The following is a 119,109-nucleotide window of genomic DNA, read 5'->3' as shown; positions in this document are numbered from 1 at the left end:
TTCTGCATTATTCAGTTTGCTATGCATTGCACTTAGCTCAGCTTCTATTTCAGCAAATGAGTTTTCTAGTTGGCTCCTCCTTACAGTTTCTGGTTCCTTTTTTCAATAACCTGTATTTCTATCAACAGTCTTTCCTAATCCATTTAGTACTTTTATTACCGCCTTTCTGAACTCAGGGTCTTGTAGACTGGAGAGGTCTTTTTCACTGTTTGTTCTTTCAGGGGTTTTCTCTTGATCTTTTCATTGGGAGTGGTTCTTCTGCTTTTTACTTCTATTTCTCTGACTCTATGAGTTTAGGACAAAGAGCTATTTTGTGGTCTTGGAGGGATGTTTATATATGGGAGCATCCCTGTATAGCCTACACGAGTCTAATATTTTTGGTGTGATGCCTGTTTTTAGTATGGATGCATCCCACATCTTTCCTCAGTCTGTGCTGGCTCTTATCCCCTTGATAGTGTGTGACTGGTGTTGTGGTAACCAGAGCCTGCTCTGGATGTTGTGCAGGGCCTCTTTGCTCTGTGGTTGTCAGAGTCTGTTTGTTCCCCAGTTATTGGAGGAGAAGCCATTTCTGAGCTGTGGTGTGAGGTAGGTGGGACTGGAGCACTTCTGGGAGAAGAGCAAAACTTGAGTATTCCTCCTCAGGAGCTGTCCACAAAGAGGTACACTCAGTGGTATCACATGTCACCTGTTGTGCAAACTCAAAGTACACTGTTGGCAATGCCCATGGACCTCCCTCATGTGCAGGCATGCAGGCAATTGGCCTGGGTGGCCCTCAAGTGCTGTGTTCATCAAGCCACCAGTGCAGATCTATTGGCATAGATCTGGTGCATTCAGGTACTTGAACCCACCGTGGAAGCTTCAGAATCAGCCCAGACCCTGGCCTCACCTCTGTGCACTGGCAAAGCTTGCACCTGCTAATTAATGCTGGACTCACCCCAGTCACAGGAACATATAATCTGCTCAGAAGTCCTGTAGGTGCTGAGCTTACGAAGCTGCCAGGGGTGGTGTAAATTCAGATGGCATAGCCACTGGAACACTGCTCAGATTTCAGCCCTGCATCTGCCTGTGTACAACCTGCTGGCATTTGTGCACTGGCTCCCAGGGCTGGTAGAGGCAGAGCCGAACATGCTGAGAATGAGGCTGCCATGGTAGGGCCCTGCCCTTCCTTCACACGTGCCTTAACCATGGGGTTTCTATGGCAGACCCAGGCTCTGCCCTGTGCACACCCTTGGGTGTAGCTCAGGTTATAGTCCAGCCCCTTCCGGAGGTCTCTGTGCAGCCGTACCCAGCCCTCTCCTCAGGTCTGTCCACTGAAGCCCAAGTTTCAACATCCAGCCCCCTGCATGCACCAGCAGACACACATTTCAGGTCGGGGAGTGCAAGGAGGTGGCCAAAACCATCCGTGGTAAGCTCTCGTGTTGCCTGCCACAGTTCTATTGCTGCCCTCTCTTCAGAGCCTTTGAAGCTTCCTTTCTGCCCTAGTTGACTTTCCAGCTGGTGAAGGGGGTTCCCAGGGTCAAGGAACCCTTTCTCTTTCACGACTCCCTCCCAGGGGTGCCGATTCTGTCCCAATTCCTTTTCTTTTATTCTTTCATACTTACCTGGGTACATGGGGCTGTGTCCTACAACGTTGGTCCTTTTACCTGCCAGCGCGCAGTAGGTATTCCGTGAGAATTGTTCCACATCTAGATGTATTTTTTGATGTATCTGTTGGAGGAGGTGAGCTCCATGTTTAGTTACCTACTGCCCCACTCCCAGCTCCATTCCCTGACCAGTGATGAGCTCATTCACGTGTATTGACACCAGAAGCTTCCACGACTTGCTTCTGATTACGCCTCCAAACTCATACTTGTCCTGCAGCTCAGTGCTGAGACCACTCTACCTCTCTTCTGAAATAATAAAAGTGGAACTCCCTGAGTTTTTGTACCTCTAGAGATTTGAAAAAAAAATTTTTTTCCCCTAATAAGTGCACTTTCCAAGCTGTTCTTGGAAGCCGGTGACAGGCCCCAGGCAAGCACATGACACTGAGCATTGAATCTGGGACCAGGTCAGGGAGGGTAGGAGTCTGGCAGCCAAGAAGATAGCAAGACTTGCCCTGCCCACCAACGAGACGCTACCCAATGCATAATAATAAACTATCATCTACAAATCCACCCACAACCCCTTTCGCTCCATGTGAGAGGCCCCTCACTATCCCCACAGGTAGGGGGCATCCCCTGGCTCCCACCCCTGTGTGCTGATGGGCAGGAGTCCACCTGGCAGCTTCTCTTTCAGTTTAGCAGCTCCAGGCGGCAGCCGTTCTTGTGCACGTGGGACCTCCTTGACCTTCTTCACTGGATCTCACACCTGCTTGTTCCCCTTCTCCAGGGTGGCCACCTTCTGCTGCAGCTTCTGGATGTGGTCTTCCTCAAACAGGGCCTTCTGCACCAAGGAGCACATGTGCTAGGGAAAAAACGCCAGGAGGGAAGGCGAGTTTCAGAAAACCTCCCTAGAGAAGCTTCCTGATGCTGCCCAGCCCAGCAACACAGATCTCACCATTGCCAATGGCCCCCAACCCCAGGACAAGGACAGCTCTTCCTTGGGCCAAGGGCTCCCCTTCTTGGTTTCACTCCGTGGACTCCACATTGACCCCGAATGCAGAGCTCCTCTTTGGCTTTCTGTACTTGGGTACCCTAGGTAATTTTGTTTTAAAAAGATACTCCCTGGTTTGTCTTCTTATGTGCTTATCCCTTTGCATCCCTTTGATTCCCTGTTGGGGCAGGTGACACTTCGCTTTTGGCTCTCATTCAGCAGTTCTGCCTGTTCAATTCTCATCTGAGTCTAAAACATTTTCCAGTAAAGCCAAAGCTTGCAAATCACTCAGCTGGAAGGAAAGCTGAATCTGTAGAGAGATTTCAGCATATTTCCATGCAAGGGTTTTTGCCTGCACTGAGGCACAAATACCCCCATTCTGGAAACCTTTATAGTCCATCGTGGGATGGGCTGGAAGTGAGTGTCCCTTTTGAAAACTTGAGTTTTTGTTTCTTACAGGGAAAAAAAAAGGTATTCTAAATATGACAGAGCTCCAGTGACCTAATAAATAAAAGACCAAACCCTGAAACAGAAAAATGCAGAGAACATGGATAGTTCACAGGAAACTAAGTATCTCATAAACATAGGAAAATTACCTCCTTTTAATAAGATAAATGCAAAGTAGATCCACAATGAATGGCTTCTTTCACAAAATCAAATTTTGATTTCACTCTGTGATAAAATCAAGAATCAGGATTTGGGGAAATAGGTGTTCTCATGTACTGTGGATAGAGTATAAACCTTTATAAAGAGCAATTTTACTGTCAAAATGAAAACTAAATATACCCTTTTATCTAGTCATTCTGGGACTTCATCTGATATAAATACTCCTACATATGCAAATATATATATATGCACACAAATGTGCATATATTATAGCTGACACTGTTGAAGGGTGAGGGATGACATTAGCATCATGGCCCTAAGACCAAAATCTGTGCCCATCCCTCATCAAAACACTGCCATCTATCCGTGATCAAAAGTGACTTTGAGGAGTTCCCGTCGTGGCGCAGTGGTTAACGAATCCGACTAGGAACCATGAGGTTGCAGGTTCGGTCCCTGCCCTTGCTCAGTGGGTTAACGATCCGGCGTTGCCGTGAGCTGTGGTGTAGGTTGCAGACGCGGCTCGGATCCCGCGTTGCTGTGGCTCTGGCGTAGGCCGGTGGCTACAGCTCCGATTCAACCCCTAGCCTGGGAACCTCCATATGCCGCGGGAGCGGCCCAAGAAATAGCAACAACAACAACAACAACAACAAAAAGACAAAAAAAAAAGTGACTTTGAGAGAACTGTGGGATCTACCAAGGGACCCAGGAGGAGTCTTACCCCCTCATGTTTCTCTGTTGACAGATAGCAGTCCTGGCTGTAGACCCTGCAGTGGTCTATGAGCTGCCTCCAGCTTCTCTCAAGAAAAGGATCTCAACAAATGTTTCCTTCAAGAAGATAGACAAATGGCCAAGAGGTATATAAAAAGGCGCTACCCATCACTAATCATAAGGAAAATACAAATTAAAATCACAGTAAAGTTATCACTCTCACCAAAAAGAGACAGGGTCCAGTTTAAGACGGTGACATAAAAGGATCCTGAGCACACCTCCTGCCAGGGACACACCAAATCTACAGCTGTATACAGAACATTTCCCCTGAAAGAAACCCCAAAACTAGGTAAGTGATTTGTCCATACAGATAAATGGAAAAAACCCACATCGAAACAAGGAGAAGAGGCTGAGACAATTTCATGATAAACCTGATGAAGCAACCCACAATCAAGAGGGAACTGACAACTCTGAGATTCTCCCTGATGAACGAACAGATTGAACCCCACATCAAGCGACCCAACTTTTAAGACATGCATCTGAGAGATGAGCACATGAAACTTCCAAGTTGTGAAAGCCACCAGGGTTGCCTCCATGAGATCCACAGGGTATGAGTTAACAAAGAAATACTCCTTAAAGGGTTCACACAGACCCACCCGGCCACCCACCACCACCAGGGTCCAGTGCAGAGGCAGCCAACTGAAAAGCCCCTAGTTTGCTTATCTTAAAGCTCTGGCCCTGAGAGTTCCCATCATGGCCCAGTGGTAATGAACCTGACTAGTATCCATGAGGATGCTCATTCCATCCCTGGCCCCACTTAGTGGGTTAAGGATCTGGCATTGTCTGTGAGCTGTGATGTAGGTCGTAGATTTGGTTTGGATCCAGCACTGTCTGTGGTGCAGGTTGGCAGCTCTAGCTCTGATTCAACCCTTAGCCTGGGAACTTCCATATTCCAAAAGTGCGGCCCTAAAAAGAAAAAAAAAAGAAATTAAAGCTTTGGCCTGAGAGGCAGGCTTCTAGTTGAACACACGACTAGAGGCCAACTGAAATGCTCTCCAAAGACGATGGCCAGGAGTTCCCATCATGGCGCAGTGGTTAACAAATCCGATTAGGAACCATGAGATTGCGGGTTCGATCCCTGGCCTTGCTCATTGGGTTAAGGATCCATCATTGCCGTGAGCTATGGTGTACGTCGCAGACGTGGCTCAGATTGTGCGTTGTTGTGGCTCTGGTGTAGGCCGGTGGCTCCAGCTCCGATTAGACCCCTGGCCTGGGAACCTCCATATGCCGTGGGAGGGGCCCTAGAAAAGGCAAAGAGACAAAAAAAAAAAAAAAAAGACGATGGCCAGCAGGAGTCACTGTCATGCTTCCCCTTTGCCTCACCCCAGGTTGTGGTGTCCCTAAAAAAGGGGGTTTCTGTACACATCTGACATCCGATCTTTTGTGTCTGCCACCTAGAGAATACATCCCTTAATACTGTGGCTTTGGTGGCCAGTGGGGGCTTGTGGTCAGGGGTTCTTCAGGATGGTTGCAAACAAATAGTTCTTAACTGGATCAGCACAAGGTTCAGTGAAGAGGGAGCAGAGAGAAATGCCCATCTCCCAGTCTTCTCCTGAAAGAGATATATTTGCAAATTGTAAAAGCTGCTCGCCTGACAGTCTGGCTTCCAATCAGCCTGTATCTATGTGCTGACTTAAACCTTCCCCCTGACCGGTCTTAGCACACCCTAAACTACTAGCAGCCAGAAAAAAGTAGTCTTCTTGGACAATCGCAAAGGTTTGAGAGACAACCAAGAGCTAGAGCAGAGTGGAATGACAAGATTCAAATGTTATACAAAGCCATTCCTTCAAGACTAGGGGAGGTAGTTGTTTCATCTATTGAATGTAAACCAACACAGAGAATCAGGGAACATGAAGAACAGAGGAATATGTTCCAAAGGGAAAATAAAAGATAAAACCTCAGAAAAAAGCCTTAATGAAATGGAGGTAGGTAAATTACCTGATAAAGAGCTCAAAAGAATGGTGATAAAGATGCTCCCTGAGGTCAGGAGGACAGTGCGTGAATTAAGTGAGAATTTAACAGAGATACAAAATGTTAAGCATCAAACAGAACTGACAGGGCTGAAGAATACAATAACTGGACTGAAAAATACAGCACAGGTGTTCAACAACAGACTGGATGAAGCAGGAAAAAGGATCACTGAAATCAAAAACAGGGCTGTGGAACTCATCCAATCAGAACAGCAAAAAAGAAAAGAAGAAAGAAAGAAAAGTGAAGACAACTTAAGTGACTTATGACACAATACAATCAAAACAGGCTCCAAAAGAGGGAGAAGGGCACAGAAAACTTAGTTGAAGAAATAAGGGCTGAAAATTTCCTTATCCTATATCCAGGTCCAGGAAGCCCCAAGAGTATTAAATAAGGTGAATCCAAAGAGACTTACACCAAGATAAAGTAATTCAAGTATCGAAAGTTACATTCAAAGAGAGAATCTTAAAAGCAACAAGAGAAAAGCAACTTGTCATGTAGGAAGGTACCCTATAGGACTACCAGCAGATTGTTCAGCAGAAACTTTGCAGGCCAGAGGGAGTGGCATGATATACAAATTAAGAGCTGAATGAAGAAAAAATGTCCACTAAAAATATTCTACCCACAAAAACTGTCCTTCAGAATTGAAGGAGAGAGAGTTTTCTAGATGAGCAAAAGCAGTTCATCACCAACCTCAGAACAACCTTACAAGAAATGTTAAAGGGAGTTATTCAAATTGAAAAGAAAAGGTGCTAATTAGTAGCAAGAAAACATATGAAAGTATGAATCTTACTGGTAAAGGTAAATACATAGTAAAATTCAGAATAACCTAATGTCATAAAGGCAGTGGGTTAATCACTTAAAAAGCCAGTATGAAGGTTAAAAGATAAAAGTAATAAAAATAAATATATAATTTGTTAATGGATACACAAGATAAAAAGATGTACATTGTGACATCAAAAGCATTGGAAATAAGTTAAACTTAAAATGGACTGTTAGATTTTATATGGTAACAACAAAGCAAAACCTACAGTAGATACACAAGATATAAAGGACTCTAAGCATACTATTACACTGTCATCAAATAGTAAAGAACAAGAGAAGAAGGAACAGAGGAATTACAAAACAACCAGAAGTAAATTTTTAAAAGGCAGTAAGTACAGGTACCTATAATTACATTAATATAAATGGATTATATTCTCAATCAAAAGACAGAGTGGCTGAATGGATATAAAATAACACCCAACTAAATGCTGCCTAAAAGAGACTCACTGCAGCTTCAAGGGTAAACAGAGAAGTAAAGGGATAAATGGAAACCAAAAGCAAGCTGGAGTAGCTGTACTTCTTTTTTAAGACCTATAATAAGAGCAAAGGTCATTATATAATGATAAAGGGATTCATTCATCAAGAGGATATTATATATGTAAATATTTATGCATACAACACAGTGGCATCTACATATGTAAAGAAAAGATTAACATACCTAAAGGGATAAACATATCAATACAATAATGTAGGGGAATTTTTTTTAAATTAATGCCAATTATTATTTTATTTCTAATAAAAGTATTATGCTTTTTCTGTTCTAATCATTTCTATGAACCTATCTGTAGACATCATTTTGAAGACAATGATTGTTTTTTTGTTTTTGTTTTTCTGTCTGAAAAGTTATTTTTCCTTCCATTTTTTTTTATTATTCAAATGAATTTATCACATCTGTAGTTGTATATGTAGGGGAATTTAGTACCCACCTTCCACAATGAGTAGATTATACAGATAGAAAAATCAGAAAATATTGGGCATAAATTATATGTTAGACCAAATAAATGTAATATTTACAGAACTCCATCCAAAAGCAATATAATATAGCTTCTTCTCAAATGCACAGGAAACATTCTCCAGGACAGATATTATTTTGGGTCACAAAACAGGACTTAATAAATTAGAAGACAAATCTTATCACACAGCTTTTTTTTTTTTTTTTGATCTTTTTGTCTTTTTAGGGCCACACCTGTGGCATATGGAGGTTCCCAGGCTCGGAGTCTAATCAGAGCTACAGCTGCCAGCCTAAACCACAACAATATAGGATCTGAGCCACTTCTTCAACCTACACCACAGCTCACAGCAATGCCAGATCCTTAATCCACTGTGCAAGGCCAGGAATTGAACCCGAAACCTCATGGTTCCTAGTTGGATTTGTTTCCACTGCGCCACGATGGGAACTTTTTTTTTGGGGGAAAATTTCTTAACAATTATTCATAATAGTGAGCACTAGGTTAGCATACCCCACCCAAATAAATGAGGGGTCCTGCAGATTTATTTATATAATATGGAATCAATTAAGTAAACATTTAATAAACTACATATGGAGTAACATCAAAAAAGATTTAACAATATATTCCAGAAGTGAACTTTTTATACCACATTCCCTCATGCAATAAATCCTATCCAATTTTCTGTCACCATAAACTTTGGCTCCAGCCCTTTTTCATTATTTCTGTCACCAAAGACACTGCATTTGCTTCTGCTGGAGAGCAATGATGTCCTTGTTGGCCACTCTTTCACCATATTATTGTCCTTCGTGACCTCCCAATTTTTTATATACAGAGCACACACATGCACATACACACACACAGCTATTATTCTAATGAGAATATAATCAATTTTCTACTCTTGGTTTATAAGCTACTACGGGTCTCATATGTATTCAAAAGGAAATTACAATACAAATCCTAACAGTGGGTTCTGTGATTCTAGTCATAAGTAATAAAGCCTCTCTGACAATAGATATTATGATAAAGAGTTCCCAGAGGTTATTTCAATTTACTAATGGTATTTTTAATAAAGGGTAATTCTCATGAAATTTATATTTTTCTCTTTAAAAAAAAAAAATTAGGAGTTCCCGTCATGGCTCAGTGGTTAACAAATCCGACTAGGAACCAGGAGGTTGCGGATTCAATACCTGGCCTTGCTCAGTGGATTAAGGATCTGGCATTGCCTTGAGCTGTGGTGTAGGTCGCAGACATGGCTCGGATCCCAAGCTGCTGTGGCTCTGCTGTAGGCCGGTGGCTACAGCTTCGATTAGACCCCTAGCCTGGGAATCTCCATGTGCCGCAAGTGCAGCCATAGGAAAGACAAAAAGACCAAAAAATAAATAAAAATAAAAATAAAACAAAACCAAGGAACAAGAGCTTGCAATCAGGGTACTGTGTTGGGAAAAGAAATTATAAAAGGGAGTAAAAATGTATTGAATACATACTATGTGATAGAAACAATGCTAATATTTTGCATAAATTACTTCATCATAGCAAATGGCTTTAAAATTAATATTTTTTATATATGGGAAAAAGAAACTGAGGCTAAAGATCATAAAATTCTTAAGTCAAATACTTTAACTCCCTGTCCAGTTCTTATAGACCAACATACGTATAGTCACTCATAACTCAGCCATGACCATCTTTCAATTTTCAAGAAGACTGACATAAAAATTAATTTTTGAGTAAAGTTGAGAATTTGCAAAGTCTATTACTACCTTTTGACTCATGTACATCTTCTTTACACTTATTTGACACATACAATATGCTAAGTATGTGCAAATTATGTGCAGGAAAAATAAAAATTTAAAACTTTTTTTCAAGAAACTCAACTCATTGGAGGAATAGTTCAGAGTCAGTGTTCTAATTGACAAAGTATGCATGGATTAGAGGTTATTGGTTCACAAAGAAGGGTATCATATCATAAGCAATAAAACAGATTTGATTTGGTTTATGTAATAGACAAATTTTGACATCTGTCTTGAAGGATGAGTATGAGTTTATGGACAAAGGGAATAGAGAAATATATTCTAGATAGATGAAAACATACTCAGTTTCAATAGTTTTCATAAAGTACCTAAAACTGTAATTGAGCAAACAAAGCTTCATTGTTGCAATGATCAAGATAAGGTACCCTCTAGAATAAGACCTGGGACAACTGTCATAAGGATGGAGCAGCAGAACTCAAAAGTTCTCAAGATAAAGTTAAACTGTATTGAGAAGACTTCATGACCAGTACATGTGGTGTGAGGAAGAGGCAATCATTGATGGAACTCTCCAAGATTCACAAGATGTAAAGAGAGGATGATGTGTTGAGTATAACAGAGTGTGAGATTCTGTGAAAAGAGGTAACTATTAACAGCCATATATGTGGTCTAAAATGTGGTCTATATTGGAAAGAGAAAATTGGGAATCCACAGTGATAGTTAAGGTTGGAGCATAAAGAAAGTCAGCAGGGAGGTGTATTAAAAAAAAAAACCAAAAACCTCACATCTGGAAGAAAAAGATGGCCAAGAATTAAATACGTGGAAATTCAGCATTTAAGAGTCATTAGGGGGAAAAAAGTACAGAGTAGGAAGGGAACTATAGTCTTAACAAGAAGGAAGTAAGGAATGGGAAAAGTTGCAAGAAGAATGAAGTGGTAAATTGTGATAAATAGTACAGTGACTCATTACAATGAAGATAATGGATAAGTGGTCCATTGACTTTGGCGTTTAGATCATTAGAGACCTTAGTGGAAACAATTTCAGTGAAAGTAGTAGGAATGGGAGTTGTCATTTTTAGGTCTCCTGAATTGAAAGATAAGGGGTAGAGCAATGAGTGTAATTTTTTTCCCCAAGAGCTTGAATGTGAGATGTGATAAAGATAATTTAACCAATAAAAAAAATGGCAAAAGTTAATAAAGAAAGGATTCTTCCTCACACCTGGAAGAAAAAGATAGCCAAGAATTAAATACATGGAAATTCAGCATTTAAGAGTCATTTGGGGAAAAAAAGTACACAGTAGGAAGGGAACTAAGGCAGCAAGAGAAAGACAAAAACATTAATTATAAGGGAACCGCCATAAGACTATCAGCTGATTTCTCTACAGAAACACTACAGGCCAGAAGAGAATAGCAAGATATATTCAAAGTTTTAAAAAGTAAAATTTGCAGTCTAGAATACTCTAGCCAGCAAGAATATCATTTAAAATAGGAGAAATAAAGAATTTCTCCAACAACAACAAAAAAAAAAACTAAAAGAATATAGCAATACAAAACCCATTCTAAAAGAAATACTGAAAGGTCTCCTCTAAATAAAAAAAAAAAGAAATAAGAAATAGAATGAGGAAATCACAACTGGCAAGTAATCTCTTAAATAAACCAGTATACAGATCTAAAAGGGGAAGAAAACCCTATTTGTAAAAGCAATGATAAACACAAGGAACAGCCAAAGAATAAACATGAAGACGTAAAAAAGCCATCAAAATCATAAAGTGTGGGGAAAGAAATTAAGAAAATTTAGGGAGTTCCCCTCGTGGCGCAGTGGTTAACGAATCCGACTAGGAACCATGAGGTCGTGGGTTCGGTCCCTGCCCTTGCTCAGTGGGTTGACGATCCGGCGTTGCCGTGAGCTGTGGTGTAGGTTGCAGACGCGGCTCGGATCCAGCGTTGCTGTGGCTCTAGCGTAGGCTGGTGGCTACAGCTCCGATTGGACCCCTAGCCTGGAAACCTCCATATGCCGCGGAAGCGGCCCAAGAGATAGCAGCAACAACAACAACAACAAAAGACAAAAAGACAAAAAAAAAATAAAATAAAATAAAAGAAAATTTAGACTTTTTTTTTTTTTACAATGATTTTGACCTATATAACTGTCAGGATAAGGTAAGCAGATATAGGAAGGGGTTAACATATTTGAAAAACAGGGCAACCACAAATCAAAACCAAACAATACATTCACAAAAACTAAAAAGAGGACACAAGCCTAAAATAAAAGGAAATCATCCAGCTATCCCCCCCAAAAAAGAAAGGAACAAAGGAGAAGCACGGAGTCAACTGGAAAACAAGGTTTAAAATGGCAATAAATACATATTTATCAATAATTACCTTAAATGTCAATGGACTGAGTGCTCCAATCAAAAGACATAGAGTGGCAGACTGAATATAAAAATAAGATCCTACAATATGCTGCCTACAAGAGATTCACCTCAGGGCAAAGGACACATATAAATTGAAAGTTAGGGAGAGAGAGGACAAGATGGCGGAGGAGTAGGGGGACACGCTTGCCCTCTCCCACAAACACAACAAAAAAAGCACATCTACAGAATAAATGACTCGCACAGAACAGCAACCAATCGCTGGCAGAGGAACCTAAACTCCAATAACAGCAAGAAGTTCGTGATATTACTGGGCAGAACGGGAGAAAGGAGTGAGAGAAGGTGAATCCGAGCGGGACGGGCGCTCCCGAAAGGGAACTGCGGAGGAGAAAGGGATCCCGCACCCTGGAAAGTCACCTACCGGGGGAAAGATCAAACAAACCGGAGGAATCTCCAGATGCAGAGAAGAGTGTAGCAGTAAGTTGGAGTACGGAAAAGCCGATCAAGAACCCAACGGACCGGAGTTCCCATCGTGGCGCAGTGGTTAACGAATCCGACTAGGAACCATGAGGTTGCGGGTTTGATCCCTGCCCTTGCTCAGTGGGTTAATGATCCGGCGTTGCCGTGAGCTGTGGTGTAGGTTGCAGACGCGGCTCGGATCCCGCGTTGCTGTGGCTCTGGCGTAGGCCGGTGGCTACAGCTCCGATTCGACCCCTAGCCTGGGAACCTCCATATGCCGCAGGAGCGGCCCAAGAAATAGCAACAAACAACAACAACAACAACAACAACAACAACCAAAAGACAAAAGACAAAAATAATAAAAAAAAAATTAAAAAAAAAAAAAAAAAAAAAAAAAAAAAAAAAAAAAAAAAAAAAAAGAACCCAACGGACCATCTGAACTACGGGCACAGTCACCAAAAATTGAGACGCCTGGGTGGGGGCTGGGCACCGAGACCTTGCCTCCGAAGGTTAGTCCCTGAGCAAGGGCCGGGCAACGCCTGGGTGGGGGCTGGGCACCGAGATCTTGGCTCCAGAGGTTAGACCCTGAGAACGGGATGGGGGGGCGGGGCGGGGCGGAGCGGAAACTGCTTCGGAGATCTAGAAACCATTTGATGGGGCAGAGACTGCCTGGGAGACTAGAAAACAAAGCTGTCGCAGAGGAAGGGAACAATACTCTAGCGGCAGGGAAGTGGAAAGCCACATCAGAGGGAACCTGGGAGAAGAGCCTGGTCTGCGCCTGTGCTGGGGAGGGGAGAGAAGAAGGGGTGGGTCCCCAAAGAATACCCCCCACGCCACAGCAAACTTACAGGCCCGCTAGCTAGCAGAAAGCTGTGCTTCCCAGTGCATCCCCTCCCCACACCCCCGCCACCCCCTACGCTCTCACCAGACCTGGGGCTGCCTGCCATCCAGGAGGGCTGGCCTCAACAATTGCCTGAAGCCTACCACCGCAGGGGCTGTCCCTGCACAGGCCTGCTTGCCCTTTGAAGGGGCTACACTTCCGCAGAGCAGCACCAAACACCACCAGCCCCCGAGAAAAGGCATGAAGCCCAGAAAAGCTAGAACTAGCCTAGCCAGGCCGTGAATAGATTGGCCTAATTCTCAGACAGCTTTTCTGAGTCAGGCTGCCCCGGGGAGGAGCCTCTTGGGTCTCCAACGGCCCTGCTACCCGCCCAAGCCCCCAAGGGGTGCCCTAGTGGACCAGCTGCATAGGACTGCCAGCTCCAGGCAGGACCCCCTGCAGCCCAGAAAAGCTGCAACAAGCCTGGCCGAGTCGGGAAAAGATCTCAGACGGTTTTTCTGAGTCGGGCTGCCCCGGGGAGGAGCCTCTTGGGTCTCCAAAGGCCCTGCTACCCGCCCAAGCCCCCAGGGGGTGCCCTAATGGATCAGCTGCATAGGACTGCCAGCTCCAGGCAGGACCCCCTGCAGCCTAGAAAAGCTGCAACAAGCCTGGCCGAGTTGGGAAAAGATCTCAGACGGTCTTTCTGAGTTGGGCTGCCCTGGGGAGGAGCCTCTTGGGTTTCCAGTGGCCCTGCTACCCGCCCAAGCCCCCAGGGGGTGCCCCACTCCTGCAGAATAGCTGCTCAGCACCACCAGTCCCCTGGAAGAGCCCCTGCAGCCCAAAAAAGCTGCAACAAGCTCGGCCAGACTGTGAAAAGATCCGCCTACATTCTCAGGCTGTCCTTCTGAGTTGGGCTGCCCTAGGGAAGAGCCTCTTAGGTTCTCAGTGACCCAGATAGCTGCTCCAGCCCCCAGGGGGTGCTGCACTCCTGAGGAACAGCTGCCCAATACCGCCAACCCCCTGCAAGAACCCCACAGCCTAAAAACACCAGAGCAAGCTCTGCATGACCAAGTGAAATCTGCTACCATCGTGGTGTGGACCTCCCAGTCCTGTCTGCCCTCAGGAAGCCCTCCTTTGCTTCAAAGAAACACTGTTAGCCCCATCAACACTCCAGCAAAGCCACACTGCCTCAAAAAAGATTGACCAACAACGACAGCCCTCAGGAAATATTCCACGGCAGTGACAAGGCAAGCACTGCCCGATAACGGAGAGTACAACTCCCTCAGGAGAAAGAAAACAACAAGCAAGATGAAGAAGCTGAGAAACCACCCCCAGTCAAACCAACAGGAGAACTCACCTGAAACAGTCAACAATGAAACAGATCTCTGCAGTCAGACAGACCTGGAGTTCAAAAGAGAAATAGTGAAAATACTGAAGGAATTAAGAGAAGATATGAACAGTAATGCAGATACCCTCAGAAAGGAACTAGAAAATATAAGGAGGAGCCAAGAAAAACTAGAACATTCATTTGCAGAGATGCAAACTGAACTAGGGGCAGTAAAAACCAGAATGAATAATGCAGAAGAACGAATCAGTGATATGGAAGATAGAATAATGGAAATCACTCAATCCGGTCAACAGATAGAAAACCGAATCAAAAAACTGGAAAGCAATATAAGAGACCTATGGGATAATATAAAGCGGGCCAATCTACGCATAATAGGAATTCCAGAAGGAGTAGAAAAAGATAAGGGAATGGAAAATATATTTGAAGAAATTATCGCTGGAAACTTCCCAAATCTAAAGGATACTGGGTTCAAGATACAAGAAGCACAGAGGGCCCCAAACAAACTGAACCCAAACAGACCCACACCAAGACACATCATAATAAAAATGGCAAAAGTTAGTGATAAAGAGAGGATCCTAAAGGCAGCAAGAGAAAAACAGAATGTTACCTACAAGGGAACCCCCATAAGAATATCAGCTGATTTCTCTACAGAAACACTACAGGCCAGGAGGGAATGGCAAGAGATATTTAAAGTGCTAAAGGGAAAAATATGCAACCTAGAATACTCTATCCAGCAAGAATATCATTTAAAATAGAAGGGGAAATAAAAATTTTTTTCCAACAAACAAAAACTTAAAGAATACAGCAACACAAAACCCAGGTTAAAGGAAATATTGAAAGGGCTTCTCTAAACCAAAAAGAAAGGAAGGAAAGGGAAGAAAAAAGAAAAGAAAAAAAAAGAAGAAGAGGAGGAAGAACTAGGACTGAGGAAACTGCAATCAGAGAGCAGTCACTCAAATAAGCCAGCATACAGATTTAATCATGAACATGCTTCAAACAAAATAAAATTAAAAAGAAAAAAATAAAAAAGTCATCAAAACCATAAAATGTGGGCAAGGGATGTTAGGAAGTAAATAACCCTTTCTGTTTGTTTGTATGTTTCTCTTCTTAATTTTAATATAGTAATGAAGTGTTTGAACTTACAGGACCATCAGGCTAAAACACAGAATTATGGGAAGGGGTTAGCATACTTAAAAAACAGGGCAACCACAAGCCAAAACCAAATATTGCATTTGCAAAAAAAAAAAAAAATACACTCAAGCAGATAATAATAGGAGACCATCCAACCAAAAAAAAAAAAAAAAAAAAAAGAAAGGAAGAATGGAGAACCATAGAATCAATTGGAACACGAGGTTCAAATGGCAATAAATAATCATCTATCAATTATCACCTTAAATGTCAATGGACTGAATGCCCCAATCAAAAGACACAGAGTGGCTGAGTGGATAAAAAGGCAAAAACCTTCAATATGCTGCCTACAAGAAACTCACCTTAGGACAAAAGATACATATAGATTGAAAGTGAAAGGGTGGGGAAAAATATTTCACGCCAATAGACATGACAGAGAAGCAGGAGTCGCAACACTCATATCAGACAAAATAGACTTTAAAACAAAAGACATAAAGAAAGACAAAGAAGGACACTACTTAATAATTAAGGGATCCATCCAAGGAGAGGATGTTACTATTGTCAACATATATGCCTCAAATACAGGAGCACCCAGATACATACAACAAATATTAACAGACATAAAGGGAGATATTGATGAGAATACAATCATAGCAGGAGACCTTAATACCCCCCTCACATCAATGGACAGATCCTCTAGACAGAAAACCAATAAAGCAACAGAGATGCTAAAGGAAACAATAGAAAAGTTAGACTTAATTGATATCTTCAGGACACTACATCCAAAAAAAGAAGAATACACATTCTTCTCAAATGCTCATGGAACATTCTCAAGAATCGACCACATATTGGGACACAAAGCGAATCTCAATAAACTTAGGAGCATAGAAATTATCTCAAGTATCTTCTCTGACCACAATGCCATGAAATTAGAAATCAACCATGGGAAAAGGAAAGACAAAAAACCTACTACATGGAGACTAAACAACATGCTACTAAAAAACCAATGGGTCAATGAGGAAATCAAGAAGGAAATTAAAAACTACCTTGAAACAAATGATAATGAAGACACAACCTCTCAAAATCTATGGGAGGCTGCGAAAGCAGTGCTCAGAGGGAAATTTATAGCAATATAGGCCTTTCTCAAAAAAGAAGAAAGATCCCAAATTGACAACTTAACCCTCCACCAAAATGAATTAGAAAAAGAAGAACAAAAAAGTCCTAAAGTCAGCAGAAGGAAGGAAATTACAAAGATCAAAGAAGAAATCAATAAAATAGAGACAAAAAACAATAGAGAAAATTAATAAAACCAAGAGCTGGTTCTTTGAAAAGGTGAACAAAATTGACAAACCCCTGGCCAGACTCACTAAAAAGAGGAAAGAACTCAAATAACCAAAATTATAAATGAAAAAGGAGAAATCACAACGGATACAGCAAAAATACAAAAAACCCTAAGAGAATACTATGAACAACTATACGGCAACAAGTTTGACAATCTGGAAGAAATGGACAATTTTCTAGAATCTTACAGCCTGGCAAAACTGAATCAAGCAGAAACAGACCAACTGAACAGACCGATCACTAGAAATGAAATTGAAGAGGTCATAAAATTACTCCCTACAAATAAAAGTCCAGGACCAGATGGCTTCACAGGCGAATTCTATCAAACATATAAAGAGGAATTGGTGCCCATCCTCCTCAAACTCTTTCAAAGGTTGAAGAAGAAGGAATACTCCCAAAGACATTCTATGAGGCCACCATCACCCTCATTCCAAAACCAGACAGAGATACCACCAAAAAAGAAAACTATCGCCCAATATCATTGATGAATATAGATGCGAAAATTCTCAACAAAATCTTAGCCAACAGAATCCAACAACATACCAAAAAAATTATACACCATGACCAGGTTGGGTTCATCCCAGGTTCACAAGGATGGTTCAACATACGCAAATCCATCGGCATCATACACCACATTAACAAAAAAAAAGTCAAAAATCATATGATCATCTCAATAGACGCAGAAAAAGCATTTGACAAAGTCCAACATCCATTCATGATCAAGACCCTCGTCAAAGTGGGTATAGAGGGAACATTCCTGAATATAATCAAAGCACTTATGATAAACCCACAGCAAATATAATCCTCAATGGGGAAAAACTGAAAGCCTTCTCACTCAAATCTGGAACAAGACAGGGTGCCCACTCTCACCACTGCACTTCAACATAGTTTTGGAAGTCCTAGCCACAGCAATTCGACAAACAAAAGAAATAAAAGGCATCCATATAGGAAGACAAGAGATCAAACTGTCACTGTATGCAGACGACATGGTACTATACATAGAAAACCCTAAGGACTCAACCCCAAAACTCCTTGAACTGATTCATAAATTCAGCAAAGTAGCAGGATATAAGATTAACATTCAGAAGTCAGTGGCATTTCTGTATACCAGCAATGAAACATTAGAAAAGGAATACAAAAATACGATACCTTTTAAAATTGCACCTCACAAAGTCAAATACCTTGGAATACACCTGACCAAGGAGGTGAAGGACCTATATGCCGAGAACTATAAAACTTTAATCAAAGAAATCAAAGAAGATGTAAAGGAATGGAAAGATATTCCATGTTCCTGGATTGGGAAAATCACTATTGTAAAAATGGCCATATGACCCAAAGCATCTACAGATTCAATGCAATCCCTATCAAATTACCCATGACATTTCTCACAGAACTAGAACAAACAATCCAAACATTTATATGGAACCACAAAAGACCCAGAATCGCCAAAGCAATCCTGAGAAACAAAAACCAAGCAGGAGGCATAACTCTCCCAGACTTCAAGAAATACTACAAAGCCACAGTCATCAAAACAGTGTGGTAGTGGTACCAAAACAGACAGACAGACCAATGGAACGGAATAGAGAACCCGGAAATAAACCCTGACACCTATGGTCAATTAATCTTTGACAAGGGAGGCAAGAACATCAAATGGGAAAAAGAAAGTCTATTCAGCAAGCATTGCTGGGAAACCTGGACAGCTGCATGCAAAGCAATGAAACCAGAACACACCCTCACACCATGCACAAAAATAAACTCCAAATGGCTGAAAGACTTAAATATACGACAGGACACCATCAAACTCCTAGAAGAAAACAGAGGCAAAACACTCTCTGACATCAACATCATGAAGATTTTCTCAGGTCAGTCTCCCAAAGCAATAGAAATTAGAGCAAAAATAAACCCATGGGACCTCATCAAACTGAAAAACTTTTGCACAGCAAAGGAAACCCAAAAGAAAACAAAAAGACAACTTACAGAATGGGAGAAAATAGTGTCAAATGATGCAACCGACAAGGGCTTAATCTCTAGAATATATAAACAACTTATACAACCCAACAGCAAAAAAGCCAATCAATCAATGGAAAAATGGGCAAAAGACCTGAATAGACATTTCTCCAAAGAAGATATACAGATGGCCAACAAACACATGAAAAAATGCTCAACATCACTGATTATAAGAGAAAGGCAAATCAAAACTACCATGAGATACCACCTTACACCAGTCAGAATGGCCATCATTCATAAGTCCACAAATAACAAGTGCTGGAGGGGCTGTGGAGAAAAGGAAACCCTCCTGCACTGTTGGTGAGAATGTAAACTGGTACAGCCACTGTGGAGAACAGTTTGGAGATACCTTAGAAATCTATACATAGACCTTCCATATGACCCCGCAATCCCACTCTTGGGCATCTATCCGGACAAAACTCTACTTAAAAGAGACACGTGCACCCACATGTTCATTGCAGCACTATTCACAATAGCCAGGACATGGAAACAATCCAAATGTCCATCGACAGATGATTGGATTTGGAAGATGTGGTCTATATACACAATGGAATAATACTACTCAGCCATAAAAAAGAATGACATAATGCCATTTGCAGCAACATGGATGGAACTAGAGAATCTCATCCTGAGTGAAATGAGCCAGAAAGACAAAGACCAATACCATATGATATCACTTATAACTGGAATCTAATATCCAGCACAAATGAACATCTCCTCAGAAAAGAAAATCATGGACTTGGAGAAGAGACTTGTGGCTGCCTGATGGGAGGGGGAGGGAGTGGGAGGGATCGGGAGCTTGGGCTTATCAGACACAACTTAGAATAGATTTACAAGGAGATCCTGCTGAATAGCATTGAGAACTTTGTCTAGATACTCATGTTGCAACAGAAAAAAAGGGAGGGGGAAAAATGTAATTGTAATGTATACATGTAAGGATAACCTGACCCCCTTGCTGTACAGTGGGAAAATAAAAAAAAATATTAAAAAAAAATTGAAAGTTAGGGGATGGAGGAGTTTCCATCATGGTTCAGTGGTTAACAAACCTGACTAGCATCCATGAGGGATGCCGGTTTGAACCCAGGACTCACTCAGTGGGTTAAGGATCTGGCATTGCCGTGAGAAGTGGTGTAGGTCACAGACGCAGCTCAGATCCTGCATTGCTGTTCCTTGATGTAGGACCCCTAGCTGGGAAATTCCATATGCCACAGGTGTCGCCCTAAAAAGAGACCAAAAAAAAAAAAAAAAGGGATGAAAAAAGATATTTCATGTGAATGGAAAAGACAAGAAGGTAAGAGTTTCAATACTCACATCAGACAAAAAGCCTTTAAAACAAAGGCCATAAAGAAGGACATTACTGGAGTTCCCGTTGTGGCACAGTGGTTAATGAATCTGACTAGGAACCAGGAGGTTGCGGGTTTGATCCCTGGCCTTGCTCAGTGGGTTAAGGATCCGGCATTGCCATGAGCTGTGGTGTAGGTTGCAGACACAGCTTGGATCCCACATTGCTGTGGCTGTGGCATAGGCCGGCAGCTACAGCTCTGATTCGACCCCTAGCCTGGGAACCTCCATATGCTGAGGGAACAGCCCAAGAAATGGCAGAAAGACAAAAAAAAAAAAAAAGACACTATGTAATGATAAAAGTATCAGTTTAAGAAGAGGTTATTATACTCATCAATATATATGCCCTTGATATAAGAGCACCCAAATACATACAACACTAACAGACATGAAAGGAGAAATTGATGGGAATGCAGTAAGAGTAGGAGATTTTAACACTCCACTCACATCATTGGACAGATTCTCTAGAGAGAAAATCAATAAGGCAACAGAGACCCTAAATGACGCAATACAACAGTTAGACTTAATTGATATATTTAGGACATTACATCCAAAAAAAATCAGAATATACCTTCTTTTCAAGTGCACATGTAACATTCTCAAAGATTGACTTACACACTGGGGCACAAAACTATCCTCAACAAATTTTTTTTTTTTTTTGTCTTTTGTCTTTTCAGGGCCGCACCCTCGGCATACGGAGGTTCCCAGGCTAGAGGTCTAATCGGAGCTACAGCTGACAGCCTACACCACAGCCAGAGCAACTCAGGATCTGAGCCACATCTGTGACCTACACCACAGTTCACGGCAATGCCGGATCCTTAACCCACTGAGCGAGGCCAGGGATGGAACAAACCTCATTGTTCCTAGTAGGATTCGTTTCTGTTGTGCCACGACGGGAACTCCAAACTCAACAAATTTAAGAGTGTTGAAAATATTTCAAGCATTTTCTCCAACCATAATAGCAGGAAACTAGAAGTCAACCACAGGAGAAGAAATGAGAAAAAACCAGCTACATGGACACTAAACAACATGCTACTAAAAAACCAATGGGTCAACAAGGAAATCAAAACATAAATTAAAGAATACCTCAAGACAAATGATAATGAAAACAACCACAAAAGGGATGTCACAAAAGCATTTCTTAAAGGGAAGTTCATAGTGATACTGGTCTTCCTCAAAAAGGAAGAAAAATCTCAAATCAACAACGTAACCTACCATTACCTAAAAGAATTAGAAAAAGAACAAACAAAACCAGGGGGATCCTGTCGTGGCTCAGCAGTAATGAACCTGAATAGTATCCATGAGGTCATGGGTTCAATCCCTGGCCTTGCTCATTGAGTTAAGGATCCAGTATTGCCATGAGCTGTGGTATAGTTGGCAGACACAGCTCAGATCCCACATTTCTGTGGCTATAGGCCAGCAGCCACATCCGCAATTAGACCCCTAGCCTAGTCACTTCCATATGCTGCAGGAGCTGCCCTAAAAAAAAAAAAAGAAAGAAAAACCCTAAAGTCAGCAGAAGAAAGAAAATCATAAAGATCCCAGAGGAAATTAATAGAGATTCAAAAACAATAGAAAAAAAACATCAGGGGAATTCCCGTCATGGCACAGTGGTTAATGAATCCGACTACGAACAATGAAGTTGCGGGTTCAGTCCCTGGCCTTGCTCAGTGGGTTAAGGATCTGGCGTTGCCGTGAGCTGTGGTGTAGGTTGCAGATATGGCTCGGATCCCGTGTTGCTGTGGCTCTGGCGTAGGCTGGTGCCTACAGCTCTGATTAGACCCCTAGCCTGGGAACCTCCATATGCCACGGGAGTGGCTCTAGAAAAGGAAAAAAAAAAAAATCAGTAAAATCAAAAGCTGGTTCTTTGAAAGGGTAAACAAAATTGAGGCTTCTCTGGCCAGACTCACCCAGAAAAAGGAAGAACCCAAATAGGCAAAATAAGAAATAAAAAAGGAGAAATCTCAACAGATGCTGCAGAAATACCAAAAAAAAAGGTTGGGAGAGAGAATAATATGAACAATTATATGCCAACAAATTTAACAACCCAGAAGAAATGCACAACCTTCTAGAGACATAAAACCCACCAAAACGGAATCAAGAAGAAACAGATCGGTGAACAGACTGATCACCAGAAATAAAATTGAATATATAATAAATAACACCCCTACAAACAAAAGTCTAGGACCAGATGGCTTCATAGGCAATTTCCACCAAACATGTCAAGATCTTAGACTCATCCTTCTTAAACTTTTCCAAAAGGCTGAAGAAGGAATAATCCCAAAGATATTCCATGAAGCCACTATCACCCTGATACCAAAACTAGATAAAGATACTACCAAAGAAGGAAATTACAGGCCAATATCTTTGATGAATATAGATGCAAAAATTCTCAACAAAATTTTATTCAACTGAATCCAACAACATATAAAAAATATCCTATACCATGACCAAGTGGAACCCCAGGACGTTCACGTTATCCCAGCAAGTGCTGGAAAGTGAAAGACTGGCTCTCACCATCTGAACCGCAAGGAGCTTCTGTTTCTAACCTCTTCCCTTGGCTGAGTCTGGCAGAAAAAAGGCCACTTAGATGTCACATCTCATAGTGTGAAATATGAAGAAAGAGATGACGGCCCCAATGCCAATTTGCAGCCCAGAAAGGGAGCCCGGAGCCTCTGGGCTCAGAAAACATACTCTGATTCTGACACATGGCAAATGCTGGGTATACAAACATAGGACATCTTTTCCTTCCTTTTCCTCTTTGTAAGACAAGAAAGACAGTCCCTTGATAGAGTGGAAGAATAAACCACTTATTTCTAAAAGTCCCCGGGGGCAAAGAGATCATCTGGAGGCTTTGAAAGCCTCAAACACAGGAAAGAAACCCAGCAGACAAAACTAGACTGGGCAAACTATTATGTTTAGAATGGATAAGCAATGAGGTCCTGATGTAGAGCACAGGGAACTCTATCCAATCTCTTGGGATAGGCCATGATGGAAGATAATGTAAGAAAAAGAATGTGCACATATGTATGACCGGGTCACTATGCTGGTGTAGCAGAAATTGACAACACTAAATCAACAATACTTTAATTTAAAAAAAATTTTTTAAAAAACTAGATAGGAATGAGCTTTTACAGACACCCCATGGGCCCATCTGCAACTCTAATCTCCTAGCAGAAAAAGCAATCTGTTTGTTCCCTGACTTGGGAAATACATGCCAGGACAACTGTATTGTGTCATTTCTCTGCCCACAAACATTCGAAGGCAACCAGAGCCCACCTGGAGGTGGTCCTCATTTACCTTCCTGATTTGACATCATTTCTCTTTCACAAGCACTAAATTATAGGCACCCTGACTAGTCTCACTGTTTCCTAAACATGCGCCAACTATCACTTCAGAGTTTTATTCCTGATGCTTCTCCACCTGGCATGTTCCTCCCCTGCCCCCCGACATTTAGCTGCTTAAATGGCCCCTCCTCCAAGGCCAGTCTCTGATGCAACCTTCACAAAGCCTTTCCCTGGGATTACATGTAATCCAAACTCTTTGGCCTTCCCCCGGTGCTCAGAACCTCCCTTTTTGCATTTATCTTACAGAGGCAAGAATTAAAACCCACTCTAAGTATAAGACACACATGGGTTCACCTTAGGGATACATCATGGTCATGCACAAACTTGTCTTCACCTCTCTGCTTGATGACAAGCTCTTTGAAGGCAACATCTGCGTCTGCCCGCTGGTCTCCATCGCTCAGCACCCTCGCTCCATGCCTGGAACTTGTTGGCTACTCCGTAAGCATTAGTCTATTAAGCTTTACAAGTGGACACTACTCTAAGCACACAGTCTGTGGATAACACCTCTGCCATAGGGATCTCTGCAAGTATCAATAAGGACCCTGAACTCAGCAATGAGCACAACCCCAGAGAACGGCTGCACTTTTCAAGGAGACCAAGAGAAAGTGGAATTTCCTCTCTTTGATAGATTTATGACACAGTAGGTCTGGTCTGTGATTCATTTATATGGGCTCAGTTTTGTTTTTTTTTTTTTTTTTTTTTTTTTTTTTTTTTTTTTTTTGTCTTTTTGCCATTTCTTGGGCTGCTCCCGCAGCATATGGAGGTTCCCAGGCTAGGGGTCTAATCGGAGCTGTAGCCGCCGGCCTGCGCCAGAGCCACAGCAACGCGGGATCCAAGCCGCGTCTGCGACCTATACCACAGCTCACAGCAATGCCCGGTCCTTAACCCACTGAGCGAGGCCAGGGATCGAACCTGCAACCTCATGGTTCCTAGTCAGATTCGTTAACCACTGCGCCACGATGGGAACTCCACTCCTGGGCTCAGTTTTGTACCTTGAAGGAGACTGGTTTCAGATACTACAGAACTGTCATCTTAATTTCTATGTGAGGCATCTGGAGTTATTAGCTTAGGCTATGCACATTACCAGCTGAAGCTCTTTCCAGGTTGTCAGAGCCCTTCCCAAAAGGCTTTATAGAAGTCAAAGAGCATTTGATTCTGTGTTTAAACTAACTCGCTATACAGGGTGACTTTGCAAAGACTTTAGAGCAGAAATTAGCTTGAAGGTTCTTCTGCTATGATTTCGGAAATCTTATGCCTGCAGATTGAGGTAGAAACCCTAGAATGCCTTCTGAAGTGAAAATTCGTTGCAAATACAGCATTTGTAACTATGTTGCTATGGAAGCCAACCTGTCCTGTTTCACTCAACCTAAGAATATCTAAACCCTAATGATCCTGAGAACAGGCTAAGTGGGACGGCCAGGTGTGACCTCCATAGGGGCCCTAGGGTAACATCCATTTTCCTGCTCTTAACCCACTGTGCCGCTCCATGTGTCTTTATAATGCCCCGATTCCTTCCACTGCCATTGTGGGGACACAGGTTTTCAAACTAGGGGATCCAGGCTGCAACTCTCCATCAGTGTGTATATGTGTGTATGTGTGAGACTCACTCACCAAAATACATCGTCAACATGGGTCTCCAGAGTTTGAGGGTCCATGGAGAAGAATGGGAGAGAATAGAGGGAGGAGCCAGAGATTTTCAAGGGAGACTTACAGGTCTGCAAAGTGGGAACCCAATGTGACAGTGGTGAGCAGCCCCTGGGTAACACGGAGCACAGGTGGAGAGGATGCAGTAAGCCACAAGTTCTAAATGCTTCTCTGTGCTGAAGTTGAGGGCACCACTCATACTGTTCAGGGGTGAAGGTGGGTTTGAGAGACAGGATCCTGGGAGGGCCCAATTGGGGAGAAACAAACGTAGGTCAGAGCAGCGGGTCTCCATCAGGAAGCCTGGCAGTGGGAAGGAGATTCCAGAAGGGGGAATAAGCAGCAAGGCTTGCAGAGATGCCTCAAGGTGCCAAGAAATCCCACCAGTGGGCAGGCTGTTTAAGGCCACCAAACCGGGGTGTCCTCTTTGCCTCTTTGGCTTATCTTCAATAACAAGGTACTGGTCCTAGTTAAAAAATCATCCAGATCTCCTTTCGCCTCTTTGATTGCCTTGGTGGTCCCCTGTTAATCAAGAATAATTTCCAGCCAAAAAAAACCCCACCAAAACCTCAAAATATTTTTCATACCATGGAAAAAAACTGAAAAAAAATTAATAATTTCAAAATTCAAACCTGTTGAATCACCTATTCCAAGGTTCCACATGCAGCCTATCAGCCAATGCTCTGACACGTGGCTGGAGGGCCTATGGGGAAGACAGTCCGATCACTCCTGGCATCCAGCTCACTTCTTTTTTTTCTTTTTTGTTGTCTTTTTGCCTTTTCTAGGGCCGCTCCTATGGCATATGGAGGTGTCCAGGCTAGGGGTCGAATCAGAGCTGTAGCCGATGGCTTACACCAGAGCCACAGCAACGCAGGGTCCGAGCCTCATCTGCGACCTACAGCACAGCTCACAGCAACACCAGGTCCTTAACCCACTGAGTAAGGCCAGGGATCAAACCCGCAACCTCATGGTTCCTAGTCGGATTCGTTAACCACTGAGCCACGATGGGAACTCCCAGCTCACTTCTTTTTTCTGGCACAGCTACCTATCCCAAAGGTAAATATACCTATGTACCTTATGTATAAACCATTTATACACATAAATGGTTTCAACCCTTGCTTGTGGAGTTGCACAGAATAAAGCCATTTCATATTCTCCAAGGTAGTATGCATGCCAAAGGTTTGTACTACACAGAATCATACCTTTTAAAGTCCTCGCCATCCCAGGGTAAACACTGCCAGCTCCCTGGACCATTTCTCACAATACATTTTTCAAGACCCCTCATGCTCTGAACTCCACATCTCAAGAAAAGTCTCTAATCCATCCATCCATCCTAATGTGGTGTCCAGATCTGAGCACTGTGCTTAAGGGGTGGTGTGAGTAGGACAGTTAAAGCCCAAACCTTGTGTATGAGGCAAGGAGGAGGAGGGAGGGAAAGAGCTGGAATTCCCATAAGGTCAGTTCACTAGGGCGGGATAGGCCTGAGGAGGCCTTACAAGGCTGTAGAAGGAGAATATGCAAGTGCTGTAGGGTGTTTGAGACGCTGTGCCCAAGAGAGTGGTTGAGTAGAAGTAGAGAAGGACAACTGGACACCTAGTGATGCCTCTGGAGTGCTGGACAGTGTCCCAGTTCTGGGTGAGGTCTATGACACTGGTTAGGGTGGAAACAGGTGAATAGTCAGGAGCAGAACCCAATACAAGAACATCAATGCTTGTATGGACTGGGAAACACAGTCCCAGTGTGACCACAGGCTGTTATTTGGTGATAACAGACTGGTCTCTACTTCATACACTGGGCTGTGTAACTGGTAGTGACCACCAAATTCTGAGCCTAAGAAACTGAGATAACCCTAAGCTCCAGTGGATGAGATGCTAATGCCATGTACTTAAAGCCATTGATATATTTCTCATGTAGGCCAAGAACTGTGGCTAAATGGAACCTAAGGATGGCAGTCAATGGTGGACTTAGAAGGAGGTCCAATAAAAGGATGGCAGGGTAGACATAGTGCCCTGCTCTAAGGTGCCTCATTCATGATGGAGTAGAATTGTGATCCAGGAGCACTCTTTACAAAGACTGTAATATGAATGATGCCTCCTGAAATTCTGCAAGCCCTACATGGTGAGGGCTTACTTTCTTTGCTCTGCATCCTGTTTTTCTATTAAGGTAGAAACAAAGATCAAATAACAGGTAAGACAAATAGAAAATGATAAATAGCAAGATGGTACATTCAAACAAACATTAAATATGAATGGACTAAACACCAACTAAAAGGACAGAGATCAAACTAGATACAAAAGCAAGACCCAATTACATGCTATTTATAAGAAATGGACTGTAAATTCACAGATACAACTAGTTGGAAAGTAAGAAGGATGGAGAAGACATATATGATGGAAACATGCAGCGTAAGAAAGCTAATGTTTCACAAGGATGGTTCAACTTACGCAAATCAATCAACATCATACACCACATTAACCAAAAAAAAAGTCAAAAATCATATGATCATCTCAATAGACGCAGAAAAAGCATTTGACAAAGTCCAACACCCATTCATGATCAAGACCCTTGCCAAAGTGGGTATAGAGAGAACATTCCTGAACATAATCAAAGCCATTTATGATAAACCCACAGCAAATATCATACTCAATGGGGAAAAACTGAAAGCTTTCTCACTCAAATCTGGAACAAGACAGGGATGCCCACTCTCACCACTGCTCTTCAACATAGTTTTGAAAGTCCTAGCCACAGCAATTAGACAAACAAAAGAAATAAAAGGCATCCATATAGGAAGACAAGAGATCAAACTGTCACTGTATGCAGACGACATGATACTATACATAGAAAACCCTAAGGACTCAACCCCAAAACTCCTTGAACTGATTCATAAATTCAGCAAAGTAGCAGGATATAAGATTAACATTCAGAAGTCAGTGGCATTTCTGTATACCAGCAATGAAACATCAGAAAAGGAATACAAAAATACGATACCTTTTAAAATTGCACCTCACAAAGTCAAATACCTTGGAATACACCTGACCAAGGAGGTGAAGGACCTATATGCCAAGAACTATAAAACTTTAATCAAAGAAATCAAAGAAGATGTAAAGAAATGGAAAGATATTCCATGTTCCTGGATTGGGAAAATCAATATTGTGAAAATGGCCATCCTACCCAGAGCAATCTACAGATTCAATGCAATCCCTATCAAATTACCCATGACATTTTTCACAGAACTAGAACAAACAATCCAAACATTTATATGGAACCACAAAAGACCCAGAATCGCCAAAGCAATCCTGAGAAACAAAAACCAAGCAGGAGGCATAACTCTCCCAGACTTCAAGAAATACCACAAAGCCACAGTCATCAAAACAGTGTGGTAGTGGTACCAAAACAGACAGACAGACCAATGGAACGGAATAGAGAACCCACTAATAAACCCAGACACCTATGGTCAATTAATCTTTGACAAGGGAGGCAAGAACATCAAATGGGAAAAAGAAAGTCTATTCAGCAAGCATTGCTGGGAAACCTGGACAGCTGCATGCAAAGCAATGAAACCAGAACACACCCTCACACCATGCACAAAAATAAACTCAAAATGGCTGAAAGACTTAAATATACGACAGGACACCATCAAACTCCTAGAAGAAAACATAGGCAAAACACTCTCTGACATCAACATCATGAAGATTTTCTCAGGTCAGTCTCCCAAAGCAATAGAAATTAGAGCAAAAATAAACCCATGGGACCTCATCAAACTGAAAAGCTTTTGCACAGCAAAGGAAACCCAAAAGAAAACAAAAAGACAACTTACAGAATGGGAGAAAATAGTGTCAAATGATGCAACTGACAAGGGCTTCATCTCTAGAATATATAAACAACTTACACAACCCAACAGCAAAAAAACCAATCAATCAATGGAAAAATGGGCAAAAGACCTGAATAGACATTTCTCCAAAGAAGATATACAGATGGCCTACAAACACATGAAAAAATGCTCAACATTGCTGATTATAAGAGAAATGCAAATCAAAACTACCATGAGATACCACCTCACACCAGTCAGAATGGCCATCATTCATAAATCCACAAATAACAAGTGCTGGAGGGGCTGCGGAGAAAAGGGAACCCTCCTGCACTGTTGGTGGGAATGTAAACTGGTACAGCCACTATGGAGAACGGTTTGGAGATACCTTAGAAATCTATACATAGAACTTCCATATGACCCTGCAATCCCACTCTTGGGCATCTATCCGGACAAAACTCTACTTAAAAGAGACACACGCACCCGCATGTTCATTGCAGCACTATTCACAATAGCCAGGACATGGAAACAACCCAAATGTCCATCGACAGATGATTGGATTCGGAAGATGTGGTCTATATACACAATGGAATACTACTCAGCCATAAAAAAGAATGACATAATGCCATTTGCAGCAACATGGATGGAACTAGAGAATCTCATCCTGAGTGAAATGAGCCAGAAAGACAAAGACCAATACCATATGATATCACTTATAACTGGAATCTAATATCCAGCACAAATGAACATCTCCTCAGAAAAGAAAATCATGGACTTGGAGAAGAGACTTGTGGCTGCCTGATGGGAGGGGGAGGGAGTGGGAGGGATCGGGAGCTTGGGCTTATCAGACACAACTTGGAATAGATTTACAAGGAGATCCTGCTGAATAGCATTGAGAACTTTGTCTAGATACTCATGTTGCAACAGAAAAAAAAGGGTGGGGGAAAAATGTAATTGTAATGTATACATGTAAGGATAACCTGACCCCCTTGCTGTACAGTGGGAAAATAAAAAAATTATAAAAAAAAAAAAAAAGCTAATGTGGCTATGGGTATCAGGCAAAGTAGACTTCAGCACATGGAACCTATTACTTGAGATAACAGAGGACATTTCATCTAGGGTCAATTCACCATGAAGACATTATAATCATAAATACTTTTACCCCTAAAAACAAAAAGCGCAGGAAGTACTATGGAAACATTTATTTAGCACTTGTGGGCATTAGAAAGATAACATATAGTGACTGCCCGCAAACAATGTCCATCTCTTGAAAACCAAGTATTTAAAGATTTACAGAGCTTTCAATATTAGCAACAAAGACAGACACTCCAACCTCCTGATCTTCCTATCACTGATGTAAGGTATGCTAGCTCCTATTTTCATTTCCCCACATAGAAAGGAGAAAATTATATATATATATATATATATATATATATATATATATATACATAATTTTTTTTTTGTCTTTTTAGGGCCACACCCGCATGCAGCACATGCAAATTCCCAGGCTAGAGATCCATCTGGAACTGTAGACACCAGCCTACACCAAACTCACAGCAACACTGGATCCTTAACCCACTGAGTGAGGCCAGGAATCAAACCTGCATACTGCTGAGCCATGACCGGAACTCCATTATCTTTTTAAAATAAGCTTGTTGTTATGGAAATTTCCAAACACACATTAGAGGGGGGCACAGTAAACTTGCACATGCCCATCACCACCCACCATCAACAATTCCCAGCATTCTGCCTGTCTTGTTCTATCTACCCAGTGGCCCTTCCCCAACTATTTTTTTTAAATAATGTATTTATTTAAATCCTAGGGGAGTTCCCATTGTGACTCAGTGGTTAACGAATCCGACTAGGAACCATGAGGTTGTGGGTTCAATCCCTGGCCTCACTCAGTGGGTTAAGCATCTGGCGTTGCCGTGATAATGTATTGTAGGCTGGCAGCTATAGCTCCGATTCGACCCCTAGCCTGGGAACCTCCATATGCCAAGGGAGCGGCCCTAGAAAAAAATTAACATTAAAATGAAAAAAAAATAAATAAATCCCAGGAAGTTTCCATTGTGGCGCAGCAGAAACAAATCCGACTAGTAGCCATGAGGACACGGGTTCGATCCCTGACCTCCCTGAGTGGGTCAGGGATCCAGTGTTGCTATGAGCTGTGGTGTAGGTCACAGATGCCTTGGATCCCACGTGGCTGTGGTTGTGGCTGGCAGTCACAGATGCCTTGGATCCCACGTGGCTGTGGTTGTGGCTGGCAGTTGCAGCTCTGATTTGGGAACTTCCATATGCCATGGGTGTGGCCCTAAAAAAAAAAAAAAAAAAAAGAAAGAAACCCCAGATATCATATCATCTAACCTATAAATACTTTTGTAAGATTCTATAGCAACTAAGAACTTTAAAAAAAAAAATCACCATGTCCCTATGACACTTAAATAATAATTCCTTTATATTAGCTAATACCCAGTACAACTGCTTCCCAGATGTTTTCCTTTTGTGTGTACAGTTTGTTCAAATCATGATTCAAATTAGGTCCTTATGTTGCATTTGGTTGTTTTATGTCCTGAGTCTCTTATGCGATAATAATCATCCTTTCTTCCTTTTTTTTGGCTGCATCTGTGGCATATGGAAGTTCCCAGGCTAGCAAGTGAACCAGAGCAATGCTGGATCCTTAAGCTGCTGCATCACCAGGCAACATTTTTTTTTTTTAAGCCACTGATTTTTTTTCTGAAAATTTTCTTAGGCATATTGAATTTCCTGATTAATTTTCTCTAGTGTGTAAAGTTTTAATTTTAAGCATTTGCAGTTCACTAATATTTTTAATAAAATCAATATTTTGTTTTTGTCTTTTCTATCTTATTAGGGTGGCACCCGCAGCATATGGAGGTTCCCAGTCTAGGGGTCTAATCAGAGCTGTTGCCGCCAGACTATGCCACAGCAATGCCAGATCTGAGCCATGTCTGTGACCTACCACAGCTCATGGCAATGCCAGATCCTTAACTCACTGGGAGAGGCCAGGATCGAACCTGCAACCTCATGGTTCCTAGTCGGATCTGTTTCCGCTGCACCACGACAGGAACTCCTAAAATCAATAGTCTTCAAATTTCTATCTTTTCTATTTTTAAAAATCTTTTTATTATAGTTGATTCACAGTGTTATGTCAATTTCTGCTATACAGCATTGTGACCCATACATTTATATATACATATTCTTTTTCTTATACCATCTTCTGTCATGTTTTACCCCCAAGAGACTGGACATAGTTCCCTGTGCTGTACAGTAGGACCCCATTGATAAGCCATTGTTTTTTTGTTTTTTTGTTTTGCCTTTTCTAAGGCCTGCTCCCACGGCATATGGAGGTTCCCAGGCTAGGGGTCTAATTGGAGCTACAGCTGCTGGCCTAGGCCACAGCCACTCGGGATCCAAGCTGCGTCTGCAAACTACACCACAGCTCATGGCAACGCCCAATCCTTAACCCACTGGGCAAGGCCAGGGATGGAACTCGAAACCTCATGGTTCCTAGTCGGATTCGTTAACCACTGCACCACGATGGAAACTCCCAAGCCATTGATTTCTTAACAGAAACTATGTCATTTATGCAAATGAATGACAAAAAGAGCTCTTTTTTAATGTTAAACAAAGGTCTCTTCTAAAGATGATTACCAACACATAAATTAATACCAATAATATAGAAGTTTAAGAGTGCATTCTCTAATGTACTTTTTCCAAAACACTTAAAAGACATTGCTTCTCATTGCCAAAGGAATTCGCTTAATCTATTATAAGCCAATCTGACCCCCAAAGCAGCTCACTGACTCTATTAGAATCATAAGGAGCACAGAGGTTTCAATTTCAAGTGAAATTCAACCTGCACTTCAGAAACATTAACTAGACCTATAGGTTCTATCTATCTCAAACTACATGCTCTAAAAGGTAACCAAAATGGCAGTTCCTGTCGTGGTGCAGCAGAAATGAATCTGCTTAGGAACCATGAGGTTGTGGGTTCAATCCCTGGCCTTGCTCAGTGGGTTAAGGATCTGGCGTTGCCGTGAGCTGAAGTGTAGGTAGGTCACAGATATGGCTCGGATCTGGCTTGGCTGTGGCTGTGGTGTAGGCCAGCGGCCATAACTCTGATTAGACCCCTAGCCTGGGAACCTCCATATGCCGTGGGTGTGGGGCTAAAAGGACAAAAGACAAAAAAAAAAAAAAAAGTAACTAAAATGGAGGAAAACTTCACAGGGCCCCTTGGGCTTAGGAGATGAATGCTGACAAGTCATAAGTAACTAATTCTTTTCTCACTTCAAGTTGCCCCAAAATGCGGTACATGTCACAGATGCGGCTTGGATCTAATGTTGCCATGGCTGTGGTATTGGTCTCAGCTGCAGCTCTGATTCAATCCCTAGCCTGGGAACGACTGTATACCGAAGGTGCCACTATAAAAAGAAAAAAAAGTGAAGGGACAGACAGGTCTGTATCACAGGGCAGTTGGTAAAGGAGCCTCTGTGACACATGCCCCAAAGGAAGCAAGACCAGCTTTGTAGGCACTGGTTGACCTCAACTGCAGGAGCGTGTGATGTTCATTTTATATATATATATTTATATTTATATATATATATTTTTTGTCTTTTTTTGTTGTTGTTGTTGTTGCTATTTCTTGGGCCGCTCCCGCGGCATATGGGGGTTCCCAGGCTAGGGGTTGAATCAGAGCTATAGCCACCAGCCTACGCCAGAGCCACAGCAACGCAGGATCCGAGCCGCGTCTGCAACCTACACCACAGCTCACGGCAACGCCAGATCGTTAACCCACTGAGCAAGGGCAGGGACCAAACCCGCAACCTCATGGTTCCTAGTCGGATTCGTTAACCACTGAGCCACAACGGAAACTCCATATATACATATATATTTTTTTGTCTTTTTGTCATTTCTTGGGCCGCTCCTGTGGCATATGGAGGTTCCCAGGCTAGGGGTCGAATCAGAGCTGTAGCCACCAGCTGTAGCCACAGGCCTACGCCAGAGCCACAGCAACGTGGGATTCAAGCCTCGTCTGCAACCTACACCACAGCTCACGGCAACGCCAGATCCTTAACCCACTGAGTGAGGCCAGGGATCGAACCTGCAACCTCATGGTTCTTAGTTGGATTCGTTAACCACTGCACCACAACAGGAACTCCTCATTTTATAGTTTAACTTGACCAGGCAGGCTGAGGGATGCCCAGAGAGCATTTCCAGGTATGACTTTGAGGGTGTTTCTGGACAAGATCAGCACTGGTAGAAGATCACCCTCCCCAGTGGGGGAGGGCATCAGCCAATCCCTTGAGGGCCTGAGGAGAACAACGAGGTGGGGGAAGGGCAAATTCTCGCTGCCTGAGCAGGACAGCATCTTCTCCTGCCCCCAGACAGCGACTTTGTGGTTCTTGGGCCTTTGGACTCAGACAGGGACTTGCACCACGGGGCCCCTAGTTCTAGGCCTTTGGCCTTGGACCGGAACTACCCCACTCTCTTTCCTGGACCACCAGCTTACAGGCTGTGTGAGCCAATCCCTCATGAGAAGTTTTCTGTTTTTCTAGATTTATCCTCTTAGTTCTGTTTCTCCAACCAATACAGTGAGGATCCAGGCTACCTGGGCCCATCAGACTCCTGCTCAGAAGCGCAACAGGAGAATGTTGCCTAAACAGAAGCCCTGCCCAGCTCTGGGTTTTACCTCTGCGCCCCTGTCATGTTAGAAAAAATACTCAACTAGGAGTTTACCTCATAGCTCAGCAGAAACAAACCCAACTAGGATGTATGAGGATGTGGGTTGGAGCCCTGGCTTCGCTCATCGGGTTGGGGAGCTGGTGTTGCTACGAGCTGTGGTGTAGGTCACAGATGCAGTTTGGATCTGGCGTTGCTGAGGCTGTGGTGTAGGCCAGCAGCAGCTACAGCTGAGATTTGACCCCTAGCCTGGGAACCTCCATATGCCACGTACGCCACCCTAAAAAGCAAAAAAAAAAAAGAAAAAGAAAAAATACTCATCCTGCCTTGGCCTCTTCATAAGGTCACTAAAATTGCGGTGCACAAGCTGCAAGGGACTCTGACGAAGGACTAACACACACACAGAGCTGTGAGCACAAGATGAGATGAAGGCCCTCTTCGATGGCTCTGTTGTTTTCCCTGGGAAGCCCAGTCCTGGCACTGATAGAGGATACCCACATACTAGTTAGACCAATGGGGCATGCAGCCCACTCTGCCCCTCTCTGCCATGGACCCTCTCCATCACCGTCCATCAAATGCCACTGATCACACAGTGACACCCTCACCCCTCACCCCCTCTCCACTGGTCCAAAGACCATGTCTCAAGACTGATCCCATCAAGGCAATCGAGCACCACTTTATCCTAAGCTGGTGGCCATTACCTCTTGTGGCTGTTTCATTATATATAAAAGGAAAATACTGATGCCAGTCTGACAGAATTGGGGATCACATCATGCATGAATATGTATATGGAAGATCTTTGTCAAATAAAAAATGCTATACAAAAGCAAACTAAGAAATCAAAGTGGCAGGGGTAAGGCTGTCTGCAGGGTGCAATAAGGGAAAAGCCAGAATGTGAAAGAAGTTTCTGTGTTTGGTCTGGCCACTGAAATTTTTTGTAATGAGTAGACGAGAAGTGAAGTGAAATAGAAAGCACCCTGCAAACATAAGCAAAACAGTCTCTGACATAAATTGTACCAATGTTTTCTTAGGTCAGTCTCCAAAGGTAATAGAAATAAAAGCAAAAATAAAAATGTGGGACCTAATTAAATTTATAAGTTTTTGCACAGTAAAGGGAACCCTAAAGCAAATGAAAAGACAACCTCTGGACTGGGAGAAAATATTTGCAAATGATGGAACCGACAAGGGATTAATTTCCAAGATATAAAAACAGCTCATACAATTCAATACCAAAAAAGCTAAACAACCCAATCGAAAAGTGGGCAGAAGACCTAAATAGACATTTCTCCAAAGAAGAAATACATATCAACAGTCATATGAACAGTGCTTAAGTATTAGAGAAATGCAAATCAAAATGAAAATCAGGTATCACCTCACTCCAGTCAGAATGACCATCATCAAAAAGTCTATCAGTAGGAGTTCCCTGGTAGCCTAGTGGTTAAGGACTCAGAATTTTCACTGCTGTGGCTCAGGTTACTGCTGTGACCCGGTTTGATTCCTGGGCCTGGAAACTTTCCCATGCCACGGACACAGCCAAATAGAAAATAAAAGAAATTTCTACAAATAAATGTTGGAGAGGTTGTGGAGAAAAGAGAATGTGGAGTTCCCGTCGTGGCGCAGTGGTTAACGAATCCGACTAGGAACCATGAGGTTGCGGGTTTGGTCCCTGCCCTTGCTCAGTGGGTTAACGATCCGGCGTTGCCGTGAGCTGTGGTATAGGTCGCAGACGCGGCTCGGATCCTGCGTTGCTGTGGCTCTGGCGTAGGCCGGTGGCTACAGCTCCGATTCAACCCCTGGCCTGGGACTCTCCATATGCCGCGGTAGCAGCCCAAGAAATAGCAACAACAACAACAACAAAAAAGACAAAAAAAGACAAAAAAAAAAAAAAAGAGAGAATGTAATTGGAGGAGCAACTACGGAAAGCAGTATGGAGGTTCCTTAAAAGGCTAAAAATACAGTTGCCATGTGATCCAGAAATCCCACTCCTGGGCACACTGAGACAAACACATAACTTATATACCTCTATGTTCACAGCAGCACTATTCACAATAGCCAAGACATGGAAAAACCTCAATGTCCATCCACAAATGAATACATAAAGAATACGTGGGATATACATAATGGAATACTATGCAGCCATAAGAATGAAATGATGCCATGTCCAACAACATGGATGGACCTGAAGATTATTATACTAAATGAAGTTAAGTCAAAGACAAATACCATGTGATATCACTTACATGTGGAATCTATCACACAAATGAACTTACCTATGAAACAGACTCACAAATATAGAGAACAGATTTGTGATGGCCAGGGGAAGGGAGTTGGGAGAGGGATGGAATGGGACTGTGATTAGCAGATGCAACTAGTATATATAAGGTGGATAAACAACAAGGTCCTGCTGTCTAGCACAGGGAACTATATTCAATATCCTGGGATAAACCATAGTGGAAAAGAAGATGAAAAAAATATATATAACTGAATTGCTTTGCTGTAAAGGGGAAATTAACACAACATTGTAAATCAACAACACTCGAATAAAATAAAATTAAAAAAAAATGTTGACCTGTAACAGTTCCTCTGATCTCTCCTAAGACTGAGCACCCACCACCATAGGAAAAACAGGCTGCTTTTGATGTAACCTGATGCATTTATCCCAGGTAGGAGAGAAAATAGGATGCTCACCTTTATACAGAAAAGGCAGAGAATTTTAAGCCTTCTTTTTTAAAAAAAAGTAATTGTCAGTAACTGTTTCCCTCACTCTGATAATCTTCAATTCACAATTACTTTGATCACTGCAGAGGAAGTAAAAATTTCTCAAGCAGCATCAAAAATAGAACTCTAAAATTTACCAAAAAGCCAATTTAGTTTTAAACTTAAATCCTCTAACTAGAAAATTTAACTTATCTCTGATATGCTACCTTTTTTTAAAAAAAAATTATACTTGATTTACAATATTCTGTCAATTTCTCCTGTATAGCAAAGTGACCCAGCTATATATATATATATATATATATATATATATATATATGTATATACACACACATACACACATTCTTTTTCTCATATTATCCTGATATGCTACCTTTCAAAGTGGTCAGGGATTAAAAATGGAAGGAGCCAAGGTGTTGACAAGTGCAAAGTCCATCAGCACCAACACCTAGATGCGGCTATGCAGCAGCTCAGCAATCTGCAAGAATGAATTTTCCTCCCTAAAGCTTTTGACTCTTGGAGAAACACAGCACACCCACCTATTGTTATCTAAGTCTTGGCCAGGGTGATGAAAGGGAAAAAGAATTCTCCTCCAGATCAACATCTGACCACCAGAAACAGAACTGCTGCCTTCACGTTGAAACAATTCTCGGGAGTTCCTGTCATGGCTCAGTGGTTAATCCAATTAGGAACCATGAGGTTGCAGGTTTGATCCCTGGCCTTGCTCAGTGGGTTAACGATCTGGCATTGCCGTGAGCTGTGGTGTAGGTTGCAGACTCAGCTCGGATCCCGCATTGCTGTGGCTCTGGTATAGGCTGGTAGCTACAGCTCCTATTAGACCCCTGGCCTGGGAACCTCCATATGCCTTGGGAGTGTCCCTAGAGATGGCAAAAAGACAAAAAAAAAAAAAAAAAGAAAGAAAAGAAAAGAAAAAAAAAGGAAACAACTCTCCATGATCCTATTTTTCCATTTTTTTCTAACAATGGAAAACCTAATTGCAGGGAAATATTAATAGCTTCATTATGTGACCAGTTATATTGCTCAAGGGTTTGGGGGCTAAGCCAAAGGTATTTTTGGAACCACATCTGATCTCTTGATACAAGTCTGTTGCTACCAAGGATTTAGTAATACACACAAACCCCTACAAAATGGAGACCCAAAGGACCAACGCTAAACAGATTTTATCTGGAACATGCTAAGGTCTGACCTAGGCCAGGGATACTCAGGCTTACACTTGGTAGGTCCAGTTCAATACGGAATGGGTGCCAGTACAGATTAAGAGTGGAAAACAAGAAAAACCAAACAGGTGCTTAGGACCATGTTGAGAGCAGGAGTTGCCGTTGTGGCTCAGCCGTTAACGAACCCGACTAATATCCATGAGGATGAAGGTTTGATTCCTAGTTTTGCTCAGTGGGTTAAGGATCCGGTATTGCTATGAGCTGTGGTGTAGGTCACAGACGCAGCTCAGATCCCGTGTTGCTGTGGCTGTGGTGTAGGCCAGCAACTACAGTCCTAAATCGACCCTTGGCCTGGGAACCACACAAAGGACAAGCACTCAGATTGTTCTGACAAACAATGGAGAAGGAGTTAGACGCATCCATATCTGTTGGTAGGGTGGCCCTAAAGAAGGAACCCTTGGTAATGTCTGGGAAGTCAGCATCAATGATTTTCCTGCACATCCTGCAACAGTTTCTCTGCAAAGAACATGATAATGGCCTCCTGGTGTCAAGGAGCCCCGGGTAGATGAGGAGGTTTGCAAGAACAAGGCTGCTACCCTAGGCCAACCTACCAGACCAAAGAAAGACACCTCCCTCAAAGCCATCATATATGAATGGAAAGAAGGAAGCTCCTAATATGGTTCATTAATCCCTAAAAAAGTCCTTGTCCCTGGAGACACCCACATCCCCACATCAGAACTCTCTCCAGCAGTCTGGCACAAGGCCCTAAAAACATCTCAGATGAGGGACAGGATGCAGTGGGCCACTGCTTCGCCTGAACTGGTCCCACAGTCATCCTAGCTCAGTTGTGGCAATGCATCTGCCTTGGTAAAAGTGACAGTCTTTAAAATGTCCCTGTAACTGTGACATCTGCCCCAGATTAAAAGATCTCTCTTATACATTCATGGCCCAAATTATCTTGATGCCTATGTTCTACAACTAGCTTGGTTTCCAGTACCTACATATTAATAACTGTAGATAAGAATCATAGAAGTGTTAGCAATGACCATTTTTTCCATTTTATTTCCTTGAGGACTTTTTCTTTCCTCTTAGAAAATTCCTTAGAGCCCTATGCTATCAGTAACAGTAGTAGCAGTCCTAGTAATGACAGCAGACAAGATAACTCACACCTATTGACTCTTGCTCTGTCAAGCGCTATGCTGAGGGCTTTACACATTTACTCTTCTGACACAGTTAAATCCTACTGCATCAGTCCTATGGTGTAGATGCTACTATTGTTTCCACTTTAGAGAAGAGGAAACTGAGGCACAGCATGCCAACCTTCATTGCATCTTGTTTCCCCACTTTGTGAGGAACCCTAAAGCCTCAGGAATCCAAAGTTTATGAGCAGTGTTTGTTAACTGCTGGAAGGCAGGCAGGGAATACTCTTAGGTCTGGGCTTCCAGCAGAGTGCACTTGATGTTCTTGGTCACAAAATTCATACAAGATGTACCTATTCTATTATTTTGCCATGGCTCTGGGTATAGCCAAGTCTTACCTATTTTCTTCTTGGATCTCCCAGTCACTGGAAAAAGTCACCAGTTGCTGCCCTTGGGAACGATTTGAAAACTGGAACGAGCTAGAAAACCTTCTTCTGTTCTCTTGAGTGTCTCAGAAGATGGCACCTTGGAAATTAACTCCATGAGGTAAGAGGTTATAATTTTCATCCATCCTAATGAGAAAGAGGATAAAAGCAGAGCTGTTGACTGGACACCCATGGGGGTACCATCTTGAAACAAGAGTCAGTAAAAGACTGTGCCAGTGTTGCCAATTATACTACACTGTCTCCCTTGGCTCTCATTATCTCTAATTGTTTCTCTGCCTCATACTGCTTGAGTCTATCCTTAAGGTTTTCCAAAAGATGAATTGGGTAACAGGTGAGTATGTGCATCTGTCCGTGTTTGTCTATTTGTGTATCTCCCAAGCGGCCTACCTTCTTACAGAGTATTCCTTGTTTCTTGGTGGAAGGATGGCCACTTGTACTCACCCAGGTTCAAGTCCTACCATTACTACTTATTGTCTGTTGGACAGAAAACAATTTTGTTTGTTTTGCTTTTGAGGGAGACACTGAAAGTCCAATTTGTCCACAAATACATGCCCTTAGGACTTCCTGCCATGGTGCAGCAGAAATGAATCCGACTAGGAACCATGAGGTTGTGGGTTCAATCCCTGGCCTTGCTCAGTGGGTTAAGGATCTGGCATTGCCATGAGCTGTGGTGTAGGTTGCACATGTGGCTCAGATCCTGCGTTGCTGTGGCTCTGGCACAGGCCAGCAGCTATAGGTCCAATTCAACCCCTAGCCTGGGAACCTCCATATGCTGCAAATATGGCCCTAAAAAGCAAAAAAATAAAATAAAAATACATGCCCTTAAACTGTTACCACATCCTACCTTCAGAGATAATGTTTTTTTTTTTTTTTTTTTTTGCTTTTTAGGGCTGCACTTGTGGCATATCAAAGTTCCCAGGTTAGGGGTCTAATCAGAACAGTAGCCACTGGCCTATGCCACAGCCACAGCAACACCATATCGAGCCACATCTGTGACCTACACCACAGCTCATGGCAACACTGGATCCCCAACACACAGAGCGAGGCCAGGGATTGAACCAACATCCTCAAGAATACTAGTTGGATTCATTTCCGCTGCACTACAACAGCAATTCCAGGAAACGCATTTCTTAAATTCTCTAAGCTTTAGTATTATAATCAATAAAAAGAGGATGACAATAGCACTTCACTTTTTAATTAAAAATATGTTATTGTCATTCATTTACAATGTTGTATCAGTTTCAGGCATACAGCAAAGAAAGATTCAGGTATATAGCCAAGTGTGTATGTATATATACATATATATTCTTTTTCATCTTCTTTTCCATTTTAGGTTATAAGATACTGGATATAGTCCCTTGTGCTATATAGTAGGCCCTTGTTGTTTATTTTATATATAGTAGTGTGTATGTGTTAACCCAAACCCCTAATTTATCCCTCCCATTTCCCTTTTGGTAACCATAAGTTTGTTTCCTGTGTCTGTGAGTCTTATTTCTATTCATAAATAATTCATTTATATCCCTTTTTAAATTTTTTATTTTTTTTGCTTTTTAGGGCTGTGTTTGCGGCATATGAAAGTTCCCAGGCTAGGGGTTGAATAGGAGCTACAGCTGCCAGCCTACACCACAGCCACAGCAACACAAGATCCAAGCCTACATCTGGGACCTACACCACAGCTCACGACAACGCCAGATCCTTAACCCTCTGAGCAAGGCCAGGGATTGAACCTGCACTCTCACAGATACTAGTAGGGTTTGTTACCGCTGAGCCATGATGGGAACTCAGAAGACCATTTCTAAACAGACACATTGAGAAGTGCCCTTTGCTTATTCCTGGCATTTTCTCTTACATATTTTTAAATTACATACAACAAAATTCTGTTTCAGTCAACTGGCTCTTTTTTCTTTGGAAAATAAAGTTTTATTATTGAGTAGTTTTATGTCTGGGTTCCCAGTATTTTCTCTAAATAGAAGCATGAAAAATCCGAGTTAAGTTTTTCTTCATCAAGAGGGTACTGCCTCACTCCTTAATGACTTTATTTAGAAACTGCACTTCTCAGCAATTTTTTTAAAATTCAGCTTAATCTGGAGTTCCCTTCATGGTGCAGTGGTTAACGAATCCGACTAGGAACAATGAGGTTGCGGGTTCGGTCCCTGCCCTTGCTCAGTGGGTTAACGATCCGGCATTGCCGTGAGCGTGGTGTAGGTTGCAGATGCGGCTGGGATCCCGAGCTGCTGTGGCTCTGGCGTAGGCCGGGGGCTACAGCTCCGATTAGATCCCTAGCCTGGGAATCTCCATATGCCGCAGGAGCGGCCCAAGAAATAGCAAAAAGACAAAAAAAAAAAAAAAAAAAAAAAAAAAATTCAGCTTAGTCTAAACTACCCAAGCCAACATGCAGCACGCCACGTATTCAAAACTTAGGTATTCTGGGTTCAGTAAGGAAAACATGTTGCCATGAGCTTACGACAGCCCACTGTGGAAATTACTACTTTCTTTCTCAGTGACATAATATCTCAAGAACTAAAAGCAGGTCTGCAGACCAAGGTCATGGTCATTCCAAATATCCTCAATGCTACCTTATGGACGAGGGCAACTGGACCTATCACTCATCACAACTGTGGATTCATTCACTCACTATCTTGACAGGTAAGATTCCATTCTGAGGTTCCTCTATCTGTATCAATCTCCCCTTCGACTGGAGACAACCATTGCATTTAGGGTTCCACCTGCTGCTTTTTATTTCAAACTTCAGTTGAATCCTTTCCCAGGATTCTTATCCCCTGGCATTTCATCATGGCCACAGGCCAACTTTCATGGATCTGCATGAGATGCCAGGAGTCTCCAATCAAAGAGAGCCTCTGACCTAAATCACCTCCATAGTCTTCAAAGCCCGTGTCCCAGGGTCTTACCAGCCCAGACCCTACGACCCCCAAAGGCCCTTTCTCCATATATCTTTGCTATTGGAAAAGCCTGGCCCTGAGGTCTGCACGCAGGTGATATGAGCTAAAAAGAGTGAAACAAGAGGGCAGCTGAGCTGCATTTCACGTGGTCCATCCTGACGTTGAAACAGGTGAAAAGAGAGTGACAGTGCCTTCAGCAGCTAACCTGCACCAGGTGTTCTGCATGAATTACTCTCAACCAACCTTGTTTTTTTTCACATTACAAAGGTGAGGCTATTTAGATTCTTAACAAGGTAACTTGCTCAAACTCACCGGAAGAACAAGAGCCAGAATTCCAACAACAGTCTGATTTCAAAATGTTTTCGTTTTGTTTTGACCACCATCCATCCCAAACTTCCCACTGAATCCAGTTGAAAATATACAATTCCACCTATATTAGGGTTGCACCTCCTGTTCTTTATTTTAAACTTCAATCTAACCTACTGCCTGAATTCGCATCCACAAGCATTTCATCTGGGGCACAGACCAACTTTCATGGAACTCAGGGCCTCCTGCCTGATTTATCTTTATTCTCCTCAAAACACTGTGATCAGGTGACCAGGGTCTTGCCCCCAGCAGCCAGCCCCCCCCCCCATAAACCTTCGCTATTTGGAATAGCTCCGCTATTTGTTGTTGGAAACAACCTTGAGCTTTTGCCTGAAATACTCTTCTGTCCATCTCTGTTTGACCAACACTCTCAGCCGGAGATAGCCAGAACTTTGTAGAGACTTCAGGCGATGCAGCAAAGAATACTAAGTAAAGGAAGGAGCCCAAGGCATATTCTAACACCTCACAGCCAGGTATCCTCGGGAGCTCCTGATTCTGCTCCGGATAAAGGTGACCAGCCTGGTCACGCCAACAGGGGGGTGGTGTGGGCATGAAGTAGCGGGCTCACCTGAGGAAGAAGAGATAGGAGTAATCCTGGACCACGGTGGCAGTGGCAAGAGAAATAACCCAGGCCGCTGAGGTTGAGCCTGAAACCCGGGGCACCTGGAGCATGACGCCCAAGCCTGGTCGCTGGGCATCTGGATCTCGGCGGCGCAGGAGAGGCCCGCGTCGCTGGCCCCCTTCCGCCCGAGCAGGTAGCTGTGAAGGCCGTGCCCCTCCTGGTGCAGCGCCAGTACCTCGTCAGGATGACCTGGGCCAGCTCCGTGCGGCGGCCATCGCTCAGCAGTCTCCACTCAGGGCAGCTGGAAGCCGCGGCGGGCGCGGGCCGGGAGGGCCAAGGCAGAGCAGCAGCAGGCTCAGCAAGCGAGCGGCGAGGGTGGCGCTGGGCGGCGGGACGCGGTGCAGCCGGGGCGCACAAAGTCTGTGCCCACCCGGGGAGGCCCGGGGCTCGCCGGCAGAGTGCGGGCCTCGGGGAGCCCCGAGGGCCTGGCCCAAGGTGCCTCCGGGAAAGCGCAACTGCCGGCGCTGGGCTTGCGTGTTTCTCTCCCGACAGCCAGGCTCACCCAGCCGGCCTCCTACTGCTGTGCTTCAAAAGGGGCGCAGGAACCGCTGTCCGCAGCCGGACCGCGGCCGAAGGGGCGGGGCGGTGGGAGGGGCGTAGGCGGGCGGCCAAGATGCCTCTAGAGACGCATGGTGCTTGATTCTTGGCCAGACTTGGTGGGGTGTTTAAGGATCTTGGCCCCCCCTCTAGAAAGTCAGCGCTGGTCGCAGCGGCCCATCCCTCTTCCTGGACCAGGCTGATCCACCATGCCTGCTCACTCCGCTTTCCAGGTTAAATCCTGTTCCCACAGTGGCATCCTTAGAACCATCGCTATCAATTGCCTTGATTACTCTCTGTAAGTGTTAGAGGCGCAGCTGTAACAATTCGAGAGCCTGCACCACAGCGGGAACTCCTACATTTTCTATGTAGTTCATTTAGAGTCATTCATAGAAATGATTTTTATCTTTGCAGAGGTTAACTAGGAAATTCAGCATACTCTAATAAGCTTTTCTTGGTCGTCTCTCTCTGCTTATTTTTTAATGGTGGTCCTAGGAAAGACAATAAAAGATTTGGAAAGACAATAAAAGATTTGAAAAACCAAAACCAGGTTGCTCTGATTTTCCTACAGCCACATGATTTCATGATTTACATAATTACTACTTCCAGATTCTGAACACACTACACCTGAAAAATAAATTCAGATGTAAATTTTAGACAGCTTTTCACAAGTCAATGAGTGAATCTGAGGAGACCCAAACTCCACAGTTCTTTTTTTTTTTCTTCTTAGGGCCATGGGCCGCGGCATATGGAAGTTCCCAGGCTTGGTGTCCAATCAGAGCTGCAGCTGCCAGCCTACGCCACAGCAACATGGGATCCAAGCCACATCTACAGATCTATGCCAGGGCTCATGGCAACGCTAGATCCTTAACCCACTGAGCAAGGCCAGGGATGGAACCTGAAACCTCATGGTTCCTAGTTGGATTCATTTCTGCTGCGCCACAATGGGAACTCCCCACAGTTGTATCTTTATTTCTAAACTCAGCAGTTGCCCTTATCTCCAACTGCTTTAATTGTTTCTAAAGATGCAGCTCTGATTCAGTCTCTGGCCCGGGAACTTCCACATGCTGTAGATGCAGCCATAAATTTAAAAAAAAAGGAGAAGGAAGAGGCGGGAATGAGGGCGAGGAGGGGGAGAAAGGGGGGAAGAGGAGAAGAAAGAAAGGAAGGAAGGAAGGAAGAAAGGGAGGAAGGAAGAGAGAAAGAAACATAAAAATTGTTTTCCATTCTCGGCAAGCCCGCTTAGAGCAAGCACTGCCAAATTACATTTGTTGCTTACTGTGGACCAAACACTGTGGCCGTATGTGTCCGTATCTTAAACTACTCTAGGAGTTCCCGTCGTGGCTCAGTGATTAGCGAATCTGTCTAGGAACCATGAGGTTGCGGGTTCAATCCCTGGCCTTGCTAAGTGGGTTAAGGATCCAGTGTTGCCGTGAGCTGTGGTGTAGTTTGCAGACATAGCTCAGATCCTGCGTTGCTGTGGTTCTGGTGTAGGCCATCGGCTACAGTTCCGATTAGACCCCTAGCCTGGGAACCTCCATATGCTGTGGGAAGCGGCCCTAGAAAAGGCAAAAAGACAAAAAAAAATAAAAATAAAATAAATAAATAAACTACTCTAAAGCATTTCTTCTGCTCCTTGAGCTAATCAAAATTTGGTCTCTCAGGGAGACTGCTGTCTCTGAGCCCTCAAGTTGCACTTAGTTGCTCTGTTGACCAAAAAAAAAAGAAAAAGAAAAAAAGCACAACCTAAAAGTTGAGAGTTGGGTTTAGGACTTAGGTTTGGGAGACAGCATCTCAAGTAGACTACAGCCTAGGCTGTAGTTGAGTTGACAAAACAAAGGATGTCACAGTCATATGCGAATGCTGCCACCTCCAAGAGTGAGCAGGTGAGCCCTGAGGGAACTCAGGAAGGAAACAAAGAATACCTGCCATCTAACAGCCGTCAGACTGCAGCCACTTCTAACAGCAAGCCCCAGGAAACTCAGGCTGTGAAAACACAGGATACTGGCCCTGATAGCTGAGATGCATGTCAACAGAATGATTTCAGGCTTGAGCCCAGGCTTCTTTTTTTCCTATGTAGGGGTGTGGAAAAGGGAATAGGGAGCTTGACAAGAGCAAAGCCATTTTGCTGCCACCGTCCATCTTGGTGAACTTAAGGTGACTCATACGAGGGCTTTGAGAAAAACAGTCTTTAGGACTTGAGAAACTCCAGGTCCCCGATTGTTCTAAAGAAATTCAAAAATAGCTAGAATGTGCTTGAGGTTAATCATTAAAGTAACAATATAAGGCATTCTGTACAGCTATACATCTTTCTGTATCCTGCATGTAACTAAAGATTAATGCAGCATGTTAGATACGTTAAGTAAGCACTATAAAGGTATCTCCCCCTTTTTGTTCAGGATCCTTGATTGGGAAGCGATTCCCCGTGGACGTGCCAACATCATGAAGCTGTTCTCCATCTTCCTCGAGTGTCCTCTGTGGTGATTTCTGGAAATTCTACAACACCTCCTACCTAAACTTCGTTGTAAAAAACTCCTATACAGGAGTTCCCGTCGTGGCGCAGTGGTTAACAAATCCGACTAGGAACCATGAGGTTGCGGGTTCGGTCCCTGCCCTTGCTCAGTGGGTTAACGATCCAGCGTTACCGTGAGCTGTGGTGTTGGTTGCAGACGCGACTCGGATCCTGAATTGCTGTGGCTCTGGTGTAGGCTGGTGGCTGCAGCTCCGATTCGATCCCTGGCCTGGGAACCTCCATATGCTGCGGGAGCGGCCCAAGAAACAGCAAAAAGACAAAAACAAACAAACAAACAAACAAAAAAAAACCAAAACCTCCTATACATATAGGCTCCCCCACACCCATCTCGGCTCCTCCGAGCAGTTTCTCAGAATGCTAGTCAGATTCGTTAACCGCTGAGCCATGATGGGAACTCCTTTAATGGCTGCTTTTATTCTTCAATCGGGGCCTGATATTTCCATGTGTTTTTATAGTTTGCTTTCCCTCTTTTGGCCTCAAAGCGATTACATCATCAGGTACTGTGCTCACAATACACAGGTGTTTTTTGTATTCTTTTATATTTTATATTCATCTGAAGAAACATTTATACATAGATTCATCAAGTATTATCTATCTCAACAAAAAAAGAAAACGTTCTTTCAAGTCAAGCCTCAAAATGAGAGAATCTCTGGATACACACTAATAAAGGAATGGACTTTAAAGACAAATGGAGAGAAAAAAAGACATTTAAAGGAATCTGTCTTTTAAGATATCTTGAGTAAGGACCACAAACAGAATGGATGTATTACCACTTTATGGAGATAATGTCTGTAGCATAGAATGAGACTTACAGTGATCCAACTTTATTTTATTTAAATACCATTTCAAGATTTCTGTTTGACCTTTTACATCTGGCCTTGGAACTGTAACCTGCATGTCAAAATGACCAGGTGCTGGGAAACCTGGACAGCTGCATGCAAAGCAATGAAATTAGAACACACCCTCACACCATGCACAAAAATAAACTCAAAATGGCTGAAAGATTTAAATATAAGACAGGACACCATCAAACTTCTAGAAGAGAACATAGGCAAAACACTCTCTGACATCAACATCATGAATATTTTCTCAGGTCAGTCTCCCAAAGCAATAGAAATAAGAGCAAAAATAAACCCATGGATCAAAAAAATTATACACCATGACCAGGTTGGGTTCATCCCAGGTTCACAAGGATGGTTCAACATACGCAAATCAATCAGCATCATACACCACATTAACAAAAAAAAAGTCAAAAATCATATGATCATCTCAATTGACGCAGAAAAAGCATCTGACAAAGTCCAACATCCATTCATGATCAAGACCCTCGTCAAAGTGGGTATAGAGGGAACATTCCTAAATATAATCAAAGCCATTTATGAGAAACCCACAGCAAATATAATCCTCAATGGGGAAAAACTGAAAGCCTCCTCACTCAAATCTGGAACAAGACAGGGTGCCCACTCTCACCACTGCTCTTCAACATAGTTTTGGAAGTCCTAGCCACAGCAATTCGACAAACAAAAGAAATAAAAGGCATCCATATAGGAAGACAAGAGATCAAACTGTCACTGTATGCAGACGACATGATACTATACATAGAAAACCCTAAGGACTCAACCCCAAAACTCCTTGAACTGATTCATAAATTCAGCAAAGTAGCAGGATATAAGATTAACATTCAGAAGTCAGTGGCATTTCTGTATACCAGCAATGAAACATTAGAAAAGGAATACAAAAATACGATACCTTTTAAAATTGCACCTCACAAAATCAAATACCTCGGAATACACCTGACCAAGGAGATAAAGGACCTATATGCCGAGAACTATAAAACTTTAATCAAAGAAATCAAAGAAGATGTAAAGAAATGGAACGATATTCCATGTTCCCGGATTGGGAAAATCACTATTGTAAAAATGGCCATACGACCCAAAGCAATCTACAGATTCAATGCAATCCCTATCAAATTACCCATGACATTTTTCACAGAACTAGAACAAACAATCCAAACATTTATATGGAACCACAAAAGACCCAGAATCGCCAAAGCAATCCTGAGAAACAAAAACCAAGTAGGAGGCATAACTCTCCCAGACTTTAAGAAATACTACAAAGCCACAGTCATCAAAACAGTGTGGTAGTGGTACCAAAACAGACAGACAGACCAATGGAACGGAATAGAGAACCCACTAATGAACCCAGACACATATGGTCAATTAATCTTTGACAAGGGAGGCAAGAACATCAAATGGGAAAAAGAAAGTCTATTCAGCAAGCATTGCTGGGAAACCTGGACAGCTGCATGCAAAGCAATGAAACTAGAACACACCCTCACACCATGCACAAAAATAAACTCCAAATGGCTGAAAGACTTCAATATACGACAGGACACCATCAAACTCCTAGAAGAAAACATAGGCAAAACACTCTCTGACATCAACATCATGAAGATTTTCTCAGGTCAGTCTCCCAAAGCAATAGAAATGAGAGCAAAAATAAATCCATGGGACCTCATCAAACTGAAAAGCTTCTGCACAGCAAAGGAAACCCAAAAGAAAACAAAAAGACAACTTACAGAATGGGAGAAAATAGTTTCAAATGATGCAACCGACAAGGGCTTAATCTCTAGAATATATAAACAACTTATACAACCCAACAGCAAAAAAGCCAATCAATCAATGGAAAAATGGGCAAAAGACCTGAATAGACTGGTCTCCAAAGAAGACATACAGATGGCCAGCAAACACATGAAAAAATGCTCAACATCGCTGATTATAAGAGAAATGCAAATCAAAACTACCATGAGATACCACCTCACACCAGTCAGAATGGCCATCATTAATAAATCCACAAATAACAAGTGCTGGAGGGGCTGTGGAGAAAAGGGAACCCTCCTGCACTGTTGGTGGGAATGTAAACTTGTACAGCCACTATGGAGAACAGTTTGGAGATACCTTAGAAATCTATACATAGAACTTCCATATGAACCCATGATCCCACTCTTGGGCATCTATCCGGACAAAACTCTACTTAAAAGAGACACATGCACCCGCATGTTCATTGCAGCACTATTCACAATAGCCAGGACATGGAAACAACCCAAATGTCCATCGACAGATGATTGGATTTGGAAGATGTGGTCTATATACACAATGGAATAATACTACTCAGCCATAAAAAAGAATGACATAATGCCATTTGCAGCAACATGGATGGAACTAGAGAATCTCATCCTGAGTGAAATGAGCCAGAAAGACAAAGACCAATACCATATGATATCACTTATAACTGGAATCTAATATCCAGCACAAATGAACATCTCCTCAGAAAAGAAAATCATGGACTTGGAAAATAGACTTGTGGCTGCCTGATGGGAGAGGGAGGGAGTGGGAAGGATCGGGAGCTTGGGCTTATCAGACACAACTTAGAATAGATTTACAAGGAGATCCTGCTGAATAGCATTGAGAACTTTGTCTAGATACTCATGTTGCAACAGAACAAAGGGTGGGGGAAAAAAAGATGTAGACATGTAAGAGTAACTTGATCCCCTTGCTGTACAGTGGGAAAAAAATAAATTATAAAAATAAATAAATAAAAATAAAATACTAAAAAAAAAAATGACTAGGTGCTAAAAGGAAAACACAAAAAGAAAATATACGTCGATAAGCTGACTGTGCTGAAAGCCAAGTTAGAAGGGACTGACATTCTAAAGAGAAGCTGGAAATTGCCAATGGCAACCAATATTTATTTTGAACATAAGCATTCAGATTTGTTCCTTGTAAAACATGGTTCAAATAAGAGTTTCAGCAGCCAGAAGGCAGGACAAAAGGGTCATATAGATAAATGTGTGCATCTAGAGAGTCCACGACCCTTCAGAGACAAAAACGTGCAAGTCAGCCAGTCAAGAAACAAATAATGCTATAGCAGTCTATTTTGAGAACTAAACACCCATCTTACTGCCATAAATATAAAATATTTAACTAGAGTCTTATGCGAAAAACAACTATTAGAGCAAATGAAAATAAGAGTATCTTCTATATGGAGTTCCCGTCGTGGCGCAGTGGTTAACGAATCCGACTAGGAACCATGAGGTTGTGGGTTCGATCCCTGCCCTTGCTCAGCGGGTTAACGATCTGGCATTGCCGTGAGCTGTGGTGTAGGTTGCAGATGCGGCTCGGATCCTGCGTTGCTGCGGCTCTGGCGTAGGCCAGTGGCTACAGCTCCGATTGGACCCCTAGCCTGGGATCCTCCATATATGCCGCAGGTGCGGCCCTAAAAAGACCAAAAAAAAATTTTTTTAATTAGCTTTTTAAAATGGGTTCTTAATTATCATAAACATATTCAACAATTGAGAAATCACGCTGAGGAGTTCCCTTGTGGTGAGGTATTGACATTGCAGTGGCTCAGGTTGCTGATGTGGCATGGGTTTGATCCCTGGCCCTAGAACTTCCACATGCTGTGGGCATGCCCCCCTACCTCCCAAAAAAAAGGAAAAAAAAAAAAAAAGAAAGAAAGGAAGCAATAGTGTTGAGGAGTATACAAAGGATGTACATGTGCTCCAAAGATAGATTCCAGTTCCTTAGGAGAGATATAAATCTTCAAATAAATGAAACTGAGCAAACCAGTGTTTATAAATACAAAGAAAGGGACATAATAAGATGACATTCCCTAGAAGCCAGCAAAGTCAGCATCAACTGTAATTAGCACAAACCTCCAGGTAGGAGGAATTGCACTGAGAAATATATCTTTGATATTGAAAGATCTCAAAAAGGAATCAGGAAAGAAAACTATGCCACAGAGCTCCCAGAGATGATAAATTACAAATAACTGAAGCCACCAAGTGAATACAATGATTCAGACAGGTCGCCTCTCACCTGCCGGCCCTCATCTCCAGAAAATTAGGCTAAAGAAGGCAATGAGGCTTTAAACAGCATCAAGGAGACAAAATGGGAAGGAGGAAAGGCATTTTTTAGTAACTGAATATTGAACTGTATGTAGAATTAGATTTAGAAGAAATTTGCTCCTTAGATTCTCCAGGGTCTGCTTCAGGTACAAGAAATACATAACTGATCACATAGAACTGAGTCTTGTAACACATTAGAAAGTCCAACTAATGGCCAACTCATTAGAAAGTCATTTTCACATAATGAGTATATTATTGAATACCTACTTTTGGACTTTTTTTTTTTTGCTTTCTAGGACCCACCTGCAGCATAAGAATGTCCCCAGGCTAGGTGTCAAATTGGAGCTGCAGCTGCTGGCCTACACCACAGCCACAGCAACATCAGATCTGAGTTGTGTCTGCAACCTACACCGCAGCTCATGGCAATGCCAGATTTTTAACCCACTGATCGAGGCCAGGGATTGAATCCGAATCCTCATGGATACTAGTCAGAGTCGTAACCCACTGAGCCCCAATGGAAACGCTTTGGACATATTTAATCACATAAAAATCACAAACATCTTAGTGTTACTGTTTTATTCTTTTGGAGTTGATGGGAATTGATTGACCCAAGTCTCCAAATCTCATATCTACTTTTCTGCTCTTGCCCTTATGACAGTTTCAGTGGCTCCTTCTCTTTGTTTTTTCTCCCCTCACTTCTGGGACATAGAGCAGTTCCCCATTTTCCCCTCTGGCTCTTTCCTTTGCTCTCCTCTTCAACTTTCTGTTTCCTTAGAATACCTTTTAAACAGAGGAACTCTCCAGAATTGAGTCTTTGTGGATGAGATCTCTGAGGCTGACTCCTAAGGCCATATTTCCAAGCCTAATCTCTCTCCTGAGGTTCAGACCCATTTTTCCAAATGGTTGTGGACATCACACCCCTATCCCACAGGTATTTCACTCATCTGTCCAACAGCTACACCAGTTCCTCAGACAGGATGAATGATCTTCCCACCAAAGCTGCTGCCCATCCTGTGCTTCTCATCTCAGCTTATGGGCCTACCATCTGTCCAGTCACCCAAGCAGAAATTCCTTTTTTTTTTTTTGGCCATGCCCATGGCATGTGGAAGTGCCTGGGTCAGGGATCCAACATGCACCACAGCAGAAACCTGCTCCCCTGCAGTGACAATGCGGGATCCTTAACCCATTGCACCACCAGGGAAGTCCTTTTTTTTCAAGAATTTCTTAATTATATTCAACAACTCTCTTCTCACCTGTCACAGCTAATCATCCTGAAATTCTGTCCACTCCATCTGTATAAAAGCTCCCGAATGCATCTCCTTTTTAGAACAGTCAAATATATGGCTTCTTTTGAAGCTGAATTGGAGGCCCCCTACATGTCTGATTTCAATCTAACATCTAACAGGAAGGGCCAACCTTAAAAAAAAAAAATCCCTCCCTGCTGATGGATCCCTGAAGGACAAGGTTTTTATTTTCATTTATTTTTTATTTTTTTGCCTTTTAGGGTCACATTCGTGGCATATGGAGGTTCCCAGGCCACAGGTCGAATCAGAGTGGGATCCAAGCCACGTCTTCTACATACACTACAGCTCACGGCAATGGCAGATCCTTAACCACTGAGAGAAGCCAGGGATCGAGTCCTCATGGATCCTAGTCGGGTTTGTTTCTGCTGATCCACTTTGGGAACTCCTGACAAGGTTATTACTGCATTCGAAATCATCTTAAACACAAAAGGCTCTGGAAAAGTAACATCTTACATTGCAAACACACCAAAGTGTCACTGCTGCGTCATATAGCCTTCCAGTGGGAGAGGTTAATGGGACAAACAGAGGGTGATGGAGTGAAATTGGAGGGTGAGAGAGAAGAGCAGGGGAGGCAGAGGATAGTCACTGGGGTGATGGTTCATGAATGTACAAAGAAAGTATGCTTGAACCAACCAAGCCAGAAAATTCACCTTTTGCCCTGAAGGTGAATAAAAAAATTCACTAGGCTGGGAGCCGAAATAGACAGAAAATCGTTTTAAAAAAAAAGATACTTGGAGACTTCTGTTTCTACAATAAACAGAATGGAGCAGTTTCCCAGAATTACATTAGACCCAGTGAATGGGAAAGTTATAAATTTATGGGAGAGCTCCGAAATCAGTGCATTGGGGAGATCCTTCCCGAGCACTTCCAAGTTCACAAATAATCTTCCTCTTGGAGCTTCCACAGCCAGTTCTTCAAAACTTGGCCACCGTTACCGTAATATTCTGTGAATATCCAATGGTGCAGAAATGTATTTTGGCTGGGACTTTTTCCAGATCCCTGGGGTTGGATCAAATTAACTTGGTGAGAATTGCTTTATGTGAATTCCACCCTGGAATAACTCCTGGGTATTCCATTCCTAACTCTCTTTCTCCCTTACTTCCCAGTGGAACCAGAAGGAGACATAGACGAGGTCAGGATTAACAAGAGAGTAAAGGGTTGCAAAATTTAAAGCTGTATCAGCTGGAGAATTGAACCATGAACCTTAGAAAAGAAAGAAGTATGTGCCTGGCCTCCAATTGTGAAGATCAGAGGAGACCTTCCCCAGAGAAAGAAAGCTGTATTAGTGCTCTTCAGGGCATTATGTCTGTAAATCTAATAACTGTCTATTGGTGTGTGACAAGGGGAAGGGGAACTCTGTCCACAAAACCAGAAAAGGGTTATTGAGTCTGGTAAGGGAAATACTGAGGTTTTATGGGACAAAAGGTCATGGGTAATCCAGCTAAGGCTTTGTATCCAGGTTTATAATAGTCTATTTGAAGCCCATATATTAATATATTTTCTCATGAAAACAGGGGAACTGTGACCTTTCAAATTGCAAAATCATTTATGATAATTTAACAAGCCAAGCTTTAAGTCAGCCTCTTTAGAAAAGCAATGGCTCGTTTTATGTGTCAACTTGAATGGGCCATGGGGGATCCAGACCTTTGGAAAACTGTTATTCTAGGTATTTCTATAAAGGAGGTTTTGGATCAGTTTAAAATTGAAATTGCTAAGGCTGTAATAATAAAGCAAACTGCCCTCCCTACTGTAGGTGGGCCTCATCCAATCAGTTGAAGGCATGACTAGAACTAGAGGATGACTCTTCCCCCAAATAAGAGAGAATTCTGTTTGTTTGACCGTCTTGAGCTGGGATATCAGGTTTTTGGTTTTTTTCTCTGCCTTCAGGTTTAAACTGAAATATTGACTTCATGAGTCTCAAGTCTGCCAGCTTTTGGACTGGCATCACATCATGAGCTCATCATCACACCCCAGCCTGCATTTCTGGCGGGCCAACTGCAGATCTTGGAACTTTTCAGCCTCTGTAATCATATGAGCCAATTCCTCATGATAAATCAACCTCTCTCTCTCTAGGTATACAGCATGTATTATATACATATATTTCAAACTAAGTCAAAATAAAATTATATATGTAATATATATATAGGCTGGCACCCGGGCCTGTGCATAGGGATATGTACTTCTTCTGAGAAAAAAGATAAGGGAGATGGGAAAAAGATAAATCATGCCTTTCAACACTGACAGATGAATTATTTAATCAAAAGCAAGAAACTATGTAGAAAATGAGACACCAAGGCCATTTCTCACTGCTCAGGCACACAAAGAAGAGAATGGCAGTGCTTTTCAGACCATGACAAAGAATTGTGATGTCTTTTTTTTTTTTTTTTTTTTTTAGGGCCATACCTGTGGCATATGGAGGTTTCTAGGCTAGGGGTTGAATCGGAGCTGTAGCTGCTGGCCTGCACTACTCCATAGCCAACGGCAATGCAGGATCTGAGCTGCGCCTGAGACCTACACTACTGATCTCATCAACGCTAGATCCTTAACCCACTGAGAGAGGCCAGGGATCGAACCCGAATCCTCGTGGATGCTAGTCAGGTTTGTTATCCACTGAGCCACTACAGGAACTCCAGAATTGTGGTGTCTTATACTGATTATTTTCACCAGTCACTGGCTCTGGCTAATTAATATTTTAGCAGAAAATTTTGCTCCAGGAACTCTTAACGGTTTTATAGCAAAACAAAGAAGCAAGAATTTAGTGTACCTCCACGCTCTGCTTTGACTTGATGGAAAAGTGGCAGGGACAATGAAAGCTTCTGGGTTTACACAATGGGAAGAAATAATTAATAAGTATTCTTGGAGTTCCCATCGTGGCTCAGCAGTTAACGAATCTGACTAGCATACATGAGGACACAAGGTTTGATCCCTGACCTTGCTCAGTGGGTTAAGGACCTGGCATTGCTGTGAGCTGTGGTGTAGGTTGTAGACATGGCTCGGATCCTGTGTTGTTGTGGCTGTGGCGTAGGCCAGCAGCTATAGCTCCAACTTGAACCCTAGCCTGAAAACCTCCATATGCTGCAGGTGCGGCCCTTAAAAGCAAAAGCAAACCAAAAACAGTATTCTTATTCTTACAATTTTTGGCATGATCTAGGCATGTGGAAGTTCCCAGGCCAGGGATCAAATATGAGCCACAGCAGCAACCTGAGCCACAGCAGTGATGCCAGTTCCTTGATCCACTGAGCTGCAAGGGAACTCCAATAAGTAGTATTACCTTTTTTAAAAAAAAACTTGGGTTTGTTTGTTTTTTTCCTTTTCTTTTTCTTAATGGCTGCACCAACAGCAAATGGAAATTCCTAGGTCAGGACTTGAATTCAAACTGCAGCAACGTTGGTTCCTTAAACCCACTATGCCAGACGGTTATTGAACCAGCAACATGAACCATGAGCTTAATCCACTGTGCCACCATAGGAACTCCTATTATCATCTTATTTAATATTCACAGAGGACTGAGGATGTCCTAAAAGATAGATAAACATCTAACTTCTTCCCAAGGAGTTTACCCTTTCAACATTTAGAACTGAAGGACAAAGGAGAGGAAAGACGTGCAGAACACACACATGCAGGCATGCACGCATGCATGCACACTGTCCTCTGGCTTTTCACAAAGCAGAGCCATCTTTCCTGAGACTTCAGATACTTGTCTGAGGCTGCTGCTAATTGGTGGCAGATGAGCCCCTGATCCCAGACCCTCTCTGTGATGGAAGCCAGACTCCTCATCTAGGCAGATGCTGCAATGCCAGATCCCAGTAAGGGGGAACTGATCTATTCAAGGCGTTTACATGCACTTGTCTGAGTCCCTATATCCAATTCTTTGGGGCGTATACCCAGGAGTGGAATTGCTAGTTTGTATGGTAATTCTGTTGAACTTTTTGAGGAAAACCCATCCTCAGACTATTTGAAGCCAATGGGGAACTGAATCTCACTAAAGCTCAAATGAAGCACGATCCCAGCTCAGCTACAGAGTATATGATGACTGACACGGCCACTCCACCCTGGCCCAACAGAAAAAGGGGCATACTCTTGTTTTTTTTGTTTGTTTGTTTTGCTTTTGCTTTTGTCTTTTTAGGGCCGCATCACAGCATATGAAGTTTCCCAGGATAAGGGTGAAATCAGAGCTACGTCTGGCAGCTTATGCCACAACAACACTGAATCCTTAATCTACTGAGCGAGGCCAGGGATCAAACCTGTGTCCTCATGGTTGCTAGTCAGAATTGTTTCCGCCGAGCCATGACGGGAACTCTGAGAAAAAGGGACATACTCTTTTACCAAACAGCATGATTTTTTACTTCTGGTATTATTTTTGGCTCTGTTTTTGCAGCTGTATTGAGATATAATTTACTTGCCATAAAATTCATCCATTGTAAGGGTAAATTCAATAATTGTAATTATGCTGATAGAGTTGTGCAACCTTCATTACCATCCAGTTGTAGACTATTTTCATCAGCTCCTTCAAGCTCATTCTCAAAGTCACTCCCTGCCCCAGGCAACCACAAGTCTGCTTCCCGTCTATGTTTTCCTTTCTGGACATTTCACATACATGGAATCATAGTATAGGTAGATCATAGTGAAACCAAGAAGGACCCTGTCGGGCTCCTGCACACAAGCCTTTCTATGTCCCCCATTTCTTGTTTTTAGGGAATACGCTTCAGCCTCCGTGACCTTCCCTGGGCTCCAAAGGCAGATTCAAACAGTTGCTAATCAGGGAAGGGAGGGGATGCAGAGTCCAGGGAGGAGCAATCAGGAAACATCAGTGCAGCCTTGGGGCAGGGTCTTGGTTCCTCTTCAAGGAATACACGTAACAATATCTTTGAGTTCTTCTACAGAACTAAACCCCCCACCAAAATGGAAACTGGAGAGGAGGACGACCTGAACCAGTCCTGAGGCCACGAAACACCAACTTTGAAGAAGAATGAAAGCTTGCATCTACCCTGATCCTTATCTGCGGCCCTATTTTCTACTCCTAAACTATAAAACCACTTCCTAATCTCTCCCAGGGAGGGCACAATCTTTAGGGCATTAGCCTGTTGTGGCCTCCTTTGCCTGGCAAAACAATAAAGCTATTTTTTTTCTTCTTTGCCCCAAACTCTGCCCATGCATTTCTATTCTATTCAACACCAGTGCACTGAGGCCGAGTTTTGGCAACAATAGTATAGGGAGTTTTTGGATCTGGTGTCCCAAGTGTGAATATTTTTTACTAGCTCAAATGAGCGCAAAAATGTTATACATCTTTACTTTCCACCCAGCCCTCGCCCAGAAGGAAGCATGAATATTTGTCTGTTAGCTCAGATGTACATAAAAATGTTATGTATCTTTACTTTTTCTCCACCCAGCCCTTGCCCGGAAGGAGTAAAGGAAATCTACTCTTGGGCATTAATGAGGCCTTGAATAGAGGCTCTCCTTCTCTGGGGTCAGAGAAAATTCCAGGAGGGCTTTTAGTGTCCATTGGAGTTAGAGCCATTTTTCTTCAGCTCCTTAACTTGATCAGCCCATTGATGCTGAAACCCTCATCATCCACCATAAAGGTTCTTCTAAGGAGAAGGCATGTTGCTCTGTTATTTCTTTCTTTCTTTCTTTCTTTTTTTTTTTTTTTTGTCTTTTTGCCGTTTCTTGTGCCGCTCCTGCGGCATATGGAGGTTCCCAGGCTAGGGGTTGAAACGGAGCCGGAGCTGCCGGCCTACGCCAGAGCCACAGCAACACGTGATCCCAGCCGTGTCTGCGACCTACACCACAGCTCACGGCAACGCCGGATCCTTAACCCACTGAGCAAGGGCAGGGATCAAACCCACAACCGCATGGTTCCTAGTCGGATTCATTAACCACTGTGCCACGATGGGAACTCCAGCTCTGTTATTGCTAATGACAAGCCTGGATTCCAGAATCTCCCGAAGCTGTGAGACCAAGCTCCCAAGGTCTAATAGATGCATCATATATCTGTGTTACTCCTAGAGCATCAGGGGCTGAGGCTTGAGTCTTTGATGCTTGAGAGAACACCAGCTTCCATCCCTCTTCCACTTGTGGATGGGGGAGGGGAAAGCACCCTTCCTCCTAACTGCTATGAAAATCTCTCACCCCACCTGGGCTCTCAGCCCTCTCCCGCCAGGACACCTGCAGTAGATGATGTATTTACTGAGAATGAGCCTTCTCAAAAGACAAGAAAGGTTGGCCTTTCAAGAATCCTGCAAAATATACTTGGCGATAGGAAACACAAGGGGATCAGCCATTTCTCCAAATAAAGGGGGTATGTCAAGAGGGGGCACCGAAAGCATGAAACCAATGAGCATCTCACTAAATAGCCTCCCACACTGCTTTGCATTCACCTACCGCAAAACCACATCAGTGAACAGCGGGGAAGCATGTTATAATTTCAGTGTTCTTAGCTGCGCTGAGATTCTATCTAGTCATGGAAGCATCAGAGAGGACGGGGCACCACCCTCCTCCCCACCCCAACTCTTTAAGCTAAGCAGAGCTGGCTTTAACACTTGCTGTAAGAATAGCTACTAACCTGACATATCAGGCATTGTTCTGAGTGCTTCCGTGTGTTATCCCTTAATCCTCACAATGACGTTAAGAAGTAAGCTCTGTATATCCAAATCCTTTATTTAAAGTCTTCCGAGCAAGCTGTTTCAGAACGCAGAATTTTTTGGATTTTAGGAAGATATTAAGGTGCATGTAATTTATACACTTCCCCAAAAGGGTCTGAAACAGATTTCGTACAAACTAATTAAGGTGCCTTCAGGGAAACAAATAATCCCAAGTGATGGAAATTAACACTGTATACAACTTACTTTACATCGGTTTGGGTCAGGTTTTGCCACCAAATGAACTAAGAAAGGCTTTAGATTTTCAGGCTCTTGGAATTTTGGACTGTAATAGGCTCCACTTTACAGATAAAGAGAATGAGGCACCGCAAGATAGGTAACGTCCAAGGTCACATAGTTAAGAAGTGGTGAGAGGGCTCAAGCTTTCAGGACCAAGGGGGTCAGGAGAAAACCACCTCGACACACTTTCTGTACCAGAAACTACCCCACCCTAGACCTTTTCACCGCACAGCCAGCGGCTGCGTATGCCCTCCCCTCCTCACCCCATTCCTTCCCTGCTTAGAGCTTCTGTAGTACTCATTTTATCTCTCCTTAATGCGGTTTAAAATAGCGGAGGCGAGCCTGTAGCGTCAACTTACCCCAGGCACCCCTAACAATCGCAGGAGGAACGTTCAGGAATTGGGTCTGGGGCAGGTACTGACTTTTAGCCCTCCCAGCCCTGCGTAGGGGGTTAACTTCAGGGGGGTGTGGAGGGCCACGCACGAAGAGCTGGCCTGGAGCAGGAGGTCTCAAGAGAGGAGTCGAATCCTTCAGGAGACCAGGAGAGGGCGCGTCCGCCTTTTCCCGTTTGAATTTCTTTTCTTTCCCTTCCCCCATCCGTTTTTCTATCTAACTAGCGAGAAGCTTGTTTGCTCAATTACATGCTTGGTATCCAGCTGATGGGGGCTGTGTCAGCCCCTTCATTTGTAAACCAAGCTCTTCCCTCCTGTGATGTCCTTCCTGGTCTTCTGCAGAAAACTGCTCCCAGACCGTCTCTCCCACCTCCTAGGATCCCACCCTAATTTCTGTTTTCTTGTCTTGCACGAGGAGCTTGTTACCAGAAGAGCTTGCCACACTGGCTTGGCAGAGACCTTGACCTCGCGATCAGATGCCTTGTGTGTCCTGCGTCTGCTTCCTTGCTTATCCCTTTACGTTCTCGCGGTGCTTGGAATGCAGACTAAGGCGGCTCTCCCTTCCTCGTCTGGTTTTCTTCCTTTCTTTCCCTCCCTCCCTTCCTTTTTTCTTTTTTTTTTTTCAAGGCCGCACCCGCGGCATATGGAAGTTCCCAGGCTAGGGGCAGAGCTGTAACTGCCTGATTACGCCACAGCAACGCGGGATCCGAGCGGCATCTGGGACCTACTTCATAACTCATGGCAATGCCAGATCCTTGACCCACTGAGCAAGGCCAGAGATCCAACCCGCATCCTCATGCATACTAGTCGGAGTTATTGCTGAGCCACATGGGGGAACTCCCTTGATTTCTTTCTTTTCATTCTGTCTAGTCCATTCCAGATAAAATCCAGGTCAATCCAGCAATCTCACCTGCCTTGAGCACCTGGAGCATCCAGTTGTCAGCTGATGGCTTGTTCCCCGGGAACAAGAATCCGAGAAGCATCCTGCAGGCTTCCTGTTTTTATTTGATTATTTATATATATATATATATTTTTTTAGAGTTAAGTTTTATTTGGGTGAAGTTAGGACTTAGGCCCGAGAGACAGCATCTGAGAAACCGCTTGGAGGCTTTGTGTTTTTAATTAAAAGTCTATTTTAAGGACAAAACCCGGTGGAAAGCCATGCGTGCAAGGTTAACTATATCTAGATGTAAGGCCTTTAACAGAGATCTAGGCTTTGACCCAAGGATGCCTGAGACCATCGTCCCTCTCTTTCCGTGGGGCACAGCCCCCAGTGGCTCTGGACTTATATAGGGACCCCCCCCCGCAGCGAAGACCGACTCCTTACACTTCATTTAATTAGTAATTTATTTTAATCAAGGAAGAATGTCACGGTCGTCACACTGACACCTTGGGAGGGAGCTACGCTAATCATACCACCAACGCTTATTCACCTTGGCCAATCCGGCATTAACCAGGTCAGGGCCTAGAGTTGTAGGCTGGCTCATGGGAGAGAAGGGGTGGCGCGATCCGCTGGGGCCTATGCGGGGCGGGGCGTTTGGGAGAGAGACCTGAGGAGGGGCGCGGCCTGGCGAGGGGGCGGGGAGTTGGGGCGGGGCCTTAGGGAGGCGGGGCCCGGGAAATTCCCCCGCGGAGGTGGGGAGGCCAGCGGGACTGTCAGCTGAGCACCGCTGGGCGGGGTCGCGAGGGCGCACGTCAGCCCCAGGCTTCCGAGCCCCCGCCACCGCCCCCGGCCGGTGCCCTGGTCAGCGTCTGCATCCGGGTCCGGAGCCCTTTCCCAGCCGGCAAGATGCCGAGGAAGCAGTGACCCCGAGGGAGGTTGGATCCCGAGCGCCGGGTGAGCGGGAGCAGAGGGGTGGGCAGGGGCTCGGCGAGACCAGTGGCTCCCTCTTCGCGCTGGAGCTGTTTCCGCAGCCCCTGTCTCTGACACCAGGAGCCGGTAGAAGTGTGGGTGGCGAAGGGTGGGGCGTCCCCTGCGGTGAGGCGGCTACGCTAGGAAGGTTTCCGGGCCCCGGCGAATCCTGACCTGGTGCGAAAGGGCAGCGGGGCCGTCCATCCCAAAGCTCCCTTCCCCCTCTTTTACCCGCTTAGCTGGCCGCAGGTGACTTCCTCTGAGTCAGGAAGGTGGTTTAAGGGTGACATCCTCCCCTAGGTTGGGAATGATTATACGGCCAGTTCCTTATTATAAGGGAAGGGGTTAAGGACACACCTTTGGAAGACTTTAACTGCTCTCTAGCTTTTTGAGATGGCCCAGGACACTAAGGTGGGGGCCGCTTTCTAAAGTGGTGGGAGTACTGAACACCTGAAAGGAATCTTCATAAACCATTGTCTAGAGAGTATGTCTGTGTTTGTGTATATCTATATATGTCTAGATACATACATAGAGAATATGAATATTTGATGAGGCTGAAAATCCCAAAGGAATTGTTTCTGTTGTGCAAGCAGGAGGCAGTAAACATCACTAGGAGAAAATGAAACTCAGGTTCCATCTAGCCTGTTTGCTTCACCAGGAAAACTGCTGTATGGAAACATATGCTACAGAATTGTTTAAGATGAAATGGAAAACCGAAACTTACAACATCAAAAGCCTCCTCCCCTAGCTCTTTGCGGGAGGGAGAGAAAAGCTGGGTGCCTTGGCCACTCCTCCACCCAACCCAGGCACGCACAGCTTGGAGTGGGCTGGAGAGGTCCAGGGACTGCCCAGTAATGGACTGGACTGTACAAGTGGAGTTTAAATGTAGCCTGTTGAGAGGGGACGGTGATTAGAGTCTTCTAGGTGACTGGTCAGTTTTTCTGTTGGACCAGTTTTAGTTGTTCTTTATGTATTTGTGCATTATAAAAGTAGTATCTATATTTTTTTGTAACTGACCTCAAGTTACATATTATGATATCGAATCCAACTAAACCCTCCAAAAAAACCAAAACCAGACTTTATTCTTGAAAGGAACTGTTTTACCTTCCCATGGAATCCTCACCTTAGGTGGTAGGGGAACATGGGTATTCTCCAAACCCCACTTTTTCTGAATTTTATAGACTTGGACAGTTTGATAAGTTTTTTGGACCCTGTAGTACAATAAATCCAAATGCAAAGGAAGAAATTAAACTCTGTTTTGAAAATAAAAGATATTTCATTCAGAAAGAAAAAATTATGTTAAAAGTTTGCATTTTCATTTTGGCATGTATACGTGGGTTGAGTAATGGAACATGTGTTATGAAATGACATCCAGATACCTTCGTAGCAGTATTTTTAAAATAGTACAGGGAGTTCCTGTCATGGCTCGGTAGAAACGAATCTGTCTAGTATCCATGAAGATGCAGGTTCCATCCCTGGCCTCCCTCAGTGGGTCTAGGATCCAGCGTTGCTGTGAGCTGTGGTGTAGGTCTCAGATGCAGCTCAGATCCCACATTGCTGTGGCTGCGACTACAGCTCTGATTTGACCCCTAGCCTGGAAACTTCCGTATGTCTTGGGTGTGGCCCTAAAAAGACAAAAAAAAAAAAAAAAAAAAGTACAGATTTTCCAAATAAGTTAAAAATTGAGTTCAAGAATCTGGAACACTGCAAACCAGCTATAATGGAAAAAAATAAAAATCATTAAAAAAAAAAAAAAAAGATCTGGAAAGCTGTGCCATTGAACTATAGAAAAACTCCTAATACTATAGCATGTCAGATTTGTTACCTACAGAGCAGAAAGTGTTTTACAAGTGTAAGACTTTAAAATACCTTACTACACTATGTTTTCATTTCATTTTAACAAACATTTACCAAGGGCCTGCTCTCAGTGTGCCAGTCTCTAGGAAGGATAAAATAGAGGCCTTGACTTAGGTTTGCCAGGAAGACAGACAGGTACTTTGCAGAACAGGACCAAGGAGGTGGAATGCACAAAGTGCAACTGGGTGCTCAGAGACACGAATAGGTCATTTAACACAGGACATCGATTTGAGCTGGCCAGTGAACTGTCCATTGGGTGTTTGCCAGGATAAAAGCAGGCCCAGGCATCTCAGGGAAGGGGAGAAAAGCAAAAGAAGGTGGGGAACTGTGAGCTCTTTAATGGGCCTCAGGTATGAAGGGCTTGGTGGCAGACAGTGATACTGGAGGATAAGTGGGGGCCAGACTCTGAAAGGCCACGTTTGTCTTGCGTGGAAGCTGGAGCTCTCTGTATGTGCAGGGTTTTAAGTGGGGGAGATGCCCCTGTGTTAGGAAGGAAACCATGGAGGGAGAGGGGCTGCAAAGGAAAGAGGAGTCAGACCATGAAGGTAGCTATGAAAATTCATTCAGCAATTATTTGTTGAACCCTCACGTAAGTCAGGTCATGGTCTAGGTGAGAGGGACACTGCAGTGGGCAAAATGGGCACAAAATCCTGTACTCTGGAGGGAAGGCAGCATTGCTGCAGTCCAGACAGAACAAGAAGGGCCTGACCTAAGCTGGCAGGGATTGAGGGGAGGTGGAAGTGACAGGACTCGGCGACCCATTAGACTTGGGGGAAGAGGAGTAGGACGGGTCCAGCCTTGGGCGACAATGGAAATAAATCTATTTCCATGTCCTGTCTGTTAGCAGTTACAAAGTCAAACTAGCATTTCTGGAATAAAAGGTAAGGCTTCTTTTACCCCCTTAGTAGGATATGTACTTTGAGTTTTTTTCCCAGGATGGTGATGAGTTTAGTTGATGCTGTCTTGGAATGTTACTCAATCCCCTTGAAAACCCAAACCAGAATTTGCCAATAGCCAGCTATCGTCTCTGATCAAGAAATAGATTTTCACTGTTTAAAACTAATTTATCCATGTGGGAGTTGAGCCTGTGAATACTTAATCAGCAAATTTGGAGAATCTGCCACACCAGGGTAAGGGCCTGAGTTTATTCTGCTTTATTCTTTTTTTTTTTTTTTTTTTTTTTTGTCTTTTTGCTATTTCTTGGGCCGCTCCCTCGGCATATGGAGGTTCCCAGGCTAGGGGTCCAATTGGAGCTATAGCCACCGGCCTACGCCAGAGCCACAGCAACACGGGATCCGAGCTGCATCTGCAACCTACACCACAGGTCACGGCAACGCCGGATCCTTAACCCACTGAGCAAGGGCAGAGATCGAACCCACAACCTCATGGTTCCTGGTCGGATTCGTTAACCACTGCGCCACGACGGGAACTCCCTATTCTGTTTTATTCTTGCTGGTCCAGTGTCCAGTGGGTGGGAGTCAGTACAAGGCAGATTTCTGTTTGATACAAAATGGCTCTCTGGTGGTGAGAGCCATCCTGGAATAGAATGAGCAGTTGCCTGCTAAGGTCATTGCCCATGTTTTGTCACTGAAATCATTCAAGCCTGGTCTATATGACCATCTGCCATGGACAGCAGACAAGATATTCTTGCATCGAATAAGAAGTTGGGGTGGATCTTTTTTAAGGCCAACTCAGGAATGAGATCTAAGCTCATGCCTACGAAGTCACGTCACTGCTATAATTATTTGTCCTCTGGAATTAAGGATGGTAATCAGGAATTCAAATAGCACATCCAGGAATAAATCCTAGGAGATCTTGCTTTTGACCTTCTACTTTCCAGGTAGTGCCCATTCTTTCTCATTGGTGAAATCTTGATAAATCCTGTGCTCAATTAATTCACCCTTCTGTAGTTAAAAAACACCTTTGCTTAGAATGATATTTCAGATCCAGATTGGTTGGATTTTTATGATAAATTATTTTTTTGTTTTTTGACTGCATCCAGGGCATGTGGAAGTTTGTGGGCCAGGGACTGAACCTGCACCACAGCAATGACCCAAACTGCTGCAGGGAACTTTGAAAAATTCTCTTATTAGATAGAACCTTGGAGTAAATGGCTTAGTTTCAGTTTCCATGACTTTTGAATGAGGTGTGCAAGGATTTATAATGTGTCTCTGCATTTTCTCAACTGGAAGTAGCTCAAGGTGATGCTAAAAATTTAGAGAATTCAGCTTTCTCTAACTGGCATTCTACCAGTAGACATTTCACATACGCCCTGTGCTCCGATAGTGCGTACTGATGGCCCTTAAATATTCAAAAATCAAAAAATGTACCTTGAACCAACAAAAATGAATTCAATTGCTTTTAGTAAAATTTTGGTGATAAGGATTTACATGCTTATGTCTGGCAAGTTAAGTTGTGCTGACTTTCTATTTACTATGACATGTGAATTACCAAATAATTTTTCCTAACGGTGCTGCATAACAAAGAGTTCACTGTAATTGGGACAGGCGTTATCTGTTAGTGAGGGAGGTAGGCGTGGCCATGTGGGTGCTGGGCTGTGTCCTGGACAGCGGGGGTTGGGCTCTGATCTTGGTAGAAGGTTAGGAATATTTTTCACCAGGCTTCTGAGCTGAAAGCAACCATAATGATCATCATTCGCTAGACTAGGCAGTAAATCATCACAAGAGGTCAGGTGAATTCTCAAGGTCACACATCTGGTTAGTGGCACCCAGTTTATTTTTTTACTGTTTCCTTTAGCATAACCCTGCTTTTTTTTTTTTTTTTCTTTTTCTTTTTCTCATGTCCTTATAAAATCTGGGCACCTGTAAAAAGGAGGAAAGATACCTGAAGGGACATTCTCTTCTCTCCCCTCCCTCTTCCCTCTGTCCACTCACCCTTCCTCTCCCCTCCTCTTCTGTCCCTGTCTCCTGCCCCCCCCTCCTCTCACTCTTGGAAAAAAAGTTAAGGAGAACCCTTGTGTGCCTATCATAAAAATGAAACCAAACACATCTCTTGATACCTGCTTGGATGCACTTTAAAAAGAAAAATCTCTTAAATGTTTTGATATACTTTTGCAAGCTATAGTCTAATCCTTGAATACCTAAGGAAATTTAATGTTGACAAGTAAATGAAGAGTTCCCATAGTGGCTCAAAGGTAACAAACCCATCTAGTATCCATGAGGGTTCAATCACTGGCCTCACTTAGTGGGTTAAGGATCTGGCATTGCCATGAGCTGTGGTGTAGGTCACAGATGCGGCTCTGATCTGGCGTTGCTGAGGCTGCGGCATAGGCTGGTGGCTACAGATCCATTTCGACTCCTGGCCTGGGAACCTCCATATGTTATAGGTGGGGCCCTAAAAGTGATAGGAACGCTGTTATTTAGTGAAAAGCTATTTTTATGAAATGTTAGCTGCCACATCCTACTGTGTAAAAATGAGTTTTATGGAAAGCCAGAAACTGGCTTTATCTAAATTATTTTAATGGGGAAAACAAAAGCAGTCTATTCTAGTCATCCAATGCTAAGAGATAGCACACTTCAGAATTCTAAGTGAATTAGGATATGTAAAACACAGATGCCTTCAAAAGGCTCACAGTGCTTTATCCATGTTTTCACTTCATAAAATTGCCATCCTGGCTAAAAATTCCATGAGAATGCTTTTCATGTGCCAGCTGCTCTAGAGAAAGCACACAGGCCGCAGTGCCGGCGCCGGCTGTCCTCTCAGTAGTAGCACTGTCTCTGATTTCTTACAGGTTTCTTCAGACCAAAAGTAGGCTGCCAGGCCCTCAGTTGCAGGAGACCTCGAGAGCCCTAGGAGTGTCCCTGCAGGAGTGGGCAAGAAGCACTGCTCTCCACCGGTTTGGTACATTGATATTCTGGCCATCATTTTGTTCTTTTTTATGACTGAGCAGTATTCCAGTGTACATATGTATTACATCGTCTTTTTTTTTTTTTTTTTTGTCTTTTTGCCTTTTCTTGGGCCACTCCCGAGGTACATGGAGGTTCCCAGGCTGGGGGGGTCTAATCGGAGCTGTAGCTGCCGGCCTACGCCAGAGCCACAGCAATGCGGGATCCGAGCTGGGTCTGCAACCTACACCACAGCTCACGGCAACACCAGATCCTTAACTGACTGAGCGAGGCCAAGGACTGAACCCCCAACCTCATGGTTCCTAGTCGGATTCATTAACCATTGAGCCACGACGGGAACTCCAGTACTACATCTTCTTAATCCAGTCATCTGTCAATGAGCATTTAGATTGTTTCCATGTCTTGGCTATTGTGAATAGTGCTGCAGTGAACAGAGGGATACATGTATTTTTTTTTTTTCTTTTTGGGGCTGCACCCACAACATATGGAGTTCTCAGGCCAGGGGTCGAATCGGAGCTACAGCTGCCAGCCTACACCACACCTCATGGCAATGCTGGATCCTTAACCCATTGAGCGGGGCCAGGGATCAAACCTGCATCCTCATGGATGCTAGTCAGATTCATTACCGCTGAGCCACAGTGGGAACTCCAGGGGTGCATGTATCTTTTTGAATGAAAGTTTTGTCCAGATATATGCCCAGGAGTGGGACTACTGGATCATATGGTGGTTTTATGTTTAGTTTTCTGCAAAACCTCCATACTCTTTTCCATAGCGGTTGTATCAATTTACATTTCCACTAACAGTGAAGGAGGGCTCCCTTTTCTCCACACCCTCTCCAGCATTTGTTGTTTGTTGACTTGTTATTGATGGCCATTCTGACTGGTGTGAGGTGGTACCTCATTTGCAGCAACATGGAACTAGAGATTCTCATACTATGTGAAGTAAGTCAGAAAGAGAAAGACAAATACCATAAGATGTCACTTATATGTGGAATCTAAAATATGGCATAAATGATCCTATCTATCAAATGGAAACAGATCATGACAGGGAGAGCAGACTTAGGTTTGCCAGGGGAGAGGGGGGAGAGAAGGGGATGCACGGGGATTTTGGGGTTGGTGGTTGGGCACTGATGCATTTAGAATGGGTAGGTTTTGGGGTTCTGGTGTATAGCACAGGGAACCATGTACAGTCTTTTGGGAACATGATGGAAGACAGTATGAAAAAAAGAATGTGTGTATATCTATATGGCTGGGTCACTTTGCTGTGCAGCGGAAATTGAAGGAACATTCTAAATCAGCTACACTTAAATAAAAATTTAAGGAATTCTTGTTGTGGCTCAGCGGTAACAAACCTGACTAGTATCCATGAGGATGCGGGTTCGATCCCTGGCCTTGGTCATTGGGTTAAGCATCCGGCATTGCCTGAGCTATGATGTGGGTTGCAGATTCGACTCAGATCCCAAATTGTTGTGGCTGTAGTGTAGGCCAGCAGCTGTAGCTCTGATTTGACCCCTAGCCTGGGAATTTCCATATGCTATAGGTGTGGCCCTAAAAAGAAAAAAAAAAAAAAAAAATCCAGGCACAAGCATTTTACAACAAAAACCGTAACTGAAGTTTCCTTTGTAGTCTTTCAGAGAAACAGTCATCTGTACTCTGCCTTCCTGTTGACAGTGGCAGATTCCATTGGTGTATGTGGGAACTTCTTATAGGGATGAGGTTCTTTGAATGCAGTGAAAATCTTAGTTAGTAGTAACTTTTTTTTTTCTTTTTTAGGGCTGCACCTGTGGCTTATAGAAGTTCCCAGGCCAGGGGTCAAATCGGAGCTGCAGCTGTTGGCCACAACCACAGCTGCAGCCACAGAAACACAGAATCCAAGCTACATTGCAATGTACACTGCAGCTTGTGGCAACGATGGATCCTTAACCCACTGATAGAGGGCAGGGATCAAACTCACATCCTCATGGATACTAGTCAGGTTCTTAACCTCCTGAGCCACAGTGGGAACTCCAGTCGTAACTACTTTACAAGCAATTTAGTGACTGTTATTGCTAAGAAGTAGGAAGGAAAATCCTTCTGGCAGCTTTGGTTATTTTTTAAAGATTTCTGGCAGTACAGGATGGATGGGATGAAGTGGAATCTGAACTGTGAGTGAGTTAAATGGACCAGCCTTCCATGTTCATCTGGAGAACACTCACAGACGTTAGGATACAGTGAGAGACCAGAGAGCACTTCTCTTTCCTCATATTCCAGACCCCTCTACAACATAAAGTGGTATGCTTTAAATATTCTCCAAATGTGCAACAACTAAGCATGACTTTCTTAGTCATTGTAGAGAGCTTTGCACAAGTATTGAACATAGGAGCTTAAGTATCCTGTGGCACCTTGATTGTATGACAGGGCTGAGTTTAGAACCATCCTTAATGCTCGGTTGCAGGCTTTATTAAGTAACCTTGGATGAGCTATAAAACCTCTCAGTTCAGCTCCATCACCCGGAAAATAGCTGTCTGGTTGAGTTTTCGTGAGGATTAGAAATGGACATTCTGGTGCCGTGACTGAGCACATAGTAAGCATCCAAAATATGTCAGGTCTCCCTTTCCTCGTAGCCAAAAATACAAAAAATAAAATATGAACATTTTTTAACAGTTAATTATTGAGATGTAATTCACCAACCAGGCAGTTCACCCAAAATGTGGAGATTTGAGCTTAAAGATTTTCCTGGGAAATCAGTGTAATGATACTTTTGCCCACGTCTCACCTTAGGATTCTTAATCATCATGATGTCATGCCCGCCTCCTCCTCCTCCATCTCCTACCCCCTCACCCTTCTACAGAGACATACACCTACAGACTGAAGCTAGGATATTCCTTTTTTTGTTTCAAAGGAAGAATCAAGATTGTTCAAAATATAATGGGAGAGAAAGTCGGCACCTTCTAGAATACTTACTAGCACTTGCACAGGGGTTTGTGGGACTCGTGGGGACCCTGTGCAGAGACGGATGGTTATATTTTCAGTTCATGACTTTTTCGTAGGAACTGCTGCCATGTCCCACCAACCACTTAGCTGCCTGACTGAGAAGGGGGACAGCCCCACCGAAACCACAGGAAATGGACCCCCCACTCTGGCTCACCCAAACCTTGACACGTTCACCCCACATGAACTGCTGCAGCAGATGAGAGAGCTTCTAATCGAGAACCATCAGCTGAAAGGTGAGTAACACCTGGCCTGTGTCTCCCTTCACCTGGGCCTTTGGGAACGCCATCCCTTGTAGATGAATCTCTTTCTCTGCACCTGGTTTCCAGGGAGAAGAAAGAGCATAGAATTAGCTTTTAGTAAGTTCCCGTTGTTTACTATTAGATACAGATAAGAATAAAAGTACTTTATGTATCTCTGGGGAATGGCATAATGACATTTAGCCCATTTGAAAGGACAAAGGAGGAGTTCCCATGTGGTGCAATGGGTTAAGTATCCAGCACTGTCACTGAAGTGGCTGGGTCGCTGCTGTGGCATGGTTTTGATCCATGGTCTGAGAACTTTCACATGCCTTAGGTGCAGGAAAAAAGAAAAGCATAAAAAGTAAAAAAGGCTGCTATTATTACAGTTAGTTCTAAACAGTACCTTACGAGGAAGCATTCTAATATCTCCAGCCATGGCTTTTGGCAGGACCAGTGTTTGAATCCAGGAGGGATAGACCTCAGTCTATCTAGTTAATAGGCATTTTGATACAATAAATTCAGTAAAATCATTTTTATTTTCTTGAGACTTTTGAGGGCTAGAAATGACATTAGACCTGCCAGTCCTTTCTGGAAACAGAACACACTTAAAAATTTTTTTGTTTTGCTGCTATACAGCACAGGAAACTACATCTAGTCACTTGTGATAGGACATGATGGAGGATAATGTGAGAAAAATAATGTGTGTGTGTGTGTGTGTATATATATATATATAGACAGAACATTGTAAATCAACTATAATAGAAAAAATAAAAATCTTAAAAAAATTTTTAGTGTGTGTCCCATGAAATACTGGGAACATACATGAATTAAAAAAAGCGAAAATTCAAATTAAAAAAAATTTTTTAAATTTCGGTCGCTGCATGTTGTGGCTTGACGTGAGATTTTAGTCCCCAGACTGGGGATTGAACCCAGGCTACAGCAGTGAAAGTACCAAATCCTAACCGCTAGACCACCAGGGAACTCCAGAAAGCACTTACCTTGCTACACAGTCTTTCCAGCTGACGCTGGGGCCCAAACCAAGCCTGGCATCTTGAGATTCAGAGCTACGTGGTGAGGTGGTTTCTTTGGGGAGGTTCTATTCATGACACCAAGCCTAGCTCCCTGGTGTATGACACTGTCCCTCTGAACCCTATGCAGAAGCCATGAAGCTAAATAATCAAGCTATGAAAGGGCGATTTGAGGAGCTCTCAGCCTGGACAGAGAAGCAGAAGGAAGAACGCCTTTTTTTTGAGACCCAGAGCAAAGAAGCCAAAGAGCGCCTAACGGCTCTGAGTCTTGAAAATGAAAAACTGAAGCAAGAACTTGGAAAACTAAAAGGGAAAACTGAAAGGTCATTTGAGGTGAGCAGACTACTCAGTTGTGATTTTATGCTGTTGATATTTGTAGTGGGATCTCATTGTCTAAACTTCTAGATCAAAACCTTTCACAGTTCAGGCTACACGTGCACTTTGCATTATCTTGAAAGAAGAGATCTTGATGATTGGCTGCAGTCTTAAGGGTCATGTATAATCTCTGGTAAAGGAAAGAAATGTGTAAAGCTTGACTGTATTCATTATAGTCAAAAGGGTGTCATGGTTATAATTCATTATTTTGTATTCATTATAGATGGTATGGAAGGACCTCTGCTTTAAATGGTCCAAATGTTAGTTATTTTGTGTGTTTGATATAGAATTACATTTTAAAAAGCTATTACTCAGAATTTCACTTATTGATCTTGTCCTTTCAGTCTAAAATAGATTCCTCACTTAATGTTTTACATTTCCTTTTGAAAAATGGTCTGACAAAAGTCACATTGTGACATGAGGCTATGGGGTGCCACATTTCCACTGACCCAAAGAACCTGAGAAATGTGCCCACATCTGAGAAGGGTATCAAAAAATGTTAGCGAAAAGGCAAATCAGAACACATTTGAAGCCTTTGTTCATATGCTAAGAGGCTCACTGGGTATTATTTCATTTTTATTTTTATTTTATTTATTTATTTATTTATTTTTATGGCTGCTCCCATGGCATATGGAGGTTCCCAGGCTAGAGGTCCAATCGGAGCTATAGCCACCGGCTTATATCACAGCCACAGCAACACTAGATCTGAGCCACATCTGTGAGCTACATCTGTGATCCTTAACCCACTGAGCGAGGCCAGAGATCAGACTTGCATCATCATGGATACCAGTCAGGTTCGTTAACTGCTGAGCCACAACAGGAACTCCTGGGTTATTTTAGATGAACAGGTATGGTTCATTGTCTTCCAAACCTAGAACTTAACAACTTTAGAGAGCACTGGATTGATTCTTAGGTATCAGTGATTTTTCTTTTTTCAGATGATTTGTAATATTGTGTTAGTTTCAGGTGTAGTTTCATATTTTTATACATATATTTGTTTTTTTCAGATTACTTTCCATTATAGGTTATTATAAGATATTGAGTGTAGTTCCCTGTGCTAAACAGTAAATACTTGTTGCTTACTTATTTTATGTACAGTAGTTCGTTAACCCCATATTCCTAATTTATACCTACCCCCATCAGTGATTTTTCTTGATCCTTTACCTTGAACTTTGTTGATGTCTAATTTCTTAAATGGGTAAAGAAAACAAAGAAATAAAATGGAAAGAAAATAATGAAAAGAAGATGATATGGAATAATCTATAAAGAACGAAAAGTTATTTAGAAAAATATCATCGTTTAGGAGTTCTCTTGTGGCACAGCAGGTCAAGGATCTGGTGTTGTCACTGCAGTGGCTTGGTCTTTGGTCTCCACTATGGCACAGGTTTGATCCCTGGCCCAGGAACTTCCACATGCCACAGGCTCAGCCAAAAAAAAAAAAAAAAAAAAAAAAAAAAAAAATTGTAGTTTATTTCAATGATCTTAGTCATCAACTTCTGCTCATAGGACAACTCCTGCATATTAAACATGCAGCTTTAATATATTTGTATTTGTACTGGAAATATTTGATTGTTGATAAGATTCATCAGTTTTGGTGCTTCAATTTGTCTTACAGAGTATTAAGTCACTTCTTTGGGGAAAACCTCTTATTATCTAAATATTTTTTAGGTAGACTACTCTGAAGAAATGGTCACCTAGGATATATGAGTAATTTTCTACTCTCTGGAAGAAAATATCTCACTTTGTTTTCCTCCCTTGGCTTTTGGGATGTAGGTTGACAATTGGCTTCAGCCTGCTGGGGCCTATCATATTGAAGCCAAAAAGGAAGCTTCCAGAAGCAGCTTGTCTGAAATAGTCTGCCTGTATGTTTTCTGAAAAGCTCCTTGTATCGAAAGAGGTTGGGATCAGAAGCTGGAGCTCTGGACAGCTTCTTTCAAGACAGAGGATCAGTTGAAGCAAGCTGCAAGCATGGCTAAAAATGAGTCCTTGGGATAAAGAGACATGTAGGACTCTTAAAACCCCTTGGTCATCAGCTTTCTCCTCCAGACTGTACCACCCAGGCCAGCCACTTGCCTCCCTGCCCCTTTAATTTTTGTTTCATAGACTGCTTGAGGTTTTTTGTTTTTTTTTTTTAATTTAGGCCTACATTTTCCTGATTTACCATAGCTCTCCAGGCCTCACATTTTCCTCACTCATGCGGGGCCCTTATGTTCTGTGCCATGCAAGGGCAGGGAGCAGGCAATTTCCTTTGGAGACCTGCCTCTAATCCCCAGGGTGAGTGTGAGGCATTACAGGTTCTGTCCAATTTCACTGAGTTATTATCATAATGATCTCTAAAGAGTACTTTTTAACTTTTAACTACAGATTGCTAGGCAAAGGTCACTATCTAGACTTTTGTTTGGGGATTATAAAATGGCACATTTCCAGGTCAATACAGCACTCAAAAAGACAGAGAAATGGTTGTTTCATGAAGGTCAATCAATGCTAAATGCTCAAAAGTGATGAAAGACGTAACAAATAACGGAGGTGGGCTTGAGATCCCAGAATATAAACCCTGGGAGTTTAGTCTAGGAAGACAATGGATGGAGCCTTAACAGCGAAATGAAGAGAAATTTCAGGTGTCACATCACAAAGTGCTTTATAGGCAAATAAGTCGCTCCATAATTTCCCAGGAATAATTAAGAGATCCTCACAATTGTGAAAAAGTAAATCAACCTGATATATGAGATTCTAGAGCCCTGGCCTTATATCCCTGTTTAAAACTCTATTTCCTTCCTTTATGCCAAGTGGCTTTTAAAAATCTGTTCTATGGAGTTCCCATCGTGGCGCAGTGGTTAAGGAATCCAACTAGGAACCATGAGGTTGTGGGTTCGGTCCCTGCCCTTGCTCGGTGGGTTAATGATCCTGTGTTGCTGTGAGCTGTGGTGTAGGTCGCAGATGCGGCCTGCATTGCTGTGGCTCTGGTGTAGGCTGGCAGCTACAGCTCTGATTAGATCCCTAGCCTGGGAACCTCCATATCCTGCGGGAGCAGCCCAAGAAATGGCAAAAAGACAAAAAAAAAAAAAAATCTGTTCTACATGATGTCCCCAGGAAGGTCAAGAGGGTAGATGTGAAGATTCCCAACAGGGCATAGTCTCGCCCTTACCTGCTCGCTTCCTGGTTCCAAACTAGGCAGTATCTTTCCTTTTATGTTTTCATGCCTTTAAATATACATTTCTTTGGTCTGAGTCGTTATCTTACTTTTTTTTTTTTTTAGGGCTGCACCCACACATATGGAGGTTCCCATGCTATGCATCAAAGTGGAGCTGTAGCTGCTGGCCTGCCACAGCCACAGCAGTGCCAGATCCAAGCCGTTCTGTGACCTACACCATAGCTCATGGCAACGCTGGATCTTTAACCCATGGAGCGAGTCCAGGGCTTGAACCTGTATTCTCATGGATACTAGTCAGATTTGTTTCTGTTGAGCCACGATGGGACCTCTGGTCTGAGTCATTATCAAGAAAGACTGCATAGGCTTTGAACCTTTCCTTGCAGACCTAAGTCTTCTATTTCACAGCGGGTTTTTTTGTTTTGTTTTGTTTTGTTTTTTTCTAAAATCTGTGGGAGTTTCCTAGCTAGGGAATGGTCCAGATGAAAATGGAGAATGATTCCACCGGTGCAAGGGGCACTTCCATGCTGCAAGTTATCACCTAGCCCTCTCTTTTCTTTTTTCCTTTCCTTTTCTTTCCTTCCCTTCCCTTCTTTTCCCTTTTCTTTCTTTCTTTCTTTCTTTCTTTCTTTCTTTCTTTCTTTCTTTCTTTCTTTCTTTCTCTTTCTTTCTTTCTCTTCCTTCCTTCCTTTCTCTTTCCCTTCCTTCCTTCCTTCCTTCCTTCCTTCCTTTCTTTCTTTCTTTCTTTCTTTCTTTCTTTCTTTCTTTCTTCCTTCCTTCCTTCCTTCCTTCCTTCCTTCCTTCCTTTCTTTCTTTCTTTCTTTCTTTCTTTCTTTCTTTCTTTCTTTCTTTCTTTCTTTCTTTCTTCCTTCCTTCCTTCCTTCCTTCCTTCCTTCCTTCCTTCCTTTCTGCTTTTTAGGGCCTCACTTGCAGCATATGGAGGTTCCCAGGCTAGGGGCAGAATTGGAGCTGTAGCCTCTGGTCTACTCCACAGCCACGGCAACTCTGGATCTGAGCCTCATCTGTGACCTTCACCACAGCTCATGGCAGCGCTGGATCCTTAACCCACTGAGGGCAAGGATTGAACCTGCATCCTCATGGATACTAGTCAGATTCATTTCTGTTGAGCCACGAAGAAATTCAGAGCCCTCTCTTTTCAGAACTTCATGGATTAGCTGCTTATGGTCTGTGCACATGCCTTTCTGATAATTTTTTGGTTATACTATAAGCTTTTGGGCCTGTTTATCATTCCTTAGGAAATCTGTCACAGAGAGTTTTGTGTGCATGCACGCATATGTGTATTTTCTAATGCGTTACAATCTTCTAATAATCTCAAGTGTGTATATTTCTGGTGGCACCATTTGCATAAGAGCAATGATGGAAAATATCAGAGAGGCTGAGAAGGTCACAGCTGGAACAGACCACAGAGACCATGTGGTACCATGTCTTTCTTTCTGACCCAAAAAAACTGAAGCGAAGGCATCAAGTAACTGTGCTCAAGGTGACATATGCAGTGATTAGCACAGTGTGGACGAGAATCTGTGCTCCCTTCTCCCAAGTACAAACACTGCACGTTAACAGCCTCTTTCTCTTATGACTATGTCATATGTAGTAACTGCAACAGGATGAACACAACATGTACTCAACATTCGGGAAATATTAATGTTTCTTATTGATGTTAATATTGGCGAAAATTTAATTTTTCCACACTTGGTGCCAGCCTCTGAATTTTCAGTTTTCTTATTGCTCACTAGACTTATTTTTAGCACCTTAAAACACCAATATAATATGCTGCAGATATGGCCAAAAAAAAAAAAAAATCCCCAAACAAAAACAAAACACCAGCATAGAGTATTGTAGTAACCAGACGACATACCTGGGAGAATTCTGGACCTTTCATTATGTTTTGCCATTACTATACCATCATGCCCTCGGTGCTTTGGCTTCTAAGTAGACATGAAAAATATGGGCAGGGTGCGGCTAGATATGCATTTGCAGGGAGGATAAGAGGGCACGATGTACAAGTCTACCATTGCCGGAGTCTGGCTGGTTGTTTTCATGCTATCAGGTTATTTCAGCATGCTAAGGAAGCCTTTCTTGTCATGAGACTATTTTAATTTTCTGTTATTGCTCCTCATCCTTTCCAGGACCTCACTGGGGACCCCAGGGTCCCCAAGGCGGAAGCAGAACAGGAAGTAGAACAGCTGAAGACCCAGGTGGCACGCCTTCAAGCTGAAAAGGCGGATCTGCTGGGCATCGTGTCTGAATTGCAGCTCAAGCTGAACTCAGGTGGCCCCTCTGAAGACTCCTTTGTTGAAATCAGGATGGCTGTAAGTGCACTGGGTTTGGTTTTGTTTTAGGCAAGTTACAAAACCTCACCTGGACAACTGCTACAAATAGTACCATTTCCTTTAAACACCGGGGTGGGGTGAGGAGCATCTTTCAAAAAGCCTAACTACTGAATGCGTCTGAAATATTAGCGTTTGCCTTTACTTCCTCATTCCTTTGTTGCACTAAAGAAGAATAGAGTTGGAAAATGGCTCTTAATAGCCCTCCACCCATGCCCCTCATAAATTTTAGATTAACAGTGGCTGAAATCAAGAGAAGTGAAATACTAACCAGAAAGTACTCTGTGTGAGAGTACTTTTTCTGCAAATGACCAAAGATGATGAAAACACAATATTGATCAAAGAGCTTTGTTTGACCTTCTGCAGATAACTGATAAAATTCAGGAAGCCCAAGGACATATCAGAAGTTTCCAAATGAGGTTTCTTTCTTCATGGTTAACTTAATATTCTCCCACAATGATGAGTGATGGTTATTTCAGTGTAAACATGTTTTTCCTTCTTTCTTTCTTTCTTTTTTTTTTTTCTTTTTTCTTTTTTTGCTTTTTAGGGCTGCACCCACAGCATATGGAGGTTCCCAGGTTAGGGGTCGAATCAGAGCTGTAGCTGCTGGACTATACAACAGCCACAGCAATGCAGGATCCGAGCTGTGTCTATGACCTATACCATAGCTCATGGTAACACCAGATCCTTAACCCACTGAGCAAGGCCGGGGATGGAACCTGCGTCCTCGTGGATGCTAGTCAGATTCATTAAGCACTGAGCCACAACGGGAACTCCTAAACATGTTTTTCTTGCCTTACTTCTGTGAACAGGAAAACACTGCCCAAGATTTAAGAACAGTGTGCACACACAAAACTGTCTAGAACCATCTTTGTGTCTTTGGGGAAGATCTTTCTGCTAGCTCCTTGGAATTGAAGTGTCTTTCAAATCATTTAAGTGGTCTTAGTCTTCCTGTTCCTTAAGTGGCCCAAGATGCATATGAATTTCTCATAGTAGCCAGCCTTGTGCTTTATGAGCCTTGACCATAGAAAACAGCCTTTTTTTTTTTTCAACATTTCTTCAGCAAGTTCTAGCATTTTACATTTTATTTATTTTTTTATTTATATATCTATTTATTTATTTAATCTTTTGCTTTTTAGGGCCATACCCACAGCATATGGAAGTTGCCAGGCTAGGGCTCCAATCGGAGCTGCCGGCCTACACCACAGTCATAGCAGTGCCAGATCCAAGCTGTGTCACTGACCTACACTGCAGCTCATGGCAACGCCAGATCCTTAACCCACTGAGTGAGGCCAGGGATGGAACCTGAATGCTCATGGATACTAGTTGGGTTGGTTACTGCTGAGTCACAATGGGAACTCCACATTTTGCATTTTAAAAGACTCTATGGGAAAGATACAGGGAATTGTCACTAGGTCTATATGACCTTAACTCGGGGAGGAAGGGAGCTGCCAAGGAGAGAGAGAAGGAGATAAGCTTTTCTGTGTGTGGGGTCAGGTTGAGTATGCTGAATGAGAGGAGCCTGACCTTGTCTTCGCCTGGATATTTATAATCCTGACAGAGCTTGCAGGCTGAGGGGAGGGTAAATTTCCACTCCATTTCAGTGACCAAATTTAAAACATCTCACATTGCAGTGTTTGATAGGTTCCTGGGGTTGTATGTCATCCAAATTCTTGATCTTTTGTCTTTTTCTCTTTTGGTAAAGAATTTGTCTTGCAGATGTACTACGTTATATTTCTTTCATTTCTACTTTCTCAGGAGGGAGAAGCAGATGCAGCAATGAAGGAAATCAAGACAAGTCCTGGGCCCATAAGAACTGATTCCATTGACACGTATGTAAAGACAGACTAGGGCTGTCAGGCAGACCCGCTGGGTACTCTTGTCACTTTCAGCTCGCCACTGGGAGGTCAAACATGGTGGGCTTAAAAGGCCGCTTACTAATTTATATCAGGACCTTTCAAGAAGGTCAAGTTTGAGAGTTCCCTGGAGGCTCAGTGGGTTAAAGATCTGGCATTGTCATTGCTGTGGCATGGGTTTGATCCCTGGCTGGGAACTTCCGCATGTGCCACCTAAAAAGTAAATTTAAAAAATTAAGAACGTTTGATTTGAATGCTATTTAACATTGCAGCCAAAACTGGCAGAGAATAAAAACAATGTTCGGTGGCTTTGTAGGCTTACTAAGCCCTCACCACTCTATTTAGGGGTGTCTCATCTCCATCCGATGGGAAGTGAAAACAAACTTGTTCTCTATTAAAAAACCCATATTTCCTAATTTGTTTACCATTGCTGTCTGACCCAGACCAAGCTGCCCAGCTGATAAGAGGAATGTTTCCATTTTCTCTTTCCTGCTCATTCCCAAGTACAAGCCAAGGTGACTAATGCTGGATGATCTTCCACAACAGTGACAAGTGTTACTCTGAGTGATGGTGGCTGTTTTTTGAAAGTGCCCAGATATCTTACCTGGGGAATCTCAGATAGACTTGTGCTGAGTAGATATTAGGAAGCAGACATCCTAAATGGTCAGGGGACCTCGAGGAAGAAATGACAGGGGTAACTGAGCACCTGAGACTCTTGAAGGTAGCTCTGACCCATAATGGGCTGTAGCTTATCTTCTGTAAGCAGATTATGAGTATGAATCTATGTACAAGAGATATCTATCTGAAAATTTCCCTAAGGATCTCTTCTCTCAGAGAATTTTTTTTTTTTTTTTTTTTGCTTTTTAGGGCCACAATTGTGGCATATGGACATTCCCAGGCTAGGAGTCCAATCAGGGCTACAGCTCTGGCCACAGCCATAGCCACGGCCACAACAACTTGGGATCCAGCCACATCTGTGACCTACACCACAGCTCACAGCAATGCTGGATACTTAACCCACTGAGTGAGGCCAGGAATCGAACCCTCATCCTTATGGATACTAGTCATATTGGTTTCCAGTGCGCTACAACAGGAACTCCCCTTAGAGGTTTTTAATATCCTTTCTTCTGTAACTTGATAAATATACTCATAAAACAAAAATGCATTATTTTTTTCAGTTATGCTCATAAGCCCTTGTATAAGGAAGGAAATAAGGACTAGATAATATTCTTTCATCAAACAGCGCAGTTAGCAGGAATGAAAGTTACTTCCTTTTTTAGTTAGAAATTCCTCAGCATCCCCTCCTCTTCCTGTATTGCTTTTTTTTTTTTAGCTTTTGCCTTTTCTAGGGCCACTCCCACAGAATATGGAGGTTCCCAGGCTAGGGGTCTAATCAGAGCTGTAGCCACTGGCCTACGCCAGAGCCACAGCAATGCGGGATCTGAGCTGTGTCTGCAACCTACACCACAGCTCACAGCAACGCCGGATCCTTAACCTACTGAGCAAGGCCAGGGATCAAACCCGCAACCTCATGGTTCCTAGTCGGATTCATTAACCACTGCGCCACGAAGGGAACTCCTATATTGCTTTTTTAATATCAGAAGACTTTCTTGGAAGTGGTGGGAAGGAAGAAAGCCCTGTTTGAAATGTCCAAGCCACTTCCTTTTAATTTATAGCTCTAGAAAGACCACTTCCTCTTTTAAGCCACACAGCTTTTTTTTTTTTTTTAATGTCCCCACCTGTGGCATTTGACCAGGGATTAAATCTGAGCCACAGCTTCGACCTCTGCTGCAGCTGCAGCAACGCTGGATCCTTTAACCCACTGCACCACCCCAGGAAAGCCCAAGGAATCAAACTGTACCTCTGCAGCAACTCAAGCTGCTGCATTGGAATTTTTTTTTTCCTTTTGTCATTTCTTGGGCCTGCTCCCTCGGCACATGAAGGTTCCCAGGCTAGGGGTCTAATCGGAGCTGTAGCCACCAGCCTACGCCAGAGCCACAGCAATGCGGTATCCAAGCCGCATCTGCGACCTACACCACAGCTCACTCACGGCAATGCCAGATTGTTAACCCACTGCGCAAGGCCAGGGATCGAACCTGCAACCTCATGGTTCCTAGTCAGATTCATTAACCACTGCACCATGACGGGAACTCCTGCACTGGATTTTTAGCCCACTGTGCCACAGTGGGAACTCCCACCCAGCTATTTTTTTTAATTAATTTTTTATTTTTTGCTTTTCAGGGCCGCATCTGAGGCATATGGAAGTTCCCAGGCTAGGGGTTGAATCAGAGCTACAGCTGCAATTTCTAGGTTTGGAGTTTCAGCCTTGGAATTGGAAACTGGGATTGAATCCTGGCTCTTAGACATGTGGATTTGAGTGGATTACAGAGGGCATAGCTGCCATTAGCATCAGTGAAATTGTCCAGAATGTTTCCTTAGTGCAGTGGTGGTCACGGTTCTCTTCGTTTGTCACTGAACTGTTTCTCGATTTAGTCCAATTTTGAAAATGAGAAAAATATTTGACATACCAACAGTGAAGATATTTTGCTGCTCTATTGTTTAAAACCAAAACAAAAATGATTTTCTTCTCCTGACTTGAGAATGTCATGACTTCTGTCAAGCTGGAGAAAGGCTGGTGGCCTGCACGTCACCACAGGAGCGCCCATGCTTGTGCTCTTTGTGTGACTCTGGTCCCTGGAGATTAGTCCTCTAAGAAAACCAGTCACCAAAACCAAGGGCTACCTCTGCACAGCTGTTTCCCTGGGTCCTCTGGTCTGGGGCTGTGAACACGGTGATTATTTGGAGAAAGTGAACACGTGCAGCATAAGGTGAACCTACCCATCAGTCCCCACTCCTTTCCTGGAAAGCACAGAGGAGGGAGGCCCTGGTGGTCATTAGGCCAGCTGAGCTTGGTCTGTAAATGAGAATTAACTGGAGAATGTTCTGGAAAGCAGATCTTTTTTTTTTTTTTTTTTAAATGCATGTATTTTATTTTTACATTCAGTCATTCTTTTTTTTTTTTTTTTTTTTTTTTTGTCTTTTTGCCATTTCTTGGGCTGTTCCTGTGGCATATGGAGGTTCCCAGGCTAGGGGTTCAATCAGAGCTGTAGCCACCAGCCTACGCCAGAGCCACAGCAACGTGGGATCCGAGTCGCGTCTGCAACCTACACCACAGCTCACGGCAACACCAGATCCTTTAACCCACTGAGCAAGGGCAGGGACCAAACCCGCAACCTCATGGTTCTTAGTCGGATTCGTTAACCACTGTGCCACGACGGGAACTCCAGATCTTTTTTATTTTTATTTTTTAATGTATTGCGGTAGGGGGTGGAACAGTGAATAGAATGAGATACTTATTGTTATTATTATCTTCTTTGTTGGCCACCCATATTTTCCAGGCATAAGGAAATCCTGGGCCAGGGATTGAATCTGAGCCAGAGTTTTGACCTTTGCCACAGCTGCGGCAATGCCAAATCCTTAACCCACTGCACCAGGCCAGGGAGTGATCTGAGCCACTGCAGAGACAATATCAGATTTATAACCCTCTGTGCCATAGCAGGAAGGCTTGGAAATCAGTTCCTTGGAAATCAGTTCCAGTTATATTCTTAGACTCTGGGATTTTTGTTTTCTTATGAAAAAGCATTTTTTTTTCTTTGCGTTTTTCAGGGCTGCACATGGAGCATATGGAGGTTCCCAGGCTAGGGGTCAAATAGGAGCTGCAGCTGCCAGCCATAGCCACAGCAACACAGGATTCAAGCCTGTCTGCAACCTACACCACAGCTCATGGCAACGCCAGATACTTAACCCACTGAGCAAGGCCAGGGATCAAATCTGAATCCTCGTGAATACTAGTCGGGTTAGTTATCACTGAGCCACAATGGGAATTCCTGAAACAGCATCTTAACCTTTATGCTGTTTTGCTCTAGGAGCAAATCTGCAGAAGGTACCAGGAATTATTTGGAATTTGAGGAATTAACTGTGAGCCAGCTCCTGCTGTGTCTAAGGGAAGGAAACCAGAAGGTGGAGAGACTTGAAATCGCCCTCAAGGAAGCCAAAGAAAGGTATGAAAGAGGCAACCTGAAATATGCATACACTGCTTTTTTAACAGCTTTACTGAGATATAATTAAGATACCATGCAATTTATCTATTTTAAGTATATACTCTAATTTTTTTTTGTCTTTCTCTTTTTTTTAGGGCCACACCCTCGGCATATGGAGGTTCCCAAGCTAGGGGTCCACTCAGAGCTGTAGCCGACAGCCTATGCCAGGGCCACGGCAACTCAGGATCTGAGCCGCATCTGCGACCTACACCACAGCTCTTGGCGACGCCAGATCCTTAACCCACTGAGCAAGGCCAGGGATTGAACCTGCGCCCTTATGGATGCCAGTCAGGTTTGTTAACCGCTGAGCCATGATGGGAACTCCCCTATACATTCTAATTTTTAAAGAATATTCACAAACTATAGTCTTCACCATATTATAATTTAGAGTATTTTCCCCCCAAATAAGAAACCCAATACCCATTAGCACTCATTCCCCATTCCTCCTAGTAACCTGCTTTCTTCTACATAGACTTATCATTTCTGGAGAGTTTATATAAACGGAATCATGCAACATGTGGTCTTTTGTGATTGGCTTATTTTATCTAGCATAATGTTTTTACAGTTCATCCATGATATGGCTTGTGTCAGTTCTTCCTTTTTGTTGCCAAATAATATTCTATGATGTGAATAGACAATATTTTGTGTATCTGTCTGTCACTTGATGAACTTTTGGGTTATTCCCACTTTTTGCCTGTTATGAATAGTGTTTGCTCTGGATATTCATGCACGTTTTTCCGTGTGGACGTATTTTTTAATTCTCTGGGTATATACCTAGGAGTTGAACAGCTAGGTTACATGGTAACTCTCTGTTTAATATTTTGAGGAACTAGCACGCTGTTTTCCACAGTGGTGCACCATTTTACATTCTCACCAAAAATGTGTAAGGCTTCCACTTTCTCCACATCCTTACCAACACTTTTTTTGTTGTTGTTGTTCTTTTTAGGGCCGCACCCAAGGCATATGGAGGTTCTCAGGCTAGGGGTCCAATTGGAGCTACAGCTGCCGGCCTATGCCACAGCCACAGCAGTGCCAGATCCAAGCCAGGTATGCAACCTACACCACAGATTACGGCAATGCTGGATACTTGATCCGATGAGCGAGGCCAGGGATCGAACCTGCATCCTCATGGTTCCTGGTTGGATTTGTTTCTGCTGCACAACGATGGGAACTCCACCAATACTTGTTATTGTCAGTCTTTTTGATTATGGGCCATCTTCTTGGCTGTAAGGTGGTATCTCATTGTGATTTTGATTTCATTTCCCCAATGACTAAAAATGTTGAGCATCTTTTCATGTTGGCCATTTGTATGTCTTCTTTGCCCATTTAAAAAATTGGATTGTCTTTTTAATTTTTATTTATTTTTTCTTTTTAGGGCCACATCTGTGGCATATGGAAGTTACCAGACTAGGGGTTGAATTGGAGCTGCAGCTGAGGCCTGTGCCACAGCCACAGCAATGCCGGATCCAAGCCCCATTTTTGACCTATGCCGCGGCCTGCAGCAATGCTGGATCCTTAACCTAGCGAGCAAGGCCAGGGATCAAACCCGCATTCTCATGAACACTATGTTGGGTTCTTAACCCCATGATCCACAATGGGAACTCTGGATTGTCCTTTTTTTTTTTTTAAGAATCAGTACTCTTTTATTTCATTTGATTTTTTTATAGTGGCTTTTAAAATTTTTATTGGAGGAATTCCCATCATAGCTCAGCAGTAATGAACACAACTAGTATCCAAAAGGATGTGTGTTTGATCCCTGGCCAAGCATTTCCATGAGCTGTGGTGTACGTCACAGACATGGCTTGGATCCCGATTTGCTGTGGCTGTGGTGTAGGCTGGCAGCTGTAGCTCTGATTCAACCCCTAGCCTGAGAACTTCCATATGCTGTGGGGGTGGCCCTAAAAAGACAAAAAACAAAAAAAGAAGAAAAAGAAAATAAATAAAAATTTTATTGGAATATAGTTGACTTAACAAAGTTGTGTTAATTTCAGGCATGCAGCAAAGTAAATCATTTATACATATGCATATATCCATTCCTTTTCAGGTTATTGGATTGTCTTTTAATTATCCAATGATAAAAATTCATTAGTATTCTGGATACCAGTCCTTTATGAGGTATATGATTTGCAAATATTTTCTCCCATCCTGTGGATTTTCTTTTCAGTTCTTTGATGGTTTCATTTGTAGCATATTTTTTTTTAAATTTTAATCTAGTACAATTTATCTTTATTTTTTTTTGTTTTGTTTTGTTTGTCACTTGTGCTTTTGGTGTTGTATCTAAGAAACCGTTGCCTAACCCAAGGTCACATAGATTCACCCCTGTGTTTGTGCCTAAGAGTTTTATAGTTTTAGCTCTTACATTTAGTCTGTGATCCAGTTTGAGTTCACTTTCAAGCAGAGCGTTAGGTAAGGGTCAGCTTCACTCTTCTGCATGTCAATACCTAGTTGTGCTTTTGGCGGTACCCACGGCATATGGAAGTGCCTGGGCCAGGGATCATCTGTTGAAGTTGATTCCTTACTGAACTGTCTTGAGACCCTTGGTGTAAATCAGTTGATCATAAATGTAATGATTAATTCCTAAATGCTCAGTTTTATTCAGTTGATCTTAGGTTTGTCCATATGCCAATACTACCCTGTCTTAAATTACTTTAGTTTTATAGTAAATTTAGAAATTGGGGAACCTGAGTCCTCCAATGTTGTTGTTCTTTAAAAATTGTTTGGGCTGTTCTGGGTCCCTTGTTTGTCTATATAATTCTCAGGATAAGGTTGTTAATTTTGGAGAAGCCAGATGGGATATTTTTATGGGGGATCGATTTGGGGAGCATTTCCATCTTTACAATATTAAGTCTTCTGATCCATGAACATGGGTGTCTTTCCATTTACTTAAGTCATCTTTCATTTCTTTCAATGATGTGCTGAAATTTTCAGCATACAAGTCTTGCACTTTTTTCCCCCCAAAGTCATTCCTCTGTATTCTGGTCTTTTTGGCGCTATTATACATGAACTTGTTTTCTTAATTTCATTTTTTTTCTCTCTCTGTCTCTTTTTTCCCCTTTTGGTTGCATCCACGGCTTACAGAAGTTCCTGGGCCAGGGATCAAACCTGAGCCGCAGCTGCAACTTAAGCCACAACTGCAGCAATGCTGGATCCTTAACCCACTGTGCTGGGCTGGGGATTGAACCCATGCTGCCACAGAGATGACACCAGATCCTTAACCTGCTGTCCCACAGCAGGAACTCCTTTATTTCATTTCTGCATTATTCTTTGCTAGTGCAGAGAAGTACAGCTGATTTTGTATATTGATCTTACAGCCTGCAGCCTTGCTGTATTACTGCCAATAATCTTTTTTAGTGGCTTCCTTAGGATTTTCTTTTTTTTTTCCTTTTTCTTTTTTGTCTTTTTAGGGCCGCACCCATGGCATATGGAGGTTCCCAGGCTAGAGGTCTTATTCGAGTTGTTGCTGCTGGCCTATGCCAGAGCCACAGCAATGCCAGATCCGAGCCGCATCTGCGACCTACACCACAGCTCACGCCAATGCCGGATCCTTTAACCCACTGAGTGAGGCCAGGGATTGAACCCACATCCTCATAGATACTAGTTGGGTTTGTTACCACTGAGTCATGAAGGGAACTCCTAGTACCATGTATTCTAATGGAGTAAGGTCTTTGTCCTGCCCAAAAACACAGTAATAATGCACAGAAAAATAAATAAAAGCATTATTTTTACACCTTAATTATTACAGCCAATTTTTAAGGAGAAAATGTTATGTTTTGAAAAAGACCTTTTATAGTCATGAGTAATGAGCATGTTTCTGTTCCATTGACACATTTACCCTCCTGAGTTCTGTACACCATTCTAAGAAGTCGAGCTTAGCCAGTAAGTCATCCTTCCTTAGACAACATGAGTAGCTTTAATAATAAAAGTGTAAACTTAGGAATTTGCTCATTATATACATCCTGATCTTTCATAGATCTAGTATATTATTCCTGCTTTCAAAATAATGATAGCTCTCTGTCTGGAGGTAGCTTTTCAGATTGCAGCTGGGAAGTCATGCCTGCCTTTGAGATGGGTGTTTCCCTCTCTCACCTTGAGGGCCCTATGGAGGGTCCCTTTCTTAGCATGAAATTTCTACCTTGTGAGCCAGCCTCCCAAAATATTTAACACCTGGCAAGTCAGTGAGCCAGTGGAAAGACTAATTTGCTCTCTGTGGATATCAGGACAACCTCCTGGCTAAGGTAGACTGAAACCAAGAAATAAATTCACCTGAACAGCCTGGCTTGACTGCCTATGTAGGCTACGAGGAAAACACACTCCCAAGATCTAGCGTGTCTTTCTGAAATACATAAGTGTTCATCTTCAGCTGTTTTCATTAGTCATGAGAAATAGGGGTAATAGTCTGAAATTTACTCTTAAAACCTTTAGGTCATTTGTGGGGAGAGGGAACAGTAGACTTGTCTTTTCACCGTTTGTCAGGATTCATATTTAATTTGCGTCTTCTGAACAAACTTAAACTGATAGCCAGGAGGGAGAGGGAAATTGTGTAGGGAGTGTGACCCAGGATGACTGAGAGGAAAGTTAGCCCACCATGGAAATTTGCCCTAAGAAACTAAGTTGCAGTTCAAATGTATGTCAGAAGCTTGTGTCACATGCGAGTGGTGCAATAGGGCTTATCCTCAACCCTGCACCAGTTAGCTCTTAACCCATTTATTTGCTTAGCTAGAAACTATGCCTGTGTACCAAATAGGTTAGGCAATTTGCAACAGGTACAGATGCTGTTTTATTTTTTTTTTATTATCACTAAGTTCTTTTTTATTTTATTTATTTTTATTTATTATTGCTGTTTTTTTCTTTTTAAGTCCGAACCTGTGGCACATGGAAGTTCCCAGGCTAGGGGTCGAATCGGAGCTGCAGCTGGAGGCCTACACACCAGCCACAGCAACACCAGATCCAAGTCGCATCTGCTATCTATACCACAGCTCTTGGCAACACCAGATCCTTAACCCACTGAGTGAGGCCAGGGATCAAACCCGAATCCTCATGGATACTAGTTGGGTTCCTTACCGCTGAGCCATGGCAGGATCTCCCCACCTTTCCTTCTTTATACAGCTTTTTTTTTTTTCTTACTTCTATGCATGATTACCTTTTAGAAATTGGCTTAGTTTCCCCACCCTCCTTCCCAGTGAAGACGTTTCTCAGTTACATCCAAACATAGTAGTAGTCTAGTAGTTTGAAGACTTTTCTCCTGGAGTCAGCCTGGTTGCTGTCTAGGTCCTCCTGTATTACTGTCATCTTGGGATCTCCCCTTAGCATCATCCTGTGGAATTCCTTCAGCTCTTCTCTGCTGGATCACCTGTTTCCTGGATCCACTGCCTTTCTTACTTTCTAAATATCTTTAAATGTCTCCACTAACCTTCTAAGAAAGAATATATGGGGGGAATATTTTCTGGGATGTGTATATCTGAAAATCTCTCTTGCTGCCTTAATACTTAATGTACAGTTTGCTAGCTATAAGATTCTCTATTGGATATAATTTTCCCTCCAGATCTTGAAAGCATTCTTAATCTTTGGAATAAAACTTCTTTTTGTTTTTCCTCTCCCCCACAGTTTGTCTTGTCCCGAGATTTCTTTTTCTTTTTCTGTTTTTTAATAGGGTTGCATCCATAGCATATAGAGGTTCCAGGCTTGGGGTCAAATTGGAGCTTCAGCTGCCAGCCTACCACAGTCACAGCAATATGGGATCTGAGCCGAGTCTGGGACCTACACCACAGCTCACGGCAGCGCCAGATCCTTTAACCCACTGAGCGAGGCCAGGGATTGGACCCACATCCTCATGGATACTGGTTGGGTTTGTTACTGCTGAGCCACAATGTGAACTCCTGTCCCAAGATTTCTTAAATTTCACATGTGCTTTGGTATTAGCTTGTTTTCATCACGTTTGTTTAGGACACTCTTGGCCTCTTTTATTCTGAAAACTCATGTTCTTCAGTTCTTGAAAATGATCTTGAATTAATTTAAAGATAACTCTTACCCTCAGTTTTCTATGCTCTCATTCTAGCACTACTGTTATTTTGAATTGGACCTCCTGGACCAGTCCTCTAATTATCTTAACTCGTTTTCTATTCTTCTCTCTCTTACTTCCCTCTTTTTCTCTCCCCCTCCCCGCTTTCACTCTTGCACTCTTCTGCTTCCTGACACATTTAATCAACTTTCATCGTCTTTTTTTGGGGGGTGGGGAGGTGCCATTCAAAAATGTTTGATTCAGAGTTCCTGTCGTGGCACAGCGGAAATGAATCCGACTAGGAACCAAGAGGTTGCGGGTTTGATCCCTGGCCTCGTTTAGAGGGTTAAGGATCCAAAAAGACAAAAGAGAGAAAAAAAGTTTGATTCCATTTTATTATGGTGGTAAAATGTTTCCTTCCTTCTCTAAGCATATTAATGATAGTTTTTTGTTTGTTTGTTTGTTTGTCTTTTTGCCTTTTCTAGGGCCACACCCGTGGCACATGGAGGTTCCCAGGCTAGGGGTCTAATTGGAGCTGTAGCTGCCAAGCCTACGCCAGAGCCACAGCAATTTGGCATCTGAGCCGTGTCTGCAACCTACACCGCAGCTCGCGGCAATGCCAGATCCTTAACCCACTGAGCAAGGCCAGGGATGGAACCCGCAACCTCGTGGTTCCTAGTCAGATTCGTTAACCACTGAGCCAGGACGGGAACTCCTAATGATAGTTTTTTTGAAATTTTTTTTCCTTGGCATATTCTAATTTCAGTAAGTTTTTTTTTTTTTTTCTGATTTACTTTTATCTGTTTCATTTTAGGGTTTTCCTGAAATGTCTGGTAATCTTGTCTATTTGATCATATTTAAAAGTGAGGGGTTAGGAGTTCTCGCTGTGGTGCAGTGGATTATAGATCTGGTGTTGTCTCTGCAGTGGCTTAGATCACTGCTGAAGCACAGGTTTGATCCCTGGTCCAGCTCAGTGGGTTAAGGATCTGGCATCGTTGCAGCTGTGGCTCAGATTCTATCCCTGTCCTGGGAACTTCCATAGGCCAAGGGAGCAGCCAAAAAACAAAAACAAAAACAAAAGCAACAGTTGAGGGTTAGAGCCTGATAGAAGTGCCATGTGCATGTGTAGGCGATCTGGCCAGAAGGATTCCTTGGGAAAGCCCTATTCCAGAAACTTTAAATCTTTCATTATCCTGATCAAATTCTCCAGAGGATACTCTTTCAGTCTCCTGTCTGAAGGATGCTTTTCTAGTTGCCAGCATTCTTGAGACGAATAGGAGGGTCTCAGTATTCTGTAAGTTCCCTTCTTTTTAGTAGGAAACCTAACCCCTGAACTCTGATTAATGTCTCTGTCCAGACACCCTTTATTTTATGATCTTGTAGGCCTTCCTAAATAGGTCCCAACTCTATCCCCAAAGGTACCTCTTGTCATTTATTCCTGAGCCTTTGAGGTCCCACACTGTGAACTGGGTTTGAACTTGGCTCTCCCTGATGTTGGGTCTGATCTAGGCTTCTTGGGCTGCCAAGTCAGTTCCTACTTACACCTATACTTCCCAAATGTTCTTCCTATTATTTCCTCCCCTGTTCTCTTTGTTCTTGCAGGTATATGGCTTTTTAAAGTCATTTTAGTGGCATTTGGGGTGAGAGAAAAATTATATGCATATAATTAATCTACCATATTTCTCTCTCTCTCTCTCTCTTTTTTTTTTTTTTTTTTTTGGCTCTGCCTGTGGCATGTGGAAGTCCCTGGGCCAGGGTCGAACTTGTACTACAGCAATAACAATGCTGGATCCTTAACCACTAGGCCATAGGGATCTCCTGATCTACCATCTTTAAACCAGGCTTCTTTTTATTTAATTTGTATTGGGATGGCTTTCATATGATTATGATTCATTGTAAGAATGCTGCTATCTTTGTTTGTTTTCACAAACTCATAAAATTAGGAAAAGACTTGGTTTTTAGACCCATCTGTCTGTTGAATCCTTAAAAAGGGACACCCGCTCTCATGTAGCACACACGCATGCACATGTGTACACACATAAAACACCAATTTAAACAATATTTCTCTGCATTATAGTGACATGAAAAGAGGCAGTGTTTTTTGGTGTTCAAGATAAAATTATACCTATCTTCTACCTCTGCGTGCAGTCATACCTTAAGTCAGTTCTAGCCAGTTTCAGGTTGAAAGTGAAACCAGAACTAATACAGTAACTGCGAAGAGCTTTTGAAAACGTTGATCCTTTATCCAGATATTGAACAATGTCCTTTTTAGTGCTTCCACAGTTGTTAATCTTCTGGACGCCAAAGAGAGAGTAACTTTTCTATATTCTATAATTTTTCAGAATTTTAGATTTTGAAAAGAAAGCCAAGGATCGTTCTGAGACTGAGACCCAGACAGAAGAGCACAAAGAACAAGAGAAAGAAGAGGAGAAAAGCCCAGAAACTGTGGGTACTAAGAGTCTCAGACTGTTATCACACCTGCATTGGACAGGAGAGTAGTCAGGTGCTGAAGCAGTCTTGTGATGTGTTATTGGCTTTAGAAACAGGGAAACAATTTTCACATTGAATATTTTCTACTTCTCTCAGTTTTCCTTGTCCTGATCCAAATTTCACTCATTGTAAATTGTAGTGAGAAGTGTTCCTGGAGTTCCTGTCATGGCTCAGTGGTTAACGAATCCGACTAGGAACCATGAGGTTGCGGCTTCGATCCCTGGCCTTGCTCAGTAGGTTAAGGATCTGGTGTTGCCCTGAGCTGTACTGTAGGTTGCAGACGCAGCTCAGATCCCGCGTTGCTGTGGCTCTGGCGTAGGCCGGCGCCTCCAGCCCTAAAAAGACAAAAAAAAAAAAAAAAAAAAAAAAGAAGTGTTCCTGTCCTAGTGATTGATTCTAGGAAATCATGCCTCGATCTCTTCTTGATGGATCTCCACTCCAGAATTCCTAAGTGAACACTAATTGAGAAAGGAATTTTGTCCAATTTGTAATGGACAATTTGTAATGAGATCATTTTTGAGGATATGACCCAGAAACTTAAGGTAGAATTGAAAGATTTTAGTTCTATCCCACCACTGGTTTGAATAAAATGGTTTGAATGAGGCGTTCCCGTCGTGGTGAAATGGTTAACGAACCCGACTAGGAACCATGAGGTTGCAGGTTCAATCCCTGGCCTTGCTCAGTGGGTTAAGGATCTGGCGTTGCCGTGAGCTGTGGTATAGGTCGCAGACACGGCTCAGATTCCGTGCTGCTGTGGCTCTGGCGTAGGCCGGCGGCTCCAGCTCCGATTAGACCCCTAGCCTGGGACCCTCCATATGCTGCAGGTACAGCCCTAGAAAAAGACAAAAAAAAAAAAAAATAGTTTCAGTGATAAAAGCTTCATGTTTACATACATGTCTGTTCTGTAGCAACTCAGAGACACGCCTTGTAGCCTGCAAATACACCTCCTCAGCTCTGGGAAAGCTGATGAAACCAGAAAGTTGTAAGACCCGCAGAAACCCATGAGAAAGGCATTTATATAAAACACTCCCTTTAGCTAATTTATTCAACAAATATACAGCAGAGCCTACTGTATGCCGTGCTCTGGGCCAAGTCCCCTACTTTCAAGAGAATGGAGAACATTTTAAAAACTGAGATGAAGAGAGCGCCCATTAGTAATAGTACCTTCCTGACTAAAACGAATCAACAACTAATTTTAGAAAAGTACTGAGGCTTCCATGGCACTGTAAAACTTATTGACAAAAATTTTAGAGCTGCCACGAAAAGGGCAGCACAGTGAAAACAGCAGAGTAAACTAGAAACATAGTCAGCCATGGAATACAGGCCTGAATTGCCCGCTGGGTAAGTTAGGTTGTGCTTGGACGTCACTGTGATCTATGTACCTCTGAACCATGATCAGGATTATTCATTTCAATTATGATAAAGTCATTATTACAAGTGCATGCAGGTTGATCAGTTAGTGCGCTATGAGGAAACAGAGTTGTATCCAAAGAATTTCTTTTCACACAAGATACTGGGGCATTAATTATCAAAAGTGTAATCAATTCCCCATTCAGTCTTAACTGGACACACAGGGGTTCTCACAAAGAGGTTCAGTTAGCCTCTGATGAATGGGTGTTTGCGATTTCTTGCATGACAGGTTGGAAGTGAAGTGGAAATGTTAAACCTTCAGGTGACAACCCTGTTTAAGGAGCTTCAGGAGGCTCACACGAAACTCAGTGAAGCTGAGCTCATGAAGAAGAGACTTCAAGAAAAGTAAGCATAAGAGATGTTCAGTTTTACAAAGTATGTTCACACACAAAAACATAGTTGTGTTACTGTGTTTCTAAGTAAAAGAAAAAGAGACCTAATTAAAATATGAATTCAGAAGACGCTAATGTTCAGGTTAATATAGAAACATGAAATTCTTATAGTAATGGGGGGAAATGGGCCCAGGGACTCCGATTCTGCTGTGGAGGGGGGGCATTTGTTAAACATATATGAGGACCTGTAAAAAGCAGCGAGCCAGACTTCCTGTGACTTACGTGAGCCAACAACATTGATGTGAACAAACATAAAACAAAGCTACAAAGAACAAGAAGAACTTGAGTGAGATTTATTTTGGAAAAAAAAAATTGATTTTCAATCAGTTATGAAGGATAATATATAAATTGTGAAAATTTTGCATTTGCTTGTTTCTCTTGACATTAGAAGTTACCCCAAATTTAGGAAAGCTAAGTTGATGTTGTCCTTTGGATCAGCTGGCAGATATTTTTGGTACCACATACAAGTGCATGCTTCTGTGGAGTTACACTGACCAAGGCTTTGTGTTATTATGGTAATCTGGTACAGCACAGCAGCTGATGGCTGAGGACTTTGGGTAAATAGACTTAGGTTGAGATATGGATTTGCCCCTTATTTGTAGCATTGCCTTGGGCAAGTTATTTAACCTAAGCCTCAGTTCTATCATCTGTAAACTGTGTGTCATAATTCTGATTTTGTAATGTATTCGGTAAGCTAATGTTTAACATGCTTTGCATTAATGACTTACAGATAGCTATCACTGGTTCATATTTGCTCTTATAATGTTGAAATTCTCTCTCTGACCTTTAAGAGGACATAAAGTACTTCCTTCTCCCCTGCTGAATCTTTGTCAGAGATCGTATTTTTTGTGCTTAACAGAGCCTATAACTTTTTTTGTGTGCGTGTGTGTCTTTTTGCCTTTTCCAGGGCCGCTCCTGTGGCATATGGAGGTTCCCAGGGTAGGGGTCTAATCAGAGCTGTAGCTGCCAGCCTACACCAGAGCCACAGCATCGAGGGATCTGAGCCGCATCTGCGACCTACACCACAGCTCACGGTAACGCCAGATCCTTAACCCACTGAGCAAGGGCAGGGGCCGAACCTGCAACCTCATGGTTCCTAGTCGGATTCGTTAACCACTGAGCCATGACGGGAACTCCAAGAGCCTATAACTTTTAAAAATATTAAAGATATACATGGCTCACCATATGAGAAGCACCTCTAGCTGATTACTATTTTGGTCTTTGTCCAAATAACAAAAATATATTTGTATGACAAGTTGAAACAGTTGCTCCAAGTAGGCAGTAGCTTGTGTGATTTTAAGATCTGTACTTGTTTATTTATGTTAGGCATAAGCATTCAGAAATACGTAAAATTTTTTTACAAAAATCTGTATTTTTTTATATTCAGACATGAAGGTTCAGAAGTACTACTTACTAATTCTAATAAAGAAGCATGGGGGATAAAATACTTAATTTTGTACTGTTATTTTTTTGAAAACGTAATCCTAAAATTCTTTGTATTTGCTGCATATCTGGGGGTTTGGTTAAAAGCCACTGAGAAATGAAAGAACATTGTTTGTCCTCATGAAACTTTTTCTTAGATGTCAGGCACTTGAAAGGAAAAATTCTGCAACCCCATCAGAGCTGAATGAAAAGCAAGAGCTTCTTTATAATAACAAAAAGTTGGAGCTCCAAGTGGAAAGCATGAGATCAGAAATTAAAATGGAGCAAGCCAAAACAGAAGAGGAAAAGTGAGTATGCTATGATCAATGGCTACTTGCTAAAAGAAGAAAGACTGGTTCTTTTCTGCAGACTGGAATCAGGATGTGAGAATAAATTTAAATAATTTCTCTTTTATTTATTTGAAGGAGTACCAGAAGACCTTCCCGAGGAGATAAAACTTAAATTGTATTAAAACAATTATGAGAATTATTTGTAATCTATCTTGATTTTTTTAAGGGAAAAATTGTTTTCTTTGAGAGAAAGAACAGGCTAGGGGGTGGTGGGATGAAAAAGATGGGAGAGAAGATTTTGCTACTTGAGTGTTCAGAAGAAGGGAGGCAAAATTAAGTTTCTATGGTATTTTCCCTGATTGCATTTTACAATTTCTTTTTAAATAGGTCCAAATTAACTACTCTACAGTTGACCCACAACAGGCTTCTTCAAGAATACAATAATGCACTGAAAACAATTGAGGAACTGAAAAGAAGAGAGGTACGTGGAAAACAAAATTACTTTCATAGCTTAGTAGTGAACAGAACTGTTTACCACTTTATGAAAATATATAAAGTAGTCGTGTTAATCCTTACCTAAGTCTGGTTTCAAAGGTTGTTTTTCCACTTATATTTGATTTCTGGTGCCTAAGTGTTTACAACTCCTGATGTTCCATGTAGAGTGTGCTTTGTGTATAAAGACAGTGTTCATGTCTTATGATCAGGGAATAAACTTTTAGCATTCCTAATGGTGGGTGGGTTTGTTGGAGAGCTGAGCGTGGGCTCCTCCAGGCTTAGTGTACAGTGAGACTGCCTGGAGCTATCACAGGGCTAGCTTGCCTGCTGTCAGCGAAATTGAGACCCTGGACTTAACGGGCTACAACTTAAAATTAGTTATAATGCCCAACATGGTGTGATAATTTAAACACCATGGATGGATATGTGAGGTGGTAAATGTGTTAATTAAGCCAATGGTGGCATTCCTTCACAGTGTAGAATCTACTCATCATGGTGTACGCTTTAAATATTTTACAGTTTTATTTGTCAATTTTACCTTAGTAAAGTTGGAATAAATAAAGACTATGGAAGCTTTGAATTTAGAAGGGGTTTTGGGGTTTATATTCTTTGCAATATACTTTTTGTTTTCATTCATTTTTACTAGAATATTGTTCTTCTCTAGGACTTAGTAAATTCCTATTTTATTTTTTTTTAAATTTGATTAAGTATAGTTGATTTACAATGTCATGCCAATTTCTGCTGTACAGCAAAGTGACCCAGTCATACATATATATATATATATACACACACACATTATTTGTCTCATATTATCTTCCATCATCTTCTATCACAAGAGATTGGATATAGTTCCCTATGAGTACATTTTTAACTTAAACATTCCACTGACACCATAAAGTAAGAGTAATGTGAGTGGAAGAATAGGAGAGTATCAGCAAGTTGCAACCCCACTGAGATAGGAGTTTGTTATTATCTTCCTTATTTTAGTGGGGTGGGTTCTTTCTTTCTTTCTTTCTTTCTTTCTTTCTTTCTTTCTTTCTTTCTTTCTTTCTTTCTTTCCTTCCTTCCTTCCTTCCTTCCTTCCTTCCTTCCTTCCTTCTCTCTCTCTCTCTCTCTCTCTCTCTCTTTCTTTCTTTCTTTCTTTCTTTCTTTCTTTCTTTCATGGCTGCACCTACGGCATACGGAAGTTCCCAGGCTAGAGACTGAACTTGCACCTCCCAGCAACTCGAGCTACTGCAGCTGGATTCTTAACCCACCACACCACAGTGGGAACTCCTATTCTCTTTCTTTCTTCTTTTCAAAAAAATTTTTTTTATTTTGCTTTTCAGGGCTGCAGCTGTGGCATATGGACATTCCCAGGCTAGGGGTCAAATTGGAGCTGCAGCTACTGGCCCGCATCATAGCCGCAGAATCACGGGATCCTTAACCCACTCAGTGAGGCCAGGGATCGAACCCGCATCCTTACAGATACTAGTTGGGTTCTTAACCCAGTGAGCCACAACAGGAAATCCCCGTTTTTCTTTTTATTAATCATTGTTTTAAATAAGGAAGTTATTATGTGCAAGCTGTAAGTTAAGTGCATGCAAGTGCCTGAATAAGTTATCACCGCTGATTAACAAAACAGTTTAGAGCCAGTCATTAAAAAGAAAAATACACCTTCATCTAATTTTATTCAAATAGGTTGAATTATTTCAAAACTACTTCTAGAATAAGCTTGTCTTTTTCAGTCTGAAAAAGTGGATAAGGTGGTGCTGCAGGAACTGAATGGAAAGCTGGAAATGGCAGAGAAGGCCCTGGCTTCCAAGCAGCTCCAAATGGATGAGATGAAGCAGACCATTGCCAAGCAAGAGAAGGACCTGGAAACCATGGCTGTTCTCAGGGCTCAGGTAAGCTGCGATCCCAAACATGGGCTGAGGGAGGCCAACCCTGATTATATTCTCTAACGGGAAAGTATTTAAAGTATATGTTTTGATTTTATATTATTTTCACCAGTATATATTTTTAAACTTTCTTATGGAAGTATATCACATGTGGAAAGTACCAATTTTGAAGTGCATTACTCGCTGAATTCATCCATTCTACAGTTGATAGATAGCTGGATTATTTCCAGTTTGGGGTTTGTGATTAATGTTGCTCTGACATTCTTGTGCACATCTCTTTGTTCACCTGTGCATCCATTTCTGTTGGATACACACCTAGGGGTGGAACTGCTTGTGCCCAGTGTAAGCAGATTACTCAGTTTTTATAGATGATGCCAAAGAGGTTTCCAAAGTGGTTGTACCAGTTTTCACTCCCATCAACAGAGTCCTGTTGTTCTACCTCCTTACCCATACTTGTGCTATCAGTATTTTTACTTTTATTTTTAAGCATTGTAGTGGGTTTATAATGGTGTCTCATTTAATTTGCATTTCCCTGATGACTAATGAGATTGAGTACTTCTTCAGATGTTTACTGGCCCTCTGAGAATCTCCTTTGTGCAGTGCCTGGTCAGTTTTTTTGCCCAGTTTTCTTCTGTTTTGCTGGCTCTTTCTTGATTTTATCGGATTTCTTTATATACTCCAGATATAAGCCCTTGCCAGTTAAACATTTTGCAGATCTCTTCGCTCTATGATTTGTCTGTCCACTCTCATAAAAGTGTCTTTTTTTTTTTTTTAAATGTTATGGCTGCCCCATGGCATATGGATGTTCCTGGACCAGGGATTGAATCCAAGCCAGAGCTGCAGTAACACTGGATTCTCTAACCCACTGTGCCAGGCTGGGGGTGTCGCCTTTGCAGTGACCCAAGTCATCACAGTGGGGGTTCTTAACCCATTGCACCACAGTGGGAACTCCATGAAGGTATCTTTTGAAGAACAAAAATTCTCTCTGTCCTTTTTTTTTTTTAAGGGCCTCACTTGTGGCATATGGAAGTTCCCAGGCTAGGAGTCAAATCAGAGCTGCAGCTGCTGGCCTACGCCACAGTCACAGCAGCACCAGGTCCGAGCTGCATCTGTGACCTATGCTGCAGCTCACGGCAACACTGGATCCTTAACCCACTGAGCGAAGCCAGGGATCGAACCCACATCCTCATGGATACTAATGGGGTTCGTAACCCACTGAGCCACGACGGGAACTCCCAACATTCCCAATTTTAATGTAGTCTAGTTTATCAGTCTTTTCATTTTTGATTATAGTATTTTTGTGTTCTGTTTTTAAAATTTCACTATGAAAGACCAGGACCATATTCTTCTATGTTGTCTTCTAAAAGTTTTATTGTTTTACCTTTTACATTAAGATCTGTAAACCACCTGGAATTTGCTTTTCTATATGGAGTGAGGTAAGGGTAAAGATTCATATTTTTTTCTATAAGGATATCCTACTTATTTGGCACCATTTATTTAAAAGGCCATCTTTTCTTAGGGACTCTGCACTGCCCACTTTGTCACATATTGTGTCCACAGGTTTATTTCTGGATTCCATACTGTTCCACTGGGTATTTATATATCCTTGTTCTGGTACCATACTGTCTTATAAAGAATCAAAGGCTTTGATATGGCATAGAGCATGTCTTCCTACCTCACTGAGAGTCTTCAAGAGGACCTTGGGTTTTCCTTTTTCCTTTTCTTATAGATTTCAGAATCAGCTTGATATTTTCCACATAGAAAAAAAATCCACTGGGGTTTTAATTATAATTATATTAAATACTATATAAATCAATTTGGACATAATTAGTAACTTTACAACATTGACTCTTGCAGTCCATGAACATAACATATCTTCTTTAAATCTTCTCAGTGATATTTTAGTCTTCTTAGTTAAGATCTTATTTACTCAATTATTCCTAGATATTCTCTATTTTTAAGATACTATTATAAACAGAATCTTTTTAAAAACTTCATTTTCTATGGAGGTGGGTGAGATGAACTTGGAGATAGTGGACAATAATGAACAGGACTGGCAATGTGGCATCACCTTCCTTTTTTGGTCTTAATGTTTTAATGGTGTCACCTTTCTTATGGGCAGTTCAGCAGCATGTATTAATATTCTTAAATATATACATGGCCTTTTACCCAAGTCTACTTCAAAAAATTTAGCCCAAGGAAATAATAGTACAAATAGTAAAGATGGAAGTATAAGATATTAATGAAGACTTTTATAGTAGAAAAATATGTCTACTAATGGAGAATTACTTGAATAAATTATGGTATTCATATAACCCAGTATTAAAGTCAACATAGCATTAATAATATTAAGCAATTCTGAAACATTATGATATCAATATTTATGCAGACCAGAAAGAAAGATGTTTATTTTAATATATGCTATATTGCTAAATAAAGAAAAATAAAATAGTTTACAAAATTAAAAAAAAAAAACTTCATTTTCTAATGGTTGTTGCTATACAGAAATACAATATTTTTTATTTTTTTTGGCTTTTTAGGGCCACACCTGTGGCATATGGAGATTTCCAGGGTAGGGGTCTAATCGGAGCTGTAGCTGCTGGCCTGCACCACAGCCACAGCAATGCAGGATTGGAGCTGTGTCTGTGACCTACACCAGAGGTCATGGCAATGTTGGATCCTTAACCCACTGAGAGAGGCCAGGAATCATTGGATACTAGTTGGGTTCCTTAACCACTGAGTTATAACAGGAACTCCTACAATTAATTTTTATATACTGACTTTTTATGGAGTAAACTTCCTCAACTCACATTTTAATTGTAATAATATTTCTGAATATTCTTTTGGACTTGGTATATTAATAATTGTATCATTTGAATAATGACAGTTTTATTTTTTTCCCTTCTAGTTTATTCTACTTTTTAATTTCTTTTTCTTGCCTTATTGCACTGTCTGGGACACCAGTGCAATGCTGTGTAAAAATGGAGAATGCAGGCAGCCTTGCCTTGCTCCCAGTCACAAAAGCAGTATTTTCAACATTTCTCTGTAAGTGTGTGGTGTTTGCTATAGGATTTTTAGAAGTATCACTTATCAGATTAAGGAGATTCCTTTCTCTTTTTTGCCAAAAAAATTTATTTTGAGTGAATGTTGAATTTTATTTAGGAAATCTTTTTTCTTCATATAATGATATAATCAGACAATTATGTGCCTTTTTCCTTTAATTTGTTAATGTGATAAGTCACAATTTTTAAAAATTTTTTGGCCACACCCATGCATGCAGAAGTTCCCTGGCCAGGGATCAAACCCATGCCATAACTGTAACAAGAGCCACAGCAGTGACAATACCAGATCCTTAACCCACTTAGCTATAAGGGAACTCCTGAGTTTTAAAATATTAAACAAACTCTGCATTTTTTTGTTTTGGTCTTTTTAGGGCCACTCTTGAAGCAATATGGAGGTTCCCGGGCTAGGGGTTGAATTGGAGCTATAACTGCCGGCCTCCGCCACAGCTGCAGCAACGTGGGATCTGAGCCGCATCTGTGATCTACACCACAGCTCATGGCAATGCCAGATCCCTAACCCACTGAGCAAGGCCAGGGATTGAACCCCCAGCCTCATGGCTACTAGTTGGGTTCATTAGCCCCTGAGTCATGATGAGAACTCAAACTCCGCATTTCGTGAATTTTCCTCTGTTTATTCTTGGATTTTGATTTGTTCATATTTTGTTTAGGATTTTTGTATCTATATTCTTGAGTAAGTTTGGCCTAGAATTTTCCTTCTATTCATGTCCTTGCTGGGTTTGATATGAGGGTTTTACTTGTCTCAGAAAAATAAGTTTAGGCACATTTCTTCTTTTACTGTTCTCTGGAAGAAATTATGTACAATTGGCTGGTTGTGACCATTTTGGCCCACTCTTCCTACTGATTGGTGAGGTCCTTAGAGGAGAATTTATTAGTGAGAGTACATACTGCCTGAGATGTAAAGTTACCAAAATTGGAGGAAAACCTTTTTTGTTTGCTTTTGTTTTGTTTGTTTGCCTAATTAAAAATGGGATGTTACACCCTCTGTACTACTTTTTCACTCGTGATATATATTGGACATCTCTCCATGTTATTTCTCACAGCTATATGTACTTTTTTACTTTTACTAAAAAATTAAAAAAAAATTTTTTTTGACAGGCAGGAAATAGATTTATTAAGATAGGATGCTTGGAGTTCCATCATGGCTCAGTGGTTAATGAACCCAACTAGTATCCATGAGGACGTAGGTTCAATCCCTGGCCTTGCTCAGTGGATGAAGGGTCCAGCGTTGCCGTGAGCTGTAATGTAGGTTGCAGATGCAGCTTGGATCTGGCATTGCTGTGGCTGTGGCATAGGCCAGAGCTACAGCTCCGATTTTACCCCTAGCCTGGGAACGTCCATATGCTCTGGGCGTGGCCCTAAAAAGACAAAAAAAAAAAAAAAAAAAGGACGCTTGTGAGAGATGCAAGTGGGCAGGCAAGAAGCTCTGCTGTACTTTTTTTTAAAACAGCTCTATGGTGTTCCAAAGTCTGCATTACCATGATAGATTAAACCAGTCCTCTATTAATGGACATGTAGTTGTACCAATATATATATATATTTTTTTGGTCTTTTTGCCATTTTCTTGGGATGCTCCTTCGGGATATGGAGGTTCCCAGGCTAGGGGTTGAATCGGAGCTGTAGCCACCGGCCTATGCCAGAGCCACAGCAACACGGGATCCGAGCCGTGTCTGCAACCTACACCACAGCTCACGGCAACGCTGGATCCTTAACCCACTGAGGAAGGGCAGGGATCGAACCCGAAACCTCATGGTTCCTAGTCAGATTTGTTAACCACTGCGCCACGACGGGAACTCCTGAACATTCTTGTATGTATGTCTTTGTGCACTTGTGGACTCTCTAGTAAGATACAGAAATGGAATGGTTGGGTCATTGGTATGCCTGTTTTTAAGCTAAATAACTATTAACCAAGTTGTCTTCCAAAAATGCATAATCAAATTTCTCTCACTAAAAGTATAGGAGTTCCTGTCATGGCTCAATGGAAATGAATCTGGCTAGTGACCATGAGGAGGCAGGTTCGATCCTTGGCTTCACTAGTGTAGTGGGTTAAGGATCTGGCGTTGCAGGATGAGCTGTAGTGTAGGTCAGAGGCGTGGCTTGGATCCCCCATTGCTGTGCCTGTGGCATAGGCCAGCAGCTACAGCTCCAATTGGACCCCTAGCCTCAGAACTTTCATGTGCTGTGGGTGCAGCCCTAAAAAGACAAAAAAAAAAAAAAAAAAAAGGACTGTAAGATCTGTAGCCAAGATGACTCACTCACATGCTACGAGTGGGGGCCTCAGTTCCTGACCATGAGCGCCTCTCCATAGGGCTGCTTGAATACCCCCATGACACAGCAGCTAGCTTCCCCCAGATCAAGTGATCCAGGAGAGAACAAGGCAGAAGCCAGTGTCATTTATGACCTAGTTTCAGAAGCCACACACCATTAGTTCTGTAATATCCTAGTAGTTGCATAGGTTGGCCCATTCATTGTGGGAGGGGGACCACACTGAGAGTATGATTACCAAGAGGTAAGGATCCCAGGAGCCGTCTTGGAGGCTGGCTACTACTGTGGGAAGTAGCATGGTATGTGGCAGGGTTTGTGGTTTATAGGCTTCACTCTGGATTCAGATGCTGGTTTGAGCACTTAACTAATTTCCCCAAGGTTAACAGCTATTAAACGTATAAACGTAAAATGAGCATCACTATTCTGCTTTCTCAGGATTTTTGATAAGGAGAAATAAAATGGTCAGTAAGGGCACTCAACATAGGACCCCAAACATGTTTGGAATTCAAGAAATAGCATCTATTTATTTTATTTGTTGTTATTTTAAATTTAGCTTAAGGCCACCCTTCATAAATATACCTGACAGGGCAAATAAATTATTTACTATATTAAGCTAATGCTGAATAATTATTTTTTAAAAGGAGACCAGAGAGTTTTATTGAATTAACGGTACATAGAGTATTTAAACCACCTATGTCAGTGTGGTTGCTAGGCTCTGATTGTTTAAAGCACACACACAAATGTAAATTGAGTCTTTTGTTTGAAGGAAGGTGGAAAGTCATGGTCATTATACTGGTTTCTAGCAGGAACACATACCTGTTGTCTGCAAGACATATCACAGGATATAGCAGTACCTCTTCACCTTATCAACAGCTGAACGGTAGAGAATCCACATTCGTCTAGGTAGTAACTTCTGTCTCCTCTTCCCTCTAACAGATGGAGGTATACTGTTCTGACTTTCATGCTGAAAGAGCAGCAAGAGAGAAGATTCATGAAGAAAAGGAGCAACTGGCATTGCAGCTGGCAGTTTTGCTGAAAGACGACAATGCTTTTGAAGAGGGAGCCAGGTACGATGAGGGGAAGACTAAGAGCACATATTACCCCGGCTGTGGGAGAGGCGGCCCTCAGCATTTCCTGATTTGAATTGTAAGAATGGCTCTGAGCATGTTTTGCCTGACAATGCCAAATGCGCTCATTCCTAATGCTTAGTTTGCTCTACAAGGCTTGACAGTATCTTGTGGGAACCGATTTGAATTCCTTGCTTTTAGGTAAATTGTAAAAACATGACATCATGTGTTCTGAAGCCATATCCCACCATCATCATGGATGAAATATTCATAACACTTTAAATAATTTGTCTTAATAACTGTGGGTTTTTTTTGTTTTTTGTTTGTTTGTTTTTTAAGGCCATACTCACAGCATATGGAAGTTCCCAGGCTAGGGGTCGAATTGGCGCTGTAGCCACAGCCACAGCAATGCTAGATCTGTGACCTACACCACAGCTCATGGCAATGTCGGATCCTTAACCCACTGAGCGAGGCCAGGGAGCAAACCTGCATCCTCATGGATATTAGGTTCATTTCCACTGAGCCACGACGGGAACTCCAAAAAAAAACTATTAAAATTACTTCTTCTCTTAAAAACTTTCATTTTGAGAAAAATGTGAAATACAGAGGAATAGAAATAGAAAAATATAGAGAATACAATAACACATACCAATATGTACCCATCTAGAATGGACAGTTACCAATGTTTATTTGTTTGTTATATATATTTATTTTATTTTATTTTATTTTTGCCATGCTTGAGGCATATGGAAGTTCCTGGGCCAGGGACTGAACCGATGACAATGCCAAATTCTTAACCGCTAGGCCAGCAGTGGACTCCACTTTTTGGGGCCGCACCCGTGGCATATGGAGGTTCCCAGGCTAAGGGCTGAATTGGAGCTGTAGCCACCAGCCTACAACAGAACCACAGCAACGCAGGATCCGAGCCGAGTCTGTGACCCACACCACAGCTCACAGCAATGCCGGATCCTCAACCCCACTGAGCAAGGCCAGGGATTGCACCCACAACCTCATGCTTCCTAGTCGGATTTGTTAACCACTGGAACTCTAGAAATGCTAATTTCTTAAAGCAATGTGTGTAGGTTACAAAATGGTCACAACAGGTGTTATTTTGGAACTTGCTTTACACAACTGATATTGAGCTCTGAGTGTATATCAATACAGATTTAATTAATTTTCTTTATGTCTTGTTTTAGAAGCATGTGACTTTTTTCTTATCTCTTCTATCAACTGACTATTTATTTCCTGATTTTTTAATATCTTAATTATTTACTTTTACTACATTGTGTCCTAGTGCCAGTAATATTTAAAACTCAAATTACTCTTTTTTTCAGTGGGCCATGGCATGTGGAAACTCCTGGGCCAGGCATCGAACCAGCACCACAGCAGTGACATAAGTCCCTGCAGTGAAAATGCTGGATCCTTAACCCACTGTGCCATTAGAGAACTCCATCCTCAAGTTACTCTTTTTTTTTTTTTTTGGCTTTTTAGGGCTGCACCCGTGGCACATGGAGGTTTCCAGGCTAGGGGTCAAATCAGAGCTATAGCTGTTGGTCTCTGCCACAGCCACAGCAACACAGGATCCAAGCCTCGTCTGCTACCAACACCACAGCTCATAGCAAGGCCGGATCTTTAACCCACTGAGTGAGGTCAGGGATCGACCTTCATCCTCATGGATGCTAGTCAGTTTTGTTAACCACTGAGCCATGACAGGAACTCCTCAAATTACTCTTAAGTTCTGGTTTTTATGAACCTTGGATTTGTAGTTTAGCTCTTTCTTCCCCTCAAACTTCTTTTGAATGTCTGCTTAATTGTATCATATTTCATAGTTTCACTTACAGTGTTTTTCATAATCCCAGCAGGCAATCCTTGATGGAAATGCAGAGCCGTCATGGGGCAAGAGCAAGTGATGCTGACCAGCAGGCTTTTCTTGTTCAAAGAGGTGAGTCACCTGTGATTCTAGGTTGTCAGGGTTCCAGGGATTAGCTATCCTGTGAAGAAGATGCTTGAAGTAAATTCCACTACATTCTACATGACAGATTCCAAATCAAGCTACCAAAAATATAGCACCTATCAGTCTTCTTCCCACTGTACCCCAAACTCCATCCACTCCCTACTGAATCGAGACCAGACTCTTCCCAAAGGCAATTAAGTCCTGGCATAGCCAAACTTTTGAGCCTTTTTCATTCTCTTCCCCTATAGATATTAGCCAATGGAATCACTGCGTTCCTTGAACTTGTCATAAGCTTAAAAGCTACATGTACTTGTTTATGTGGTATCCTTCACGTGGAGGCCCTTCCCTCATTCATCTCTCTCTTACTATAGTCTATTTCTAGTGATCGCTTACCCCGTCTTTAAAACCCATTTCAAATACCTTTCCCACTAATCCAACAGAATATGACCTCTCCCTCCTGAATTTCCAAAGCACTTTATTCCTGTTCCAGTACTTACTGCTATTTTATTATTATTTATGTGTTCTAAATATCCATTTAAGGGGGTTCATGTTGTGGCTCAGTGGAAACAAACCTGACTGGCATCCATGAAAATGCAGGTTCAATCCCTGGCCTTGCTCAGTGGGTTAAGGATCTGACATTGCCGTGAGCTGTGGTGTAGGTCACAAACACAGCTGGAATCCCATGTTGCTGTGGCTGTGGTGTAGGCCGGCAGCTGTAGCTCCGATTTGACCCCAGCCTGGGAACCTCCATATAAGCAGGTGCGGCTCTTAAAAAAAAAAAAAAATGCAATTAAGTACTCTATTAAATAAGCTTATACCCTCACCTGCTACCTGGTGTTATACACATAGTAATGTTACCATTTATTAAGATGCTATGTGCTGCTGCTGTGATCACTTCGTACACATTGTTTCATATGATCCTCACAAAGTCCCATGAGGTACATATTATCATCATCTTCTGGAAGACACAGTTAAATAACCCAGGATCACAAGGCTTGTTAGAGGCAGAACTGGACATGGAACCCAAGGTTATCTGACTCTTTACCACTACACGATACTACAAGGCATGTAATAGATTATGTACTAGATCCAGATTTTAATTCCCTGAGTGAAACCGATCATGATATTTATGCAGAGAATGGTGCTGTGTTTATTACGTGATTTTAAAACTCTAGTAATAATGTCTTGTCATTTATAGTAAATTATATCACTGGAAAGGCAAGTATTATCCTTGAGTCTAGATATGCCAAAAAAACAAACAAACAAAAAAAAACCAATTCAAAGGCTCAAAGACTGACATGGCTAGATGAAAAGTTAATAGCACTGCCACTAAAAAGAATCAGGGTTTGGAGTTCCTGTTGTGGCTCAGCATAGTATGAGGTTGCAGGTTGTAGATTCGATCCCTGGCCTTACTCAGTGGGTTAAGGATCGGGCATTGCCATAAGGTATGGTGTAGGTCACAGACGAGGCTCGGATCTGGCATTGCTGTGGCTGTGGCATAGGCCAGCAGCTGTAGCTCTGATTAGACCCTTAGTCTGGGAAGTTCCATGTGCTACAGGTGCGGCCCTAAAAAAAAAAGCAAAAGAAACAAACAAAAAAAAGGATCAGGGTTTACGATGTCATGCAAATTTCACATAAAACTGGTTCTTTAACTTTTTTTAATATTAGATCAGCCCAAGACCCTTCCACATACCAAATGACTACTGAAATGGAACTACATCTCAGTGTTATCAGTAGCAAGGAAGCAATATTAGCGTGTATAGTTAACTGTTAAATCTTGGGGAAATTCTCTGATTATCCTTCTACCTCCAATTTCCCCCAGTGCCCCTGCCAGAGTTCTTTTATAGGAAAAATTAGGTTAAATAAATATCAGCAGTAGTAATTCTGGTTAAAAATACACATGGCGGGTGGAAGAGCCAGGTCCAAAATGGTGACTTCTAGGGGACCTCATGCCAATGATTACTTCCTGGGCCCTCTGTCTCCAGTGCCTCTGCAGTGAGCCACAGTGAACCCCTGCCTCCCCAGGAGACCCTCAAAAACCCACAGGCAGAAAACCAAAAGCTTTTAGATAAGAAAAAACAATTTGAGAAGACTGCTGAAGAGCTAAAACAAGCAGAACAAGAACTAACTGGACTTCTCCAAACCAGAGAGAAAAAAGTACATGGTGTGGAAATAAAATTAGCTGCCATTGCAACAAGTGAACAGTATTATTCAGAACAGATTAAAGAGCTGAAAACTGAGCTTGAAAATGAGAAGCTTAAGAATACTGAACTGCAAGTTGCAAGAGGCTTTCACAGAAGAAAGAACTAGCACAAGAAACAAGTGATATGGCCCTAGAAGTCAAGAAACAGCAAGAAGATATTAATAACAGCAAAAAGCAAGAAGAAAGTACTAGCACAAGAAACAAGTGATAATAATAATAAAAAAAAGGAGTTCCCATTGTGGTGCAGCGGAAATGAATCCATAAGGTTGTAGGTTTGATCCCTGGCCTCACTCAGTGGGTTAAGGATCTGGTATTGCCATGAGCTGTGGTGTAGGTCACAAACACATCTTGCTTGGATCTGGTGTTGCTGTGGCTGTGGTGTAGGCCGGCAGCTGTAGCTCCAATTAGACCCCTAGCCTGGGAACCTTCATGTGCTTCGGGAGTGGCCCTAGAAAAGGCAAAAAGACAAAACAAACAAACAAAAACTTTAAATCTTAAAAGCAATACCACATGTCTAAAAAAATATATACTATTATATAAATAACTAGTGTTCCAGGAACTGTTGTAGGCTGTTCACCTTACAAATATAAGCCAAGTTGGGGTATTTTGCTTATGTGGTTTACATCTAGAAGTAGTGGCACAATTCTTAAATTTCCTCACATATTGAACATTTAGAAATATTGATTTATATTTTAGGCTAAATTAAAGACTCATGGTTTATTTATTTTTTTTATGTCTTTTTGCTATTTCTTTGGGCCACTGCCGGGGCATATGGAGGTTCCCAGGCTAGGGGTTGAATCGGAGCTGTAGCTGCCAGCCTACTCCACAGCCACAGCAACGTGGGATCCGAGCCGCGTCTGCAACCTACACCACAGCTCACGGCAAAGCCGGATTGTTAACCCACTGAGCAAGGGCAGGGACCGAATCCGCAACCTCATGGTTCCTAATCGGATTCGTTAACCACTGCGCCATGACGGGAACTCCAAAATATACATGGTTTTCACAGGGCTTATGGAGAAGCAGCTCGGGAACAGACATAAATATGAGCCTCAGTCATTTTTTAGCATCAGCAGGTAAAGCCGTGTTCTCTGAAAGCTGTGCCTACCCACTTGTGCACCACCAGGCATGTTCTCTAACCTGAACTTAACTGTCCTACAAATATCCATATACCTCACATCTAGAAGTGCCTCCAAGTTTATCTTGGTTTAAAAAGGACAGTCTCCGAGTTCCCGTCATGGCGCAGTGGTTAACGAATCCGACTAGGAACCACGAGTTTGTGGGTTCGATCCCTGCCCTTGCTCAGTGGGTTAAGGATCCTGGGAACCTCCATATGCCGAGGGAGCGGCCCAAGAAATGGCAAAAAGACAAAAAATAAATAAATAAAAAAAAGGACAGCCTCTTGCACCTGGATTTCCTAGGGGATGATTTTCCTTCCTCATAAGGCAAATATCTATTTACACTTAAAAAAAAAAAAACAAACTGGTCAAACACTCTGACTTATATATTTACAATCTATAAATTAACACTGTAAACCAACTATAATGGAAAAAATAAAAATCATTAAGAAAAATAAAAATTGCCACAAAGAGCAAATGTATTCATAATTATCCTAATAAGCTCTTTTGTCTTATTTAAAAAAAATATTCTGAACAGAGAGACTGTCTTAAGATTTTTTTTGTTTGTTTCCCAAGAAAGCTGCCTTAAACAACAGCCCCTCTCAGTGTATTTCATCATGGGTTGTCATCTGCTGTCTGCAGCCATTCAAGTGTCTACAAGTCTGGGGCACTTGGCTGAGCATGAAGGAACAGGGGATGAGGCATGGGCAGATCCCTGAAGGCCTGTCGTCTAGCTGGAGAGACAGGACGTGCACATAAAAAGATGCATTCACAATACAAGATAACAAGTAATGAAGAGAAATAAGAGATAAGAAGAAAGGATGACCCCTAAGGGCTAGGGAACACTGAGAAAAACCTTGAAAAGATGTGACTTTGCGCTTGAGCTTGAAGCCAGTACAGTATGAGAATAGAGAGTAAAAGAGCTGTGGCAGAAATGAGTGTGATGTGTTAATAATGAAAAATGACTAAGTGCATTTTAGAGTGAAGAGCTAGGAAATAGAATCCATCAGGTGACTGATACAACAATCCAAGTCTGCATCTTGAAACCTAGACCAGGATAAAAAGAAAGGCACAGATGGATGCAATAACATTTAAAGGGAAGATTTAACAGTCCCTGATAAGTGGCTGGTTGTCATCCAGAACAGGGTTTGGCACCCTGCAGCCCACAGGCCAAATGTGGCCTGTCAGTTGTTTGTATAAGTAAAATTTTATTGCAACATAGTCCTGCCCTCTTGTTAACATATTGCCTAAATACTTTCTTGCTACAATAACAGAGTTGAATATGGTAACAGAAACTTATGACCTATAAAGCTGAAAATATTTATAGAAAAAGTTTTCTGACTCCTGATCTAAAATAATGAGACAAGTAGAAAGCTTCCTGCTTCAGAAATCATGCCTTGTGATCGGCACTTCTTTTCTTTTCTTTTTTTTCTTTTTAGGGCTACACTCATGGCATATGGAGGTTCCCAGGCTAGGGGTCAAATTGGAGCTGTAGCCGCTGGCCTGTGCCACAGCCACAGCAACACCAGATCCAAGCTGAGTCTTCACACTATGCCACAGCTCACAGCAACACCGGATCCTTAACTCACTGAGTGAGGCCAGGGTTTGAACCTGCGTCCTCATGGATACTAGCAGACTCGTTTCCGCTGAGCCATGATGGGAACTCCCGTGATCAATATTTCTATTCAAGGGTGCTTCTAACGTTTGCTGGACACAAACTATCTGTAATTGAATATCACGTATTATTGAATATTACATGTTATTTGATTCAAATAATAGTCTCAGAAGCAAAGAACCATGTTAAAAGTTACCTCCACCATCATCTGCAAAAACACCTTAGGGGTCTGAATAAAAGTCTAGAGACCTGAATGGAGATACTAAAAGAACTAAAATGGTTTGCACTCATGAAAAAAGATCAGATCAAGGAGGTGTTCTGGGAGTTACTGCTGTGGCTCAGGGGTAATGAACCCAACTAGTATCCATGAGGACCTGGGTTTGATCCCTGGCCCTGCTCAGTGGGTTAAGGATCAGGTGTTGCCATGAGCTGTGGTGTGGGTTGCAGTCTCAACTTGGATCCTGTGTTGCTGTGGCTGTAGTGTAGGCTGACAGCTATAGCTCCAATTCAATAGCTAGCCTGGGAATTTCCATATGCCGCAGGTGCAGCCCTAAAAAGACACACACACACAAACACACATACAAAATAATAAATTTTACAAAAGGAGGTGTTCTGGGAGCTGGAAGTCATTTCCAGCATTGAGCACGTGTTGCACATGTGGGACCTGCTGAGTCATGGCTTATTTCAAGCAGTCTTTAATTTAAACTTGAACTTTAGTCCAACTCCAGAGTTGGGGGAAATGAGAGGACTCCTTCAAGTCTTTCTCCTCACTTACTTTGCCTGGATAACTGGTACTTATTTGTAAGACTCCTTTCACCTGGAACTGGTCTCTTCCAGGGGGCTTGTCTACACAGAACAGTCCGAGCCCGGCTCCACTCTCAGCCCTCCCACAAAATCACCTTGAGCCTGCCCTGGCCATGTGCTTCCCTCATGTCCTGCCACTGTCACTTTTCTTGTCTGATGTCTCCACCATGTCTGTATTCTTCTCTCCTACCTTCCAGATGCTCAGATGCATCTGCTGGATGACTGTAATTGTTCTGCTCTTGAGGGTCCCTCTCTGTGCCTTGCTCACTGTCTCCTCCACGGGGTCTCCTTCTCCTTACTTTGCATCCTCATCTCTCCTCTCTCATATTCTAGCGTTTATTAGAAATGTAACAGAAACAGACTTCCAGACAGGGAACAGACTTAAGGTTGCTGAGGGGGAGGGGAAGGGAGTGGGATGGACTGGGAGTTGGGGGTTGGTAGATGCAAACTATTTAGAATGGATAAGCAACAAGATTGTGCACAGGGAACTATAGCCAGTCTCTTGTGATAGAACACGATGGAAGATAATGAAAAAAAGAGTGTGTGTGTGTGTGTGTGTGTGTGTGTGTGTATGTTATTTTGCTGTACAGAAGAAATTGACAGAACATTGTAAATCAACTATAATGTAAAAAAACTAAAGTTAAAAAAAAATGTATAGACCTATTCCTAGAACTGAAACTACATATTTTCATGTATCCAGAATCTGGAATAGAGCCTAACTCCTAATATGATAGGAGAGCAGGTACTACTTTTGGAGATTTTTTTTTTCTGTATGTTCAAAAACCTGTATTCATTTCCCAGGAGGTATTGATTACAAAATGTTAAAATTAACCGTCTGTTATGGAAAAACTGCTTACAACATGTAAGAAACAAGCTTAACATTTCATTTAATGCTTATTCCCAGGAGCTGAGGATAGAAACTGGCTGCAACAGCAACAACAGAATATTCCAATTCATTCTTGCCCCAAATGTGGAGAAGTTCTGCCTGACATAGATACACTACTGATTCACGTTACGGACTGCATCATTTAAGTGCTGACATTTTACTTCCCCAAACTGTTGGTAAATGTCAGATTTTTTTCCCCCCAAGACTTGGACTTTTGTGTTATTTGTTTTACTCAAATACTTGGCTCATTGTATTTATTTTAGGAGAAAGAAAATCATTATGTTCTAAATAGGACATTTTGGGGTGAATTTCCATAAACTCACAAAATAGAATCCTTAACATATCACTCTTCTGATAATAGGTTCATGTTAAAAAAATATTCAGTTGATGGGAGTACTGAACTGTGCATGCAGGTAATGAGCATTTGACATCACAGAGTAAACATGGTAATAGGATTGAAGAAGCCTCACTGATGAAGAATCTTCAAGGAGGCAGGAAAAATGAAGTGGTCACAGATTTAATCAAGAAATGTGTCTTTGGGAGTTTTCAATGTGGCTCATAGGGTTAAGAACCCAACCAGGGAGTTCCCATCATGGCTTAGTGGAAATGAATCTGAATAGCATCCATGAGGACACAGGTTCAATCCCAGGCCTTGCTTAGTGGCTTAAGGATCTGGCGTTGCCATGAGCTGTGGTGTAGGCTGAAGATTTGGCTAGGATCTGGCATTGCTATGGCTGTGGCATAGGTCAGCAGCTACAGCTCTGATTCGGCCTCTAGCCTGGGAATCCCCATGTGCCGTGGGTGCGGCCCTACAAAGCAAAAAAAAAAAAAAAAAAAAGAAAAGAAAGAAAAAGAACCCAACCAGTATTCATCAAGATGTGGGTTCAATCTTTGGCCTCGCTTAGTGGGTTAAGGATCCAGCATTCCTGCAAGCTGTGCTGTAGGTCAGATGCGGCTTGGATCCTGCATTGCTATGGCTGGCTGTGGCATAAGTCGGCAGCTGCAGCTCTGATTTGACCGCTGGTCTAGGAACTTTCATATGCCACAGGTATAACCCTAAAAAAAAAGAAAAAAGAAAACAGTCTCTGAACTATTTTAAATATATATCGTTGTTTTTCTTTGCCCATTTAAGACACATCTTTCTGGGGTTGTTTATATGTGTATATCTTAGAGCTGTTATTTCAGCCACAGCACCAAAGCTATGATGTGGCTCCTTTCAGATGAGCCCTGTGAGCTTTTACCTGATCATCAGGACAAAGGAAAAAGATACCGGCCTATAGGAAGTGGATACAAGAGGTTCATTGGGATTTCATGCAACCATCCACAATGTAAAACTCTCTTTTTTCTTTTGTTATGCTGCAGTATATATCTACTATATAGTAGGTAGAAAATTAACAATTTTCTTCCTGGATGAGGCTCTATATTCATAATCACAAAAATAGTTGTTGCAAAATAAAATTTTGCTTATAAATCTTTCAAATTGTTTTTATATGATTGGCTAATTTCAAAGGATGTATTTCTGATATTCAGCTTCATAGAAGCTTAATACTCATTTTGAACTGTTTTGTTAATTCCACAAATATGAGGAAATCCCTTCACTAGAGACCAGTAAATGTTGTTTGAATTAGAAACTGTTCTAAGGAGGTAGAAAGGGATTTTCCGTATTTTGTAAACCCAGAGTTTACCAAGATTAGCTAATATTGGACCAGCCATAAGAGTTAGCAATGTCCTTATTTATCTATATCCTAAAGTATTTAAGAGAAAAATTTTAAACCGTTGGTTTTGTCATAAGAATCTCTCCTAGACAAACTTGACTTGTGTGTCTGTATAAATGTATTTTAAAATAGGAATCAAAACAGTTAATTATAGGAGTTCTCATTGTGGCTCAGCGGTAATAAACCTGACTAACCATGAGGTTCCAGTTTCAATCCCAGGCCTTCTCAGTGGATTAAGGATCCGGCGTTGTCATGAGCTGTGGTGTAGGCCAGCAGCTGAAGCTCTGATTGGACCCCTAGCTTGGGAACCTCCATATGCCACAGGTGCAGCCCTACAAAGAAAAGTTAATTATAGCTTTATGCCAAGAGTACACACTGCACAAATTCAGCAGTAATTTAGATTCCCCCCACCTCACCATAGGGAGAATGTTTGTCAAAGACATTTCTAAAATAACTATGAAAATTTCACTTTTAATTTCTTACTATAGTTTCTAGTTTAAATTATTTTCCTTATGATTTTTATATTGGATAAGATAGATTTCTATGCTGTTCTAAATAGAAAAGCGGAAGTTCCTGTCGTGGCGCAGTGGTTAATGAATCCGACTAGGAACCATGAGGTTGCAGCTTCAGTCCCTGGCCTTGCTCAGTGGGTCAAGGATCCAGCGTTGTGGTGAGCTGTGGTGTAGGTTGCAGACGCGGCTCGGATCCCGAGTTGCTGTGGCTCTAGCGTAGGCCAGTGACTACAGCTCGAATTTGACCCCTAGCCTGGGAACCTCCATATGCCACGGGAAGTGGCCCTAGAAAAGGCAAAAAGACAAAAAAAAAAAGAAAAAAGAAAAGCAAACCAAATGGTTCCACATGAAAGTTATTGGGAATATTCATGAACTTTGCTCACATAAAAATACTAAGCTGATCCTGGCATGAAATAATAGTGTGAATGTGCTTATTATGCCTGTGATCCTTGGTGATTAGAAGGACTACAGATGAAGGCAAGTCCATATGGTCAATTTAAATGAAGGCCAATGATTTTCGGGAATCAAACAGTTTGGTAAACAACATGTATAGTCTGTGCAAGTCTCATGCAGTGAATTCAGTCTTCAAAAGTTTTCCATGTTACTAGCTAACTATACACTTCATTGGAATTTTGGCCTCTCTTCCAGGGCCCACTGTGCAGTATTCTTGTCTGGCTAAATGGGAGCCACAGAAAGATGGGAACTGTGAAGGAATGTGAACAAGTAAATGAAAATTTCAAAGCTAATACTTTTACAAAATTAAGTCTTCAAATTATTTTATATTTAGAAATAATCTGGTGTAGGTTGCAGACACGGCTCGGATCCCATGTTGCTGTGGCTCTGGCGTAGGTCGGTGGTACAGCTCCAATTAGAGCCTTACCCAGGGAACCTCCATATGCCACGGGTGCGGCCCTAGAAAAGACAAATAAAAAATAAAAAAACAGGAGTTCCTGTCGTGGCGCAGTGGTTAACGAATCCGACTAGGAACCATGAGGTTGCGGGTTCGGTCCCTGCCCTTGCTCAGGGGGTTAACGATCCGGCGTTGCCGTGAGCTGTGGTGTAGGTTGCAGATGCGGCTCGGATCCCGCGTTGCTGTGGCTCTGGCATAGGCCAGTGGCTACAGCTCTGATTTGACCCCTAGCCTGGGAACCTCCATATGCCACGAGAGCGGCCCAAAGAAATAGCAAAAAGACAAAAAAAAAAACCAAAAAACCAAAAAACCTTTGCCTCATCTGTCATGTAAAGAGCTTGGCCGTCATGACTCCTGTTCTTATAATAAGAAAAAAGCTGAACAAATTTAAAATCAACTCTTTTTAAATCCTTCTGAGAACTGAGGTCACAGGGCAAACCTCTGCCACCAAACTGGAGATTCAGACAGGCAGATACAGAGTTAGTGATTACCAGACCAGGGTCTCAGGAGCTGAAACTACAGGAGGAACCAGTACCTGAGTAGAAGAACTTAAACCTAACTTGAAGAATTGCTAAAGCCTCAGCGTGGACGAGCTTGAGCATTAAAAACTCCAAGGGGAGCCCAGTCTTAGGGGGCATCCTGCACTTTTGTGAGTTTTACTTCCAGAAGGTCCACCAAATTCTCAGAGTGAAGTTTAGAAAAAACTCCCCCAGGAGTTCCCGTCGTGGTGAAGCAGAAACAAATGCGACTAGGAACCATGAGGTTGCGGGTTCGATCCCTGGCCTTGCTCAGTGGGTTAAGGATCTGGTGTTGCCGTGAGCTGTGGTGTAGGTTGCAGACGCAGCTCGGATCCCGAGTTGCTGTAGCTGTGGTGTAGGTGGGCGGCTACAGCTCCGATTCAACCCCTAGCCTGGGAACCTCCATGTGCTGTGGAAGCGGCCCTAGAAAAGGCAAAAAGACCAAAAAAAAAAAAAAAAAATCAAGAAAGCAAGACAGAAAAAGAATCTAGATGTAGACCTTACACCTTTCACAAAAACTAACTGGGAATAAATCTTTACAAAACATGTATCTGAAAAAGAACTGGTATCAAAATATCCACAGTGGAGTTCCCGTCGTGGCGCAGTGGTTAACGAATCCGACTAGGAACCATGAGGTTGCGGGTTCGGTCCCTGCCCTTGCTCAGTGGGTGAACGATCCGGCGTTGCCATGAGCTGTGGTGTTGGTTGCAGACGCGGCTCGGATCCTGCGTTGCTGTGGCTCTGGCATAGGCCGGTGGCTACAGCTCCGATTCAACCCCTAGCCTGGGAACCTCCATATGCCGCGGGGGCGGCCCAAGAAATAGCAACAACAACAACAACAAAAGACAAAAAGACAAAAGACAAAAAAAAAAAAAATATCCACAGAACTCTTACAATGCAACAATAAGAAAACATAGGAGTTCCCACCATGGCACAGTGGGTTAAAGGATCCAGTGTTGCTGCAGCTGCAGTATAGGTCACACAGCTATGGCTCGGATTCAATCCCAGGCTGAGGAGCTTCCATATGCTGTGGTTGTGGCCCTTAAAAAAAAAAAAAAAAAAAAAAGCCCATTTTTTTTTAAAGGACAAAAGATAACAGATAACTCACCAAAGATGTACAGTTGGCAAACAAACACATGAAAAGATGTTAAACATCATCTGTCATTAGGGAATTGCAAATTTGAACAAGATAACCATTACACACTTATTAGAATGAGCACCATTCAAACAGTAACACCACCACGTGCTGAGGAGAATGTGCAACAAGAATTCTTATTCATTGCTGGTGGAAATGCAGGATGGTACTTGGAAGACAGTTTGGCAACTTGTTGCAAAACTCAGCTCACAATCCTTGCTATTTACCCAAATTGAAAACTTACATTCACACAAAACCTGTACATGAATGTTCATAATAGCTTTACTCATAACTGCCAAAACTTGGAAGCAACTAAGATGCCCTTCAATAGGTAAATGAATAATCAAACTGTGGTACACCTATACAATGGAATATTGTTCAGTGCTAAAAAAGAAATAAGATATCAAACCACAAAAAGACATGGAGGAAACTTAAATGCATATTGCTAAGTGAACGAAACCAATCTGAAAAGGCTACATACTGTGTGGTTTGAACTGTATAGCAATACTATGAAGACAGTAAAAAAGATCAGTGGTTGCCAGGGGTTACGTGGAGGGAGGGATGAACAGGTAAGAGCACAGATTTTTAGGGCAGTGAAACTATTCTGCATAATACTGTTATGGTAGATACCTCCATATGAATGTATAACATAAAGAGT

The 119,109-nt window shown here is 42.4% G+C and overlaps 1 protein-coding gene, 1 long non-coding RNA gene and 1 pseudogene across 8 annotated transcripts; 1 reads left to right on the top strand and 2 right to left on the bottom strand.

Moving 5' to 3' along the window:
- Positions 1 to 237: 237 nt before the first annotated feature.
- LOC100736825 (coiled-coil domain-containing protein 3-like) lies at positions 238 to 57,161 on the bottom strand (annotated as a pseudogene). Its single transcript, XR_014817598.1, has 5 exons — positions 57,002 to 57,161; positions 44,051 to 44,601; positions 40,169 to 40,342; positions 4,109 to 4,212; positions 238 to 2,442 (listed from the first exon to the last, which is right to left on the bottom strand). The product of XR_014817598.1 is annotated as a coiled-coil domain-containing protein 3-like (transcript).
- A 5,122-nt stretch (positions 57,162 to 62,283) lies between these two features.
- On the top strand, positions 62,284 to 113,898 carry OPTN (optineurin). Of its 6 annotated transcripts, none has more exons than XM_084978902.1 (15): positions 62,284 to 62,491; positions 68,115 to 68,224; positions 71,258 to 71,434; positions 72,599 to 72,801; positions 78,139 to 78,321; positions 80,098 to 80,171; positions 84,122 to 84,256; positions 92,636 to 92,738; positions 94,423 to 94,538; positions 96,166 to 96,315; positions 96,685 to 96,778; positions 98,520 to 98,678; positions 104,954 to 105,084; positions 106,944 to 107,026; positions 113,680 to 113,898. In XM_084978902.1, the coding sequence occupies exons 3-15, from the start codon at positions 71,269 to 71,271 to the stop codon at positions 113,805 to 113,807; spliced, it is 1,725 nt and encodes a 574-aa protein (XP_084835028.1). In that variant the 5' UTR covers positions 62,284 to 62,491; positions 68,115 to 68,224; positions 71,258 to 71,268; the 3' UTR covers positions 113,808 to 113,898.
- Positions 68,304 to 104,981, bottom strand: LOC146399525 (uncharacterized). The gene is made up of 3 exons (XR_014817985.1): positions 104,834 to 104,981; positions 70,095 to 71,516; positions 68,304 to 68,751 (listed from the first exon to the last, which is right to left on the bottom strand). It is a non-coding gene; the product is annotated as an uncharacterized LOC146399525 (long non-coding RNA).
- Positions 113,899 to 119,109: the final 5,211 nt, after the last annotated feature.

This window comes from Sus scrofa, chromosome 10 (assembly GCF_054392235.1).
Source record: "Sus scrofa isolate SSC_HxYL_T2T_F1_AM1 chromosome 10, Sscrofa_HxYL_maternal_Yorkshire_Landrace_v2.0, whole genome shotgun sequence".
Taxonomy (NCBI): Eukaryota; Metazoa; Chordata; class Mammalia; order Artiodactyla; family Suidae; genus Sus; species Sus scrofa.
Note: the sequence above shows the minus strand (reverse complement) of the source record. Positions and strands in the feature narration are given on the sequence as shown.

Coding starts and splice junctions, on each gene's coding strand:
- OPTN (XM_084978901.1), top strand. CDS start 71,224: ATGGTTATATTTTCAGTTCATGACTTTTTCGTAGGAACTGCTGCCATG. Junction 72,802..78,138: donor AAACTGAAAGGTCATTTGAG/GTGAGCAGACTA, acceptor CATCCTTTCCAG/GACCTCACTGGGGACCCCAG. Junction 96,316..96,684: donor GCCAAAACAGAAGAGGAAAA/GTGAGTATGCTA, acceptor CTTTTTAAATAG/GTCCAAATTAACTACTCTAC.